Here is a 131251-nt window from a genome sequence, read left to right as displayed (position 1 = left end):
GGTGAGCCTTGGGGCTGCCCTGAGGTATCCTGGGAATCGGCTCCCAGTGACTCCATCGTGTGGCCCACAGCCTGCACCGAGGCTTACGTGAAGGCAAAGGAGCAGCAGGCCTGCAGTGAAGGGTGCTGGGGCCAGATCCCTGAACCTGAGACCCAGCTGGAGCAGAAGGTGAACCCCTAACCTACAAATCTCCATCTCAAAACCAAGCTTCTTCCCCTGAAAGCGGTGTGAGCACAGCTAATCTGTGGCAGGGCAGGGTGGTCCATGTTGGATACTGAACACTCTGGTTATCCCAAACTAGTTGTCTAAGTCACTACAGCCCAGTCTCCCAGCTTGAATTCGTTGACAGTTCTGTCTTGGGCTTCCCCTTCCTCCCAGGAATTGGCTTTGGACCCACCTAGTGGGAGCCTCTCCCTGCGGCACCTGTTCACCATGCTCTGCAGTGACCTTATGAGTTCTGCCCAGGACTTCATATCCTCCACCTGGACATACTCCCTTCAGACAGACAACCGGAAGGTGGTGGTGTTCCAGGTGATGGGGGTGGGGTGGGGGGTTGGAATGACAATGAACTGGAGTGGCATCCTGTGGTCCCCTCATGGCATATGAGGTCCTCACAAGAGAACTTGAGGCAGCGTTACGTTCAGGAACTCTGTTCTTGACATCCATGTAGCCCCACCCCTGCTGTGCCTGAACTCAGTTCATGAGGCTTGGCAGCCATTACCTTACTTCACTGAGCCATATTACCTGCCCTCCATTTAGTGCTTTACCTGGAAAGGGGTTTACTCTCATTGGCACTGGTTGGGTCACATGACCATGTTAGTCAATCACAGTAATTCTGTGTCCTTGGCCTGGACATCTTCCTGTTCCTAGGGATTATTAGAAGGGTTAAGGCTAATGGATAGGGCTGGAGAGATGGCTCAGCGGTTAAGAGCACTGACTGCTCTTCCATAGGTCCTGAGTTCAAGTCCCAGCAACCACATAGTGGCTCACAACCATCTGTAATGGGATCTAATACCCTCTTCTGGTGTGTCTGAAGATAGTGTAGATAAAATTTTTTTTTTTTTTTAAAAAAAGGCTAATAGAAACAGCCCATGGGATGGTGTTCTCCTGATTGACTCCTAGGAGAACTGGACACCATTTGGACTAGGAACTCTAGCTCCCTTGCATCTGAGATGAGCCTACCGGGGCTCAGAGTGTATGTCTGTGACATTTTGTTTCCTGCTCAGACCCAGCCTGTGGTTGAGAACTTTGCATTCCAAGGGAGCCGTCTGCAGCGGGTGGAGGTGACCTGGAGGGGGTCCCACCCCAAGGCCCTAGAGGTGCACATGGGTAAGATTGCAACATATCCATGATCAGTGTCACGGGATCTGCAGTCTCCCAGGGTTCAGTGGTTTGCCTCCACATTCTATGGGTCATATCCCAGGATCCCTTGCATCTCTGCTGCAGCCTTACACATCCTCCAGCCCAAGTCTTGGTGTCCATTTCCCACTCCTTACCATGCTGGCTTTCTGGCTGAGACTGGGACTGAAATGTCCCTACCTTTCAGACCCTATGGGCCCCTTGGAGAAAGTGAGGAGGGCGAAGCCCCACCTGAAGACCAGCAAAGCCAAGGTGGAGTCTGAGGACCAACAGGAGAGTGACTTCCTCAGTTGCATGTCCCGGTAGGTGCCAGTGGGCTGGGCTGGGCTGGGCACCGAGGTGTGAGGCTCAGACAGCTAAGTGAGGCCTATCCTTGGACAGGCGTTCCGGGCTACCTCGATGGGTCCTGTTCTGTTGCCTCTTCCTCTCCGTCCTGATCATCCTGTGGCTGAGTTGCTGCACTCTGGTCACCACACCAGGCCAGCACCTCAAGTTCCAGGTGAGTAACAGTCATGGTGGCTAGGGCTCAGGGTGGGTGGAAGGCCCAGGGCTGCATGCTGGGAAGTCCCGCTCGCCCTGGGAAGCCAGACAAGGTCCTTTTGCCTCAATCCCTACAGCCTCTAACTGCAGAACAGTACAAAGGCCTCCTGGTGGAGTCCAACTGGCCCTTGTACCCGCCCCTGCCACCTGCTTATGAGGACAGCCCCCCGCCATACAAGTTGAAGCTTGATTTGACCACGCTGTAATCTGGTCTTTTTCCAAGTACAGGGGCCTCGCCACGTTCACTTACTCTGTACCCTAAAGTCCAAGGTCAGGGTGGAGTCTTACCTCCCTCTCTTGCTAGCACATCCCTCGGTTCCCTTGAGACAAACGGACCTAAGTGGCAGGGAGAAGGGGATCTGGCCTCCCCGCCCCGTCTTGCTTTCCCAGGGCTGGTTCACATGTTCTAACTATGGAACTTCATCCGTGTTGCTTTCTTTTTCTTCCTCTGTGTCCTCACTGTGGGCCTGAGGTCTTAGGGGTTCCCCTCTGCTAAGGTTCTTTCTCTTTATCTCTGGAAACCCAAGGCAGATGGTGGGAACTCCATCCCGAGAGGGGGATAAGGAGACATGAACCTTTAAATAAATCGAATAAAGATAGGTTGGCCGAGCCTGCTTCAGTCTGCGCCTGCCCTAGGGTGGGCTGAGTGGGTTGGGTTCTTTCAATCCAGGAGAACCCTGGGAAGTTCTTAAAGAGGAAGAAGGACACAAGCCTGTCCCACCTGTAGCCTGAGTGAGTTTGTGCCCCTTCCTGGACCTGATGTCCCTCCTGCAAAATCAGTGTGTAATCCCTTGAAGAAGTCTGATGATGATTTTGTGTTTATCTGACGTCCCTTCTTTCTCTTAGGGGCAGAGCTCTGACCCACTGCAGACAGACTTAGGGCCCCTGGTGGAGGAAGGAGATCCTAGGCATGAGCCACGCCCCCAGCCCCTCACTGGGGGAGACTAAGCAGGGGCTCCACCCCTGAGCCATACCCCCAGCTCCTCACTGGGGGAGTCTAGGCAGGGGCTCCACCCCTGTGCCACTCCCCCAGCCCCTCACTGGGGGATTCTAAGCTGTCTTTCAGCCATTGAGCCACATCTACCTTTATTGTGCTGACTTTATATTTTGGTTATGTAGGCCAAGCTGGTGAGGTAACGGAGGTGTGCCATTAGTCCCTCTTGCAATGATTTCTGGAGTGTTTCCTCAGTAGCATGAATTCTGTGCACAGGCTGCAGAGACCCTCACTGCTGGGGCACTCTCGTGGCAGTCTGAACACCCTGTCACTCTCCCTGGCACTGGGAGACAATGACAAACCCCACCACCACCACACACACACTAACCAGTTAGCCCAGTTACAGTCCTCACATCTGGGGACCTCTAAGTAGCCTTCATTCTTCCCAGGCCACTACCTTATTCTAACCCCATGAGTGTCCCCTCACCCCCTGAGCCTCCTTGGTTTCCATGACAGCCCTAGATCCTCTTGCTCTTACATTCTGGCCCTCTCCAGCTCCCCCCCCAAGTCCTATCTGGTCAAGAACTAGTTTGATTACCAACACGGATGTCTCCTGGTTTCTGTTGTCATAGAGCACTCCCAAGTACAACTGTATCATCAAGGCCCCCACAATCTAGTCTGGGAGATTAGACCAACCCTTGCTTGCTGTAATCTGGTCACAGGATCACAGAAATCTCAGTCAGTCTCCCTCCCTCTCTCCCTCCCTCCCTCCCTCCCCTCTCTTCAAGGCTGGCCTGGAACTCAACCCTCCTGCCTCTACCTCCCAAGTGCTAGAATGGAAGATATGGTTCGATCACCATGCATAGTTTGTACAGCGCTAGGGACAGAGTCCTGGGCTTTCACAGGCGTGCTAGACAGGTCTCTCACAACAGAGTTCATCCCCTTTGATCCAACTTGAACCTTACTTGAGTCTCTCTGTTGTTGCCGTAAGAAGCCATTTTGGCTCTGACTGTGGCTTTCCTGCCTTCTCAGCATGATCCACTCAGATTGCAGGATTTGCAACACCTCATGGACATCCGGGATAGCCTGGGAAACACTCGAGTGTCCCATGAGGAACTCAAGGCTGCTCTGCCAGTTACTAGCTGCTGGTTTCTACCAGAATGTCAGGAGAGAGAATCCTCTTTGACCACATAGCTGACAGCCAATCTTTTTTTTTTTCTTTTTTCTTTTTTTCGGGGCTGGGGACCGAACCCAGGACCTTGCGCTTCCTAGGCAAGCGCTCTACCACTGAGCCAAATCCCCAACCCGCTGACAGCCAATCTTGATAGAGTTCTTGAAGCCTCAGTTTCCTCACTTGTCCCCAAGGTTCTGTTTGTGATCATCTGGTGTGGCATACAGATCAGGTGGTTATAGATGTCTGGCTGGCTTCGTGGCAATCTGCAGGAGCAGAGGGTTGTCATGGGAACCCATATCCTAGTTCCCTGGTGACAACAGCCCACAGTAGCTCTGCCACCAGGGCTAGGAACACAGGGATCCAGACTCAGTTGTACAGCAGACAACGCACACACTCTGGACCGTTTGAGGGAAAGACAGAAATTCCTGGCCTCCTGGAGGGAACTCAGAGCGAAGGCCAGATTCCCACACTAAAGGCTTCATCACCATAAGGGCTGTTCCCCGTGCCTTGAAGGCTGTTCCCTTTGCCCTCCTGACCAACTCTTTGGCCTGAAAGAAGATCCCAAGCGTTCCAACTCTGGCCCACAACCTATGTCACAATGTCTCAGCTCTAGTTTTTATCATGTTGACAATTAAGTAGTTGCTTGTTCACTTGTGTGATGATTGGTTTAATAAATGGTCCCTCTGCCAGATGCAACACGCTGGGCGTCTCGGTCGCAGCTGTGTCCCACACACTGAGGAAGCCATTCTCAATACATCTTTGTCGACACGCTCTTTGCTCCGCCTTGCCTCGCTTCCCGCTTCCCATGGTGGCCCCTGTTGCCCCCCCCCCCCGCCACCGCCCCAGCTCTTTTTGGCACTCGATTAGGACCTTCTGCAGCATGTCCACCTGGAATGTATTGGAACATTCTGGACTTTTCTATAGTGTTCCAAAAAATGTTTGAATGTTCTGGAACATTCTAGAACACATTCGACTCTTACTAAAGCAGGGAAGGCACCATTCACTGACCTGAATAAAGCACTGGCTTCCCTCTTCAACTCTTTCAGACTCCTGCCCTTGTGCATCTCCTCCCACCTGGAATGGCCTTTGTCCCTGACCAGTATATGTTGTGGATTTATATTTTCCATTAGAATATACTTCTCAAATGTTCTGGAACTCAAGGTCAGAATTTTAGTCTGATGGGAGTGTATTTACATTCTCGTCAGTAGCTGAATCCTCTGTCTAAAAAATAGAAAAGCCCAAGGTGGACATCTCCCGAGAATGTCCTCTGTCCTCCACACACATGACTATTCCTCGTGAACACATGCATGAACACACGAGAAATAATGCTGAAGAGAGCTGCTTGCATTCTGCACTACTTGCTTGTGGTGTTGAGATGGCTTTGGGCATGTTAGGCTCCTCATAGTCACCCCAGCCAAAGGATTGACTTCTGTGAAACAGAACTGACTCCATGCCCCATAGTCACAGTGAGAACCCAGCAAATCAGGTTTCATAAGCAGAGTTTTCTATGTCACCCTTACACTTCTAGAACATTCCTGGAGGTCTTGACAGTCCAACCTCACCCCCAGGCAGCTCCTTGCCCAGCCTGTCTTCATGGGTCAGCAAGGGCTATTTCTCAATATCACACGAATAGGCTCCAGCCTGCCCTCCAATTCCAGTGGCATCTGGCTGTGTCACTCTGCGTCTAGTGTGGATGAAGGTTGGCGGCAACTCCTTTTTCCTTGCTGTATTGCTGTCCCTTAAGCTACTCCTGGCACTGAACTGTGCTCTTCTACCTCATGTCCACCTGGAACATTCCGGACCCTTCCAGTACATTCTGGAAATTTGCCTTTTGTGTGACTCTTTTATCAGTCCACCTGTTGTTGATGGATCTTTGTGATATTTTCAGTTTGTGGCTCTGTGTGTGTGTGTGTGTGTGTGTGTGTGTGTGTGTGTGTGTGTGTGTATTTATCAGTTTTGGTTTCTAAAAAACCACAAGCTAAAGGCCTGGAAAGATGTCCCCATGGGTAAAAGCCCGTGCCACCAAGCCTGCAAGTGTGACTTTGATCCCTGGGGCTTGCATGGTAGAAAAAGAGAGCTGACTCCTGCCTGGTCACTATGGCATGGACCAACCTGCATACACGCACACAAATAAAATCAACCACCAACAAAGTACTTAGAAGAATGCAGAGGTGTCCTGCCCAAAGTAACTCTCCATAGGTAGTTCAAAATGTGGCTTCACTCGGGAGAGAGCAGATTCAGATGTTGTCAAAGATGGATCCTGCACATCGAAATGGACTTCCTCGATTCTCTTTGCATCCATCCATCATTAATCTGTCTGTGTGTCTACCATCCATCCATCCATCCATCCATCCATCATTTGTCTGTGTGCCTATCATCTATCCATCCATCCATCATTTGTCTGTGTGTCTACCATCCATTCATCCATCCATCCATCTGTCCATCCATCGTTTGTCTGTGTGCCTATAATCTATCCATCCATCCATCCATCCATCCACTTGTCTGTGTGCCTATTATCTATTCATCCATCCATCCATCCGTCCATCAAATACCTCCCTATCATGGACCCACCCATCCCCCTCTATCCATCTAAGGACCAGCACAGGCTTTAGTCCATGTGTCAAGGGCAGAGGATGACTTGCGGGACTCAGTTCTCTCCTCCTGCCATGTGGGTTCCAAAGAGCAAACTTAGGTCACTGGGCTTGGTGACAGGCATCTTCATCGTGTGAAGCCATCTGCCTGTCATATTCCTTTTACTTTTCTTGGAGAGAAGCTGCACAGCCCAGCCTGGCCATGAAGATGCTTTTTCCCTAGCCTTTAGAGTGCTGGGCAGGCAGGTGTGCATCACCATAAGCAGCCTAGATCGTCCTGTAAAAAGCAAAGCTGGAGGGAGAAACTGAAGGGCTAGAGATTTCAATGGTTCAGAGCTCAGCGACGAAGACTGGTAGGTGCCCTTGCAGATGACACAGGTTCAGTTCCCAGCACCCATGTGGTGGCTCACAGCCACCTGCAACTTTTGCATCGCCTGGGACTCTGCCATCTGACCCTGAAGCCACCAAGGCATCTGGAGCCTGCAGACCTGAGACTGGGGTGACACACAGGCACGGTCCCCAGGCATGTTTTCTTGCTTGTCTCTAGACTGTGGCTGTATGTCTGACATGTGGGTTGAATCTGGACAAGTGTGAAATGTGCACACATCTGGACACCATGGATTGGGGCAGCACGTGTGCAGGGCATGCCAGCTATGGGCCTCTCTGCCAGTTGGGCTGAGCCTGCACAAGCACAGCTGGAATCAGAGTTCGAAAAGCCGACCTTGGGTGGACAAGGGTGTGTCCCCAGAGCATGGGGGACTGCAGAGACTCCTACATGAACACATTCGCTGTTTACAGAGCCATGGCTGGTGTCTGTGCATTTGTACAGTATCGTCTCCTGGGTATTTTATACAATGTCTGAGTACCTACTGTGTTTCATTGGGTTTGATCATACTTTGTTTTGTTTGTTTGAGGCACAGGTAGCCCGGGCAGGCCTTGAGTTTACTGTGTAGGTAAGGATAACCTTGAATTTCTGATTCTCCTGCCTCAGCCTCTTAGTGCTGGGGTTGCAGCTTTGGAGTGCCATGTTTGGTGGCTAAATTTTGCTTTTACTCGAAGAAGTTGTACTCTCTAGCTAACTAGCTGGCCCTTGCTGAGCCATCTGAAAAAGGAAATTTTTTTTTTTTTTGGTTCTTTTTTTCAGAGCTGGGGACCGAACCCAGGGCCTTGCACTTCCTAGGCAAGCGCTGTACCACTGAGCTAAATCCCCAACCCCTGAAAAAGGAAATTTAAAGCTCTTCAACCTACCATAAGCCGAGGCTCTGGTGTGGAAGGATATAGGTGCCCAGGACCCTCAAGTACTGCTGTCATTTATTCTTTGAGCCCTAAACAGGGAGGGATGATGGAAGGGAAAGAGGAAGAAAGAACGGAAGACAGAAAATAATAAAAAAGGAAAGACAGCCAGATGTGACAGGAGGGTTCACAGTTGCAGGCCGGCCTAAGAGACACTGTCTTAGCAAAAGAAAGACAGAAGGAAGCCTTGCAGATACAGGCCTTTGAGCGTTGCTGAGGGTTGGAAGTCTACAGAGTGCTTGGGGCAGAAGGTGTGGAGGCTGGTGTGCATTTCTGTGGGCAGGAATCTGGGGAATGAGAACTAGAGTATGAGGGGCAGATACAGAAGGAATGGGGGTTTGAGAGTGACGTTGGGGCCTGAGTTAGGTTCTGAGCTTACCATATGCTGAAAGTGCTGGAGCAAAGGGTTGGAAGTCAGAGGGTTGGGTTCAGGCTGGGAAAGGGATATCGCTCAGGGCACAGTGCTGGTGCTGGTGAAGAGGGTCTGTGCACTCAGGGGCTTTGGTTCCTTCACTTATCAGAACGTGCCATCTGAGCCGTCACGCCCCTGCCAACGATAAACCACGCCCACATCCGTGCGCCGTCTCGCCCACACCTCGTTTGCCCCGCCCTTCATAGCTGGACCTATACCTCTTAGGTTCCGCCTCTCAGATCAAGGCTCCTCCCCAGCCCTCCCCTCCACTCCAGATCTGCCCCCCTCATTATGATTAGCCCCATCCCATCTAAGTCCTTTCCCAGCTCTGGCCCCGCCCAGGCCCCTCCCGCACGTGGATCCCGCCCTCTTTCCATACCAGACACGTGCTCTCAGGAGTCAGTTCTGCTCTTAATTAAAAGACCCTCCCATCCTTCCATTTGCCCTGTAAGGACCTAAGCCTCACCCCTCCGCTGACCACGTCCCTCTCAAACCAGACATTTCCCTTCATCATCCTGGGCTCCTTTCCTTCCTTCTTCAGGGACGGCTCCAGTCCTTCACTTTTCTGTTCCAGCATATATCTACCCTCAAGAATGCCCCTCAGGCCACCTTCCCCTTCCAGATTATGTTGAGAAGTAACAGGATTCCATTTCCCGCATAGGCCTTCCAGCAACTCTTTCCACAGCCAAGCCCCGCCCCACGCCAATACCTTGGAGCCAATCTTTTCTCCTATAGAACTGTTCTTCCACAGGCCTCTTCCCTCCTTTCCATAGGCCCTGTCCCTCTTTAGATCACGTCCTGCCTGAATCACCTTCCTCAGACTCCTCCCCTCAGAGATCCTCAGGCCATGACTTTTTCAACCCTCAACCCCACTTCAGGTACCATCTTCCTTAGGTCCACTCTTAGGTCCTGCTTATAATTCTCATTGCACCCCTCTTAGGTCTTAAGCTCCACCTCTTTGCACAGGCTCCGCCCGCCCATCAATCCCCGCCTACCGCTTTTTGGTCCCTCCCTTGGTCCCTTTAGGCCCCGCCCCCAGACTGTTCCGGGCTCCCACGCTTTCCCTCGGCTCCTCTAGTTGCTCTCCGACCTGCTCTCCTCAGGCCCCGCTCCTGCCCCAAGCTCCGCCCATCACCAAGTCCCTCCCTCGCTCTCAGCAGGCTCCGCCCGCTGCCCAGGCCTCGGTCTCCGGGTCCGCGCGCCGCTCCATCGCTCGGGCGCGCGGCGGAAGATGGCGGAGTCCGGCGGCAGCAGCGGCTCTGGCCAGAGCCCCGAGCGCCCGAGCAGGTGAGTCCTGTGTCTTTGTTGGCATGCACCTCTTGGCCCGGGCAAGGCTGACTCGGGGCCGCCGGGGGCGTGGACGTTCGAGTCCCTAGCTGCTAAGGTCCTGAGCTATGGCGCAGGCCTGAGGGCTGCCTAAGGCCGGGCTTCCTAAGAGCTGCGAGCCCGGAGCTGAAGGGGTTCTGGGAAGGTGACGTGGGAAGCTGCACAAGGACCCCGGGGCCCGGGAAGGAACCGAGGCGTTCCTGAAGGAAACACTGAGACCACCTGGGGACCTCCACAGGACCCTATGGACAGGGAACCGTGTAGGGCCTGGCAGGGAACAAGAGGCCTGGGCATGTCTGGAGGGGAATACTGAGGCCAGTCACCTGGGGGGGGGCTGGACACATCTGGGGAGACACTGAGGCCGCCACTGTGAGACCTCAACAGGTTTTGATTGTCAGAAAATTGTCTAGGAGCCTGGTAGGTGGACAAGGGACTTGGGCATGTCTAGAGGGGACACTGAGGCAACCTTGGGGCCCCAGCAGATCCATCATGATGGCCAGAGAGTCCCAGGGGTTGTGAGAGGTGGGGATATATTTGTGGAGTTTGAGCACTTAAGAGAAGACAAGCAGTCTCAGAAGATTAAGGTCTTTCTTTAAGATCCCCTTCCTTCCACCCTTCAAAGGGTTTAAGTCTCCCTTCCCTCATTCTAAATGATTGGATTGGAGGTCTTGCCCTCAGATATTGGGGCCACATTCACCCTTTTAGTTAAATGAGGCCACTCTTTCCTAGTCAATTCCTAAGGTGGGTTTCTTGAACTTGGCAATTTGCATAAAGATGGCAGGTATTTTAAAATATTTTATTTTGTTTTTTCAAGATGAGGAATCATATAGCCCAGGCTGGTCTCACAGTTGACATGTAGCTGAGGATAACATCAAACTGCTGATCATCTTTCCTCAACCCAAAGGGTCAAGATGACAGCCATGTGTCACCACTCCTGTGGTGCATGGTAGGTGAGGACTGTACTACTGAGTCATATACCCTGCCCCCACCCCTCCCTACCCACCCTATTTTTGAGACAGTGTCTGATTGTATAGCATAGGCCAACCTTGAACTCAAGAACTTTCTGTTGCAATACACTTTTGCGAATTGGTCTGGAGTCTCGGGGGAAGAGCACCTGTCTTAGGGATCACTCCCCCTTCCTCAGTTTTCACACTGACCCAGAGCCAGGAACCCCTGCCCTGAGACAGCCACCATCCTTGGGAGGCCAAGGAGGAAATTCAGGCTCTAGATGGTTTGGGAATAAACAAAAGCCAAGGGCAGTGGACCATTTGACCATGGATAAAGTTGGTCCTCAAGCAGGGCCTAGGGGCAGGAAAAGATCTGGTGGCCTGTGGACCTGAGTTGAGCATTAGGACTGGAGGGTGGATACGGATTAGGGAAGCCCTGCACCACCTAGAGGAGGCACTGAGCCTGCCTGTTAGCAGAGCTGCTGGTGAGCAGCAGGAGGCTTCAGCGTGAGGTCAGAGCCAACCAGGGGCTCCATACAGGCCATCAGCAACTGCAGAAACAGGGGGCTCGGGCCTCAGAAGACAGGCAGCCCACTGAGATGTGACAGAGTTGGGGGTCAGGACTGAAGGTCTGTAGCAGGGATGGATCATGGAATCATTGGGGAACAAGTGGGCAGGGCTTAGGGGCCAGATAATAGGGAACAGCTGGCCAGATCCCTAGGATAAAGATTTTAAAGATATATTTTTTTATTTGTTCATATTTCAAGATGGTTTCTCTGGATAGCCCTGGCTGTCCTAGAATTCACTTTGTAGACATGGTTGACCTCAAACTCATAGAGATCTGCCTGCCTCTGCTTCCGGAGTACTGGTGCTAAAGGTGTGCATGCCAGCACCCCTGGCTTAAAAATGTATTTTAAAAATGTATTCATGAGTATCTGTCTGGAGTATATGCTGTGTGCGGGTACCTGTGGAGACCAGAAGAATGGGCCTCATCAGGAGCTGCTGCTGTGAGCTGCCCGTCATGGGTGCCAGAAACTAAACTTGGGCCCCCTAGAAGAACAGTGCCTGATCTTAACTGCTGGTCTGCCTTCTTCCAGGGTTTTCATGTTGTTGTTTGACCGTGTGGTTCTCAGTGACCTGACATTTACTGTTTAGCACAGACTGGCTTTGAACTCCTGATCCCCTTGCCTGCAGGAGTCCTGGGCTAACAGTGTGCATTATCCCTAGAACTTGAGTCTTTTCACTTATTGTTCATTAATTATTTTTTGAGATTTATTTGTTTTATGTTTGAGAGTGTTTTGCCTGCATATATGTCTGTGCACCTTGTCTGTGCCTGCTGCCCTTGGAGGCTTGAAGAAGGCATCGGTCCCTGGCGGTGGAGTTGTAAGCCACTGTATGGAGCTGGGGATTGAATGTGAGTCCTCTGTAAGAGCTCTCCAGCGGGGCTGGGGATTTAGCTCAGTGGTAGAGGGCTTACCTAGGAAGCGCACGGCCCTGGGTTCAGTCCCCAGCCCCGAAAAAAAAAGAACAAAAAAAAAAAAAAAAAAAAAAAAAAAGAGCTCTCCAGCTCCCCCCCTCCCCTGGCCTTTTAAAAATTATTTTTGGGTGTTTGTTTGTTTGTTTGTTTGTTTGTTTTTCAAGACTGGGTTTCTCTGTGTAGTGCTGGTTGCCCTGGACCTCTCTTTGTAGACCAAGCTGGCCTGGAATGCACAGAGCTCCACCTCCACCTGCCTCTGCCACCCCAATGCTGGGGTTAATGGCTGCACTAGTGCCAGCATGCCGAATTTAGACTTTATTTTTTTTTTTAAAGATTTATTTATTTATTATATATAAGTACACTGTAGCTGTCTTCAGACACACCAGAAGAGGGCATCAGATCTCATTACAGATGGTTGTGAGCCACCATGTGGTTGCTGGGATTTGAACTCAGGACCTCTGGAAGAGCAGTCAGTGCTCTTAACCACTGAGCCATCTCTCCAGCCCCTAGACTTTATTTTTATTTACTGTGTATGGGTGCTTTGCCTGCATATATGTCTATTCTCCACACGCGTACAGTGGCCTTGAGGTCAGAGGAAGGTGGCAGATCCTCTGGAATTGGAATTGTAAGCTACCATGTAGGTCCTGGGAATTCAACCCGGGTCCTCTGGAAAAACAGGGTTCTTAACCTTGAGCCATCTCTCCAGCCCAACTCTTACATTCTTTACACCCTGTCCGTGATGGTCCACAAGCCTCGTCAGGGTAGATAGATGTCCCATTTAGGGCTGAGCATTCAGAGTCTCTTATTCTCGGTGCTTTGACAAGTTATGGGTCTGCAGTCACTGCTACCTACTGTGGAGAGAATTCTAGCCAGAGTTGGCAGCAGACACAAATGGTTCTGTAGCAGGCAGCTTGACTGGTACATCAAGTCCATTTAACAGAGGCACAGCAGTGCTTCTCCACCCACATCTATGACCTCTCCAGACCCAGGCTTTTGACTGAAATCCCAGTTGTAGACATGTCAAGTCAGAGAGTGGTTGTTTATGCCCATAGCAGCCAGACCACTATTGCCCCAGTGGCTCTGTCCTGTGCATGTGGTCACAGCTAAAACTATTGATGGCAATTCTTCCCAGCTCTTCTGGCTTGGCAGCAAGCAAGTGCCCCTACCCACTGAGCCATCTCCTTGGCATTTATTTGTGTGTGTGTGTGTGTGTGTGTGATATGTGTACATGCCAGATCAGAGGTCATCGTATTTCCTTCCAGCTCCCTCCTCCCTTTGGCAATTGTCTGGAGAGGTTTTTGTCTGTCTGTCTGTCTTGTTTGTTTGTTTGTCCCTGAGCCTGTGCTTGCCATTGAGTAATGAATCCATCTGTCTTCTCTCCCTGATGCTGTAGTTACAGGCATGCACCTCTGGGTCTGGCTGCTTGCTTTTGTTGTTTTTAAGTATGGGCATTGGCTATGCAGCCTTTGCTGTGTGATGGCCACTTTTCTGACCGACTGAGCCTTCTCCACAGCTTGGTCTTTGTTTGGTTTCTGTTTGAGACAGAGTGTCATGCAGCTTAGGCTGCTCCAACACTTGATATGTAGCTGAGGCTGGCCTTGAATTCCTTAGCGCCCCCCCTCGTGCTTTTGGGTAACAGGTGTGTGCCACCAACCCTGGCTGGGTTTTAATCTTTTAAAGTAAAACTGTGTAGCCTGAAATCAGTGGATACTTCTGTGGCAGTTAGCATATCCACAGAAACACACTCGAGTTTTATACCCCATAGGGCCCTGTCCTCTGTCCCCCTGCTTCCTGCCTATGGAGTCACCTGGTCTGGACTTTACATATTGATGAGATTATGTGAGATGACGGAATCCCTGCCCCCTCCCTCCCCCCTCCCCCTCCCTTCCCCTTCCCCCCCTTCCCTCCCCTCACTCCTCCTTCCTCTTCCCTTCCTCTATCCTTTCACCATTTCTCTTGATAGGCTCTTGCTGTGTAGCCCAGGCTACCTTAGAACCTGTTAGCTTCCGCCGCAAACTCAGAGATCCATCTGCCTCTGTCTGCTGAGTCCTGGGATTAAAGGTATGCACCACCACCATCTGGCTTGTTTGTTTTGTTTGACACAGGGTTTCTCTGTGTCCTGGCTGTACTGGAACTCACATTGTAGCTTGGATTAAAGATATGTGCCACCACACCTGGCATACCTCACCCATCGTAAAAATGTTCCTTCCTCAGTTGGGCTCCTCTCAGCTTGCTTTCTGTTTCAAAGTGTATCTATATTGTGGCATAGATCAGTGTTTCATCCCTTTTCATGATCAAGTAATACTCCACTGTGTGGCTAATAACCATTTTATTTATAATGTCTTAACCTGCTGGATGTCTTTGCTCGTTTTGGGGCTGGTTGTCATTGGTTGTGACAGGATCACAGCTAAGAGGGGTACTGTCCCAACATCTGTAATTTTAGCACTTAAGAAGATTGATTGCTTCAAGTTCGAGGCCAGCTGGTGCTATACAGTGAGTTCCAGGCTTGCAGAGTGAGACACAGATAGGAAGGGAGGAAGGAATGGAGTGGACATATCCTCCCAGGGGCTGCTGAGTGGCAGAGGACATGCACTGAGTAGCAAGAATGAAACCAAAATTAAGTGAGCTAAAAGTGAGAACAGAGGGTTGGGGATTTAGCTCAGTGGTAGAGCTCTTGCCTAGCAAGCGCAAGGCCCTGGGTTCGGTCCCCAGCTCCAAAAAAAAGAAAAAAGAAAAAAAAGTGAGAACAGAAATTTATAAGCAAAGAGGTTTGTTTGCTTCTATTCCATAGGAGCTGGAGGGCAGTGTCTGCTCTGCCCCTGGTGGGGCTGACCCAGTCTTCACCCACAGCATTGTCAAAAGGCCAGGGCAGGATAGCTATGGGGATGCTGTGCCAGACCCTGTCTTATACACAGAAGCCCCGCCTGCCATGGAAGCTTCATTGAGACACTTTGGTCTCAGTGGGAACGTCTACACCCTGCCCCCTGCTGTGGCTTCAGGACTGTTGGAACTTGTCCCCAGTGATGTAGGCCAGTTGGGCTGTGTGTAGCGTGATTAGCGAATGTGTGGTAGTGGGGCTCTGTGCAGCGTTCATGTGGTACCTAGTGATATCTTAGTCACTCCCTGGTGTGCTTTGATGATGGTCCTTGTGGATGGGGTCGGGTCTTTCTAGGGAGACAGTGAAGCCCCCAGGAACAGGGACACTGTCCTTGACTGTGTCACCATCTCTGGAACCTGTCAGGCCATGCCCTCATCTACCCAGGAAGACTGGTGTCATCTGGCCATGCTGGGGGTAACATCTGCGTTCCCCACCATGTTATGTTGACACAACTCAGGGCCATGCTGCCCACACTGTCCCTTCTGTTATGTAACTTGTTTGTTCTGACTTCTCTCCTAGTTACGAGAGAAGAAAAAGCCTGGCTTCCCTTCCCTCATCTCTCGGGAGCAACAAACCCCGTTGCCTAGTGGAGCCTGTCATAATGTCTGAGCTGAATGAAGCTCAGTAGACAGTGTGGCCACCAGGCTGGCAGTGGCAGGCAGAGAGGAGGGCCGAGCCTGGCCTAGGGACAAAGAGCACTTGCTTTGAGATGCCTTCTCCCAGGCTAAGTGAGCCTGCACCAGCTTCTCCTTGAGAGAGCTGAAGTTTTAGCCACCAGGACGGTGAAGATAGGGGTGTCATGTGACCACGAGAGACTTGCCACCTCCACTTGACCCCTGGCCTCATTTGGAGGACAGGGACAGGGGAAGTGGTAGCCAGATGGCTTATCATGGGACGGCCTGACTTAGTGACCTGGAGTATCTAAATGTTCCCTTGATTTGCTCTGCTGAGGCCAGGGCTTCCAAGGAGTTTGGTTCTTCTCAATGCTGGGAAGACTCTGGAATCTCCATGGCCCCTGCAAAGGGAGGGCAAGACATCACCACTTGAAAAGCCACCACCCTTGGCCCCTTGGGGTCATGCAGGCATGGGAGGGCTAGGGGTTGTGTCTGTACATGCTACACCCTGCCTGCTTCTTCATGGGTGTGCCTGGATGTCACTCACCACACTGTAGTAGGAGGTACTAAGAGTGACAGACACCTGGAGCATTGCAGCCCTTGGCATGGGGGTGGGAGAAGAAAGTGCCACACCACCCGGTTATATGAACTCTGGCTCTGGGAGCACATGCCATAGTGCCCTGAGGGGTACAGGTAAGTGCCTGAGTTCTGGCTGGCCTCTGTGGTCAACACAGGGACTCCCAGAGCCAGGATGGGAGCCTATGCTGCAGCCATGCTGGTGCAGGTGCAGGCAGCAGGCTTGCAGCTGGACTGTGGCAACCTGGTAGCTTTGAGCTCCGGGGACAGGCTCATTGTCATTGGCACGGCTGCTGAGAAGAAAGGTTTTGGGTGTATTGTTGAAAGAGGCTGTCCAGGATCTTGCTAAGTAGATGAGGCTAACATTGAACTCATAGAGATCCACATGCCTGTGCATCCTCTGTCCTGGAATTAAAGTCATGAACCATGTGCCTGATACCTGGCCTGAGAAAGGTTTTGTTAGTGGGGCCGGTGTCCTGTTGGTGTGGAAGTCCTGGCAGTTTCCTGCCCCCTTCCTAACACTGTCATCCCCTGCCTCCCACACCTGAGGATGGGTGTGACCATGGGCTGAGATGGCTGAGGGGCCATGGGGCTCAGAGGAGGTGGACAGGCCAGTCTTAGCACTCCTGGCTCAGCTGACACCATCCTTGCGACAGGATCTGGCCTCTCATGTGCTTGTAGACCAGGTGTGGGCAGAGGAGAGCGAGGGAGGCTGTCAGCAGTGACCACTCATCCTGCTATTTGAAGGCCCTTGGGCCTGGGACAGAGCAGGCTTGGGACCAAGGGCATGTGGCATTTGTGTACAATGCGCTGAGCAGGGTGGGTGGCCATAGGCCCTTGGGTTTCTGCCTGGCTGAGGGCTGGGAGATGGAGATGTGTTATCAGGGTGTGTGGAAGGGCGAGACTCTCTGGCCTGGAGTAGCCAAGCTGTGCTGTCTGCAAGTGTCTCATGGACAGAGGTGGCATGGGACCTGGGCCACAATCTCGTTGCTTCCCTCTGAGGCCCTCTTTGCTTAGTGAACCTGGAGGGAGACTTGTATTCCATCCCTAAAACCGTCATTCCATTCAAAAGAAGCTTGCAGCCACACGAGGCGAGGCAGAGTGCCAGTCAGCAAGGGTTCACTCAACTAGCTACCCTGCTTAAGCCCTTGGCCTGATATTGTCTCCAACTTGGACCAGAAAGACCTTCGTAAGATTACACAGCTGCCTGACACCTGCCAGGCCCCACAGCATCCCTTGTCTTGCCCTTAGCTGATGACAGGCCTATGTATCCCCAACTGCTCCATCACATCTTATGTCCTTTAAGGGCCTGTGAACCTGAGGGCAGGACCTTGGCAGTAGTGTGGATGCTGAGTGGTTGTCTGGCAGATGCACCGCCCTCCATGCCAGTGGGTCAAAGACCACCATCCTTTATTTGGGGACAGAGTCTAGGGGATCAGTAAACAGAGCAGCCCCGCACAACCTTCCCTTAGTTAGAAGAGAAGGCAGCCGAGCTGTTCAGCTGTCTGCAGTGGAGGTCGGGGCCATGGGGTCCCCAGGCGATGCACACACACACCCTGCTCTGGTAGCCGCTGTGCAGCTGTTCGGACTGGCTCTCTTAACACTTGTTAACCCCGGTCTGGCCCTTCCTGCGCCGCCCGCCCTTCCCAGCAGCACTCCCCTCCTCCTGTGCTGTTCCTTACGGGGACCCACCCGGTGGACACTCAGCTCCATCCACTGCGAGCGAGCGAGCATCCACTGTGCCCAGGAGCAATAGGAAACTCAGCATCTCCTGCTTCAGGGATCAAGCTCTCAGCCTGCAGAGCACGACCTTCCAGCTTTTAAAGGGCCTGAGGCAGACACTCAAGGATAGAGGCTGAAGATGTTTTTTGACACCACAGCCATGAAATTCCACAGGGGTCAAAGCCAGGAACCGGGCGGGGCGTCTGGGCTGGATATCCGGAGCCTGCTCTCCACGGGACGGGAGAATTCAAGCCCAGCTTGAAAGCAGAGAGTGAGAGTGGAGACATGGGATCTCCTGGAATCTTCCGCTACCCGGACGGTCGGAGCTGGGCTGGGTGGAGTAGCTGCCAGGTGACAGGCGCCTAGAGAGCCACTGTGGTTCCCAAGCAGCTCTTCCACCCCCTCAGCTGTGTGTGTGCAGCCCTGGGGGAAGCTGCTGGGCACCCCTACCTTCTGCCTGTATCTCTTCAGGTGCCAATGGTTTCCCATTGTGATACACACACACACACACACACACACACACACACACACACGCACATGCACAGACGCGCACACATCCTTGCTCACAGGAATCGCTGCATAGATTCCACCACCCCTTTCCCATCAGCCTTTGTCACTCTGGGAGGGTGTGGGTCAGTGCTGGCAGCTTGCTGACCTTTCTGGGGCCTCTCAGTGGCCAGAGTGGAGCCGGCTATCCTGCCATAGCTGCTAACCACTCATCACCAGCCTGGCCTCCTCACCCTGGCTACCTAGGAAGCTCAGCAGGCTCGCACGGGCAGCTGCCTACTGTGGGGCGGGGTGGGGAGGCTTCAAGCAAAGTGTGGCAGGAATTGTGGAAGATGGAAGTTTTGCTGTGAGGAGGCTTCCTGGGCTGAGGAGGCATCTGAGCCTGTATAAGCCTGTATAAGCCTGTATAAGCCTGAAGACTTGAGTCTAGTCACCCAGGAAGGCCCCAGGCCTGGTGCTGTGTGCTGCCTTCAACTCAGCACTGCAGGGCATAGACAGGAGGGCACTGTTGCTGGCTGGCCACCAGCCTAGCTCCAGGTGCAGTGAGACCCTGTCTCAAAGGAGTGCCCTGCAGAATGATGGAGCAGGACCTGGTGTCGGAGTTCTGGACCAGGTTTGTCTCAAGGCCATCAGCCTGATCAGAGAGAAGGTTCAGTGGTTAGCGGCCCTGCCATCATGTCCTGCCTGGGTCCAGGTGGTGAACACATGCATGCCATGGCACATGTATATGCACACATAGGCATGCATGGAGAAATCTCAGCGAATCCATCCCTTTCCCTAGCTGCCGCCCTGACCTAGGCTTGCATACCCCTCCAGTCTTGCAACTCCACAGGGGAAAGAGCTTCCTTCCATCTGGAGCTAAGAAGTCTTAGGGAATGCAAGGCAGTGGTGGCCCGCACCTCTAATTCCAGCACTCAGGAGGCAGGGGCAGGGGCAGGGGGGTCTCTGTTAGCCTGATCTACAGAGCAAGTTCTAGGACAGCAAGGACTACACAGAGAAACTGTCATGAAAACAAAGTCCCAGGGAAGAGAGAGAGAGAGAGAGAGAGAGAGAGAGAGAGAGAGAGAGAATGAGAGAGAGAATGAATGCACTCCAAGAACTGCTATGGAAGGGACTACAACAGGCTGACTGCATGTGGAGGTGGGATAGTGGAGTTCACTGGGGGTCTCTGGGAGTACAGAGTAGTGAGAGTCAGAGCAGAGGGAGCTGACCACTTGTACGAATGTGAGGGTGTAGAGGCCATGCTTAGAAACAGAGACATACACTGGAGACACCAATGCCAAAGCACACATTTACGGTCCTCTCGTCCATCTCTCCACCCACCCCTCACACTCACACCTGGACCTTGCCACCAACTGTCCAGGTCACTGATGTGGCAAAGCTCCTTCCCTGTGGGGGTGGATATCAGGATGTGGCAGGAGGAAGCCCTTCTGGCTGGCCTCCCAGAGCTCCTGTTTCAGCCATGGGGAGGTAGGCTAGGAGCAGATGGATGAAGTTCTGAAGGGAGCAAGGAGCAGGGAAAGCAGCCAGGCCCTGCAGTCTCCCAGGGTGGCTGTCAGGCCTTCATCTGCAGGGAACTTCCATTCCTCATTAAGGCAATGGGGTGCCTCATGGTGTCCTTTTGGGATAAAGTCTGGGGGCTTTGCCTCCTCCAGCTCCTGAGCTCCATGCCCCAACTCAGTTAGGCTTTGAGGAGCGACCTTGCAGCTGCATCTCAGTGACGTCCTGCACCTTTTGTCTGGGGCTGAGGGGAGCAAGTGAATTGGTAAGGAGTTCTAGTCCCTTCTCTGTGGTCTTCAGAAAGTGTGAGCCTCTCTGGGTCTTAGAGTATTTCCTCAATGTTCCTGGGTCAGTGGTGAGCCCGTCAGGTAGGAGCATTCCACTCACAGCCTGCAGGGTATATCCCTATGGTGACATCTAGTGCTGTGCTCCAGCTGTGAGTCCAGATGACAGAAGCAGTGGTCGGAGGAAGCTGGCACATTAATACCCCATATCCTCTTTGAGCCTCTGTAGCACATGACCTGCTCTTTGGTGTTCCTAACAGGTATCGGCACTTGGGCAAGGGTGGGGCTTGTCATTGGCTGTGAGGGACAGTCCGGTCCTCAGATGGTTCCTGACCTGCCAGAGATGGGCATGTAAAGCAGCCGGCTCCTAGTCTGCTAGCACTCCGTTCTCGGAACCCATCTTGCTAACTAGTGCTTTCCAACTGGCCCCTACCACACCCCATTTTCCAGGGAGACAATGGGCAGTTCTGCTGGGCTCACCTTTCATCTGCGCTTGGGAACAACATCTCTCACTTCCCAAGAGTTCTTGGGGGACCTGGTGCTGGTTCCTTTAAGGAAGTGTCTCCTAGTCCAGTATGACACAGGCACCCTCTTTCTTACTCCCACCTCACCTCCCACTGCCCCTCAGGCTGTCTTCAGGTGCAGCCCAGAAACACTGCCTCAGTGGAGAAGATGCTTGCTGAGTCTGGAGGCAGAGAGTCCAGTCTGGTCTTTCAAGTGGCTAAGGTTGGGCCCCAAGGCCAGGCTTATCCTAGGCTAGCATTCTGCCTCAGACCTGTGGCCTACCTCCAGCAATATGTGTCTCATGGCTTCTCCCTTGCTGTCAGTGGTTTGAGAACCTTCAGTGGCCTCTGGGCTTCTGCTTGCCCCTCCCAAATCTGGCTTTCTTTTGCCACAGGCTAGCCTGGTGCAAGCCCATAGCAGGTACCTTGCTGTTCCCCCTGACATTAGAGATGAACCCCAAAAGAGAGGGCTGCCACTGTAGAGCAGGCTGTGGGCCAAGAGCCAGGGAGCATCCCAGGGGAGGGTTTGCTGACGTGAGTGAGTGAGTGGGGGCTGCTGGCTTGCATGTCTCTGGCTGGCGGGAAGTGCCAGAGCACAGTGAGCTGATCCTGTAGCTGGAGTGCTGTGCCCAGACTGGGAAACATTGGGTAACCATGGCAACAGGAAGGGGTGGGTTGCTGGACCCCAGAGCTCTACACCCTCTGCCTTAGTAGTTAGGGCCAGAGCCACTGGGATTTTGCTGGGAACAGAATGCTATACCAATAAGAAGATGAGGTACTCAAAGCTAGGAGAGGTCCCAGTGCCTCAGTTTCCCCATTTTAAAAGAAAGACATTTGCTAGCTCATGGGGAAGCTGCAGAGTCCTGGGGAAGGGTCTGAGGATGGTCAGGGAGGTGGTCCTAACATGGCTGAGGGCCTGAGATGAGGCCCTGGGCCACTATGCTCCAGCCTGAGCTCTCCTTATTCAAGGTCTCTGACATCCACATCTGTTGACACTCTACTGTCCTGCCACCCAGGTCCTTGTATGATCCCCACCCATCCAGGCTCTCTGGGAATGGTCTTGGAGATGTTCCAGGGCCCTGTTGCTGATCTGAGGAAACCAATCTGATACTGTACTGTTTCCTGAAGCTGTGTCCCCCACTGCATGTTTGGGGGACCGAGGGTGGGGCGGCAGTGCAATCAGAGTGTGAGCCAGCTAGCTGTGCTGTGCTGCAGCGAACCACATGGACAATAAAAGTGAAATTGGCTTTGAAAGTAGAAGTGGCCGGGCTGGGGGAGCAGGGACCAGCGTCAGAACAGGGTGTGCAAGGCGGCGAGCCTGTACTCTGCGTGGGGGTGGGAACGGATTTTACTAAACCCCAAAGAAATGTTTCCATGAAATTCCTTCTTGTTCTTGCCTGTTTTTTCGACGTTCTGAGAAGAATGGTTCTGGGGTTTGGAAAGCCAAAGCCGGCCTTGAGGACAAGGCCAGCGGGTGGGTGGGGGCCAGGGCCATGTCCCCTGCCAGCTCCTAGCTCCCAGTGCTCCATGAGGCTCTGGTCACTAGGGTGGCCTGCCACAGCTGGTGTGTCTGAGCTTGTGGGCCCTTTCTCTAGCTGCCTGATCTGGCATGATGTCCCTAGAACAGGATTGTAGGGTGAGGGCTGGGAACTCAAAGTAGCAGTCCCCACACCTGGGTCTCCAAACAGGTGGGCCCACGAGGGCCATGCACCCACCCAGGGCTTCACACACTTTGATGGCCTGGTATATGCCTGTGTCCAGCACAGAATTGGACCCTGCCTGGGTCCCTTGGGCAGTACAGGGGGAATCATGGATGGGAGAATGGCAGGATGGCTGGACCTGGGCCAGGCCTGAGATGGAATGTGAGGCTACTCCAAACCCAGGCCGAGGGTACAGCCAGGGTGGGTGGTGAGCGGCCTCTGGAGACTGTCCGGTTCAGGGTTGCTGACGCACTGACTGATGACTCACAGGCCGGCCACCATGACTCGAGTGGCTGTCTGGAGATTCGGACTGGCTCAGGGGGCCCCACCATGTGGCCGCCCACTGTCTAGAACTGTTCTGAGTAATGGGTCCTCCCTCCGCCCAGTACTGGTCCTGGTGTTGGCAGAGGTGACCTTAGTCATAGCCCAGGCAGGACAGCCCTGTCTTGTCCATCGATGACCTGGCTGAGCTGCACTGTCTCAACTATGGGGACTCAGTGTACCCCAGAGTGGCTCAGCCTAGGTGGGTAGGTTCATGGCAGAGGCTTCTCAGCCAGAAGGGACAGAGTGACCATGTCAGGGACTTGCTAATGCCTAAGGGACAGAAGCTTAGTCCAAGCCACCAGCTGCAGAGATCAGAAGACCAAAGGTGCCCCTGGCCGTGTGTGCTGCCTCTGCCTTTCAGGCCCAGGCTGCCTGTTTCCGAGGTGGATCCCAGACTCTGGTCACTTCTCTGGGTAAACTAATTATATTGGTTTTTTATCCTATCCCTGTGTGTGAGTGTGCATACATACAGTATAGTGCCTTGTAGAAGTCATAGGACAACCTGTGGACATTGTCTCTGTCCTTCCACGTGGGCCCTAGGGATTGTCAGCTTTGTGTCATTGGTGGCAAGTGTTTTTACTCATGTCAAGTGCCGGATCAACTCTGGGTCCTTTACTTTTTTTCCCCAGAGAAATGTAACAGCAGAGGACTCGGGAGACAGGGCACTTAGTCTAGCTCCACTGTCCTCACCAGTGAGGATTTGGGCTGGCTCCCACAAGCTGGGCTCTTCAGTGCCTCCCTGCTGCCTGAGAATGTAGCAATGGCCACCTGTGACAGAGACCCCATGGCCCTTCCTGCCCTAATGCCTGGTTCTCAGGCAAGCAAAACAGACAGACAGTATTTGAAGAAAAATGGATCCACACCATACACACAGGTTTTCATTTTTAAAAAAGCCTTTTATTCTTCAGTAACTTCATATGTGCTATGATTCTATGCACCCTCAGCTTCTCTACCCACTGCTTCGTGTTTGTGTCCTCTCCTTTGTGTGTGTGTGTGCGTGTGTGTGTGCGTGTGTGTGTGTGTGTGTGTGTGTGTGCGTGCGTGCGCGCGCGCGCGTGTGCGCGTGTGTGCCTGAGTGCGTGCCACAGAGTCCAGTTAATGCTGCCTGCTGGAATGCTGGCTGAGCTGGGTGGCTTGCTCTTGTCCTTGTGCAGGGAAGTTCCTGAGTACAGCCCTATGCCATATGCCGGCCGAGGACAGCATGCCACAGTCCTCCTCCCATCCTCCAGTGCTTACATTCTTTCTGTCCCCTTCCACCCACAGTGTCCCCTAAGCCTAGAGGGTGGGGTACCGTTGTCCTTTGCAGGACTGAGCACTTAGTCATTTATTCTGAGTACTTTGACCAAGTCTGAATTAGCTGCTGTCTAGTGTTTGTGGCCACGGCTGAGCAGTGCTAATCCCAGAGCTTACAATGGGAGCATCTTGAAGTCAGTTTGACAGCATGTGTGTTTAACAGGACAAAGGTAGTAGCACCCTCCCACCCCACAGGGCCAAGGGCTTCTGGCTGAGTTTGGAGTACCAGCACAAATGCCCTCCCAGGAGCCAGCACCAGTTCAGTCAGCAGTTGCTCACCCCTGTGACCTCACACTACTGCACTGCTGACCCACATCTCACTGTCAGGTCAGTGTAGTGCAGGATCCAGCCCTGGGGAAGACTGCTGGTGATGTCTCTGTTCCATGTGGCCCATGTGGCACTTGGGGCACTGGGAAAGCTGAGCAGCAGTGACCTTCCTTGTTAATCCTCACTCAGTTCACCAGGACAGCCACACGGTGCATTGTGTCACACTAGGCGTTGTGTCATTTGGAGATGACAGAAAGTGGGAAGGGTGGCACAGGTTGCACATAAGGCATCATGATGCAGGCCACAGACTCTGTTCCTCACAGATTCCAAGTGATGGTTGTTTGCAGGTAGGAAGGTTGAGCTTGTCCACACTAACGTGTGAGCTTCCTTTCTGCTGTTTCTTAGGGACTCTGCTTCCTTTCTTGTTAACTCTCAGCTCCCAGCTTCTATATCATTCTTCATTCTACATTTCTTATTAATGTATGTGTGTTTTGCCTGCATGCATGTCTGTGCTCCACATGTGTGTAGTGCCTGTGGAGTCCAGAAGAGGGCGTCAGATCCCCTGGATCTAGAGTTATAAATGACGTGAACTGCCATGTGGTGTGGGAACTGAAACGTGGTCATTTGCAAGAAGGGCCAGTGCTCTTAACCACTAGGTCATTTCTTCAGCTCCTGCTTTGCTTTTTTGTTTGTTTATTCTTCTTCTTCTTATTATTATTTTATTGTTTATTTTTTGTTTTTTTTTTAAGATTTATTTATTTTATTTATATGAGTACATCACTGTAGCTGTCTTCAGACACACCAGAAGAGGACACTGGATCCCATTACAGATGGTTGTGAGCCACCGTGTGGTTGCTGGGAATTGAACTCAGAACCTCTGGAAGAAGTGGTCAGTGCTCTTAACCGCTGAGCCATCTCCCCAGCCTATTTTTAGTTTTCAATGCACAGTTTCTCTGTGTATCCCTGGCCATCCTGGACCTCACTATAGATCAGGCTGGCTTTGAACTCATAGAACTCTACCTGCCTCTACCTTCCTAGTGCTGTGATAAAAGATGTGTACCACCACTGTTGGCAGAAGTTTTGTTTGTTTGTTTATGTCTATGTGCCTATATGAGGGCTGACTATGTGTGTGTGGGTGCCCACTGAGGCAGAAAGGAAGCATAAGCTCCTCTTGAACCACAATAGCAGGTGGTTAGGAGCCACTTAAGATGGTGCCGAGAACTGAACTTAGGTCTGCAAGGGTAGAAGTACTGTTAAGCACTGAGTGATCTCTTCACACCAAGCACCTTTCATCAGGACGCAGGTTTTATATTACTTTCATGATGTTCTTTATATTTGGAGAATCACAGTAGCTCAATGTTCAGTGGACACTTGCCACATGATGCTATTTATATCTGGTGCAAAGCCCTTCTCCTGCCCCAAAGTCTCTGTGAACTAAGAAGTCCCTCAGTAACTGGAAGGCTTTGCCTTTGTTCCTGTAGAGCTGCATGGTGATCTCAGAGGGCCTTGCTACCTTGACAGCTGAGAAAAGCTGACCTGGTGTGTCAGAGGGCTCCTGCCAAGTCCATCATGTACCCGCAGGTCTTTTAAGAAATCATCACAGTTGCACTTGCTGTGCTGGGGATGGGGCACATGCCACAGTAGCTGTGGAAGCAACCTGTAGGTGTCAGCTCTCCTTCCCCTGAGAAGCCACAGCACCTTTACCTGCTGAGCCATCTTGCGTGCCCGGCCTGTCACTATGGGTTCTAGCTCTCTGCCAGCAGGATAAACAGTAGCACTGTGGCCCTGAGGACATGTCTGCTCTCCCACACCATTCCTGTATCTTGTGGGCAGGTGCTTGGCAATGCTGATCACCCCCCCCCATCACCACACTTTCTCTCTGTGTCCTGTCTGGGGCATACACAAACGTACTGTTTCCCTCTGCTCCTCTTAAGGCCTATGAAATCACAAGGTGGGGGTCACATGTGTAACTGGATGAATAAATGAATGAGCATTACAGGTAAGAGGAGAACCTTCAAGAGCCTCGAGATCTGACCTGATCAACCCCATGTGTGCAGGTTCCCAGGAGAGCCCAAGACACTGGCCTGCCTGAGAGGTCATTGCCATCCTATGGCCCATTAAGTCACAGTTTGGCGAGCTCCCTTGAGTGGTATCTCTTAAAGCTGTGTCTCATAGCTGTTGGGGTTCAACCTGGCTTAGGCTAGCCTGCAGCCGTGGGTGACTCTGGGGACCACAGTGGAAGATGGTATTTGTGCCCACCCTCAACATGTGTAGCCAAGGTCCCTTGCTGTGGGGACACTTGTTCTGGGGCCCCCAAGTTGTTAATCTCTGGTGTTTTATTATTTATTACATTTATTTGGGGGAATGAGTGACCGTGTGTGGAGGGCAGAGGACAACTTGCAGGGATCAGTTCTCAGTGTTTTGTGGGTTAAGGAGATAAACTTGGTGCCTTTACCCTCAGGGCCACTGTGCTTGCCTTTTTATTCTGTCTTTACAAGGTGGTGCTCAGTTCAGGATGGCCTTGAATTTGCAGCAGTCCTCCTGTCTCTTTAATTAGCTTCCCAGGAGGGAGAAACACCTTTGTCTTGTGAGAGGGTCACACAAGCTGTCACCTCCCTACAGTGACATCTGAGCCTGGCTGTCAGTCTATGGCTTCTGCCCTAACCAATGAGCCTTACTGTCTCCCCCAGTGGAGCAGCAGCAGGGGTCTGCCAGCTCCAGACTCTACCCAGCTCTTGGCCAGCTCCTTATCTCTTGAGCAATGAGGCCTGCATGCCCCACCTGCAACTGGGATGCAAAACCAGGCCGGGATGTTGTGTGATCTTTGTCCCTGTTGCACAGCCTACATATATCCACCGAGGGTGTCAGTGTCCCCAGTCCCTTGCAGTTTCATGAGGAATAGCACCAGGAGTCTAGGCTGCCTGGGCCACAGGAAGCTGTGGTGCTCTGTCCATGGAGCATAAAGGTGGCCTTAAGCCCTTGTCCTTGATGTAGCAATACCTCCCAGAGCCTCTGAGTCCCATGTCTGTTGTGGGTGTGAGAAGCCTGGGCCTTGGATGGCCATAGTAGACATTCTGGGAAGAATGTCACTATGCTCAGAGGACAGAGGCAGGTGCTAGTCTCACTGGCCCAGGAGAGACCGCAGGACAAGCCAGTACCTTTGGTCTATCTGTACTCCTTCTCTCCCTGACCCCAGCAGCCAGGTACCTGCAGTGCTGGCCAGCCTCCAAGACAGCTTTCCTGCCACCTCAAGGACTCATGGCTTCCTATCCAGGGCAGACTGTACCTTGCAACACCATTGACCCTTACCCTGAGTCTGAGCACCCATCATCTCATCAACCAGTGCCCAGCCCTGCAATGCCTGATTCCCCACCTGAGGGTCTCTAGAAGGCCATCCAAATTGGGCAGCAGGCCAGTGATGGCGGGAGTCCAGGACCCATGCAGATAGAGCAGCTCGAGGAACTGGTGGGTAGACATCCCAAGTCCTCCCCCCTCTTCTCAAGAGGCCCAGTGTTCCACATTCTTGGCCCCAGAGTGGAAGGGCAGGTCCAAGAGGGCTGGTGGTTCAGAGAGGGAGATGGCTATAGGGACACAGACAGAGGTGAGTGGTGTTCTGTGCAGAGCTTCAGTAACAGGTGTCTGAAGGGAACACCAGGGGCTTGTGGGGCTGGAGGGAGTAATGGGAGTCAGGCCACGAAGGGGTATGTGTGTGTGTTTGACTTTTGGCTTTTCTTGTTTTAGACAGCCCCACTGTGGACTGCTCTGGAACCCTATTTTTACACCAGGCTAGCCTCTAACTCACAGAAATCTACCTGCCTCTGCCTTCCGAGTGCTGAGGTTAAAGGCGTGCACCACCATCCTCCGTTCGTTTTATGAAATAAGTTCTCACCCAGCCTTCACCGGCTTTCATGAAACTCACTCTGTAGTGAGGGTAACCTGAACGCCTGTGCCCATTTCCAGAGTGTTGGGATGCAAGGTGTGCAACCCCTCACGGGGGATTCTAGGTAGGGCCCTTACCATGATGGACAGTCAGGCTGTTTTCCCTGTGTGGCATAGGCTGGGCCTCTGCCTGGTTTTAGGGCTTCTCTATAAGAAGATCCTGGTGTGTTTGATGGTCTCTTCCCCTTCCCTCATTGGCCTGCTACCCTGCATCCTCCCTGCGTGGGGCGCTGTCTTAGCTGCTTCTGCACTCAGTACCACAGTACCAAGTGTCACCCATGTCACTGCGTGCGTATGGGGGTGTGTGTCCACCTGGAGGTCTCTGAACCACATCTCTCCTCTGCTGTCCTTGCAGCTTGGCCGACAGGAATGGGGCCCTCAAGTGCACCTTCTCTGCGGCTGGCCATAGCACTGGCCTCCTGCAGGGCCTGGCTGCCCTCCGTGCACAGGGCCAGCTGCTCGATGTGGTCCTCACTGTCAACAGTGAAGCCTTCCATGCACACAAGGTGGTCTTGGCGGCCTGCAGTGACTACTTTAGGTAAGCCTAGCCCTGGGGACTTGAGTTGACACCTCTGCCACATTCACTGGGGACGTATGTAGCAGCCACCTCCTTGTTTTAATAACCAGGTTTTGCTGTGTAGCTTGGGTTAACCACAAGTCAAAATGCCCCAGCTTCATCCTCGTGTGCCAGCACCTGACCTCTGAGGTTTTGTGTGTGTCTTTATTTCTCAGTCCTGTTGCACACTAAGTAAGCACGCTAACCACCGAGAGCGTCCCTCATCTCTCTTCACTTTATTTACTTCATTTTCATGTGTGTGCATGTGATAGTGAGTGGGGGGTGAAGGCATGTGTGTACCGTGGTGCACATGGAGGTCAGAGGACATCCTGTAGGAGTGAGTTCTCTCCACCATGTGGATCCTGGGAACTGAATTCAGGTAGTCAGACTTGGCAGCAAGAGCCCCCACCCACTGAGCCATCTTGAAGGCTTTCTTGTCCCTCCCCTCACTTTTCTCTCTTGAGATAGATCTCACATAGCCCAGGCTAGCTTCATACTCACAATGTATAGCCCAAGATGCCCATGAATTCCTGATGCTCTACTTCTACCTCCCCAGTGCTAGGCAGACAGTCTGCAGCAGTACACCTGGGGCTTCACACATGCTCAGGCAGGCTCTACCAACCCAGCCTCAGCCTCCCCTTCCTAAGCCTTCATCCAACACCTGCTGTGTGTCAGCATTGATGCCATGTACGCCCAGCAGGGATAAAGTAGTAGTGAGCCCCTTGCTGCCATGGTGTCCCCTCCAAGTCACTAAAGCCAGCAACAGAGACCCTGGAGGGACATGGGAGCGCTGGTGCTCAGGCCCTGAGGTGTCTGTGCAACTGGCTCTTGGAGCCCAGAGAGGTCTCTTGTCTCCTCTGTGGCTCCCCTGTATCCTGCCCCAGGCATGCATGGTCCATCTACTTTTCCTTGTCCTGGGAATGAGGCAGAACTAAGGGCCCAGTGGAGCTGTCTCATCAGGGGATGCTCCTGCCAGTGAGGGAGGGAGCTGGAATGGTTGTCCTTGGAGACCTGTGCTAGGCCTTCATTCTCCGTGACTACTGTCACCTAGGCACATATATCAGGCCATATGTCCCTCTCAGCCCAGCACGCTCCCTGGGGCCCAGCAAAGCTGTTATGGGGAGCTGCTGCAGCCAACTGGGGCATCGGTGCTATTTTTACTCTGGATTTGGGGGCGGGTGGGCAGCCTAGCCAGCAATGCCTTTTAAAGGCACCCCCGCTCTGGCAATGTGGCCCATGAGGCCTTAAAAGGCAAAACTCCATCCTGTTGTCTGGTCTGGCCTCTTTTCTTACTGAAGTGCCCAGGGGCTGGTAGGGACTCTGGGGGACAGGCAGGGGCTGGGGCTATGAGCTGTTCCTCATGGTCCTAGGGAGGCCCAGGACGCGGTCCCACAGGACGATGGCATTGGGCAACAATACCTCCATGACACCTATGGCCTCACTCCTGCTATAACCTGAGCCTAGGGTGCATCAAGCAGACCACTGTAGGGTGGATATCACCTTTGATGATGGGTGGGGTATCCTCCCTCTCTGGCAGGAAGGCCTGCTCACAGTTGTGAGGGCTGTTGTACAGTGTTAGAGAATGTCACCCAGGGACCCCTATGGACACAGTTCTCTCCTTCCTGCTGGAAGTTGAGACTTGACCCCAAGCCTTTCCAGAGACCTCATGCATGGGTCTGCAACCACCCCCCCATCCCCACACCCCCATATCAGCTGTCACATGGTTCCAGGGGCCCTTAACAAAAGTCTTACACAGGCTGAGGACTCAGCTGATGCTGGGCCATGCCTGGGCATGAGTGCCATCTCTAAAGTTTCTTCCTGTAGACAGCAGTAATGGACACAGCCCCTTGTGGGCAGTGACCTCTTGGGACCTTCCCAACAGCTTAGGGGAAACAGGCAGCCCCTTTGACCCTCATTTCGTAGATTCCAGGCTGGGGAAGGTGGTTGTGCCTGCAGGCAGTCAGTGAAGAGATCCTGGGTCCTGGTGTGTTGGGGGGAATGGGGGGCAAACACAGGCTGTCCCTGACTTGGAGCTCAAGGTGGCAGATAGCTGTGCATCTGCAACTTAAACCTCCTCAGGAAACCTACCAGTCAGCCTTCAGGGCTGGGCCCACACAGAGGTGCCCGCAGTGATAGCTGGCTCCCCTGTGGCTGCACAGAGGCTGGGCTGAGGGTACAGCAAGCTTTGGCTCTCTGCGGGCCCTGCTCACGGGTGTGTTCCCATCTCCAGGGCCATGTTCACTGGCGGCATGCGTGAGGCCAGCCAGGCTGTCATCCAGCTGCAGGGTGTGTCTGCACGTGGCCTGCGTCACATCATCGATTTCGCCTACAGTGCTGAGGTGACACTGGACCTAGACTGTGTGCAGGACGTGCTGGGTGCTGCCGTGTTTCTGCAGATGCTGCCGGTGGTGGAGCTGTGCGAGGACTTCCTGAAAGCTGCCATGAGCGTAGAGACGTGCCTGCACATTGGCCAGATGGCCACCACCTTCAGCCTGACATCACTTCGTGAGTCAGTAGATGCCTTCACATTCCGCCACTTTCTGCAGATAGCAGCAGAGGAGGACTTTCTGCGCCTGCCACTCGAGCGCCTTGTCTTCTTTCTGCAGAGCAACCGGCTGCAGAGTTGTGCAGAGATTGACCTGTTCCGCGCTGCTGTGCGCTGGCTGCAGCATGATCCGGCCCGCCGCGCCCGCGCCAGCCTCGTGCTACGCCATGTGCGCTTCCCGCTCATGCAGCCTGCCGAGCTGGTGGACAGCGTGCAGACACTCGACGTCATGCTGGACGATGCCCTGTGTCGCCAGTACCTGCTGGAGGCCTTCAGCTACCACGTGCTGCCCTGCCGCCAGCATGACATGCAGTCTCCACGCACAGCTGTGCGCTCCGATGTGGCGTCCCTGGTAGCCTTCGGAGGCACACCCTATACCGACAGTGACCGAGCTGTCAGCAGCAAGGTGTTCCAGTTGCCTGAGCCTGGGGCCCGCCACTTCCGCGAGCTCACGGAGATGGAGCTGGGCTGCAGCCACGCGGGCGTGGCTGTGCTGGATAACTTCGTGTACGTGGCTGGCGGCCAGCACCTGCAGCACCGCAGTGGCGAGGGCGCTGTGGACGCCTGCTACCGCTATGATCCACAGCGCAATCGCTGGCTGCGGCTGCGGGCACTGCGTGAGAGCCGCGTGCAGTTCCAGCTCACTGCACTGGGTGGGCTGCTGTATGCCACTGGTGGCCGCAATCGTGCGGGCAGCCTGGCGTCTGTCGAGCGCTACTGCCCACGCCGTGACAGTTGGGACTTTGCCTGCCCACTCAAGCGCCGCACCTGGGGCCATGCGGGGGCTGCGGCTGCTGGTCGCCTCTACATCTCAGGTGGCTATGGCGTCTCAGCGGAGGACAAGAAGGCGCTGCAGTGCTATGATCCAGCAGCCGACCGATGGGAACCCAGGGCGCCCATGCGTGAGCCCCGCGTGCTGCACGCTATGTTGGGCGCTGCTGGCCGCATCTATGCCCTAGGTGGCCGCATGGACCACGTGGACCGCTGCTTTGATGTGTTGGCTGTGGAGTACTACGTGCCAGATGCTGACCAGTGGACCAGTGTGACCCCCATGCGTGCTGGTCAGTCAGAAGCTGGCTGCTGCCTGCTGGAGAGGAAGATCTACATTGTGGGTGGCTACAACTGGAGGCTGAACAATGTCACAGGCATTGTGCAGGTGTACAACACTGAGACGGATGAGTGGGAGAGAGACCTGCACTTCCCCGAGTCCTTTGCAGGCATTGCCTGTGCTGCTGTCCTGCTGCCCCGCTCAGGTCATGGGAGGTAGCCCGGGATCCCGGCCTGGCTGTGTTCCCCACAGGTGTAGACCCCGGCTAGGGGCTCCCCACCTCCCAGCCCCAAGTCAGCAGAGAGATCTGGTCCCAAAGGTTTGGGCACCATGGCAGCCATTGCCTAAGGGGAGACCCGCTCTGTCCTGTGTTGTTAGGTCTTGATTTCCCTCAACCCTAGCCCGACAGACAGAAGCTTGTAGATGTAAAGCACCCAGTCCTGGGAGAAACAGCTCTCCCTGTCTCCTGACTGAAATCTTCTGTCCAAATCCTAGCCTGGATTTCCCCATGGGATCCACAGGCAGAGAGGACTGCTCAGACTTACCCTCTGAACTCCATGCGGGCACCATGGAACACTCATGCACGCACACAATCAAATGAGCGAGGTTGTAAATCAGCTCTCGGGTGCCTGGACAGCATTCAGGAGCCAGGAGCCAGAGAGTTTCCCAGAGGCACCCTGACAGGTGACAGATGCAGCCATGTCTTTACCGCCAAGCCAAGCTCCCTGTTCTGCCTTGACTTGTGGACTCCGGAGCATCCCAAAGAGGCTCCCTGTCCAGTTAACCCAGCATTCTTTGCCTGTGCCATCCACTTGTATAAGAACACCAAGCCAAGTGAGGTGTGGCCTGTTCGGTACTCTGGAGGCTAATGAGGGAGGGTCATTGTGAGTCCCTGGCCAGCCAGGGCCTCAAAATAAGACTGTCTCAAAGCCCCAAAACATCGAGGAAATCCACAGAAACCAAAAGCAGAGGAAACACGAAAGCCACCTCAGGTGAGGTAGCCTGTCAGATGGCCTGGGAGGAGAGCCAGCCGGGTGCCCATCTCCTATGTTCGCTGCAGAAAGCCATGCCCCCAGGTCTGGCCCACCCAGGGTGGGGTGGTGGGAAGTGCTATGACAACATGAGCCCCAGCAGCCTCCCAAGATGGCAGCCTGCTGTTTTGCTGTTTAAACCCTGAACTCTCACCCTTATGTTTTCTTTGTTTCTTATTTAAGGAAGCCAGCCCCACTGTCTTCCAAATGAGAGTGTTCTCTGGTGATCTAAACTGTCCCCTGCTGCTCACAGACGCGGATGTCACCATTGTGCGGCCGCTCAGCACATGAGTAATTAACCCTAGTCCTTTGCCTCAGCCTCTGCTGATAAGTCCTTTGATTTAATAAAGGCGTTATGGAGGAAGGATGGAGCAGACCTGGTGCTCAGTCCCTGCAGCCTGTGTGACCTGGGCTTAGGGGGCCCCTCTCTATCTCCTTTTCTCCAGCCTCCCTGCTGAACAGGGAGCTGCAGGGCTGCTGAGTGTCAGGGCTGGGCTTAGGGGCCAGGCTTGTTGGGCAGCCTAGAAGAGGAGTACACAGGAGGCCATGGAGGGACCTCTTCATAGGAGGCTACAGCCCCCAGGAGCTTCAGTCTCTGCTCAGTCATACACCCCAACTGCAGATAAGCTTCTGAGGCCATGGTTGGTCAGTCAGCAGACCTGTCTCCATTCTCCCAGAGGCTTCCTGTGGGGGAGGGGGTGACCTTCAGGATCCTTGCCCTAGCCCAGCACAGGATCACAGTTGGGGACAAGTGACTGACACTCAGAACAGTTCACTAAGAAGACTTATGCTGTCCCCTCCACCTCATCCCAAGATCCCTTCCCTGCTATTCCAGCCACCTCCTCAGTAAGGCTCAGGTGGTGGCTACTAAATCCGAGCTGATCTATAGCCCAGGCTGCCAGGGCTCCAAGCAACCCACGGAGACATTCTAGCTGCCTTCTGCAGAGGGGCAGGGTGAAGTGTCTGCCAGCCACAAGTCCCCCAGATCACATAGCACCTCACAACATCTTGTCCCCAATGAGCTGGCCAGGGAGCCTGCAGGAGGGGCGGGGGCGGGGGAGTTGCTGTATCTAACTAGGGCGATTGTGCAGAGCCCATCTGAGCCAGTTTATGGAATGTTCTTGGGGGCCCCTGCCCCTTCCTTGGCGCCCACCCCACCCCCCCCCGAAGAAAGGAAAATTATTTTTTGTATTGTAAACTTTAAACACGAAAAAGCTGTTTTTAATTAGCAGAAGCTGACTTGCACGTTCAGTCAGTGAACGTCTGTGTCCTTCAGAGAAAAGAAAACGCCTGTGTACTGCACATGCGCATAACATACACGCACGCACACATGCACATGCACACCTGAGTGCTAGGGCATACTTGAGTTCAAGGACACACAGCAACTCATGAGCTCACATAGCCAAGATGGACACGCCAACCCCATGTGCTTCCATCCATGTGCTGTCAAACACACACATACTTTTGCATATGGTTGAGGGCAAGTCCACCAGGCTAGGGTTATGTCTCAGGGTGGAGCTCGTACCTAGAATGCCCTGCTGAGGGGCAGGCAGTGTGGCTCGGGGGTGGAGCACATGCCTAGAATCCCCCATGAGAGACCGAGGGCAGGTCTTCGTGGTAAAGGAGAAACCTAGTATGTCTGAGCCCCTGGTTTTTATCATTACACATAAGGAAGCCAGCCTCAGTGTCTGGCAGATGCCCTTTTGCAGGTTGGTAGCATCCTTGCCCCTGGCCTCTCTTTGCCTTTTATTTTATAGTCTTAGATCCCTGAACCTCCTTGAGCCTAGGGACACTGGGCTGTTTCCGGCTTCTTCTTAGAGGCCTGGCCAAGGTCCTCGGGAACCTCCCTCCACACCTGGGCTCTGGCTGTGGGAAACTGTCCTCTCAGGGGACGGTGGTTTGCAGGCCCGAGAGACAGGCCAAGTGTGACTTCCAGGGCCTCGCGGTGAGTCAGGCCATGGGGGCCTCCAGGGAGCCGTGTGAGGTGGGAATCCGCCTGGACCTGGTCAGCTTGGAAGACCGCCCCTGGCTCTGCTTCCCAGCAGTCAGTTCCAGCTCGAACATTCTCACGGCTGAGATCCTCTCTGCGCGCTCTGGTGCTGGCAGCACCTGGCTGCCTGTCTCTGCAGCCTGGGACCTGGCCCAGAGGGACCGACCAGAAGATGTCCATACACAGGAGGTGACTGCCAGTCAGCGCTCCAAATCCAGCATTTGTGGCACCATCACTTGACACCAAGTTGCCCTCCCACCCAAGTCAGGGCCCCTGCTTAGCTCCCCTCCTAGTGTTCCCAGGGGCTGACCCAGCAGCCACAGCTCCTTCCTCACCACCAAAACTCTGATATGCTGCCAGCAGCCATGTGCCCAGCCCCAGGGGTTGATTTAAGATTCGGTCCGAAACGTTCTTGGCAGTGCCTTTGGCTGGGGTTGTTTTTCAATCTGGGCATAGCTCCCAGCTCTGGCCAGCAAGCTCTGAAGGGTCGGAAGTTTCTTGGGACAAGAGAGAGACTTTGTTGCCCCCTCCCCTTCCTTGCTGCTTTCTCTGCTAAGATGCCAGGAGCTGCTACAGCCATCTTGTGGCTGTAAGGGGCAAGGTAAGTGAACCACAGATATCCCTGCCTCCCAAAGCCTTACGTCACAGAGCCATTCTCCCGTGGACCTCAGACTCCTTGTTACCCGAAACGCTACTTACGCCATAGTGGACAACGGTTGGATGGTGGTGGCATAGGCACTTGGGGAGGCAGAAGCAGGAGGATATCTAAGTTTAAGGTCAGCCTTGTTTACAGAGTGAGTTCCAGAACAGCCAGGAGAAACCCTGCTACCAGAAACCAAATAAAGACAGATTTTGTGATGGCTGAAACCAAATAACTTAGATGGCTAAGTGGCAACATGAGTTTGACCCCTGGCCCCACATGATAGAACCGAATCTGCACGTTGTCCTTTGACCCCCATATGTGTCCCATGGTTTGCACACACACTATGCACATTCACACCAGATGGAAATTGGCTCATAGCTGTGGGTCCATGAGTTCAGATCCCAACACCCATTCAGGAAATGGTGTAGCCCTAAGTGTCTGTAACCTGTGGAGAGTGGAGGACTAGTGACTGCAAAAAGATTGGCAGGATGTATGACATCATCTGCCTCTGCTTGTGCACAGTATTACATGAATGTGACAGAGGGTATGTATCTCCATGCAGAGTACTCTCATAGTGTGTGTGACAGAGGGGCAGGTGGCCCCATGCAGAGTCCTCCCCTTGTGTGTGTGATAGACAAGCAGGTGGCCCCATGCAGAGTGCTCCACTAGTGTGTGTGAGGCCCAACATTTAATTGTTAAGTAACACAGTTGGACATACACCCAGGCATTGTGGCAAACACTTGCCATTCCAGCACCCTCGACTGAGGAGGAAAGACTGCAAGTTCAAGGTTACTCTGGGTTACATAGGGCAGGTGGGTTAGGGTTAAGAAGAAGCAACAGGATGAGCTGGCCAGACGCTGAGCTGAAGGTATGCTATAATCCTGGGAGCTGAGGACAGAATCCTCACTCCAAGCTACAGGGAGCATGTGCAGGAGAGGATGGCTCCCCGGAGTTGGCTCTCTTGGTCTGAGGAGGTCCCAGGGACTGAGCTCAGGTCTCCATGCTTGCTAGCAAGCTCCTTTTATGCAAGGAGCCACCTTGCCTCTTCCTACTATCATTGAAAAGAAAAACCCACAACTGCTGCCCCAGTGTTCTTGGTCCTCGTCTGTTGCTAGGAAGAGACACCATGGCCAAGGTAACTCACAGGAGAAAGTTCACTGGCTTAGAGTTACAGAGATGAGAGCATCAATGGCAGGATAGCATTGAACATCCTGGCAGGACGTGGCAGCACATAGGCATGGCCCTGAAGCACTGGGAGCTTACGTGTTGAGACAACAATCACCAGGCAGAGGGCACATGGAATGGTATAGACTTTTGAAAGTTCAAAACCCACCAGTGATGACTCCTCCAAGACCACACCATTTATCCTTCCCAGTGCCACCAACCCGGGACCAAGTACTCGAACATCTGAGCCTAGAGTGGCCATTCTCTCTCAAACCTCCACACCTAGTCTGTATCCTCTGCCCACATTTCAGCTGCTGCAGTAAGAGACAGCACATCTGTGAGCTGCTGCTACGTAAGAAACAGCCCATAGCCAGGTGTGGTGGCTCATCCCTTCAGTCCTCAGAAACAAGTGGGTCTCTGAGAGAGCATGCTGGCTTAGTTATGGCTACCAAGTGAGATCCTGGCTCAAAACAAAAGCACCCAAGAAACAGCCCTGCAGGGATTGTTAACGAAGTTCTTTCCTGGAGTGCTGGCTGCAGTTGGCTTATGGGTATGAGGCTTTTCACTGGTGGGGCTGGGTCCTGTCGTGTGCACTTCTGAGACCAGAGCAAGCCAGGACCCCTTCCTCCTGCAAGGGGGGCCAAGGCTATGTGGAGTCACATTCCACTGCTAAAGTCTAGCTAGTGGGCCCCTGTCTTAGTTAGGGTTCACCACTGTGAACAGGCACCATGACCATGGCAACTCTTATAAAGACAACATTGAATTGGGGCAGGCTGACAGGTTCAGAGGTTCAGTTCATTATCATCCAGGCAAGAATGTGGCAGCATCCAGGCAGGCCTGGTGCAGGAGTTGCCAAGAGTTCTACATCTTCATCTGAAGACCACTAGGAGAAGACTGGCTTCCGGACAGCTAGGATGAGGGTCTTAAGGCCACGCCCACAGTGACACACCTACTCCAACAAGGCCACATGTCTCAATAGTGCCCCTCCCTGGGCAGAGCATATACAAACCATCACAGCCCTATGCCAATGCAGCTGCTCTCCATTACACACCCTGCAGAGAGCTGCAAGGCCAAGGCCAACATGAAGAATGGATGTTTCTCACTGAAAAGAAAGAACCAGAATCCCCTTGGACGAGGCCAGGAGCCAATGGGGAATGGAAGTCAATGGTTTGACCCTGAACATTGACTTGGGGACATGTATTCATGTGGGCAAACCCCCCCAAAGGGGAACAGGATCCTAGATGCTGGGCAGTCAGGAGAAGCCAGGTCCAAGCATAGCTGTACACACTCCTTAGCTGCCATGTGGGTACCGGAAATAGAACCCAGGTTCTCTGGAAGAGGAGCCAGGGCTCTTGACCACTGAGCCATCTCTCCAGCCCTAGCCTCTTTGAGGGTTTTTCTTCCTCTTTATATTGTGAGTGCATGTATGTGTGTGTGCATATGTGCCACACATGTGGAGGTCAAAGGACAACTTGCAAGAGTCAGTTCTCTCTTTCCACCACGTGGGGCCCAGGGATTGAACTCAGGGCATTGATGCTAGGCTGCAAACTTTTGTTGGCTATCTTGCTGTTGCTCAGCTCAAGCCCAGGGTGGATGATGGGGCCTGGGGCCTAGCCTGGTTCATCCAGATGGACTCTCGGGGCTGCCTTTTGGCAGCACTGGGAGGGGACCTGGAACTACTCCCGTGCACTACTGCTCTACTTCTGCTGTTTTGGGTGTCTATTGCCATCTGCCTCTTGCTTGCATGACAGCAGCTCTTATTCTCCTGACTTGTAAGTCTGGCTCCGGCTCCAACTCGGGCTCACCTCTTTGCCTGACGGACTCAGTGGTCTGGACTCATTTCTTCAAGACATGGGCACCCTGAAGAGCTGGCATCTTATAAAACAAAGATCAGCTAAGGGAAGTCTGGTCCAGTCCTGGTAGTTTCCCTGGGCAGCCATGGCTTTCAGAGTGAGCTTAAGTGCATCTCCTTCACCTCCATGCTGGGTGGAGCTCTGTGCCAGCAAAGCAGAGAGAAGAGCGGAAAGTCTGCCTGCCGCCTGCCACCGCGAGAGTTTGTTTTGCTTTAAGTTCTCATAAGATCTCAATATTTCCCCATGAAAGGGGACTTCTGTGATTCTCTCTTGGATCTGCCTGAGGGGCTCCTATTCATCCCTCAAAATCTGCCACAAAGACTCCCTTTGCAGAAGTCCCTTCCTGATCGATCTCCAAACAGATGTGAGTCTCCACACTTGCCTTTCCCTGGGTCGCTCTCTGGGAGGGGAGTACAGATGCCAGAGAACACCATTTGTGATGCAGTGCGCACCTTAGAAACGGCTCGCCAAGCCTCTTGGACCTGGTTGCATGTGTGATGTGTATGTGTTCATGTGTGGGTGTGAATGGGTGTGTGCATTCGAGTGTGTGCACACGTGTGGGTCAGAAATTGGTTGTGAGTGCCTTTCTCACTCTCCAGTTTACTTGTGTGTGTGTGCGTGTGTGCGTGTGTGTGTGTGTGTGTGTGTGTGTGTGTGTGTGTGCGCGTAAACCATCCATGTAGGCATCAGAGGATCGTGGCGGTCCTGGGGGTTGAACTCAGGCTGTCGCTCAGCACAGCGAATGCCGTTAGCTGCTGAGCCATCTCTCAGTGTCTCTCACATTCAGCTAGTACAGCTTGCCAGTGCGCCCCAGGGATCCTGCGGTCCACACCGTCTCCATCCTGGGATTAGAGGCTTGCATCAGGTACAGCGACCACTCTGCTGTTTGAGCATCTCAGCGCTCACAGATCCAGTTTTCTGTCCTGTGGTCATAGCTGTATCTGGCTCCTTTGCTCTGCCTGGAATGTGTTCCATGCCAACTTCCCCAGTGTCACCTCCCCCTTTCCCTTCTCCTGCCCTTCACTCCAGCAGGCTGCAGCCTGCCTCAGGGCCTTTGCACTTCCAGTGCGCACTGTTTGGCTTCCCAGGCCCCAGCACTCAGGCCGCACACACCTGTAGCCTTAAAATTTTCAAAAATCGGGGTTGGGGATTTAGCTCAGCGGTAGAGCGCTTGCATAGCAAGCGCAAGGCCCTGGGTTCTGTCCCCAGCTCCGGAAAAAAAAAAAAAGAAAAAAATTTTTTTCAAAAATCTACTTTTAATAAGGGTTCTGAAATGCTTTAACCTCCCTTCTAGCCCACCACCCTCCAGAGGTAGTGGAAAGGAAAGGCTATTAGGACATGGAGGAAGTGGACCTGTTTAGAAATAGTTCCTTGGGGTGATTTCAGTCTCTAATTGTCAGGATGTCAGGTGACTAATTCAGTAGTCAGGAGAGCAAACACGAATCAGCAGTGGTGGCATGACCCAGCAGGAACAGCCAGGCCTCTGCTGAATCAGCACAAGTCAGCAGGAGCCACCAGGACCACAGGGATGCCAGAAGTTCCTGCTGTGCCTCTCTGAATGAAGCGAAGCTCGGCGAAGATGAAGACGTGAGAAGAATGAAGCACTGTAAAGCCAGCTATGGAAGCCGCCATCACTGTCCATTGGGTCCTATTTATACTCCCCAGACATCACGTGTCTTCCCATGGGTCTTGTCTCATCAAGTCACCATGTGAATCTGTCTTAGCAAAACTCCATGTGAGTCTGTGTCAGCTGACATATCCAGAAACTTCCGTTTCACTCTGCCAATTGGCCAGAGTCTGGAGAAGCGGCAAGACGCCTCGAGGACACCACCATAAGTTTTTTGGTGCATTTCTTTTTATTGAGTCTCAACAAACAACGACCAGTAAGGAATGGCGAGGTGTACCAACATCACCTAGGTCATCCACCATCTGTTGGGTTACATTTGTTTGTTGCTACAAAACATCCTTTCTCCTGTGTCTGCTTCGGAAAAGCATTCTTTCCCGTGTCTGCTTTAGGAAAACATCCTTCACCTGTGTGCCCCAGCAAAACATCATTTGACATAACTGACTTTCCAGAGAAACCAGAGGTTTCCACTTCACACACCTATGTATACCCCACACATAAACACACACTCATGCACATCACACATGCAACCAGGTCCAAGAGGCTTGGCGAGCAGTTTCTAAGGTGTGCACTGTAGGGAGCGGCTAAAGATGGCGCCGACATCCGGTGGTCGTTGGTGATAAACACCTGCAATGCGCATGTGTTGGTATTTCTCCGGCAGTTATCAGACTGGAGTGATATTCATGCTAATAAGGTATTTCATACTCTACCAATCCCCAGAGGACAAGTTTACAGCCACAGTCTGTCTTGTATTTAAGGCAAGTGCCTTTGTTCCTTGGGGTCCCCCGTATCAAGAATGAGGTGTTCCTGCAATAAAAGCTGTTGAGAAGAATCCAACGGTGTTGCGTCTTCCTTGCTGCATCACAAATGGTGTTCTCTGGCATCTGTACTCCCCTCCCAGAGAGCGACCCAGAGGAAGGCAAGTGTTTGGAGATTGATCAGGAAGGGACTTCTGCAAAGGGAGTCTTTGCGGCAGGTTTTGACGGATGAATAAGAGTTTCCTAGGCAGAGAGTTACTCAGCAAAGCTCTTTCCATGCCAACACTCGCAGGACGTACTGCATTGGCTGGCAGATGGGTATGAGCTGAAACACTGGGGGAGACCTAAAAAGATTCCAGACAGGGTCGCACACAGAAGTTCCCTTCATGCAAGGTCTTGAGGCCATGTGGCTGGGTGATTCAGGCTTTATTGACGGCATCCATCCAGCCTGGTTTCCCAGAGCAAGGTCAACCTGCTGGGCTGTCCTTAGCACAGCAATGCTGATGAGTGTGTGAGTGAATGAATTTGAGTCTGTGTGAGTTATGTACGAGTGTGTTCCGTCCATGCAAGTGGTTTGCATCTGTTTGTGAGCATGCAGAGACCAGGGCAGAATGGCTGGACCATTCCACGATCCCTATCACCTCTAATTCTCATGAGACAGTCTTTATCATTTCGCCAGGCTGGCTGGCCCCACAAACTCCCAGGATCCACTTGCCTCTGCTCCCCAATGCTGGGGTTACAGCGCGGCTAGTTTATTCCATGCATGTAGAGATCCAAACTCAGTCCAAATGCTTGTACAGCAAGCATGCTTACCCACGGAGCCAGTTTCCTACTTCTTATATTTTATTTTAAAAAAAGTTAAATTAGTTAGTTATAACTTATTTCTTTCTATTTTTTAAAGTTTTATTAATTGTATGTATATGAGTACACTGTCGCTGTCTTCAGACACACCACAAGAGGGCATCGGATCCTATTACACATGGTTGTGAGCCACCATGTTGTTGCTGGGAACTGAACTCAGGCCCTCTGGAAGAGCAGTCAGTGCTCTTAACCTCTGAGCCATCTCTCCAGCCCAAACCTATTTATTTCTGTATGCCTGTGTGAGGACAGTGAGCAAGGAGGCCAGAAGAGGGCATTGGATCCTCTGGGCCTGGAGCTGCAGCTACAGATGGTTATGAGCTGCTTGCTGTGCAGAAGCTGGGATTGGAACACAAGCACCAACTGTCTTGGTCACCGTTCTATTGCTGTGAAGAGACACCATGACCGAGGCAACGCTTATAAAACAAAGTGTTAGATCAGGGCTGGCTTACCGTTTCAGAGGTTCAGTCCAATATCATCAAGGCAGGGAGCATGGCAGTGTCCAGACAGACTTGGTTCTAGAGATGGAGCCACAGGCAGCAGGCAGAGAGACCCTGGGCCTGGCTTGAGTGTTTGAAACCCCAAAGCCCACCTTTAATGACATGCTCACTCTAACAAGGCCACGTCTCCTAGTCCTTAAATGTCCTCTCCCTGGTAACTAAGTGTGCAAATATGTGAGCCTACAGGGGCCAATTGTATTCAGACCACCACACTACCTGCTGAGCCATCTCTCCAAGCCCTTCCTGGGAACATGCAATCCTTCTGCCTCAGTTTCCCCAGTGCTTGGATTACAAGTGTGAGGAAATAAGGGAGGGGAACCCCATATCTCCCGCATCAGTCCTGGGGGGCAGTGGTCAATGGATCCAGTCATGATCAACCCATTGTTCCACCACCCGGGGGTGGGACTGACCCAGTTACTGGCATAGCTGTGGGGTGAATGGAATGAGTAGGACACAGTCCTGAGCTCTTAACTGCCAACCTCTGCTCCCTCCCAGCCCTTGTCTGCTCCATTCTCTTGTGTCTGGGATGAGCTCCCTTCAGACCAGAGTAAGTGGCAGAGACAGCCGGTGTTTATCAATACACATACATTTCACTGAAGCCTTCTGAAGCCATGTGGGGAGACAGGATCAGTCAGATCCCAGTTCTAGCCAGGGCCCCTCCCCCCTTTTTAAAAAATATTTATTTATTGTATTGTACATTGTAGCTGTCTTCAGACACACCAGAAGAGGGCATCAGAGCCCATTACAGATGGTTGTAAGCCACCATGTGGTTGCTGGGATTTGAACTCAGGACCTCTGGAAGGGCAGTCAGTGCTCTTAACCACTGAGCCATCTCTCCAGTCCCAGGGCCCTCTTTTAAATCCTGGCAGCTGTAGGCCCTCTGACTTCTCAGGACAATAGTAGAACTAGCTGGCACACAGAAGTGTGTCCCATCTCCCCTCTGCTGGACAGAAATGGTGGTCTCAGGCAGTGCCAGGGGGGAAAGACCAACCTAAGTAAGTTGGGAAGGACATAATGGCCTAATGGAGCTGTAAGGCCCGGGTCTCCAGCTTCAGGCACAGCTGGACACAGGACCTCAAATCTTACCACCTTGAGACTCTGTTTTCCTCTCTGTGGGTCTGTGTTTCATACAGTCACCTTCAGCACTGCATGTGTGTCTATGTGTGTACATGTGTACAGAGGATGGTGTCTGGTGTATTTTTCTAATCCCTTCTACCTGTTCCTTAGAGGCAGAGCCTCTCACTGAACTTGCAGCTCATCTTTCAGTAGAATGATTGGCCAGTTCCTATCTGCAGTTCCCTAACATGGAGGTCATGGCCCATGGCCATGCCCAGCTGGAGATTTGAACTCAGCTCCTCCTACTTGGTACAGTCAATGCTATTATGACGGAGCCTTCTCTCTAGCTCTAATTTTTTTCATTTGTTTTTTTGTTTTGTTTTGTTTTGTTTTCCTGAGAGAGGGTTTCTCTGGGTAGCCCTGACGGTTCTGGTAATCGCTTTGTAGACCAGGTGGCTTTGAACTCACAGAGAACTGCCTGCCTCTGCTGGGTTTAAAGGCACGTGCCACCATGCCTGGCCTTAGCTCTAATTTTAAATTTAAAATATTTGCTTATGCATCTGTGTGTGTGCACATGCTACATATGTATTTAACTTCTTGCCAAGGCCGGAGGAAGGCATTAGATACTTTAGAACCAGAGTGAGCTGCCCCACGGAATCACAAAGTCACCCTTAATCTCTGAGCCATCTCTCATCTCTCCAGCCCCCTCTTTTCTTTTCTTTCTTTTTTTTTTCTAATCTCAGTGTCATGTGTCACAGGATGGTTTGAACTTCTCATCCCCCTGGTTCCAGCTGGTTCAACCATCACACTCAGCACTGTCCTTGCTCTTAGAAGGCGCAACACTTCTACCATCTGAAGCTTTATTATAATTGTGTGTGTGTGTGTGTGTGTGTGTGTGTGTGTGTGTGTGTGTGTGTGTGTGTTGCTGGGGACCGAACCCTGGCTTCTGCCTGGGAACTCTCCCCAGGACCCCTGCCTCCATTCCTGGTAGGAGGCTTGCTCCCCTCCCCGGCTGTGTACCCCAGTAGCCCAGGAACCACTTCTGTTTGCTCACGCCTGTGCCCTGGTATACAGCAGACGCTCTACAAGTCCTCAGTGAATGCTGGATTCCAGTGAATGCAGGTATCAGTTCTTCGCCACTCAAGTCCCTGGTTGATGGGACAGGACCCACAACTAGGCGACCGCTGTCCAGCGGGCCACGCGCGCTACCGTGCGCCTGCGTAGCCACGCCCCTCCCGGGCTCCCAACGCACTGCCCAGGCAGCGCAGGCGTATTCACCTACACCCCCCCACCTCCGCGCCGCATGCCTCTCCGGTGCGCCTGCGCTACGCTCTGGGCCATGCATGCGCCTGCGCGTTGCTCTCCGGCCGTGGGCCCGGTCGGCGCCTGCGCTGTGGCGCCCGCGAGTGGGGGGGCGAGGAGGTGGAGGAGGAGTAGGAGGAGGAGGAGGCGGCGAGAAGATGGCGACTTCGAACAATCCGCGGAAATTTAGCGAGAAGATCGCACTGCACAACCAGAAGCAGGCGGAGGAGACGGCGGCCTTCGAGGAGGTCATGAAGGACCTGAGCCTGACGCGAGCCGCGCGGGTGAGAGCGCGGGGGAGGGGAGGGGAGGAGGGAGGGGAGGAGGAAGAGACGCGGGGGCGGGGCTGCGGCCGCCGCAGGTGTCCCCACGCCGCCAGCCGGTGCAGAGCGGCTGCTCGCGAGATTGCTCTTTGGACTGGACAGGTGATCCCATCGCAGCTACCTGAGGGGACAGGTGTCATCTATTATTGTTGCCGGAGGGGACATGTGCCCTCATCATAGCTATCAGAATGGACACGTGTCACCCCCCTGATTGCTACCTGATGGTACAGGGACTCCATCATTGCTACCTCATAGGACCTACGACTCCATCATTGCTACCTGGTGGGGCAGGTGTCATCCTTCATTGCCACCTGTGGGGATAGGTGGCCCCATCATTGCTACCTTCAGGGATAGTTGTTCCCGTTGTGTTATCTATGTGGATAAGCGGCCCCATTGTTGCTACCTGAGGGTATAGTTGTCACCCTTTATGCTTAGTGGACAGGTCTCTATTATTGCTACCTGAGTGGACGGTTGTCACCCTTCATTTCTACTTAAAGGAGAGGGGTCCCTTCATCGTTATCTGAGGCACAGTTGTCACTCCTTTGCCACCTGAGGAGGAGGTGATACTGTAGCATCGTCACCTGTTCCTTCCTTGGGTGCTCCTACTTCTGCGTGGAGCAGATGTTATCCCTCTTGGGTAGCTGAGTGGTCTTCCATGTTTGGAATCAGCATAGAGGTGGTTGCTTGGTTCCCATGCAGCCTCTGTGCTGGGGACCAGGCTGTGGGCCTCTATTCATGACAGGGAACAGCTGCCACCAGACTGAGATGGAGGGTGTGACTGCCTCAGGTGGCTGGGCCATTTGACAAGCATGTCTGGCCTTGCTGGGTTCTTGGCCAAATGGAGTGGACGTGGGACCTGATCCTTTCATGTCAAGTGTGTGGTGTCAGATGTTCCTCAAGAGTCAAGGAGGTGATGCTGCGGTGTGGCATGTTCTGCACACCCTTAGGCCTGGGTTCTGAGTCCCACGTGACCTGTCAGGGGCACTTAAGTGAGGCTTTGATTCATCAGGGGCTCCTTTGGGTCAGGTGGTTTTATAATCAGGTGCTTGTTTTTCCAAGATTGTGGCATCATAGACAAAATGAGCGTTTGAATGTGATGGCTTCCTCACTTTCAACCAGTGTCCCCAGATCCCTCAGGAGGGGACACGTGTTCTCCCTCAGCATATTGAAAAAGGCATTGAGAAAGGGCAGAGTGTCATCTGCTGGGTGGAGATCGTGGTGCACAACTTTAATCCTAGCACTCGGAAGGCGGAGGCAGACAGATCTCTGTGAGTTCAAGGCCAGCCTGGTCTACTGAGGGAGTCCCAGGGCAGCAGAGGTACACAGAGAAACTCTTATCTCCAAAACCAAACCAAACCAAACAAAAAAGTGTGTCATCCTTGTGTCACTTAGAAGGCAACCGAGTCTGCTTCTTGTTTCTAGCACATAGTAGGTGTCAGTATACAGTTGGTGTCAAATGTTTGCAGTGTAACCAGAGCAAAGAGCTTCATGGCTGAAGTTTTGACGGACATCTGGTTTCTTCATGGGATTGAGAGTGGAAAAGATGATTGAGGCAAGGTCTCATGTAGCCCAGGCTAGCCTTGATCTCACTGAGTAGCTGAGGATGACTTTGGACACTCCTGCTTCCGCTTCCTGAGTCCTCGGAGGACAGGTCCTGAAAGGACGTACCAGCCTGGTTGGAATGTAGTTGAGAAGTAAGGTCTGTTTGTGACCAGTGGCTTCTAAATTTATTCCTTGAATCATGTGACCATACCACTGTCTTCTAGAACAGTTTTGTTGCCCTAGAGAAGCTTGGTCCTTCAGCAGCCTGAGCCACATCCCCTCCCTGTGGGTACAGCTGTTCTGGGATCACAGCCCTCTGTCTTTGTGGAGTTGGTCCCCACACTCAAACCATCCATGGCCCATTCCTCATTAATAATGCGGCAAGTTGGTGAGAGCTCGCTGGGTAAAAGTGCTGTCCACCAAGCCTGGGAACCTGAGTTCAGAATATATGTAACAGGTGGGTACAGTCGCACGTGCCTGTCTCTCAGCAGTCTGAAGGCTGAGGCAGGGAGATTGCTGTGAGTGTGAGGTCTTTACGATAGCCTAGGCCATAAAGCAAGGCAAATCTCAAAAAGAAAGAAAGAAAAGAAAAGAAGAGAGAGAAGAAAAAAGAAAGGTGTGTGTGGTGTGTGTGTGGGGGGGAGCTGCTGAGGTCATGGTGTATGTAGTAAGGTGAAGTGCTTGTCAAAAAGCCCAGGGACTTGGTCCCCAGCATGCACTGAGGCCACTGAACTCAGCCAGGAAGATATCAAGGCTCCACCCACCCCAGCCTGTCTAGCCACGCAGTGAAACGGTAGACTGGAGAGATGCTCTGTGGTACCAGCATTGGCTGAGGGCTCATGTTCATTTCCCATCATCCACAGCAGACAGTTTACAACTGCCAGTGACTCCAGCTCCAAGGGGATCTTGGGCACCTGAACTCACATGCAGCTGCACACACTACTCATAATTTAAAAATCAAAATTGGCCAGGCATGGTGGTGATGCATATCTTCGATCCCAGCAGAGGCAGGAGGCTCTCTGTGAGTTTGAGGCCAGCCTCGTCTACAGAGGGAGTTCCAGGATAGCCTGGGCTACATAGAGAAAGCCTGTCTTGAAAAAGAAACAAGATGAAGGCTCCTAAAGAACAATGCCTTAGATTGGACTGTCTATACTCACATGTGTGTACACACGTGCACACACATGTACATCTTTATGTGTGCACACCAAAAAAGTAAAACATGACAACTTTACCTAATTTTTTTAACATGATGACATTTTAATTGATCTTGAGAGTCATGCTTGTGCTATAACTCTGTAGGGCTGGTTAGCTTCTGCCATGTGGGTGGGTCCCAGAGGTCATAGGCAGGCCATCAGGCATGGCAGCAAGCCCTCCTTTACCCTTTGCCTGCTGAGTCATCTTGCTGGCCCCTTTGATGGTTATCACACATCTTGGGTCCACCAGCTTGTGCCTGCCCCTCTGAGGCATCAGGGGGACTGATAGAGCCTGTCTGCTGGACCATGGGATCCTCTCCTCTTGGCCCCTTGGGGATTGCACCCTGAACACAGGTGTCTCTGCCACATGGGATGACAGCACGGCCATTGGAGACTGCTGGGGCCGTGTGTGGGGTGGAAATGAGAAGGCTAGCCTGAGCAATGGGGTGACTGGAGTGTCTTCTTGACCAAACTTTCTAGACACAGAAGGAAGGAGGGTGGGCGTGGCCTTGCTGATGAAGGTAATGTATGTGTCACTTGTTGGCCATTGGCTTGGAGCACTGGGTTCCTGATGTAGCTGACACTGAGTATTTTGAGCCACAGGAGCTGGGCCACAGAACGTCCATATTCACTAGGTGTGGTGACACCTATGTGTTGTCCTAGGTGCTTGGGAGGCTGGAGTATTTGAGGCCCACTTTCACAGAATCAGTAGTGCAGGCTAGCCCTGCCTGGACTGAGGGGTGATATTCTGGCTTTACCAGTGATATGGGTGGCTTTGCTGAGAATAGGAGCTGGAAGCTTTGTGGTTTGTGTGTGTGCGTGTACATGTGATTGTGTGTGCGTGTGTGCGTGTGTGCGTGCATGTGTGAGTGTGTGTGTGTGTGTGTGTGTGTGTGTGTGTGTGTGTGTGTGTAGATTGGAGGACAGCTTGCTGGAATTGGTTCTTGCCTTTTCCCATGTGTGTCCTGGAGGTTGAACTCAGGTCATCGGGCTTGGTGGCAGTCACCTTTATACCTGCTGAGCCATCTAGCTGGCCCTTTGGCACTTTATCTTGTACTGCTGGGTACCAGGGCTGTCACTGCCATGTGTGATCTCTGCAGAGGAAGCGTCCCAAGCTGCTCTCAAGAAGACAGGGTTGCCACCCTCATCACTGTCCCACTCTCTGTAAGCTCCTCTAGGTTGTGGGCAGCTGTAACAAGTGAAAACCATCTGTCTGTGCACAGCCCCAGGACCTGGCAGAGAGAGTTTTGTAGGCGAAAGGACTCTGTAGATGGGATTGGTGAGGCCGCAGCACCTTCCTGAAACAGGAGGTGACCGGCATGGGCGAGTGCATGTGTCTCCTAGCGTTGGGGAGGTTAAGGCCAGCCTTAGCTGTAGAAGACCCTGTCTCCAATAAATCCTCAGTACAATAAAGATGAGATGCCACAGGACCATGGCGATCCAGTTGTGTGAAAACAGATGCAAGGACAGGAACACAGGCCAGCAGCTGCTAAGAAACTCCACATACAGAGACTAGGCAGAAGAGTGCCCACCTTGGGTGTCTGTCAGGCACAGGGTGACAGCATCCCTGTCATTTCACAGCTGTGACATTTCTGTAGGGTTTTGAGGCTGTCTCACTCTATAGCCAGGTTGGCCTCAGAATGAGAGGGTGACAGGTGTGAGCCATGCTCCAGGTCTCCACAGATGTGTGTGCGCGTGTGTATGCATGTGTGTGTGCACATGTATATGGGTGTGGTCAGAGCAGGACAGCAGGTGGAGTATGGGGTGCATGTGTGTACCTGTGAGTGTGGGCAGAGGGGGACTTCAGGTGTCGTGTGGGGTGCACATGTATACGTGTGAGCATGGACAGAGCAGGACTTCAGGCATCATGTGGGGTGCACGTGTGTATGTGTGAGTGTGGGCAGAGCGGGACTTCAGGCGTCATGTGGGGTGTGGGGTGCACATATGTACATGTGAGTGTGAGAAGAGGGGTAATTCAGGTGTCGTGTGGGGTGCATGTGTGTATGTGTGAGTGGGTGTCGTGTGGGTTGCATGTGTGTATGTGTGAGTGTGGGCAGAGGGGGACTTCAGGTGTCATGTGGGGTGCACGTGTGTATGTGTGAGTGGGCAGAGGGGGACTTCAGGTGTCATGTGGGGTGCATGTGTGTACGTGTGAGCATGGGCAGAGCAGGACTTCAGGTGTCGTGTGGGGTGCATGTGTGTACCTGTGAGTGGGTGTTGGGGACTTCAGGTGTCATGTGGAGTGTGGGGTGCACATGTGTACGTGTGAGTGTGGGCAGAGGGGGACTTCAGGGACTGCTGTCACCTCCATCTTATTCTATTTATTCCAGGGCCCTTGTTAGTCCTGAACCTGCGTTGTTAGGTTCGAGCCCTCATCCTCCGTGCTCTGAGGCTATGGGAAGGTGTGAGGACACCCGCATTCTTATGTGGATGTTAAAGATGCAAACTCAGGTCCTAGTGCAGGCAGACAGGTTCTTACTATGTATCCCTGGCTGGCATAGAACTTGTCTATAGGCCAGGCTAGCCTTGGACTCAGAGATCTGCCTGCCTCCTTTCTTCCCATAGGATTAAATGTTTGTGCTACCACACCTGGCCTTCTTGGTTACTTAAAACATTATTTACTTTCTTATTTTTCACTTATGTTATGTGTGCAGTGTTTGTCTGCATGTATGTATGTGCATCTTGTGTCTGCTTGGTTCCCGAGAAGGTCAGCAGAGGGCATTGGATCCCCTGAAACTGGAGGTATAGATAGTTTTGAACCCCATGTGGGCCTCTGTAAGAACAGCAGTGCTCGTAACCGCAGCAGCATCTCTGCAGCCCTAGACCCCAGGATCTGCAGACCGTCTGAGGTGAGATGTTCCAGTGGGAAAGTGCTGCCAGGCCTGACGACCTGATTGGTCTTGGACCATGTGGTGAACTTTAGGGTTTCTGTTGTGATCAGACACAACCAAAAGCAACTTGGGGATTATTTCAGCTTAAAACTCTCAACCCGCTCCATCACTGAAGGAGGGGGGCAGGAACTTGGAGCAGGACCCTGGAGGCAGGAGCTGATGCAGAGGCTGTGAAGGGGGTGCTGCTTCCTGGCTTGCTCAGCCTGCTCTCTTATAGAACCAGGACACCAGCCCAGGGATGGCACCACCCACAGTGAGCCAGGCCTTCCTTCATCAATCGTCAATCAAGAAAATGTCCTCAGGTCCAGCTGGAGGAGCATTTTCTCAATTGGGATTCCCTTTTCCAAAACGATTCTAGGTTATGTCAGTTGACATACACGTAGCCAGCACGTGCTAGAAGAGACAGCTTCTGCATATTGCTCTCTTGACACCTGACGTCCCGCTCTGCCCACACTTGAATGTACACACGTGCACCCCACACCCCACATCACCACCCTTCATTGAGCTTTGGTGACCCCAAATTAAGCAGCACCTCATCTAGTCTTCTCAGAACTTTGTGGGCCTCTGCCTAGCTCACCCTAGTGGAAGAAGGAATGAGCCTTCTGCTGGGGACCAACTGGACACTGGCCCTCGGACAGTGGCACCAGGCAAGAATTCTCTATAAACTATCTCCTCCCCCTCTCTCCCTCTCTCCCTCCCTCTCCCTCTCCTCTCTCCCTCTCCCTCTCTCCCTTCCCTTCTTTTCTCTCTTCCTTTTTTCTATCCCTCCCTTTTCTTCCTCTTCCTCTTTCTTCCCCCTTTCTCCCTCTTTCCCTCCCTTTCTCCCTCTCTCCCTCTCTCTGTCCTCTCTCCCTTTCTCCCTCTCTCCCTCTCTCTCTCCTTTCTCCCTTTCTCCCTCTCTCTCCTCCTCTCTCTCTCTCTCTCTCTCTCTCTCTCTCTCTGCGTGTGTGTGTGTGTGTGTATGTGTGTGTATGTGTGTGTGTGTGTGTATGTGTGTGTCTCCTGCCTTGGTTCCTCATGGTCTGCTTGGTCCTGGTGGGCCTCTGATCCCTGTGTGGGGCTGTTGCTGCCCAGTGAGCTGTAGTTTCCGGAGAGAGTAAGCAAGGCAAGAGCCATTGAGGAAACACTTAGTGTCAACCTGTGGCTGCCGTACACCCATGGACACAGTGTGACCCCCAAAACGCAGCCCAAGGTGTGGGGCTTCCTGGGTATACCCTGAGCTGCAGGGCATGAGCCACAGGATGGCTCCAGCATAGAGCTCAGCCTTGCTTCTATATTGAAACTAACCAAGCAACTGTCAGTGCTGCAATTCCCATCTCATTGCTTGGGAGGAGGATTGTGGGTTCCAGGCCAGGCTTGGCAGCATGGTGGCTCCCAATGGCTTTGGAGTGGAGGGCTCACCCAAAGTTGAGCCTCCCTTGGGGATGTTGTGCAGTCACAACTTGAGGAGTCTGGCTCTGAGTGCCTGGGGGGACATGCACATAGGAAGGGGGTGGCTTTGCAGAAATCATGGTTGCATGAGACCTGGCAGCTTGTCACGGAGAGTGTTAGATCACCAGTAGCACCCCTGAGACAGGAGCATGAGACACAGAGAGCACATGTCACAGAGTGAGTTGTGCAAGCCAGATTGACCCAGTAGCCAGAGTGATTTCTCTCATGCAGTCTGAGAACATGCCAGCCTGCCCAGCTGCAGTGGGGTGTGCCAGGCTGCAGGAGCCCATGCACGAAGGAAACGGCTATCAGGATGGAGGCCTCACCATGAGCATGGCTGGCAGGGAAGTAGGCAGGTGGTAACAGGAGCTGTGGAAGGCTCCTGGGCAAAGACAGTGTGAGAGTGTGGGGCTGGCATTGGAGGTGCTCCTGTAGTGACAGCAGCCCCCAGGAGGAACCCATCACGGTCTGTGTTGCTCAGGTGAGAAGTCCTGTGGCTCGGAGTGTAGGAATTCAGCTTCTAGCCCAAGTCTCTTCCTAGTGTCCCTGGGCTTCCAACATGGGGCTGTGAGGACTGACCCTGGCATACATGCACACACGTCAGACACTGTGAGGACTGACCATTATGCACCCACTGACTGAGGTGTGTCTATTGCTCTGGTTTTCATAACCTGCACATCCTCATATCTGTTCCCTTATGCACTGGATGTGGACCCTCTAGGTCATTTGTCAGGGAATGTCTCTTTCTGTGTCTGCCTTAGCTGTAGGAAAGGGTGCAAAGTTTTTTTTGAGGGGGGGGCTCCCTGGTATAGTGTTTGTGGGGTGGGAGACCTGTCCTGGAACTTATGGGCAGCCGTGGCTATGGACAGTACCCTGTCACTCCTCTTGTACTGCCCCTCTAGCATGGCCTGTTCAGGTGGGTGCCTGTCCCAGCCAGGTGTCGCTGTGTGTCCCTGGATGGACAAACGAGGGAGCCCCTGTATGCCTTGAGGGTCAGGGATTCAGAGTCAACTTTAATATTTGCTAAGAGCAAGTGAGGTGCAGCAGCCCAGTGCTCCTGGGAAGAGGTTGTAGGGTGTATGCAGGCCTGGTTGGTGGAAGGCTGCCTCTTGTCCTGTTCAGCTCTGCACTCTCTTTGGAGAGTGAAGCAGGGTTGCATGGCCTCTGTCAACTATTGTGAGGAGAGAGCAGCTCAGCACCAGTGACTGTGTTGCTGGTGGGCAGCTGGGGGACATAATATCCAGACAAAATATATTCAGTAGGCACAGGCTGACTTAGAAAGCATGGGGCGTACTTTAACAGGTGCAGGCTGTACTCAGCAGGGGTGTGGTGTGGTATATTCAGCAGTCACTCAGCAGGTATGTGGTTTATACAGCAGGCACTCAGCAGATGTGTGGTGGGGTGTATTCAGCAGGCACTCAGCAGATGTGTGGTGGACTCAGCAGGCACCCAGCAGGTGTGTGGTGTATTTGGCAGGCACCCAGCAGGTGTGTGGTGTATTCAGCAGGCACCCAGCAGGTATATGGTGTATTCAGCAGGCACCCAGCAGGTATATGGTGTATTCAGCAGTCACTCAGCAGGTGTGTAGTGTATTCAGCAGGTACCCAACAGGTGTGTGGTGTATTCAGCAGTCACCCAGCAGGTATATGGTGTATTCAGCAGTCACTCAGCAGGTGTGTAGTGTATTCAGCAGGTACCCAACAGGTGTGTGGTGTATTCAGCAGTCACCCAGCAGGTGTGTGGTGTATTCAGCAGTCACTCAGTAGGTGTGTAGTGTATTCAGCAGGTACCCAGCAGGTGAGCAGTGGGTATCTATTCTACCTGGGAACCCTGAAAGAGTTTGCTCCTGGCTTTTCTAGTGAGAGGTCCTGTCACTTATGGTTGGAGGTCCACAGCTCAGGGGCACCCTGCTCCCTGGCTGTCCTCAGGGTGCTGGCAGGCAGGTGTGGTGACTAGTTGAGGGCACAACCCCTGGCAACTCAGGTCTTTTAGGCCAAGCAGTAACCTTGCAAACAGATGCATGCCCTGGGGCTGCCTGGGAGGGTGCCTGCCTGAGACCACCCAACTCAGTTCTGCCACCATCACAACCCTGGGCATGCATCCCGTTAAATATAGCTCTAAGGTGATCGTTCCCACCTGGGCCTCGGTTTCCCCTCTGTAAGGCAGTATGTTTTGTTTGGAGGCTGACCTTAGACTCCGGATGCTCAGCCTCCTAAGTGCTGAGGTCGTAGATGTGCACCACCACACTCAGCCTCAATGGACAGTCTCACTCAGCTCTGTAGACCAGACTGGCCTGAAACCTGTGGCAATACTCCTGCCTCAGCCTCCTGACTGCCATCACCAGCCTGCAACAGCACAACCTATTAGGGTCCCTTTTTCCCCTTGCTCCCCAGTGCTTACCCAGGAACCCACTCAGATCAGAGGCACTTGCAAGCAGGTCTCTCCCCTTTGGGCCTCCTCTCACCCCATCCATGGCGCCTTTTGATGCGTGAATGTTTATACTTTTTGACAAACTCCAATTCTTGGTTCTGTTTGTTTGTTTGTTTGTTTGTTTTTAATTGCTTGAGTTTAGTGTCATATCCAAGAATGGCTGCCTGCCTCAGAGTTCTGCAGTTTCCAAGATAGTTGCACTTGGGTTCTATCTCAGGTCTTTAGTGTGGATTCTGAACGCTGTCTGTCACATTACTTTCTTTCTGTATGTGTGAGAATGTGATTTTCCCAGAGCCCTTTGCACAAAGGTTTCCCATCCAGTGTTTTGGCACTGGAGTGTTCTCTCCTGTTGGTTCTACACTGGTTGGTGGTTTGATTTGTTTTGTTTGTGGTTTCGAGACAGGGTTTCCCTGGTAAGCTCTGGCTGTCCTGGAACTTGCTCTGTATACCAGGCTGGCCTCGAACGCAGAGATCCACCTCCCTCTGCCTCCTGAGTGCTGGAATTAAAGGTCTGCACCACACCCTCACCCACACCCACACCCCACAGCCCCGTGCCTTTAACTTTTTAAGGCTTGTTTTTTAATAATTATTTGCTGGGGGCATCCACACGTGTAGAAGTCAAAGGATAATTGGAAATGAGTTGTCTGCAATACTTAACATACTTTGGTACAAGGCCACCATCTTATGGGGATGGCCAGTTCATAGCAGGTGCCATCTGCTGTCACAGGGGACAGGCAGGGAGCAGAGCCAGAATAGCGCTGGGCCTTCAGGACTCTCGGGTGTAGCCTTGAAATCAGGATAATGTCTGGGGTGGAGAGCGAGGTATTGCTGTTAGAGGACAGGGGTTTGCTGTATGGGTGACAGAGACTGAGAAACTGGAGTGTGAGGGGCTTGCATCCCTGGGAAGCTGGGTCCCCATATCCTTGCTGCCCTGGACAGACATCTTCGTGCCTGGTAACCTCCCATATGTCTACATTCCCTGTCAGAGGCCTGACCGAGGGCTCATTAGGTCTCATCTGGATGAAGTCACCTTCCATGGCTTGCTCTCTTGTGGTCCTTGCTCGTGGTGTGGCCTGGCCCCTCCAGCAGCACATTCACCCTGTGACCCTAGGTCTTTTGCTCATGCTGTTTCCTGTGTATCTCGCTTAGCTCCTCAGATGGGAGCTCTCTTCCACCTTGTGCCTGTCCAGTCGCTGCAGCCTGCTCTGTGAGCTGTGAGCTTGGCTTCCCGGCTGGGTGCTGTGTGTTCCTCCGCTCCCTGCCCGGCCTCCTAAGAATCAAAGAGGCTGCTGGAGGGTGCCAAGGAGGCCCTGGGCATACACATTGCTCCCTCACGAGAGCTCTAGACAGTTCCCCAGAGCCCCGTGGTCCTTCCACTCGTCCTTCTAATTTAGCAGAGCCATGTTTATCTGTGGTTTGTGTGGGGGCCACTGCACTGTGGTACCCATGTGGAGGAAGTTTGTAGAGTCAGTTCTCTCTTACCTTTCTGTGGGTTCTAGGAATTGGTGGCAAGTTTGGTGACAGGTGTCCCCAACTCCTGAAAAAGCCTATGGTTAGGCCTGGGTCTGACCTGAGCCTGTCCTAGAACCTCTGCAGGTGCTGTCTGCTGCTGGTGAGCCCCCTGCTCGAGCCTGAGCTTGGCCTCCATGCTAGCCTTTGCTCTGTGTGCCATCCTGACCCAGCACAGCAGCCTGCGAGGGAGAGCGAGGGAGAGCTCAGGGTGGGGTTGCAGCCCACTGGGTCTTGGCACTGGCTGGGGCTGACCTGAGCCTGCATCTGCTGGGTCACCTCAGCCCAGGATATAGGGGACCCATTGCTTCCAGTCCCAGAAGTGTTGGTGGGGAGCTAGCTGATAAGGTCCCAGCCATTCCAGACCCAGCATCCAGCCTGGTATGACAGAAGCCAGCTATCCTGATCCATAAGTTAATTCTTAAAAACAATTTAGTCTAGCTGGGGATGGTGGAGCACACCTGCAATCTCAGCACTCGGGAGGGAGGCGGAGGCAGGCAGACCTCCGAGTCTCAGGTAGGCCAGGGCTACACAGAGAGCTGTCTCAAAAAACTAAAACCCAAACCAAAAAATAATCGAGGTGCAAGACAGCTCAGTGAGTAAAGGCCTTTGCTGCCAACTCTAACGACAGGAGTTTGATCCCCAGGACCCACATGGTAGGAGAGAAATGCCCAAGTGGCCTCATCTGTCCCTGTCCCCCTGGCTAAGGATGCTTCAGTCGTGGCTCCTTTAGAAGTGGGCAGGGAAGCCCCAGAAGTTTCCTGTAAACTGTGTGACTGTGTCCCCATCACCAGTGGGGTCCTCTTCCACGTGGACACAGGGCTATGACCGCTTTCCAGTTAAATGGTGCTAGTGTAGGGAAGTCTAGGCTCCTCTGGTCACCCCACTGCAGGAGAACCTGCTGAAGGTTGACCTGAGGGCCCCAGACTCTCTGGTAGGAGCGGCCTCTCACATAGTGGATAGACATCTAGCTTCCATCAGCCCCAGGGCAGGACTGGCTTTGAATCTCATTTTTATATTTGCTAATTTTGATGTCCCTTCTCAAACCTATTTTCTGTGGCATTAAGTACACTTATCCTGCAGTGCAACTGTTAACTTACACCCAGTTCTAGAACACTCCATACCTCTAAAAGGAGAGCTTTTCTCTGTTAGCAGTTGCTTTCATTCCAGCCCATGGCAGCCCCTGATATACTTCCTTGCTCTGAGGATTTGAGTGGATATTTTGCATCCTTGGGATAACACACAATGTGGTCCTATTCTCTGGCTTCTGACATTCCCTGGCTTGTTTTCTAGGTCTGTCTTTGTTATGGTATGTCAGAGCCTCATCCTTTTTCAGGGCTGACCAATATTCCCTCACCCTAGTCTATTCCTAGTCATGCATTGCTGATGGAAACTGGGCTTCCTTTCTTGCCCATTGCCAAGCCACCATGAGCATGTGCTTTGGCGTCTTCTCCTTGTCCTTGGGGATGGGATGCTGGTCATTTTATATTGTATCTGTTGAAGTTCTGAGCAAGCTGGCTTCATTTTAAATAGAACAGAAACCTACTGGTGTTACAAAAAAGAAAAAAGAGCGAGGGCATTGGAGCTGGGTCACACAGCAGTGACAGGATGGGGTGGCCTGCCAGGGTGGGCCTAGAATAAGGCCGTGTAGACATCTGGGTGTCAGAGCAGCAGAGGCTGGGACCAAAGACTGACATTGTCTTGGGAGCCCAAGGAGAGCTCAGGGGTGTGGGAAGGCTTGGGGTGGGGTTGGTGCTGGGCATCTCTTCTTGTGTCTGGTGTGGCCTGTGTGGCTTGAGCTGCCCTCTCTGCCCAGTGTGGATGCTGCCCCACAGCCCTCCATCATCAGCATCATAGGGTTGCCGGCCATGGTGTGCTCAGCAGACGCCAGCAAGGTCCCCCTGGCCAGGTCCTGAGATCTAGAACACACAGGGCCCGTGGAAGTCTGAGTGCGGGGTTCCCCTGGGGTCGCAGCCCCACCCCTAACCCTGAGTTCTTACATAACCCGGCCCAGCACTCCTGAAATGCGGAGCATTCTGGCTATTTTGGGCCATGGTAATGAGGCCATCTCTACTTTGTTTTATCTCCCTGTGGTTTCACCGCCCCTGGGGAAGCCATGAGGAGCCGCAGGCCGGTTTCAGCTGTGACCCCAGTGATGTGGCATAACAGTGTGGGACCACTTTCCAAAGAAGTCCCTTGTGTTGCCAGGGTTGGGGATGTCACCACTTCCTCCACCTGCACCTAGCTGCCCTTACCTGAGCACCTCTCTGAGCCCTGGGCCTGGGCAAGTGGTGCATAGTCTTCATCCTAGCCTTTGTAGGCAGATGCAGGTGGATCACTGAGTTTGAGGCCAGCCTGATCAGGTGTGGTCCAGCTTCAGGGAGCCCCACCCCAATTGGGGCATCGTGTTAGTCTTTCCAACAGGGTTTAACTGCTGCAGAGTTTGGCTCTCTGACATACAAGGACTCACACGTATGTATGCATGCATGCACGTATGCGCACGTGCACACACACACACACACACACACACACACACACACACACACACTGTGTGTGCCAAAGCCGAGCCTTGCAGCCTTTGGGTGCTGAGACAAACCTGGGGACTAAGGCCAGTAGCCACGTGTTCTGGCTCAAGGGGCAAGTCTCTGACCACAGGTCAGCCACTTTGCTTGCTCCAGAGGCCAGGAAACACTTTCCTGCCCTAGCTGGCTGTCAGCACCCTGGGCCAGCATTCCATCCCCACCTCTGACACAGCTGCTGCACCCCCACTACACACACAGCCTTCTGTCCCCCCTCTGATAGAGCTGCCATGCCCCTCTGACACAGCCTGCTGTCCCCCTCCCCCCACTGACACAGCCTGCTGTCCCCCTCCCCCCACTGACACAGCCTGCCATCCCCACCTCTTCTGCCTTTTAGAGCCCCATACCTAATGATGTGCATCTGAAGACCATCTGTCCCAGTAGTGTTCTGCTTATGCAGGTGAAGGTGCCCGGGTTTGGGTTGGTCTTTGGTTGTTTTGTTACACAGGGTTTCAATGTGCAGCCCAAGCTGGCCTGGCTCTCACAGTGATCCCCTGCCTCTGCCTCTGAGTGCTAGGATAAAAGGCATGTGCCACCACACCTGACAGTGCCCACAGTTTTAACTCTTACTTGTATTTTGAAGAGTTTTTCCCCCCTTTTATTTGTTTGTTTTGGAGACGGAGTCTCATGTAGCCCAGGCTGGCCTTGAACTCACTCTGTAGGCAAGAATGTGACCTTAAACTCCTGAACCTCCTTTCTCCACCTACCAAGTGCTAGGATGACAGATGCGCCACCACTACTAGCTTTGAACACGATTCTAGAACACAGCAACCCACACACTGCTGCCAAGGCCACAGTAGCCCTGGTCTCTGTAGTCGGAGGGGATGTGTCTCTCCTCACACCACCGCCTGCACATAGGCCTGTAGCCATCCCCGTTACATACTCTCTCTCTCTCTCTCTCTCTCTCTCTCTCTCTCTCTCTCTCTCTCTCTCTCTTTCTCTGTCTGTCTGTCTGTCTGTCTGTCTGTCTTTCTCTCTCTCTGTCTCTCTCTGTCTCTCTGTCTCTGTCTTTCTCTCTCTGTCTCTGTCTTTTTCTGTCTCTGTCTTTTTCTCTCTGTCTCTGTCTCTCTGTCTGTCTCTCTGTCTCTGTCTTTTTCTCTCTGTCTCTGTCTTTTTCTATCTCTGTCTTTCTCTGTCTTCTGTCTCTCTGTCTTTCTCTCTCTCTCTCTCTCTCTCTCTCTCTCACACACACACACACACACACACACACACACACACACACACACAGAGTTCTGGGTGCCAGAGCTCCAAAGCACTGAATGTTGGAGAGTGGCACAGCCTGTCTCTGAGTCCTGTAGGCAGCTCCATGCCTTGGCTGGAACTCGGGAAGGAGAGAAAGGAGTCTGAGGTGTTTCCTGCTGGGTGGCCATTTGGGGACTGGAAGCTCACAGTGTGTGTCACGGACTGTCAGAGGCCCAGAGCGAAAGGGCAGGTTGGGCATGTGGTGGTGCATGCCTCCATCCCAGCACTCAGGAGGCTGCATGGCACCAGGTCAGAGGCAAGTAAGATGGTACGCGTGTGATCCTAGCAGCAGGAAGCAGGACAACAGGCTCCTTGGAGCTTTCTGGCCAGAATACTTACTCTAGTCAGGGACCTCTAGGCTAGTGAGAGACCCTGTCTTTAGAACGGGGGTGGGGTAGGGGGCAGGCAAGATGGCTGAGCCAGTAAAGTCCCCTGCCACCAAGCCTGCAAACCCGAGCTCTGTCCTGGGATCACAGGTGGAAGGAGAGCACTGACTCCTCCATGTTTTCCTCTGACTTTCCATGCCACCCCCATTAAACAGGTAAGCAAATATAAAAACGATACATAAAGATCCCGGAGGGGACATGGAAAGACATGTGTCCCTGTGGCTCCTGTGGGCGCATGCACTTCACAACTAACTTGGCAGACGGTGCTAGAGGAGCAGCACAAGCCGACCTGTGCACATCGGGCCAACCTGAATCCACACAGAAAGGCTTGTTCACGTCGCAGCAGCTCTGCTTGTGATCTCCTAGGCACTGGTTCTGGGGTTGGAGCCCGTCAGAAAGAAGGCTCGGCTCTGAAGACTTGGCCCTAATTTTTCCTGGACCCGAACAAGTCTATTGTCCCATCTTCCGCTGATGGCCAACTGCCTCTTTCTGCTCAGTCTGGCCATGACTGGGCCCTCCTATGTCCCAGCAACCTCCACAGAGACCTTCTAGAAAATTCTGCATCTTCAGAGAGGCTACCCAGCTTCCTCTCAACCCCACTGCCCACATCCTCCTGTGGCCCATGCCAGTACCCCAAAAGGAAAAAAACAAAACAAAACCAAAAACCAAAAAAACCTCCTGCCAGGTTGGGGATTTAGCTCAGTGGTAAAGCGCTTGCCTAGGAAGCGCAAGGCCCTGGGTTCGGTCCCCAGCTCAAAAAAAAAAAAAAGAAAAGAAAAAAAAAACTGCTGTCAGGCATAGTAATGTACACCTGTCACCCCAGCACTCAGGAAGTGAATGCAGGAGAATTAGGAATTCAGAGTCAGCATGGGCTATATGAGACCTTGCTTCCAGGCCTGCAAGGAAAGCTTTCTCCCAAAACGAGGTGGGTGTCTCTTAAGGAATTAAACTCGATGCTGACATCTGGCCTCCACATACAAGCACACTCTTGCACATGCATGATGTCATCTTAGCACTAAGGCCTGCACAAGTTCACGATCATCCACAGCACAAAGCTAGTCTATAGCCAGAGAGCCTCAGTTCCTTAGGGTCTAGCCTATATCAGCTCCCTGAGTCCACAGCCCTCCAGGCCCTCAACGCCCCTGGTCTGGTCATGGTCTAGCTCACCCTCCTGGCCCCTGTATGCTGGCCACCCTTGGGAGCCAGGCTGGCCAGGCCCTGGTACCCACTCCACTCACTCTGCACCTTATACTCTACCCTGCTCTTGCTTGTCCAACCTTCCTCCTTGCACATCTCCCAGGGGTCCCCTTGGCCTGTGTCCTGTGACTCTCTGTTACACTCTGGGCCTCTGCTGAGCTCATGTCACAATGACATGAGGTCATGGATGTGGGCTTGCCATGCAGCACAAGGCCCAATCCTCTATCTGCCCTTGCTTGTGACTTTGACCATCCTGTCATCCCTTGGCTTCTGGCCACATCCCTCTCCTTAAGTCCAGGCCTCATGTTTCAGACCTTTAGCTGACTCCGAGGAGACCCCAGGTTTAATGCAGTTGCCTTTGAGGTTTGGGTGGGTGCGTGTTTGTTGGTAGGGCACAATTTTGTTTAGTGCGGGGGAGGGCAGTCCTTATGCCTGTTCACCCTAGAAACATGTAACTAGAAACCCTGTGTGCTCACCTGCCCCACAGCCTCCTGCATGACTAGGGGCATGACTGAAGCACAGTGCCAAAACCCAGAGATCGTCCCATACTTACCAGCCCGCAGGTCCCAGCCCAGCCAGGAGCAGGTGACAGCTGATCAGGCCCTCACCTCAGCACAGAAGAGCCCAGGCTGAGAAGCCCCTGCAGAACCATACTATGCTGTGCGCTCACACAGAGGACCTGGCATCTCTAGTCTTAACAGGCTGTGGGTGCTGCATCCCTGAGGACTTGGGGCATGTCATGTGGGTATTCTAGGCTTTCCACGTTATCATTGTTTTCGCAGACAGGATCTCATGTAACCCAGGCTGACCTCAAGCAGTCTGTAAAACCAAGGACAACCTTAAATCCCTGATCTATCTGCCTCCATCTCCTGAAATACAGGCTTGTGCCACCACACCTGCTGTATGTGGTGCTAGGAATAGAACCCAGGGCTTTGTGCGTGCTTGACAAGTACCCTGCCCACTGAGCTGCAAGCACTCTGCCTACTGAGCTCATCTCCAGTCTGTAGTACAACTGGTTTTATTGTTTGGTTTGGTTTGGTTTTTTTGTTTTTCGAGACAAGAGTTTCTCCGTGTAGCCCTGGCTGTCCTGGAACACTCTCTGTTGACCAGGCTGGCCTCAAACTCACAGAGACCCACCTGCCTCTGCCTCCACAGTGCTGGGATTAAAGGTGTGCACCCCAACACCTGGCCCCAGTACAACTGTTAGTCTTCACATAGTGCTCTAACCAGAATGGTGACAAGACACCCTCCATTGACTCATGGGACAGGCTGGCTCTTAACAGAGGCTCCTTCTTGACCTGCAGCCCCTTGGTGCCTCAGTCTCCTTACTGGAACCTGAGGACTCAGAACTGTCTTCCCTTTGTAAGACCCCACTCAGGAATTGGCACTCAGCCAGAGGGCTGGGGTACCCTGTGGAGGAAGGAGGGCCCCACAAAAACAGCTGTTCTGCACAGACCCCAAGGGACCCGTCACAGCTCTGGGCCCAAGTGCATGTGTCCAACCTCCACCACTGTCTGGAGGAACAGCCGGCGCCGCCCGCCACAGGCCGTTCCTTCCCGGGTCTGGAAATTTGGCAACGGCTGCAGAGCCTGATTAAAGGCATTCCGAGGCTCCACCGTGCTGTGTACTCCAGTCTGTGTTTATAGTGGGCTGCAGGGATGGGGGAGGCAGGAGGCCCACCGGGGGCTGTGGTGACTCAGCCTGGAATCTACGTGCCTGTGTCCTCCTCCATTTATTCTGTCAACCTGGACAGTGTTCCCTCCTGGGGGCAAAGTGTCCTCAGTGGGCCAGGTCATCCTGGTGACCCAGCAGGACCTCAACAACATCACAGCAGATGAGAGATGTGAGCCCAAATGAGTCAGGCATGGTGGCTTATTATTCCCTGCGCTCAGAGGCAGGCAGATCTCTGAGTTCGAAGCCAGCCCAGTCTACATATTGAGTTCTAGGATAGCCAGAGCCACCTAGTAAGACCCTGTCTCAAAAATAAAACAATTTTTTAATTAAAAAAAAAACCCAACAACCCAAATGTAAGAGTTGGAACCTTTGGCTCCTTCAGAATCAAAAGTGAAGACCAGCTGGGTACTAGTGCATGCCGGTCACCCCAGCACTGGAGGCTGCAGCAGGGGCTCAGAGCCGGCCTGGGTTATAGGACCCCGGCTTAAAAAGGGTCTGCTGCGGGGTTGGGGATTTAGCTCAGTGGTAGAGCACTTGCCTAGCAAGTGCAAGGCCCTGGGTTCGGTCCCCAGCTCGAAAAAAAAAAGAAAAAAAAAAAAAAAAAAAGGGTCTGCTGCTCTGCCTAGACCTGAGCTTGGTTCCCAGCACTTCAGGGGGCTCAGGGGATCCGACACCTCTGGCCTTGTGTGCTCCTGTTAACAGGTCTCTCTCTCTCTCTCTCTCTCTCTCTCTCTCTCTCTCTCTCTCTCTCTCTGTGTGCAATTTGAATAAAATCATAAAAATAAAAGTTGAGCATAGTGGTTGGTGCACACTTGTAGCCCCACTGTTCAAGACGCAGCGGCAGGAGGATTGCTTTGCATCTGAGGTCCTGTCAAGGCAGAACACTTGTCTAGTGTGCTTCTAGGCTTAGGCTTCACCCAAGCACTGCGAAAACAAAGAGACCCAAAAAGGAACAAGTGTTGGGGAGGAGGTGAGGCTGGAAGCTTCGAGCTTGTGGGGGTTTGACACATGCAGCTGTTGGGGAAGACGCCACAGCCAGGGACCCAGAACTGCCAGGCAGTACCGCTGCTCCCCTCCCTGGGAGCTCCCTCCCTGGTGTGCAGCACAACTCCCACTCCCTCTCCCAGGTGTACACTAGGATTGGCAGGCAGGGGCTCCAGCGCACACTTGCACACTTAGGTTCCCAGATTAGTCCCAACCATCGGAAGATGGGAAAACATGCCTGTGTCAATCATCCGAGGAATAAATAAACAGTAACATCCATCGTGTGCCCATCCGGGGGCATGCAGTGGGCCAGATGGACCCCAGACAGACAGGACATGACAGAAGCCAGACGTGAAAGGCCACATCCTGCATAGCTGGGGCTGAGAAATGTCTAGAACATCTAGAGAGATGGGAAGCAGAGTCAAGGCTGCTAGGATGAGGAGGGACTGGCCTCAGTGCAGTTGGCCATCCCAGGGCCCCTCGCACACTGTCCCTAGTGGTACCAGGCTGTCCCTGTAGGAGTGGCATTCTTACACCTGTCAGTCTCTTGCCACTGCCACACTTCAGCCTCTAGAGGTCTAGGTCACTGGACTGTGCTTGGATGTGTCTCAGGGCGTGTAAGGCAGGTAAGAACGCATCCTGGCACTTTGGCTGAGGACACTTTCCTGTAGACTCTCAAGGGAGCAGAGAAGGAGTTTGAGGGTCACTGGGGTGAGTGCATGTGAGGTCGCTGCTTGTCCCCAAGCCCTGGTGAGCATGATAGGCCCCTGGCTTCAGCCCCCAGTGGCTTGTGTGGGTCTTGACTCCCATCCACAGCAGGGAGGGAAGAATCGGGAGGTCAGGTCTTGGATAACATAGGATCACAGGGCATCTCCCCACCTTGTGACAGGCCTCATTGAGAAACGTGGGAGTGGATTGGATGGAAGGGTACAGCGCTTGTCCCCATCTCCCTTGCCACCCTGGAGCCCTCCCTTCGCAGTGTTGGGAATTGTTTGTAGCAAGCCAGTCCTTGTTGCCTAGTGGCTGGTTCTGCTCCACCTAGGGCTGGTTGAGCTGGGATCCCTGTGTGGGGTGGAGATGTGCAACAGCCTGTTCTGAATCTGAGGGCTTAGCTGTAGGGAGCAGATGGTGCCTCTCGGGGAGAGCTTAGGGACGTGGGTGGTGACAGGGCTGGGGCAGCATGGGCAGGGGAGGCAGTCAAGGTGTCCAGTGCAGTAGGGGAGGAGTCTCAGTTTCTATGTGGGCGTGGCTTCTGTGCTGCCTTAGGTCCCTGGTCTCCCCTCCTTGCTCATTCTGCCCCAGGGCTTTTGTACCTGCCCTCCTGCACTTCAGCAGTTCCTCCAACCTACCCTGAGCTTGCTGCCTCCTAGGGTGCTTTCAGTCCAGGGAGGTTGGCGCTCCTTCTCAGAACATGAGTAGGTGGCCCTATTCCAGGGTCCTCTGCCCTTGGCCTTCTGCATCTGTGCTCAGAGGCTGCAGGGCCCAAGGGTGTGGACCCCAGGACTGTGTGCTGTCAGACACTCCTGGGTGCCTGCTGTCTTAGCACTGGGAAGGCCATGGTTAGTCCGTGAGCCTTGTTCCCCATTCCATCCCTCAGCAGAGGGGCAGCTGCTCTGTCTAGACACAGAACCTGTGTCCCACCTGAGTCCCCGAGACCTGCCCTTCTGGATAGCCCTGCAAGCGCTTTTCTAGCTGCTTGCCTGCATACCCAAGCCCTGCTTCTCTTCCAGGTTCTATTCCTGGCTACCACTCCTGACAGTGTGGCAGGAGATAGCCCTCAGTTAAGGAGGGTCAGATGGTAACTGAGGAAGGGAGAATTCCATGGAATTCTAGGTGGCCGCCACAGTGATCAATCCCTTGCTGGTTTCTGTGCAGAGGTCCTGAGGTAGCTGCTCCTGGCTTATCTGCTAGAAGGGCTGTGAGGTTGAGGAGAGCAGAGGGCCAGGCCAGCACAGAGGAAAGCGGAGGCATGCAGAGAACACTTATCCCTTTCCTGGTCTCCCCTCCTACTCCGATCCACTATAGTGTCTGCATAGGACAGAGCCCCAGTGTCAGCTGGCCTGTTCCCTTTAATCTCTTTACAAGGCCAGTCTGTTGCCATGGTGACTTCAGGCAGTCCTGGCCTGCCCAAGGCCACTCCATCTGAACATTGAAGCCTGCCAGGTCCCATCCCCAGGACTTACCATAGTGGCTCTGCACAAGGCCAGAGGTGGCTTTTTAATGATGCTCTGGCCAGCCCACCCCAAGGACATTAGCCAGAGGGATGCCCCCACTGAGCGGCCCACCTGGGGAGGTGCTCCATCTGCAGTGGGAGGGTGTCCCCTTGGAGCCTGGGGAACCTGGGCCCCAGTCTGTAGAATAATCCTCCATGCTTAGCTACCTCCCTGCTAGGCTTGCCGTGTCCATCAGGAGTAGATTGTGTCTCCCTAGCAGTGTGCCCTCATGCTCCAGAGGCAGGGACTGTGACCTCGTGCAGAAATAGTCTTTAATTAAGGGCTGGAGAGATGGTGCAGGACTTAGGAGTTGGAAGTTACTGTTCTGCAGAGAACCTGGGTGCCTTCAGGCTCCAGGTTGTCCAGCGCCCCCTTCTGGTATCTCTAGACATGTGCACATGCCTACACACAGACACCCACCCATGTAATTAAAAATAAAATACATGGTGTTTTTATTTTGTTTTGTTTTTGAGACAGGGTTTCTCTGTGTCTCTGTGGCTGTCCTGGAACTCACTCTGTAGACCAGGGTGACCTCTGTCTCATAGACCAGCCTGCCTCTGCCTCTTAAGTGCTGGTATTAAAGCCATGCACAACTACAGCTGGCTAAATTATATGTTTTATAATATAGTCTCAAGGTGAGTCCTGGGCTAAGGTGAGAGTCAAATCTCAGGGCTGATTCAGCACCCCTTGGTGTCGTTTGGGTTGGGTGTCAGGAGCTCTATGGACACAAAACCCCAGTGCTCAGGTCGCTCTCTGATGGGGGTGCTATTGGAGTCTCTGCTAATTCTTCTGGAAACTTCTCCACAGAACTTGAAACACCTGTGTAGGCTTCAATCTTTCAAAACCTACTTTTAATAAGAGTTCTGAAATGCTTTAACCTCCCTTCTAGCCCACCACCCTCCAGAGGTAGTGGAAAGGAAAGGCTATTAGGACATGGGGGAAGTGGACCTGTTTAGAAATAGTTCCTTGGGGCGATTTCAATCTCCAATTGTCAGGATGTCAGGTGACTAATTCAGTAGTCAGGAGAGCAAACACGAATCAGCAGTGGTGGCATGACCCAGCAGGAACAGCCAGGCCTCTGCTGAATCAGCACAAGTCAGCTGGAGCCACCAGGACCACAGGGATACCAGAAGTTCCTGCTGTGCCTCTCTGAATGAAGCGAAGCTCGGCAAAGATGAAGACGTGAGAAGAATGAAGCACTGTAAAGCCAGCTATGGAAGCCACCATCACTGTCCATTGGGTCCTATTTATACTCCCCAGACATCACGTGTCTTCCCATGGGTCTTATCTCATCAAATCACCACATGAGTCTGTATCAGCTGACATCAATCTGCCAATCTCCCCAAATCTGAGTCAGGTGCGAAGTGGAAACTTAGGGTTTCTTTGGAAAGTCAATTGTGTTGGATGGAGTTTTGCTGGAGCAGACATGTGACACAGACACAGGTAAAAGATGTTTTGCAAAAACAAACACATGGAAGGACACCAGATGTTAAGAAGGACCCAACAGGGGGTTGGGGATTTAGCTCAGCGGGTAGAGCGAGCGCTTGCCTAGTGAGCGCAAGGCCCTGGGTTCGGTCTCCAGCTCCAGAAAAAAAAAAAAAAAGAAGGACCCAACAGGGGTTGGGGATTTAGCTCAGTGGTAGAGCGCTTAGCAATAGACCCAATAGACACAGATGACACTGGATGGTATTGGCACGCCTTGCCAGTCCTTAATTGCCATGTTTGTCCTGACTTCATAGAAAGAAAAGCACCAAAAAACTTCTGGTGCTTTTCTGGTGGCTTTTTGTTGTTCCCTCGGATTTGAGGAGCTGATACAGATTAACATGAGAGACTCACATGGCGATTTGATGAGGCTATAACTTTAACTTTTTAATCGTATTTTTAATGATGGTTTTTAAATGTTTTAACCTCTTTTTAGCCCACTACACATTAAAGGTAGTGGAAAAGAGAGGATAGTGGGGAAGTGGACTTGTTTAGAAAGGTTTTTTTGGAGCAACTCCAGTTTATGTTATCTGGAAATTGGCAGTTCAGATCACAGGTTAGCCGTGGCAGCTCGATCCACTTGTAAACATCTCATGGAAATACTGGGTCAGCAGCAGCGGTGGCACAACCTAACAGGAACTGCCTGGCCTCAGCCTCAGCTCCAGTCAGCAGGAGGGACCAGGAGGAATGTCAGGAGAAGTTTGCAACTATGCCTCTCTCAGGGAAGCGAAGATCAGTGGAGATGTGAGACCCACAAGCGTTGCACAGCTAGCTCTATAAGCAAGCCAAGCTCAGCCTCCGTCACTGTCCATCGAGTCCTCCAAACATCACGTGTCCTCCAAGGGCCTTACCTCAGCATGTGTCTTGCCTCAGCTGACAGCACCCTGCCAATCAGTCGGAGTTCACAGAAGTGGCACGAAACTGCAACACACCACCAGACGGACTTTCCAAAGAACCCTTAAGTTTCCACTTCAATTTGCCCTAAGCTGAAGGGGCTCAGGGAACACCCAGAGATGCTCCATCTAGCTGCCACCCCTGCAGATGCCTTGTCTGGAGACACGCCCAGCATGGCCACAGTGTGAGGTGGACTGCTTCTCCACCCATCAACTTTTTGGGGCCAGCCGTTGTCTTACCACAGGACAGCAGTATGAGTATGTCAGGGACACTTCCCACCCTGACTCCAGTGGTTAGGCACGGCTTTGAAGATCAGCAGCTGTTTGGAAGGATCCAAGGCTGCAGCCAGCAGACAGGAGTGAGGCCAGGCTTGCAGGTTCTGCTTACCTGTCCTGGTTCTGAATACAACAGCTACTGGTAGACCAGGTCTAGGGACATGTGCTGCAGACTGGCTCTCCGAGACCAGCTCATGGCAAGGGTTGCCAAGGGCCGTGGAGTTGAAAGCAAGCCACTGGTGAGGTCCCATCTGTTTTCTCTGGTGGCACTCACCTGTAATCTCAGGACTCAGGCTGAGACAGGAGGATTGCCAGCAATGGGTGAAGTAGAAGGGAGCAGGCTGAAGCAAACATGTGAGTGCCTGCTTACTGTCCATTTAGGTGGGCTCTCTGAATCACGGAGAAGGTAGACCTCGGGGTCCTGACTTGAGCCCTGGGCTTGACCCACAGGACCTGAGCCAGAAGGCTGTGGTGTGACCTCCTGTTAGCAGCTGTGAGGGTGGAGAGGGGACGTGCATGACAGGTGTGGGCCCTGAGCTCTGCCCCAGGCAGCCAGGAGTTGCTGAAGCTTCTGGAAGGTCCCTCAAAGAGCCAGTGCCTACATGGCATCCACTCATGTCAAGGTGGCCAGTGTGGCCTGAAGATCAGGCACTTTAGATCAGTGGTCCTCAACCTTCATAACGATGCAGATCTTTAATACAGTTCCTCCTGTTTTGGTGACCCCAACCGTAAGATTGTTTCATTGCTTCAGTACTTTTGCTGCTGTTGTGAGTTATAATGTAAACGAGATCTGATATGCGATCCCCGTGAAAGGGTTGTTGGTCCTCAAAGGGTTAAGCACCACTGCTTAGATGCAGGGTAGCTTCAGGAGGGCTGATGGACTATCCTAGGTGGGCACCGCAAGTGAGAACAAGACTCACTCCCCACTCCTCACATTTATTTACCCGTGTGCTTGTTCACTCATGGCCATTCATTCATTCATGAACTCATTCATTCATGCACATGCTCCCTCACCCGTGTGAGTCTGGCTCATCAGCGGATAACATGTCAGTGTCCTCTGGAGACAAGTCCTGCGTCCTCAGGAAGCACTGCATTGTAGGAGACATGGGGCAGACCTTTCAATTGTCCCAACCCCATGGCATCAAATGAGCATGGTCAGCCTGCCGGGACAAGTATATGCCAGCACAGCCATTCTACCAGGGCATCTGGGTTCTGGTTGGAGCTCAATCTTTCCAACTAAGTAGCCACCGTCATGGTTGGCTTCAGTGTCCAGAGTCTAGCTTCCTCAGAAGTCAGGCTAAGGTCAGGTTGCCTTGAAGCCCCAGGTACACAGTGACAGTCCTCAAAAAAACTTTATGTATCCATCCACACATCCATCCATCCGTCTGTCCACCCAGCCATCGTGTGTGAAAGCTGTGCGTTCTGGGTTCAGAGCCAGCCTGGTCAGCAGTGGATCCACCAGCTTGCATAGCCTACCTTTCATCCTTGTCGCAGAGACCAAGTCTTGATAACAAGCGTTGGGTGCTCACAGCAGATTAGAGGAGCAGCAGGAAGGTCAACCCCTGAGAGGTGCTACCCCATCCACCATCTCTCACGCACCTGCACTTTGAGTTTCTTGTACCATAGCCAGCCCGTCGGTGCTGGTCTCTGAGGCTCTTAGGTGACTTGGCACACTGGTGTTGGGTTGGTGAGCTTTTCCTGGTGTCATTGCTCTTGATGTAAAGGAGGGTTATGGTGCTTCCCATCACTGTGGAGAGGGCCTGGCCTTGACCTGCTGTCCAGTTCACAGTCAGACTACCAGATTTCCCATGGAGCTTAAACTAACAGAAATCCTCCACTCCTCTATTGAGTTGCCTTAAATTTTCCTGCTTCCTACAGCTGTTAGGGTCTCGTGTAGCCAAGACTGGCTGTCCTGCCTGGTTTTATGTCAACTTGACCCAAGCTGCAGTCATTAGAGAGTAGGATGAGTGAGGAGGCAGTTGAGAAAAATACCTCCATAGACTGGGCTGTAGGCAAGCCTGTAGGGCATTTCCTTAGTTAGTGATCAAGCGGGGAGGACCCAGCCCATGGTGGGTGGGGCCATCCCTGGGCTGGTGGTCATGGGTTCTATAGGAAAGCAGGCTGAGCAAGCCATGAGGAACAAGCCAGTAAGCAGCACCCTCCACACCCTCTGCATCAGCTTCTGCCTCAGGTTCCTGCCCTATGAGTTCCTGACTCCTTCAGTGATGAACAATGATATGGAAGTGTGAGCTGAATAAACCCTTTCCTCTCCAATGTGATTTTGGTCATGGTGCTTCATGGCAGCAATGGTAACTTAAGACACTGGCCTTGACCTCCTGCCCTTCCCGAGTGCTAGGATGACAGGTGTGAATTGTGACCTGCCACAGTTGTATGCTGTCAGGGCAGACATGCTGAAGGCCCTGGAGACGAGGGGTACAGGCCAGACCTCTGTTTCCTGTGCAGCTCTGTGTGCCACCCAAGATGAGCTTGGCTGCCCTGGGGATGGTGGAGTCCCCGCCACACCAGCCTGAATGCAGAGCGGCTGCAGGGCCCGGGGTGCTGAGCAAGGCGGGTGGGCTCAGGGACAGTGCAGGACATCAAGGTTTGTGCGGTCAGGCCTGGGAGCCCTGAGTGTCTTACTGGTCAGACCCAGTTCTGAGGTTTGCCCCCAAACACTAGGCTTCCTTTGTCCCCACACATAGCAGTGAGCCCAGTGGCCCTGGTATGCACCGCCCTGATCCCCAGTCTCTAAGAACGTGTGGCTCTGTACATCCAGGAGAAGCATTTGTGGGCACACATACTGTGCACTGTCATTCCTGTCAGCACGGGGCTGGTAGAACCCAGACTCACCTGTGTGTGAGACCCACACAGCCCTAAACAAGGAGGGCAAAAGGCACTGCGTGGACCTCACCCCGAGAAGCACCCCAAGCATCTGGCTTGGTTTGTAGTTTTAATTACAGTTACTGTTGGGTGGAATCCACATAGAGTGTATGTTGGGGTCTGAGGACGAGTTGCAGGAGTCAGCTCTCTGGGACTCCAGGATTGAACTCATGTCCTCAAGTTTGGTAGGAAGTTTTCGGCTGAGCTGCTTCCCCAGCCCCTTTCTATATTTCATAGCTGCTGGGAGACTCAGTGGGGAGCCTTGGGTGGGACCAGCTGGTATCCACTGAGAACACAGGGCTCTCCCAGTACAGACCCAGAGAGGTACCTAGGAACCAGGCCCGTTCATCTTCCTCTGGCCTCCACTGACGCTCGCAGGAAACAGCTGTTTACCTGGGCGAGGTGCTTGGCCAGGCATGCAGCCAGTTGGGCTCTGCTTCCCCCTCCAGTGTCCAAGGCCTCCCCAGGAAGCAGGGCTGGTGTGGAAGAGAGGTGGGAAGGCTGGGCTGCCAGGAGTTGTTTGTGAGACCTGAGAACCAGCCCCTGTTGTGTACACAGTGCTGGACCCTAGCAACCACCAGGCCCTGCCGGAGTAGACAACACCAGACAGCAAGATCCTGTGGGACAGAGCACACTGAGTAGGCACTGAGGACCCTGGTCAATGAGGGTCCTGGGCCATTCCCCCAGATTAAACATCTTCCATTGTCCCTACCATTCCAAGGTGTCAACTCGGAGTCCCAAGGAGCTGGGGGGCTGACTTAGACTTAGTCTGGATCCCCAAGTGCTTAGGGCACCAGGCAGCTGCCCAGGCCCTGTGGCAATGGGGCACACAGTAAATCTATGATCAGTTTCCCACCATTGAAAGAGGCTCCCCAATGGCTAGCACATCCATGGTCCCTGCCAGGCCTCCCCAGGTCTCCAGGGAGTGAGCCAGGCAGCCGGCTCCACAAGTTCATGATTAGGAGCTCCTCAGGATGCACTGGGATTTGCCTTTTGTAAGCCTCAGTCAAAAGGACATTGTAGTCCCTGAATCCCACCAGCTAAATCCTCTGGGTACTACTCCATGGGGCATACTGAGAACATGTCCCCTTCTGCATGGTGACCGCTGGTGGCTTTGCTTTTCCAGCTTCAACTGCAGAAGTCGCAGTACCTCCAACTGGGCCCCAGCCGTGGTCAGTACTATGGCGGGTCCCTGCCCAACGTGAACCAGATTGGAAGTAGCAGCATGGACCTCTCCTTCCAGGTGAGCCCCCATTCTCCTGGCTCTGCGCCCCTCCTAGGTGATACTCCAGGTCTTCCTGTTTCAGTGGTGTCCCACTCTGGGGCCTCCTTCAGCTACAGACTCCAGGGACAACTGGTTGGCTCACAGAAGATGGGCCATGTCCCCCAAATTAAGCATGTGCCATTGTCCCCTGAAATTCACAGAGGCCAGCTTCCCACTCTTAAACACTCCTCTTGTCTCCTGGGGCCCAGGAGAGGGGAGCAGCCCAGCCAGTTTCCCTGAGCTGCAGACTCCTGGAGTCAGCACACACCATCAGCACCCCCCAACCTCCCCCCTTCCCCAGCCACTCACAGCACTCAGCAGCTGCTGCACCTGCCAGCAGGCTGGGAGGCCCTGAGAAGAGCTCAGGGCCTTGGGGGCTTGGCTCCAGCCGCCTCACTGATCTGCAAGCCCAGCAGTTCTCAGAAGGAAGCCCCTGCCGCCTGACCCCACTTGTCTGCAGACAGTTCTTGGCAGAGCCGCACACCCTGCATGGCTCCCTCAGGCCACAGGCTGCTGTCAAAATAATAAGGGCTGGTGTCTTCTCCCCAGACCCCAGTCTTCAGGAGAAGCAGGAGGGGGGGGGTGTGCAGACAAGGCCTTCACATACAGTGCTACCAAGGGTCTGAGAACAACCATTTCCCCAAGAGCTCACAGGCTCCGGAGTTGTCCTCGGCTTCTCCCTGACTGCACTGCACGACGGTGTGAGCTGCTGGGTTAGGCAGCCTGGGTGCACTTGGGGCTGCTAGCCTGGTCCTGGGGACCTCACCGTGTCAAGTTCCAGGTCCCGGCGGCATGCTGAAGTCGCTGGCTCTCTATGGCAGAGAATCTCCACTTCATCCGTCTCCCAGTTCCTCCTCTTCTACCTGAGTACCCCCGTACCCCTCATTTAACCCTGTGTGGGTATCACAGTGAGCTCCTCAGTCCAAGGGCACCAGGGACCCTACTGAACCCATTTGCCCGAGGCGCAAATGCCCACCTAATGGTTCAGAGTTTGGGGTTTTGCATTTTTAGTGTAGTGGGTTTTGGGGGGCAGCTCTGGCCGCAGCTCAGTGTTTCTGGTAACTGAGCCCAGACTGAGGCTGTTCTCACCCGGCCCCAGCCTGTAAGACCCTGACCTAAGGTCAGGCCTTGGAGCCCACAGTTGTCTCTGTGGCTCTTTGGGATGTGCCTCCTCCACCCACCTACCTGAGGCGAGCTGGCCTCAATGCCCCCATCTTGGGAAGTACGTATGGGTGTCACTCAAAGTCCCCCACCTGGGGTCCTTCCTGGACAGATGCTATGTGCACATATCCTGGTGTATGTTACAGCAGAATCTAAGCATGTGCCCCAAGCTGTGTGGGCCAAGCCCCCCAAGCATGTACGTTCCCAAGGGCTGCATCTCAGGGCTGGAGAGCTGGGAGGGGCCTGGAGACATGGGCAGATGAGAGAGATGGGTAGCAGTTGCCTCAGTTTCCCTTCTAGATGTCTCAGAGAGATGACTGGCTCCTACCCTCCATAGGCCCTAATGGTGAGGTTCATGGACATCTTGGGGTTCATTGCCTTTCTATGGGTAAAAATGTAGAAAAGTCTGAGTTCGAGGCCAGCCTGTTCTACAGGATGAGTTCCGGGACAGCCAACAAAACAAACAAACAAAAAAAAGTAGAAAAACACAGACTCAGCAGGGTCTTCTGGGTCACAGAGATTTGGCAGTGGCCACTCAGACAACCTTGAAGGCAAACAGAAAAAGAAGTGGCCGGGCCACTAAATATCCTAAAAGAGAAGCCTCTTTAAATATCAGAATGGCTTTCGCTTTCTGCCTGGGAGACAGAAGGACCCTGGGCCCAGATAGCCAGGCAGGCATGGGGACAAGTCATGTCCAGGGCTGGCACAGGCAAGTGAGTTCATCTTAGCATGGTGACAGGCTCCTGGCAGCCTTGGGGACTCCAAGGCTCGCCTGGAGCCTTATGCCAGTCCAGGTGCTGGTAAGAAGCCCCATCAGCTACGCCACAGCCCCAGAAGGCGCCTGTACTTGGCTCTCAGTGGTGCCTGGCTGAGATGCTGGGGGTGGGAGCAGGAGAGGGGACAGGAGAGGGGGCCACAGCGCAGTCCAGAGCAGTTCTGGGCTCCGCCTCAATCATCTTGGGAACAAGCACTGGGCCAGGTGGGCCCCACAGCAGCTCTGGGCTCGAAGCCCTGGGGGCCTCTCTTGGCAGGCCCCTCCAGAGATGACGTAGGTGGGGACAGGAGGCCGGCCCGGCCTGGGGAGAGAGGGTGGGGGCCTGTCTGCACCTGGCCAGCTGGGAGAGCTTCTCAGTCTTCTGCACCCCTGGCACCAGGCAAAGCTTGTACTGCCCTGTCTGGCCCGAGCACGCAGGCTGGACTGTGTGTCTCCTGCCCTTTCTGGGATAGCACTGCTGGCTTAGCAGGAGCTGGGCTGCCAGAGGTGCCTATGGAATAGAGTTTAAGTGTGTCCCCAGAGCAGAGATCTCCAAGGGCTGAGCTAGGGGAACCTCAAGCTACAGCCAGTAACCTGTGAGTCCGCTGTCTCCTTTCTGAACCCTTGTTCCTGACCCATCCCCTTCCCCAGACCCCATTTCAGTCCTCAGGCCTGGACACCAGTCGGACCACACGACATCATGGGCTTGTGGACAGAGTATATCGTGAGCGTGGCAGACTTGGCTCCCCGCACCGCCGTCCCCTGTCGGTAGACAAGCATGGGCGACAGATATCCTTTTTGCAGAGGATGTGTGGGATTGGGAGGGGACAGGGGGGTAGGCACACATTGCTGCCTGTGGACACCAGATCAGGGAGACCTGGGGAAGGCCTCAACACAGGACGTTGGAGCCGGAACTGGGGTAGAGAGAAGAGTTAAGGAGAGTGACCCCAAACCACAGAGGACCAGAACACAAGGAGCCATTGGGAATGCAGCTTTCAAGGGCTGCAGGAAGTGGGGCGTGGCTCGGAGGCAGCATGGGCATGACAGTGACTCCACACATAAAAGCAGCCTCTGTTGTTTGGAGGGTGGACACCTGCCAGGGCCCCCCTTCTAACTTGGCTGCCCCAGCCAGATCCCCGTCACTAGAGCGGCTTTGGGTTACTCTTTCCCCCACCCTCAAGTCTGCAGAATGGAGCTGTCTGCCTGCCCCCTGCTTCTTACTTCTGAGGCTTTGGTGCTGGGAGCTGCCTCAATGGAAGAGGTCCGTTGAACTTGGCCTCCCTAAGGCATCTGGAACCCAGCTTGAGGCCCAGGCCTCCTCTTGGAATGGTTTGGGAGGATGGTGCTGAGTTGTAAGTAAATGGGTCTGGCCCCTGGGGAACTGCAGCACCCGTAGTTGCTTTTTTTTAGGCAGAAAATGCCCCTTGCCCTCCTGGCCAGCTGTCTGCAGACCCAGCCACACACTGGGAGCAGAGGCCACTCCCAGCAGCTTAGCCCCACAGGCTCTGCATCAGGCTTCCTGGGTCAGAGCACATTCTGAGATTCCCTTAACTCATTCACGCCGACAGCTGCCCCTATGGCACCGTGTACCTCTCGCCTCCTGCGGACACCAGCTGGAGGAGGTCAGTGGAGGGGGTGCCCGGCCCCTGGGAGGAAACAGTGTAGACTTTATCACCTGCAGAGCATAGGCACTGCAAGTGCCGCAGTAAGCAAGAGGCTTGCAAAAGATCCCAGAAGTCAGCTCTGAATTGTGGAGAGCATGGCTTGAGAGCTTTCAGAACAGAACCTCATTTTTCCTCCTTTCCCCCATCCTCTTCCTCCTCTTCCTCCTCCTCTCCTCCTTCATCTTCCTCCTCCCCTTCCTCTTTCTCCTCCTCTTTCTCTTCTTCCTCCTCTTCCCCTCCTCTTCCTCTTTCTCCTCTTCTTCCTCCTCCTCTTCCTTTTCTTCCTCCTCCTCTTCCTCCTCTTCCTCCTCTTCCCTTCTTTCTCCTCCTGTCTTTTCCTCTCTGTTTTCCATGTTTCTTACTTCTTTTCAGAATTGAATAGTGAATGGTGTATCTTGCCTGTTCCACTTTATTTTGCTTCCCTAATGAGACAAGCTCTCTCTCACTCTCTCTCTCATTCTGTGGCCTATTTGGGCTGCATATTCCCAGGCTTCACTGGTCCCTCTGCCTCAGCCTCCAGAGAAGCTAGGAACAAAGGTGTTCACTGCCAAGCCTGGCGCTCGCCTCTGTGGAAGCTACGTTGCTGACACATCTGTAGATGGTCTTTATTGACTGAGATGCACATCTGTGGCAAGCCCCACCGGCCATGCATGAGGACCCTGTTTCCATGTCCAGCAACACAGGAAGGGCACTGTAGGAAACACTGCTTGTCAATATTTACAAGATGATGGTCACCCCGTCATCCCAGCACGCAGGAGGCTGAGGCAGGCAGATCTCTGACTTCAGGCCAGTGGGGGCTGCACATTGAGACCCTGCCTTAGAAACAAGGGGCTGCAGATGCAGCTCAGCAGCTAAGCACATCCAGAGGACCCAGGCCAGTGGCAGTACCACATGGTGGCTCACAAGTGCCTGTAGCTCCAGATCCAGGGATATGGTGTCCTCTTCTGGCCTACAAGGGAACTATGTGCACATTACATGGACACACATACAAATAAAATAAACCCTGAAAATAACAGTGTAGTACAGCACACAGTATGGGTGTCCTATCCAGTGCTCTGGGAGGATGTGAAGGTTCTGTGCCCACACTGCTCTATTGGATGTGTGTCAGGGGATTGAGTGACCCGGGTTCAGACCCTGGATAACGACAATATTAAAGAACATACTCTGCTGCTACTCCTTCCTCTGTGCAGGTCTCATGTCCTCAGGCCAACCCGAGATTTTACATCTAATGCCTTCTAGCATTAGCCACTGGGATGGCCTGTGTCACCACACCTTGTTTATGTGGTGCTAGGATGGAGCCCAAGGCCGTGTGGATACCAGAGGAGCACTTGGCCACCTGGGTTACAATCCAGGGCTGGTTTGGTTTGGTTTGGTTTGGATTGCTTTTGTAGACCAGGCTGGATTTGAGCTCGCAGAGATCTGCCTGCTGCAGCCTCCCATGTGCTGGAGTTAAAGTTGTGATCTCCACACCTGGCTTTTTGGGGGACAGCACACATGTACACTGCAGATGAAAGGCCAGAGGTCAGCTTGTCATTCTCTCCCACCATGTTGGTCCCGGGGCTAACACTTCTCAGGTCATCGGACTTTTCTGAGAGCTCTCTCACCTCTCCTCCCTCTTGCTGTCCTGACTGTTTCAAACATGGCTTCTCCTGGGCTCCAGGCAGGCCTCAGACTCTTGGGCTCACGCAGCCTCTGTCTTCACTGTCTCGGGCTCTCACTAACAGAGCAGGCCGAGCTGGGAGGGGCTGCAGGTGGAGTCCTTGGAGCTCAGTGGCTAGAGAGCTCACCTAGCAGGTACAAAGTGTGGGTTCCATCCCAGCTCCACTAAACCTGTGCTGAGGAGAGCACCCTCACGGTGGCTCACAACAATCTATGATTCCAGTTCCAGAGGATCTGACACCTTCACACCTCCGTGAATGTCATGTGGCACACAGGCATACACAAAGGCAGAATACCCATACATATTAAGTAAAACTAAATAAACGTTTTAAAATACCACAGTTCTTCAAAAACAACAAAACTGGGCATGGGGAACTGGGTGGTGGGCAGCTTCTTTATTAAAATTGTGCCAAAACACAAGGACCAGGGTTCAAATCTGTAACCCAATGAACATCGCAGCACTCATCTGCAAGCCCAGAACCACTACAGACAGGATGTGGAGGCAGGAGGGTCCCTGAAGGAGGTCAGGCCGGGCAGCCTGCAGGACACAACAGTGACAACAAGGACCCAGAAGGTGGACTAGAGAGCTAGCACCGAGGCTGACTCATATCACATCATGGGCATGTGGTCACAGCACTGAGGAGGAGCAGTGGTTTAAGGTCAACTATGCAGTGAGTTTAAGGCCTGCCTGGGCTACATGAGACCCTGCCTCTAGAAACAGGGTTTTTACATCCATTTTACCATAATAAAATTGAACACAGAGAGGTCTGATCACTGGCCTGGGACCACACAGCTGGTGGAATACCATAGGCTGCCCCAACCCATGGGCACATTCCTGGACCCTTGTGAGGATTAAAAGTGTTTGATATGGGTAGATCAGGCTGAGGCTTATTCCTGTGAGTGTCACCATCTCTCTGTCTCGCAGGACCAACTCTGACTCTGCCCTGCACCAGAGCACAATGACACCCACCCAGGCAGAATCCTTCACAGGCGGGCCCCAGGATGCGCACCAGAAGAGAGGTATATGAGGGGTTCGGTGTTTCTGCTGGGCTTGGGCAACCCAGCAGCCTGCATGTCCCAGGCAGTCACTAGTCTCTGGGGGACTGACATTTAGAGGAAGACTCAGTAGGACACGTGTTTAGAAGCATCTTTCCCGCCCTCGCCGGTGTACACTGGGCCTGTGACTGACTGGGACGCCAGCACATTTGTGCAGAGCACAGAGGGTTTGTCACCTCACGCAGTAGCTAGGGACAGACCCTAGCAGTGGGTACCACTTGATGCAGGCTTACAGCTCTACTGCCCAGAGCCATCTTCATCCCTCCTAGGATCCAGCCAGGTAACTCTGTATGAGAAAGCGGCTCTCTCTGTCCCAGGTTTGGGGTGAGCTTCCTCACTGGCTGGGCTGTGCACAAAGCCCTATAGCTGAGGCTGCGCCCCCAGTTCTGGGCTCCCACATGGCAGCTAGTCCCTGACACAGCTCCTGCACCAGTCATCTTGAAGAGTGAGGACTCTGGGCTCTGTGGAGCTGGGTGCAGCAGATCTTACACACCAGAGCCAGAGAAGTCACCCCTCCTGCATCTTAGGCCTGTGTGGCAGTCCACTGGGTCCCAGGGAGCTTTTCCTGGTTAAAGGACTCACCCTGGGGGTGGGGGTTGCTTGGCAGGAGCCAAGGCTACAAGTTGAAGACCCTGTGTACAGTGCAGGAGGGCTGAGGTCAGAAGGTCCTGTGAGTCCTCCTTACACAGGGATGCACCTAAGCTTTCGTACCCAGAATCCACTCGGCCTTGATGTGGGAGGACCCATGTCCCCTCTCCCCGCGCCCTTAGAGAGACCAAGGGAACAGGTTTCCGGCTGCCTCCCCACACCTGACATTCTCCGGTGAAGCTCTTTCCCATCGGCCATTGTTTCTCCTGGCCCAGGGAAGAAAAGAACCTGGCAGCAACAGAACATTTGCTGAGCGTGTGTGGGGCCCTGGGTCCATCTGCAGCATTGCAAAACAAACAAAATTTAAAAAGGAGAAAAGGAAGGGAGAGAGGAAGGAAGAAAGACACTCGCCAAGACTAAAAGTGGGCTTCTGGTATGGTTGGTTCCAGGGCATCAACCAATATCCATCCATCTCATCCCTTGGGCCTCTCACTCGGCCCTTCAAAGTCCCACCTACTGTCTAGCCTGAGGCTCCTTCTGACTTGTCGGCTCACTCTCAAGCACACATACTCTGGGCAGATCAGTTAAATCCCAGGTAGCTTTAGCAATAGGGTCAGAACCAGCCCTCAGTGTGGGGACCCAAGCCTGGCCCAGTCACTGGGTGCCAGCAGTGCCCAGTCACCACAGATGCTGCCAGGGTGGCAGATGGCAGTCTCAGAGTCTCTGCTGACCTGTACAGCAGGGCCTCCAGGGCCCTGGCCTGGGTGGGGGCCTGGTGGGATCCTGATCAGCCTTGGCTCCATCTGCTGTCTCAGCTCTTTGCACCACTGATGATCCTTGTGCGGGGTTTTCTTGTTAATTAGGCCCCTTCCACAGCTTCAGTAGAGCCTCCAAGCTTTTTGTTAGGGCCCTGCGGTCACTCAGCTGTGTAGTCATGTTGTCCTGACCCTTCTCTCCCCCTACATCCAGTCTTACTGCTCACAGTCCCAGGAATGGAGGAGACCGGATCCGAGACAGACAAGACCCTTTCTAAGCAGTCATGGGACTCAAAGAAGGTAAGGGCTGCTGGTAGGCCAACCTTTTTTCTTCATGTTCTTTTCAACCCCAGCCTGGAAGCAAATAGCCAGGGGCATGTTGAGATAGGAACCTTGCTCAGCTATGCTGGTACTCAGGCTTTGACGCTGACTGCTGGCCTGTCAGACTGACCAGAAACAGCTCAAGGTATTGACGTCTGTGGCTAATTAGGGCAGTAACAAAAACACACACTCATCCCAGTTGGGACCCCAGCACCCCACGTCCTAGCCCAGTCTTGGGGTTTGAGATTCAGAGCCATAGAACAAGGCCTTGCCTCAGAACACAAAGTAAAATCAGGGTGAGTGAGGGGCTCAGCAGATGAAGGTGCTTGCCACCAAGCCTGGCCACCATAGTTCCATCCTGAGGAGCCAGTAGGAGAGAACCAAGTCCCTGAGTTGTCTTTTGACTTCCACACCAATTCCCCCTCAAGTTCCAAGGAATCCTGTACCCTCTTCTGACTTTATAAGCACAAGGGACACAGGTAATACACAGTCATGCATGTAGGCAAAATACACATTAAACAATATTTGGGGAAAAAAAGAAAAAGGCCAGGCAGTAGTGCACACCTTTAGTCTGAGCACTTTGGAGGCAGAGGCAGGAATATCTTCAAGTTCAAGGCCACTCTGGTCTTCAGAGTGAACACCAGGCAATCCTGGCACACACACACACACACACACACACACAGAGAGAGAGAGAGAGAGAGAGAGAGAGAGAGAGAGAGAGAGAGAGAGAGAGAGAGAGAGAGAGAGAAACCTGTCTCAAAAAACTAAATAAACAAAATCTTTTTCTTTCAAAGTTAAAAGGAGGCTAGGGATGTGGCTGGGGATGTGGCTGGGGGCGGGGTGGGGGTATCGTGCTCCCAAGCATGCAGATTCCATTGCCAAAAGTGAAGAAATGGTGTGGCCAACAACTCCCACCCTGGCTTTAATCCCAGCCAGATTGTCTTGGGAGACAGAGGCAGGTGGATCTCTTGTAAATTCGAGGCCAGCCTGGTCTACAGAGTTAGTCTCAGGACATCCAGGGCCACACAGGGAAACTTTGTCTCAAACCAAAATCAGAAAGAAAACAATTTCTACCCATCCCCCACAACTTTGAACTCCTTGTTGGCCCAGTTTCAGAGGCAGGGTAAGTGTGGCCTGCCGCTGACCTCCAGCTCAAGAAAGACAGGAGTTACACTGTCGGCCTCACGTTAGGGCTGAGGCAGGAGGGGAAGGATGTGCACCAGCCTGGGCTACCTGAGAGTTTGCCAAAATGAAAATATAAAGAAAGAATGAATATATATTTAGAGATGGTGAGGCCTTTCTTAAGAAAGCTGTTAGGGTCTCTGAACCCATGAAACACTTGCCTTTCCTTTAATTACATTTTTAAAATATATTTTGTACATGAGTGTGGTGTGTGCGCACGTTCATTCCGCAAGTGTGTGGAAAGAGAGGACAACTGTAGAAGTCAGTATTTTTCCTCCTGCCATGTGGGTCCTGGGAATCGAACTCAGACCATCAGCCTAAGTGGCAAGCTCTTGTACTGGCTAAGCCATACAGCTGTCCCAGAAAGCTTTTGTAAATCTTCCTCTACCCAGCCCATGGTCTGACAAGTGTTTACTCTGGAGATCTGTTCCAACCCATTGTTCCTGTGTTCCCTGCCAAGTCTGCTGGTCACAAGCCACCCTCAGGGAAGCCTGTGGGTGCTGCCTGCCTGCCCTGCATCCCTCTGGTCTGTGCTCCAGCCTGCAGCACTGGCCCCTAAAGGACCAGGCTCTCAGAGACCCCAGGCAGCCAGGGGCTAGCCTAGAGCTAGGTGTGGGGCTGCAGAAAGCCCTCAATATGGCTACACACAGGGTTAGCTACAGGATCTGGGGAAGGTGTGGGAAGGCCCCTCCTTATAGCTCCCGGCTCTGCCTGGGGCTCCTGAAGCCATCTCTGCACTACATGGCTTCTGGTTGTCCTAGACGGAAGGGAAAGAGCCCTGGGCTCAGCACACAGGACACCATGCCTGCCACCTGGCACCTGCCATCTGCTCTGCTCTCTTTCAGGCGGGTTCCAGGCCCAAGTCCTGCGAAGTCCCTGGAATCAAGTAAGTCACCCCTTTGCTCCCCATGGCTCTTCTCTCCAAGCCTGCACCCATTGTCAGGGGCGACCATGAGCATGCCCCCAGAGGTCACCCAGCAAGTCCTGGCCATCATGACCCTGTTCCAGCCTGGGGTCCTGTTGTGCTTGGGGCTCACTAAAGGGTTTTCTTTGGTATCCACTAATCTCCCCAGTCCCTCCTGTCCTACTACAATTGTCCTGGGTTGGCAGGGCTGGCCTGCTAGTCACTGTCCCCAGACCTTATGTCCTGTCTCCCCCTCCCTCCCCCGGCCTCTCCCAGCATCTTTCCATCTGCAGACCAGGAGAACACAGCAGCCCTGATCCCTGCTACCCACAACACAGGAGGCTCCCTTCCTGACCTCAGCACCATCCACTTCCCCTCCCCACTGCCGACCCCACTGGACCCCGAGGAGCCTCCATTCCCTGCTCTCACCAGCTCCGGCAGCACCGGCAGCCTGGCTCATCTAGGCGTTGGCGGCGCAGGCCAGGGTAAGGCCCCCATGCTGTCCCCACTGGCAGCATGCACTGCGGTGAGGAGCTCGTGGGTCTGTAGCCAGCAGTGGCACACCTACCCCCAGAAATCAGCCTGTGGCACTAGGGCTGTGCCGGGAAGCTCCAGGCTTCAGGGAATGGGTGGGAGTCAGGAGGGAGCACTAGTGGCTTTGACCTGGTTTGCCTGTGACCATCCGGCTTGGCCCTCCCAAGTTCACTTTAAAAAACAGTTTTATGTGTATCGGTACTTTGCTCGCATGCCTGACTGTGCACTACTTGTGCACAGTACTTGCTAAGACCAGAAGGTGCTGGATCCTTGGATTTGGAGTTATGGACAGTTGTAAGCAGCCATGTGCATGCTGGGAACTCAACCTAATCCTCTAGGAGAGCAGCCAATGCTCCAACCATTGGGCCATCTCTCCAGGCCAACCTCCCCCTTTCAAAAGTTCATTTCTCCCCTTGGCCTTTTCCTGGCAATGCCCACTTCCTTGCCTATCCCACTGGCTCCCAGTCTGATCCAACACTGCTTCTCCTGTTTACTGTGACTCTTGACCTCTTTGCTTTCAACCCCTGCTCAATGACGGCGTCCCTGTCAGCCCCACCATGAGCCTGAACCATGAGCCAACTTCTGTTTCTGCAGCACCCGTGAAAGCTGAGTCTTCCACCCCACCCCCAGCCTGAGCTCTCAGCTGCGCTGCTCACCCCAGGGCCTTTGCACAAGCTGCCTGGTCATGGCCCTGTGTCCCACTCTCTCACACTGCCCAACCAGCACCTTCCACTCCTCTTCAGCAACCTTTGTTCCTGCCATGACACAGCAAGCCCCAAGCTGCTGGGGCTGTAGGTTGCGATGTGGATGAGGACAGATGGTGGGGATGAGGACAGATGGTGGAGGAGACAGATCACATGGTGGGCTCTGTGTGGAGTTGCTCTCCAGGCCTGGGATTAGGGGCTGGTAAGGAGCTCTATGGCCCCTGAGGTAGGATTGATGTGGGGAGATGAAACCAGGGTCATCCAGGCTTGTCACTGATGCCAGCCCCCAGGGGGTGGGGGAGGGGAAGGTGCCAGTGTGCCTGGAGTATTTTCTTTCCTGAGATGGAACATGAAGTTCACTTGTTGCTGGGGCTAAAACCTGGGGCCTTGTGTCTGCTCAGTCGATGCTAAAGACAGAAATGGACCAACCCACAGGTTCCAGCCGGTACCTTTCTCCTAAGCCACACACACTACCTCCTCAGCTCCTTTCCTGGGCTTCCAGGTGAACAGATGGGGTCAAAGGCCAAGAGAGCAGGACCCTGGAGTGAGGGTGTGCAGGCCCTTGTGCCTGGCAGACCCCAACTGTGGGGTCCAGGGAAACAGGGATTCTGGGTTCCACACCCCTACTGCAGTTCCAGTGTAAGCAAGCCTAGGAAAATGGCTTCTGTGACATTGCTGCTGGCCAAGCCTGACCAGTAATATGTGCCATGTGTGGTTGTTTAAGAGCCAGCCAGTCCCCTTCACATGAACTTTATTTTCTGGGCACCTTTTACATGAAGCCAGGCCCTGGTAAACACACACAGTCTCCACCTCCTCACCCTAGTGCCAGACGCTGGTACAGGAGAGGAGCTGGGAGACCAAGCCCCTGCCCCACATTGTCTGAGGACCAGTACACAGGAAGGTGACCCAGGTGTCCACTGCTGGCTGCGCTCCAGGGGCCTTCAGGGCTCCATCACCAGGGCTGTGTGCCAGAGCCAAGCCACTGCCACCTGGCCAGCCTGCTCCGCCCTCCCCTGCCCAGAGTTCCCCTCCAGTTGGCTCTGCTCCAAAGGTGATCCAGGCTGGGCAGAGAAGCCAGCCAGCAGGACACCCACGAGGCCTGCCTGCCCATCTGGCCTCTCTGGGTGTGATGGTGCTTAGGCAAGGACTAAAGTGGGCATCAGACCAGGCTAAACATACCGGCTAGAGGTGTGAATTCTTTGGCCCACAGATTGTCTGTCTGTCTGTATGTATGTATGCACGCATGTATGTCTATCAGTTGGTCTGTGTGTGTGTGTGTGCATGAGTGTATGTGCATAAGCGTTCCTGTCAGCCTGTGGTGCCTGTGTGCATGCACTCTCCTGCTTGTTAGTCCCTTAGACTAATGTCTCATGTTTAAAAATCAAGCCAGGGGCAAAATATGACAAAATATCTCCGAAGACAGGCAGGCGGATCTCTGTGAGTTCAAGAACAGCCAGGGCTACCCATTGAGACATTGTCTATAAATCAAGCAAGCAAGCCTGGGCGCTATTGAAATGGCTCAGTGGATAAAGGCATATGCACCAAGCCTTAGGACCTATGTTCAAGTCCTAGACAAACACAGCGCAGGGAGAAAAAAACTTCAGCATGTCCTCGGGCTGCTACACATGTCCCCGTGTGCCTGTACCAGCCCACCCCATAGAGAAATTTATTTAAAAAGAATTTTTAAACAATCAAAACCAGACCAGAGCGATGGCTCAGCAGTTAAAAACCCCTATAACTCTTCCAGAGGACCCGAGTTCAGTCCAGCAGGCCCACCAGGTACTCGCAGCTACCTGTAACTCCAGCTCCAAGGGATCCTGGAAGCTCCCAGGGGAAACTTAAGGCTCTCAAGCCACCTGCATACACATACACATGCCCCACACACAAACACAATTTTAAAAATTATTGGGGGAGAAGGGTTGAGATGGGGGCCTGCTATGTAGCCCTGGCTATGTTGGAACTCATGACGTGGAACTCAGAGATCCACCTGCCTCAGACTCTTGAGTGCTAAGATTAAAGGTTTACACCACCATGCCAGTTTTTTAAAAAAAAAACAAAGTGTAATGTCTCACACCTGTCATCCCAGCACTCAGGAGTCTGAGGCAGGAGAATCACACTGAGTTTTAGGCCAGCTTGGTTATATAGTGAGACTCTATCTCAGAAAGATTTTTTTTTTCTTTTTTTTTTTTTTTTTTTTTTTTTTTTTTTTTTTTTCAGAGCTGGGGCCAAACCCCAACCCCCCAGAAAGATTTTTAAAAATAGGAAAAGCGGGTTGGGATTTAGCTCAGTGGTGGCGCTTGCCTACCACTGCAAGGCCCTGGGTAAAGGTCCCCAGCCCTAAAAAAAAAAAAAAAAAAAAAAAAAAAATAGGAAAAGCCATCTTCTTTTTGTTCTACAGAAGGTCCTACCTAGCCGTTTGCCCCACCTACGATCCTGTATGTGCAGGCATTTTGTGCATGCATGCCTCGGGTATGCCCAGGGCCTGCTGAAGCTAGAAGGTTCTGGGTCCCCTGCAAGAGCAGCAGGTGTCCTGGCTCCACCCCCGAGCCATCTCCCCAGCCCCCCTCACTTCTGTTTTGTTGAAGTCAGGGTCTCATGTAGCCCAGGCTGGACTAGAACTTGCAGTGTAGTCAGGCAAGACCTCAAACTCATAATCCTCCTGCCCCAGTTTCCCAAGGGCAGAGTGACAGGCATGCATCACTCTGACTGGTGAATGTAGCATTGGGGGCTAACACAAAACTTTGTGCACTCTAGGTAAGCAGTTTACCAACTAAGCTGTGAGCCGCCTTCTTAGCCAAGTGCCAGCTTTCCACATCTCCTTAGCAGACTTACGTTGTGTGTGAGTGTTTACCTGTATGCATGTCCATGTACCGTATGTGTGGCTATGCCCTTGGAGCTCAGAAGAAGCTGTAGGGTCCCCTGGGGCTGGAGGGACAGGTATTGTGAGCCCGTGTGGTGCTGGGAATTACACCCAGGTTTTCTGCAAGAGCAGGCAGTGCCCTTAACCATTGAGTCAACTCTCTGGGCCCAGCATCTGCTCCAGATCTGAACAGGAAGTGTTTCTCAGCCCTGACAGACACAGGAGGGAGCTGTCACTCAGAAGCAAGGCCATAGCCCAAGTCCCGGACTCAGCTGCACTCTGAGCGCTGCCTCCCAGATTCCTCCTGCCTAGGAGTCTACTGACTGTGCCTCTATAGCGGACCCTAGTGGTCTCTGCCACTGCCAACCCGGATCCGAGGAGAAATGTAGGCTGTCCCTCAAGTGCCTGCCTCAGGCACAAGAGCCCCTTGCCCTGCCATCTCCCCCAGGAGTGCTGGGTGTGTCCCCACTCACCCACCTTCAGCAACAAGGTGCCCAGGGCAGGCAGGCAGGCAGGCAGGCCCTAAAACTCCTGGTGAGTCAGGAGGCCTCATTTGGCTCCATGGTGCCAAGTCCTCCCTATGCTGCTGACTTCCCTGAGGCCTCCGCTGTTAATATCTGATAGCTCCTGATGAGGAAGCAGTGTCCTAGTAACCTGGGGAGGGGGGCATCAAATGCAGGGCCCTCGGGGCTCCCCTGTCATCAAAGGGCCTGCTGCCTGCTTGGCTTGGTGCCCAGGATGAAGCAGCAGCCCCCACTCTGCCCAGTGCCCTTGATCTCACCCAGGTCCCTCATCACCTCAGCATTCAGGGATTAGATTCCTGGGGGAAGGCGGGGTGAGGGAAGGGGCAGCCAGGCCCACAGTGGCCCTGGCGGGTACAGGCCTGTTACTCCGGGGCAGGGCTGGGGCAGGGTGTCGAGGATTCTGGTTTCAGTTCATGCAGCCTTGGAAGGGGTGCTGGGAAGGGACTCCCATCATCCTGAGGGTGCCAAAGAAGGATGTGGATGAAGGGCACTGGGTCATCAAGAAATGCCTTGACAGGAAAGAACAAGTTTGGGTAGCAACTGGGGAGGGCCCTGGTGTTCTAGAAACCCGACCTCCCATATGATAGAATTGCCCAGCCAAGACAGACTGGGAGATGGGCTGTGATGGCAAAGACCTGAAATGTGTCTGAGAAACAGGTTGGGCGATTGCTCTGACACCAGAGCCAGCCTGGGCTAGGGGTGGCGATCCTCCGTGAGTTCCAGGCTAGCTCTGTATTAAATGAGCTTGGATGCCTACCATGTACAAAGCCTTTGGGTTTGAGCCCTAGGACAGCAAAAACTTGCTCACACTTGTCACCTCAGGACTCGGGGCAGAGACAGGAGGTTCAAGAGTTCAAGGTCATCCTCAATATATAGCCATCTGGAGACAAGCCTGAGCTACCCATAAACAAACCTCAAAAGAATAAGCAGAAATATAAAGTAGCAGTGGCGCATCTGCTTAACCTCAGCACGTGGGATGCAGAGGAAGGCAGTGAGTTCAAGGCCAGCTTGGTCTACAGTGAGGCTGAGGAAAGCCAGGGCTACACAAAGAAATTCTGACTCAAAAAAACAAACAAAAAAATGAATTCATTAAACTAAAAGGAGATCAGAGAGTTGGCTCAGAGATTAAGAGCAGTTGTTGCTGTTCCAGAGGACCCAGGTCCAGTTTCCAGCAGCCACAGGGTCTCTCACAGCCATTCATAACTACAGTTCCAGGGGACTGGAAGCCTCCATGGTCACTGGGCACACACATGGTGTGTGCACAGACATACACTCAGGCAAAGCACTTCCACACTATATAACATGTGTGTTTATTATATGCATATATAATACATACATATTTATACGTGTGTGTGTGTGTGTGTGTGTGTGTGTGTGTGTGTGTGCGCGCGCTGCAGTAGAGAGGCATATCATCTTCTAAAGCCAGGGAGTACCATGATATCTGGGTAGGGCCACACCCACTACCCCTGTCATCAGGATAGCAGGACTACTAGGACCCTGGCACTGAAAACTCCCCTCTACCAACTATGGGCAGCACATGCCCCCCCCAGCCCAAGATAGGCTCTGATTGGTTACTTTAGAAGCAGTGTTGATTGGCTGGGGCCCTGTGACACGCCCTCCTCGGGCAGGTAGAAGAAAGTAGGCTGTTGGGCTGGGCTGGGGAAACCAGGATGGTCACTGGCAGGACCCTCCTCAGCCCCATCCCAGGCTTGGCCAGGGACAGCTTCTCCCACGGGTGGCTGTGCTGCGGCCTGGCCCAGCCCCTTTTTCCTTTGTAGGTATGAACACCCCCAGCTCTTCTCCACAGCGCCGGCCAGCAGTCGTCAGCCCCCTGTCCCTGAGCACAGAGGCCAGGCGGCAGCAGGCCCAGCAGGTGCCACCCACCCTGTCTCCACTGTCACCCATCACTCAGGTGCGAGGGCGAGGTGGGTGGGACCTTGGTCTTGTTTTTACCAGTTTTATTTATGTCTGTATGTATTTTTAATGTGTACATATGTTCTTGAGTGAATTATGTGCACCATGTGCATGCAGGTTCCCTTGGAGACCAGAAGTGTCAGGTCCCCTGGAACCACCATGTGGGTGTGGGATCTGAACCCAGGTCCTCTGCAAGAGCAGCCAGTGCTCTCTCTCCTGAGCCATCTCTCCAGCTCTGTTGGTACTATTTATCCACAAAAGTTTGAACAGAAACTGCACAAACCAGGGTTTTTATGATGCATATTTCCTGGTATTTCTGGTTCTGAGACAAGGCTCATATAGCACTGAGTAGATGAGGGTGACCTTGGATTCATCTTCCCCCAGTTCCCATCTCCTGTGTCACCGGTGGCTCCTGGCTAACCTAGTGGTCTTACAGTGGCCCAAGGGCCATCATCAGGCATCAGAGTGCCTAGGCAGACACAGTCAGCAGCTCAGGCTGGCCCCATACTTACAGTGACCTTCCCGCCTCAGCCTCCCAAGTGCTGCCCAGGCCTCTGCCTATTCATTCACTTCCTGTGGAAGGTCTGCCCTCACCGCGTTTGGCTCTCTTGCTCCAAGGAGAACTGACTGTGGGGGTCGGAACCACAGAGTCACCCATGCTCCCACTGGCACCATGGTCAGTGTCTCCCCTCATCCTTGTCTTATGTAGGCCGTGGCCATGGATGCCCTGTCGTTGGAGCAGCAGCTGCCCTACGCCTTCTTCACCCAGGCCAGCTCTCAGCAGCCTCCCCCGCAGCCCCAGCCACCGCCCCCACCTCCGCCTGTGTCTCAACAGCAGCCACCACCCCCACAAGTGTCTGTGGGGCTCCCTCAGGGTGGCCCACTGCTGCCCAGTGCCAGCCTGACTCGGGGGCCCCAGCTGCCACCACTCGCAGTCACTGTGCCATCCAGTCTTCCCCAGTCACCTACAGAGAGCCCAGGCCAGCCACCAATGGGGATTGATGTCACCTCGGTAAGCCTAAGAGGGGGTCCCTGGGCCCTCAGTGTGTGTGTGCTCGTGTGTGAGATGTGTGTTAATGTGTGGGGGTGTTTATGAGTAGGGTCGTGCAGGTGATTGTCAGTTGTGTGTGTTCACACGCTGCGCTTTAGGAGTGTGTGGATCACAGTCTGGATGTGCAGCTATGTCGGGATGTGCAGGTGCATCCAGAGGGCACTGTGCCTGATGCCCTCAGCTCTTCACAGGAGCAGGCCTAGCATCAGCAGGAGTCCTTGCTGTGGGCTCCAAGTGGGCCCTGCAACCCTCTGTGTGCAGTTGCCCTGAGACGCCAGGTTCACAGTCACATTCTCCACCTCAGAGCTCAAGGGAGACACTTGAATTCTCACAAGCCACTGACTACCTGTGTGGAGTCTACTGTTGAGGGCCCAGGCATCAGGCCCAGGTCTGTTGGGCCCATGCAGGGGTCAGTAAAGCATAACTGTCTGTCATCACAGGCACCAGCTCTGCAGTACCGCACGGGTGCAGGGTCACCAGCCACCCAGTCCCCCACCTCGCCAGTCTCCAACCAAGGCTTCTCCCCCGGAAGCTCCCCACAGGTAAGGCCCCCTCCACTGGCCCTGTGCCACTTCATGTCCCATGTGCCCAGTGCTCCCCAGTGCTGTCCTCCACCCCATGCCTTTGTGTGCCCCATGTGCCCAGTGCTCCCCAGTGCTGTCCTCCACCCCATGCCTTTGTGTGCCCCATGTGCCCAGTGCTCCCCAGTGCTGTCCTCCACCCCATGCCTTTGTGTGCCCCATGTGCCCAGTGCTCCCCAGTGCTGTCCTCCACCCCATGCCTTTGTGTGCCCCATGTGCCCAGTGCTCCCCAGTGCTGTCCTCCATCCCATACCTTCTGTCCTCCATCAACCCAGGGCCGTGCCCCACCAGGCAAGCTCAAAGGTTCTCAGGACACCAGAACAGCCCTAGGGCATGGAACCTGAAGCTCCAAGGCCTGTGAAGATTAAGGTGGAGCCTCTCTGGGGTGTAGCTGAGGTGGCCAGCCAGCCTATGGCTGTCCTGCCTCCACCCCTGGTCCCTGGATCTGTTGTCAGTGTCACAGCTGACAGTTTGTAACCTCCCTTGACTGACTGTGGCCTTTGTTTTGTTGGAGTTTTGTTTTCACACAGGGTTGTGTTTTTTAACAAAATTTCAATTGTTCAATTTTATCAATGAAGACTCAGGAGCCAGATGCTGGGGTGAAAGCCTGCTGGTTCAGGGAGGTAGAGAAGCCCCCAGCTGACCTTCCTCCAATGTTCCAGAAGCAGTGCCTTTCTCCCATGACATCTAGAAAAAAACCCTCCCTCCAGACTGAATGTGCCTCACTTCTACTTCCTGTGCCACTCTATCCATCCTCCTGACTCCTATTTACTCTGGATTTTTCTTTTCTTTTTTTTTTTTTCTTTTTTCTTTTTTTTCGGAGCTGGGGACCGAACCCAGGGCCTTGCGCTCGCTAGGCAAGCGCTCTACCGCTGAGCTAAATCCCCAACCCCTTTTCTTTTCTTTTTAAAGAATTATTTTCTTATTTTATATATATGAGCACACTGTAGCTAGCTGTCTTCAGACACACCAGAAGAGGGCATCAGATCTCATTACAAATGGTTCTGAGCCACCATGTGGTTGTTGGGATCTGAACTCAGGACCTCTGGATGAGTAGTCAGTGCTCTTAACCTCTGACCCATCTCTCCAGCCCTTATCTTAATAATCCTGTGTTCACTTTCTGCCAAGTGGTTGCTTGCTCCGCCTCTTGACCCATGGTTGACTTCATTTAATCCTGTTTACAATATTTAAGCAGAAAGCTGTTGGGTTACAGGTGTGTGCCAAGGCTGAGCCTTACCACAACTAAAGATAGGTTTTTTCCTGTAAATAACACAATCTCAGGGTTCACAATATGATCAGATATCCTGCAACAGGGCCTTATACACCCCAGGGAATCCCCTGATTCACTGTGTAGCCCACATGGCCTCAAACTCTGAATCCTCCTGCCTCAGCCTCCCCAGTGTTAGGATGACAGCTCTGTGGCAGCCCACCAAGCCAGCCCCAGATTTTCTGCTGACCCAATGCAGTCCTGCACCAGATCCTGCTCCCTTGCCAAGCCAGGCCTCTGATTTCTGTTTTGGTCCAGCTCAGCCTAAGCAAGTGTCCCTCATTTCTCCTTGCAGTCTGGCTCCCTGCCCTGTTCACTCCATACTGAGCTGAGGAGCTGAGCTGTGTGACTCAGTCACCTCAGAACTTGTCAGGGCCTCACCATCCTGGGGCCACCCCACCCTAAATGTCCCCAGGCAGAGAGACTTGTATTGGTCTTTAACCGTCCTCAACCCAGTACAGGGGCAATAGGTTCCTGACAGGCAGGAGCACCAGGCAGGAGCACCAGGCAGGAGCCAGGCAGGAGCACCAGGCTGCCTTGCTTCCGGGAACAAAGACAAAGATAAGGTCCCCCATGGTGACCATCCACTTGCTTCAGCACCTGGTGTCAGCACTCTTGGCCATTCATACTGAGATCCAGGGACACAGAGAAGGTAGGACAGAGTAGGAGTCCACGGTCCATGACACACTTTTCTGAAAAGTCACATGACGTTCTTTGTCCTAAGCAGAAGTAGGTTGTCCTAGCCAGGGCAGGCAGCTCACCCTGTTTCATTCAGCCTGTCTCTGTGTGTCTCTGATATGGAAAACAGGTATATCATGCTGGCCTGGACCGTGCTGCTGGGGTATTTGAGTATTTGACCCCAATGAGGGACTGCAGAGGCACAAGCTTCTCCCAGAACCCAGAGGTGCCAGGACACAACCACATCTGACTTCCCATTGGGTTTCCTCAGACGCCCATTGGGCCTTGGCCATGTGCTCTCTCATGTTTGATGTACCCTCTCCACAAGCTATTGTGGCTGTCCAGTCAGGCCTGTACCTCAGCAGGTTAAGGCCTCACCCTGAGTTGCTTCCTTCAATGGCAGCTTCACAAGGCTTAAGCTACACTTACAACTGTCTATTTCCCTTTGTCCGTGTCCCAGCCAGCTGCAGGCACAGCCTTGATGTGGCCTACAGGGGCTCCTTTCCAGCTTCCCTAGACCCTAAAGCACCTAGCTCCCCTCGGCTGATAAGCAAGGGTGATAGGATTTCAATGCCACCGAGCCTGGGGTCTCACAGGCAGGCAGCCCCAGGCAGTGACTTGTCCCCTGCTGTGTCCTTTGCACTGTACTGTCTAGAGAATGTGTCCTCTGCCTTGTCTCCATGTGTTCCCAAGAACACACTACATCCCAAACAGGGAATGCACACACAGCCTGTCACCAGTCCTCAGCGTCAGGATTCGCCAGCACCTCCCCACAGTCCCTGCTCCCTAGGAAGTGATGTTTCCTGTATTCAGGCTCCAGGGAGGGGCATCGATGGGGCAGTGCTTTGGGGAGCATTAGAGGCCCCTGGGAGTGGGTATGGGGAAAAACCATCACCCTCGGGTCAGGGCACTCCCCTGAGCACTCCAAGATAAACGTCCCACCCTTTGGGAGTCCCCAGGGATTTTTATCCCAGCCAGCCAGGCCATGGGAAGCACAGACCAGGAACCCCAGCAAAGGCATCGGACAACCCGCCCCACTGCTTCCTGGGCCTTAGGGTGCAACCACAGCGGGCTTCTCTTCTGTCCACAGCACACGTCCACGCTGGGCAGCGTGTTTGGGGATGCGTACTATGAGCAGCAGATGACAGCCAGGCAGGCCAATGCTCTGTCCCGCCAGGTGAGCGGGCCCAGGTCACTGCTCTACCCGCATCCTGCTGTGGGCTGTGGGGGCAAAGGTCCCCGAGGATGACTTGACCACACCCCCTTGACCTCTGTACACTCCTGCAGAGTGGAGCTCAAGGTCACAGGGGAGGAAGGGCCAGCCTCAAGCACCATGCAGTGGCATGGTGGGGGCTGCTGGACGGAGAAGCTGGGGAGGATTTGGTGGTTGCCTGGAGTTTCGTTTGCCATCCATCTTCTATCCACCATCTTGCCAGCGAGGCTGTGGATGTGAGGAGTAGCCTCGGGTGGGAGGAGCCATAGCGGCCTATTGTCCTCAGTCTCTCTTGGTTTCTCTTCATAGCTGGAGCAGTTTAACATGATGGAAAATGCCATCAGCTCCAGCAGCCTGTACAACCCAGGTTCCACACTCAACTACTCCCAGGCTGCCATGATGAGTCTGAGCGGGAGCCACGGAGGCCTTCAGGACCCACAGCAACTCGGCTACGCAGGCCATGGCGGAATCCCCAACATCATCCTCACGGGTAAGGCCTGGGGTGTCGGTGGTGGGGCATGAAAAGTTTCTTCACAAGTGCCCCTGCCAGACAAGGGGCTGGGGCTGAGGCTAGCCTCCTCCACAGAATGGGGGACGGAAGACCCAGACGGACCCTGCATCCCACTGCAAATGTGACAGGTCTAGTACCCCTCAGAGTCTCCGCATGTTGGACTCTGTCCACCCCAGTCCATCCTCTCACACTGTGGTGTTTATCCTCAGCCGTCTCAGCACACACGGGACTGTTGCCCCCCTGTGGCCTAGCTGTCTTTGCAGTGCGCTCTTCCCTGGCCTCACACTACAGCTGTGCTCCCTCTCCCTCACCAGTCTTTTTTTTTTTTTTTTTAAGATTTTTTTTTTTCTTTTTTTTTTTTTTTTTTTTTTTTTTTTTTTTTCCGGAGCTGGGGACCAACCCAGGGCCTTGCGCTTGCTAGGCAAGCGCTCTACCACTGAGCTAAATCCCCAACCCCTTTTAAGATTTATTTATTATATATAAGTACACTATAACTGTCTTCAGACACACCAGAAGAGGACATCAGATCTCATTACAGATGGCTATAAGCCACCATGTGGTTGCTGAGATTTGAACTCAGGACCTCTATAAGAGCAGTCTGTGCTCTTAAGCACTGAGCCATCTCTCCAGCCCAATCCAGCCCTCTTTTATGACCCTCTGTCCTCATCTTCAGCCAGGGAGACTCACCACACACCGGGGCCCTCTGTTTAGGACCAAGCTGGTCATACTTGAACCCAGTGGTCTCTCTGTCATGTGCTGGCAGAACCCAGAACCCGCATACCCAAGGGGCAGGCCCTTCCATCCCTACAGAGAACAGTGTGGCCAAACCTGACTCCATCTAGCACTCACCCCAAGTGCCCATAACCATCTGCCTTTATCTTATAAGCCTGAAAAAGGAATGCTTTCTGTATAGTCTAGATCTATTGGGGACAGTGTCACACCCACTCCTGTGGGCACTGTGGCACACCCAGGGTAGAGACCTCAGGGCCCCTGTGGTTTATAGGACGCCCTCTGTGCTTAGAATCCCATCTAAGCTAATGGTCCCAGCAGCCTTGTCAGAGTAGTCTCATTTCTAGGCCTGGGGACCTGCCAGGCACCTCCCTGACAGTAAAAGGAGCTGGATCCCCATGGAGACAGCCTATGACCCACCTGTGCACCTCAGACCCCAAGTCCAAGGGCGTATCAGGGCAGGTCAGGTCACACTGTCACCTGCTACCTACCATGTGGCTTTGCAGCTGTTTGGCCTCTGTCCTCGGGGCTGGGACCAACTCATGCTCTGCAGATCCATGGCCCTGCTTTGCCTGCCCAGTGTCAGTGTCTACCTCCCCATGGTGCAGAGAACACCCTAGGGGTGCCCTGCAGAACAATCCCTGGGGTGAACTGTCCCCTCCACCCCTACTTCTCACACTGATAGAAGGTAATGGCCTGGTGGCTTTTTCCCTGGAGCCAAGGCTGAGCCCTATTGTTTGTCCCCACCTGACAGTGACAGGAGAGTCACCCCCGAGCCTCTCTAAGGAACTGAGCAGCACACTGGCAGGGGTCAGTGATGTCAGCTTTGATTCGGACCACCAGTTTCCACTGGACGAGCTGAAAATTGATCCCCTGACCCTGGACGGACTTCATATGTTGAATGACCCCGACATGGTCCTCGCTGACCCAGCTACCGAGGACACCTTCCGAATGGACCGCCTGTGAGTGGCTTTGGTCAGCCTGCCACCCGCTGCTGGTCAGTCTCCAACGGCGCTGCCCCAAACTGGGGATGGCAGTGCCGCCCCCCTTTGCCAACGGCCAAGCTTGTGGTTCTGAGCTTGCAATGCTGCCCGGCGCCCCCTGCCAGCCGCCACCCCGGTTATTCACCTCCCATGATGCCTGGCGTGAGGCCGTTGTGTACTAGGCTGGCTCTCTGTCTGTCCGTCCATCCACCTGGGGCCAGGCTGATGGCCAAGGCTGTGAGCACCTGGCCCCATGGACTTTCCCCATGCTCACTCCCTCGTCCCTCACTGGGGATGTGAGAGCCCTCCCTCATCAGTGGTCCACTTCCAAGATACCCAAAGTGTCCCTCCCAGATGTGCTGTGCGAAGAGGGCTAGGGTGTGGGCACGGAGCGCCCCAGAGGCTGAGGTGCGCCGTCCATTCGACTGTTCTCAGCTGTCACTGCCTTCCTTCCCCCCACCGCCGTCCCCAGTCCTGGTCAGGTCATGCATGCCCACTGTGCCCAGGGCAAAGACAGCAGAGTGAAGGGGCAGACCTGGACCAGAATAAACACTGTTTGGATGGCTGCCTTTTATATTCCTGAGCGCTCTTAGAGCGCAACAATCGACCGGTGGCCAAATGCGGCATGGACAGAGCCCACTGAAGCAGCTGGTGCCCTCCTTGGCCACCCTTGCCCCCTGCTGGGCAACGGTCAGCATGGTGGTGCAGAGATAGAGGGTCACGGGCCACCTGCGCATTCTCCTCGCTCTTCCCTGTCCCGTGACCAGTCCCCACTGCTCTTTAAGATCTGGGGCTCGGGAAGCAGCGGCCCTGGTGGGTTCTGCTTTTCCTTCAGTTTCTGTTGGCGTTCGGTAGCTGACCCCCCAGACTTGCCTGGCAGCATGTGTTACCCCCAGTCTCTCCCTGACCTCTTTAAAGCTAACTGGAACAGCAGCCTGAAGCACTTGCAAGCTGGGGGCTCACCCAGACCTGGGCTTACCGGCCCTTAGTCTCAACTCCAAAGAGCTGGGTGGGCAAAGACTAGGCTGGATACAAGGTCCTGGTGGCTGGGCGTGTCTGTAAGAACCACAGGACAGATTTCTAGGAACGGCCTTGGCTTTCACTGGGTCCTCCGGAGATCCCTCTCCCTCTGAGTTTCCCTAAGGTGCCGGCCAGGCCTCAGCAGGTGGCTGGCGTCAGCTGGTGTCTCTGCACTAAGATTCCCTATGACAATTGGGGGCTGCGGATTTGGCTTGTCTTTTCTGGGCCACTTTTGGCTTGGAAGCTCAGATCCCCACCACCCCAAGTTATAGCTTGACATGTCGTTTGCCTCTGCCCCACAGGCCCAGGCCTTGGCTTGATCATTTCTCTATGATGTTGCCCATGCCCATGCTGGGGGTTGGGGAGCACAAGAGCTGTGTGTATCTTTCTCCAAGCAACTAGGTGGCTGCCTGCATGAGAAAGCTGCTGCCCTCTCATCACCGTCCCTTCCCCCCTGGACTTGGGGATACAGCATTGGTTTGTCCAGTTCACCTGTCCAGGTCTCAGGCCTTTCTATCACCATGGTGCGGGCTTGAAGGGAATCCTAGGGTTGTTATTGTTATGATTATGATTATTATTATTATTAAACATGCATGGTGGCACACCTGTTACCCCAGCACTGGAGAGCTGGAGGCAGGAGGATTAAAATATCAAGGCCAGCCTGAGCTACATGAGACCCTGCTTAAAAAAGCGAAAGAGAAAGTACACATGATGGGGTCTGATTCTCTTTGAATTGTAGAAGTCTGAACAAATGGCCTTAACAAGGCAGAGAGGCTGATGCAGTTCCCAGGCAAGGCTCTGCTTCCAGGTCACTGGCCTTCCAAGTTCTCAGTGAGCCCGGGCAGGACAGACATGGCCCCATGGCCCTCCTATGCTGGTGGCCCAGCTTTCAATGCCCTACAGCCGAGAGTGCATGGAACTTTGTTAATGTGACAGTTCATTGCCAAGTTCTGGGATGAGGTGATATGCCCCTGCCTCAGTACCCCAGGCAGCTGTGGGCATCTCACGACCCAGCCAGGGGCCAGCACTGGAGTGCACGCATGGTCCAGAGGGTTCACCCTGCCCTCCCCGGGGCCTGGCTGCCGTTGGGGACTCCTGGGAGGTGTCTGTTTTCTAGACGTAGGTTACCTGTCCGATAATACCCCTGTATTGCCAAGACATCCCAAGATGACAGCTCAAGGCCGTGGGGACCTCAGCTGGTGACACACATATACTGTGAGCCATTGAACTGCTGGGAGCAGCCACCCTTCAGCATGTGCATAGACCCTCTGCCCACATCTGTGCTCTCAGGACAGACTGACACCCGCCCTTGAGGTCAGGTGCATGAGCCAGGCCTGGCCTTTTCCCCCCTCAACCTTAGCCATGTGTCACCAGCTTCAGCCAAGCCTCTCGGCCATGTGGGTGTCTAACCCACTTCCCTGAATCAGAAATCAGACTGGGGCATCTTGATAACACTATGCCCAGCTGCCTCAGTTTACCTTAAACTTTTAAGGCCTCTGGGGCAGTAGTTATCTACCCAAAGCCCCACAAAACAGCAATGCAGCTGGACCCAGCCCCTTTCTGTGTCCTAAGAAATGGTTTGTCCCCTCCACCCAAGGCCCTGTCATGTCCCCTTTCTGCAACACTATCCAATGCTGTTCTGTGAAGTCCATTGGTACTTAGCCTAGCCTTTAGCTCTTTGGAAGACTCTTATACAGGGGAGCCCCCTAGCGGGACCCATATGCTACTACACAGCACCCAAGGATGGCTGACAGCTGTCACACTGGGCCTGGTGTCAAGAGTCAACAGTCCTGACACTCCAGTCAGGACAAGAGCAGGCAAAAGGCGTGGAGGAGGCAGGAGGCGGCAACCCCGCACCAGTGTTGGCCGCTGTTCTTCTCACAGTGGGCCTAGAGTTGGTCCACTGCCTTCTGAGTTTCCTGTTTTTGCAGAGATGATTCAGCACAGGCTGAGAGGGCTGCTGGGATCAGGGTCTTGATGGAGCTGTGTGCGCAGGCATGGGGTTGTATAGTTGTGCCCTGGGCCTGGCTGTTATCCCTCAAGAGCTGTCCAGCTGAGGACACTGTGGTGCAGTCTACCCCACGTGGTCTGACTCTAGTGTGATGGTAACCTGGTCCTTTTTAAACCCCTTTCACCTTGGCTCCCGGGGGTGGGGGGAGGGGTCCTCTTCCTTCAGGGATCTGGTGAGTGATTTGGAGACCCTGATCATTCCTGTCTTAGGCATGGCCCTCAGCGTGGCACAGCTGCCTGCCACCCACTGGTCATAGCCACATCTCCTTGTCAGGGCAGAAGATGGAGGGACTTGTATCCTCTCGAGCCTGGGTGCTGGGGTACTCCCAAGACCATGGGGTGCCCTGAACCTGTTTTCCTCTTTCTCAACCCTGCTGGGCTCAGGGGCCCAACCTCCTGGGCAGGGTGGGGGCAGCAGCAGGGCCCCATGATGGTACCAGCTACCCTTTCTGCACTCAGCCTTTCCTTGGGGCCAGGGATCCATCACACGGGGCAAAGTCTTGCCCCATCTCTTGGGGCTCTAGAATTTCAGGGTGACCCAGGCCTGGCCTAATCCAACCCAGCAGTTCTGATTACAGAGGGACATGAGAACAGGGCTGTGGCTTTAAATCCAGAGGCCAGGCTCTGTTTCTCAGGCCCCATCTCAGCCCTTAGTTGGAAACAGGTCGCCATGGGCTGGGAAGCCCCTTTGATATATGCAAATGGCTGGTCCCACATTCCCCTCCCCGTGCCCAGGCTGGCTCTGCCCCCAGCATGCGCACTCCGCTGCTGCGGATGTCTGTGGACCGTGCGCGTGGGCACCGCAGTTGGGGGTCAGGTTGCTCAGGGCACGCACGGCCGCCCGCCCCACCTTCTGGCGCAGACGCTTCTTTGTATTTTTGCGCCCTTTGTAATGAAATGTAATAAAAACCCAATGTTTTCGTCTGGGCCTCTTCCTCTTTTTGCAGTCTCCCTCCCAGTTACCTCATCCTCCTGTGGCTGAGCCCCACACAGGTCCAAGCCCCTTGAATACCTCCCACTGAGCCATTCAGTGATTGGGATTCCTCGAACTTGGAGGCACCCATCTGATCATACCTTAGAATATTCCAGAGGGGTCACCTTCTGTAGTGAATTGCATGCCCCTGACTATATCAGTGACTAGGGCACTGTGTACAGACCCTATGCCTTCCTGGAGGCCCCTCCACACAGTGCCCCTTCAACAGTGACCAAAGTCAGCCAGTCCCCCACATACATTATTTATTTGCCTTTCCTCCCCAGGCCAGACATCCCTTCAGAAGGATGTCAGACCCCCAGACACCTGTAGCCAATGCTACCGCAGTCCATCAGTCAGCGGGGCCCCTCTTAGGGTCCCTAGGCCCTCCGCAGCCGGTGACGCTCATAGTCCTCAGGGATTGTATCTGCAGATTGAAAGGCAGCAGGTGAGAGAGGTTTCTGGAGCCTTTTAGATCCAGCCCTCTGGCCTCTAGCTCACCATTGCAACGGTAGCGCAGGTTAGCCCAGATGATATTCTCTTGGGAAAAGCAGAAGACACCCAGGCGGCCACCACGCATGGCTGTGTCCAGCACCACGTTGCTGTCAGCTACTAGCTCAGGACCCTCATAGAACCGCACCCTGTGAGGTACAAGCAATGAGGTGGGGTTCCCATGTTTGCCACTTGCTTTATCTCTGGTTCATACTCAAGAGATAAGGACGATCGGTCCCCAGCTCCGAAAAAAAGAAAAGGAAAAAAAAAAAGATAAGGACTAGTGTCGAGGCCCCTGCCTCAGTTTCCCTCTGTAAGAATGTGTTTCATGGGCCCTGTACATAGGAGGTACCAGGGTCCTGGCATCTGTCCATAGATAGATCCATGGTGTACTGTAAGTGGAACCCGTTTCTCCTAAAGCAGTAGCAAAACATGGGCCCCCAGCAGCAGGGTAGTCCCCACCTGATGTAGCCGACTTGAGGCCGGTGCTGCAGGAACCAGCGGTAGGATGTCTTATCCTTCCAGCCCACATTTCGAGGATCCTTCCACAGCAGCCGCACCTGAGATGCTGTGTCCCCCGTGTGCCACAACGCATTTCGGAGCTGTTCCCCGGGACCTGTAGAGGACTTGACAGCCTGCCACGGGCCAGGGGAGGAAAGGAATCAGAGCCCAGTCTAGTAGAACAGGTGGGAGTTCTAGGGGATGGGGTTTAGGGAAGGCCTGGCTCTTGGCTGGGCCACTGTGGGTGCCAGGAGTGTGTGTGTGTGTGTGTGTGCTGGAAATACAGGCACACTTTAGGGGATCTACAGGGCCTGGCTCCTTATAGGATGCGGTAGCCTGCTGGGATAACAAAACTGGGGACCTGCTGTGAGGTGTGTGCAGGAGGACATCGGGTGTCCAGGGAAATCTAGGGCTCCATGACAGGCTTGGGAGCCCAAAGGGACATGTGGTGACCCCAAGGGGTATTTTTTTTATACAGGGCCTATCTTCATTTTTTTCTAAGTATGCATGTTTTTGCATGTACGTGGGTGCATGCACATGTAAGTGAAGGGCAGAAGTTGTTGGGAGTCATCCTTAATAGATTTTCTATCTTGTTCCATGAGGCCTGGGGCTTCCCAGTGTGGCTAGTCTCACTAGCCAGCTTGCTCTGGGGATCATTCCTGTCCCCGCCTTTCAAGGCTGTGAATTACAGGTGGGTCACCATCCAGACCCAGCATTTATGTGGGTTCTGGGGGCCCAAACTCCAGTTTCCTTGCTTGTGCCCCTAGCACTGTAACAAGGAGGCATCTTCCCGACCCTCTGGATAAAGTATTTGTGGGCCTGTGGGAGGATTCAAGCCTATGGCAGTGGTGGTGGGTGCAGGTGGGGGCCAGGCAGGAGTGAGGAAGATGAGGAGTGATGACAATTTTGAGGGTTGTGGGACAATGTTGGAGGGCTATGAAGGCTTTGGGGGTGAAGGCTGAAGAGTATAGTGTGTGTAGGCACAGGGACCAGAAAGGCACCAGCCCAGCCAGCACCTTGAGCTGAATCCCTGGTTCAGCCACCGCCCGGAAAGGATTGGCCTGCCAGTACGTCTGCTCCATCTGTTTCCACATGACCACATAGAAACTTGAGCTGTCTTGATAGCCGAAGATGAAGCCAGCGTAGTCATCATCGGTGGCGGTGTTTACATGGAACGTTCCCTCAAAATCTACACCGTTGAATGCCGTGTAACCTGTAGCAGGGGAGAGAGGAAGGGGGCCTCCAGAAGCCTGCTCGCTCTAGACACCTCAGAGTCAGGCCCTGCCCCTCCAAACAAGACCTGCTCCCCCAAACAAGGCCACACCCCAGCATAACATTGGCCACATCCTCAAGCACTTCCGATCTCTACCTCTCAGGGGTCACGCCTCCCACGACCACGCCCCAAAGGACCCACCCAACCCTTCCGGTCTGCACAGAGCTGACCGGTCTGCTCTGTAGCCCAGCCCTCCGTGGTCACGCCCCATAGCCCCGCCCTCGTCCCGCCCCGCCTCACCCACAGCCAGGCCAGGGTCACTGTTCATGGTCTGAACGATCTCCATTCCCTGGTGAGGTCGGAAGAACAAAGGCCTCAGGCTAGCGCCGAGTGGTGAAGGTCTTGCTGAGGCGGCGCCCGGGCTCCCCTAGACCACCACCCCAGTCCTAGCCGCACCTGATTGAGCACCACCCAGTTGGGGTCGATCTGCGCATCACCCTCGGGGTCCAGCACAACTGTTTGGAAGGCCCTGAAGTCGGTGAGAGTGACCTCGGCGTTCTCGGGGCACACATCGATCTTGTCTATAACCTTGTCAGCATCGAAGTCACCCTGACAAGCGTCACCCACGCCATCCCCTGAAAGAAGGTAGGACACTGTGGGCTCAGCTCTGGCTCCTCCCAATAGCTTATGCTAGCTGCTGGCCACGCCCACACCAGGCACCTCTGCCTCCTCACACCAGCTGCTGGCCACACCCACACCTGCTACTGACCAAGAGGCCACCTACCAGGTAATAACCACGCTTACACCACCCTTACACCCTTACGGTCATTGTCCTCTTGGCCCGGGTTGGGCACCAAGCGGCAATTGTCCCGGCTGTCAGGGACTCCGTCATTGTCGTCGTCGTCATCACAGGCATCACCCTTGCCATCATGGTCTGAGTCCTGCTGGGCGCTGTTGGGCACTGTGGGGCAGTTGTCCCGGGAGTCTTGGTGTCCATCCCCATCCCTTGAGTGTGGAGAAGGGACAATGAGACTCGGAAAAGAGGTTATCATGGGACATTCCACTGCTACCTTCCCAAAGGCTTCTTACTGGTCTTGGTCACTGTCACAGGCATCACCCACAAAGTCGTGGTCCACGTCCCTCTGGAATGGGGTCAAGGATCACAGTCAGGGCTAGGAAATCAGATCCTTCCCACCCTCAGGATGCCCTCGGCAGGATCCATCGTGCCCCACAAACTAAAGTTCACATAGAAAGTGGCCCACCTGGTCCGGGTTGTCTTTCTGGGGACAATTGTCACAGGCATCCCCAACACCATCACCATCGCTGTCACTCTGGTCAAAGTTGGGCACCCGGGGACAGTTGTCAGCTACATTTCGGATTCCTGAGACAAATCAGAGAACTAAGGCAGGATTCTGAGAATAGGGCCAGGCTAGGATGGTACCATCCCCACACAGATCAGGGCTGGGACAGAACTCTACGGGCATAAACAGATGGCCAAGGGGGCTGAGTTTGATCTCTGGGGCCTATGTGGTGAGAGAGAACCCACTCTTGCAATGCAGACTGCCCTCTGACCTCCACATGTGTGTCATGGCATTCATACACACAAGGCGCATGTACACAGAATAGATAAATTAAAACATAAAAACGTTGCTGGGCATGTTGGCACTCTGGAGGCAGGCACTGTGCTGAGTTCTAGGACAGACCGAGCTACATAGTGAGACCCTGTCTTTTTTTTTTTTTTTTTTTTTTTTTGGTTCTTTTTTTCGGGCTGGGGACGAAACCAGGGCCTTCCCAGGCAAGCGCTCTACCACTAGCTAAATCCCCAACCCCTGAGACCCTGTCTTAGAAAAAAATAAATCAAATAAAACAAGATTTAAAAAATTAAAGTGGGGGGGCTGGAGAGATGGCTTAGAGGTTAAGAGCGCTGACTGCTCTTCCAGAGTTCAAATCCCAGCAACCACATGATGGCTCATAACCATCTGTAACGGGATCTGATGCCCTCTTCTGGTGTGTCTGAAGACAGCTACAGCAGATAGATAGATAGATAGATAGATAGATAGATAGATAGATAGATAGATAGATAGATATTAAAGTAAATCTTAAAAAAAAATTAAAGTGGGGCTGGAGAGATGGCTCCGTGGTTAAGAGCACTGACTGCTCTTCCAGAGGTCCTGAGTTCAAATCCCAGCAACCACATGGTGGCTCACAAGCATCTGTAATGAATCTGATGTCCTCTTCTGGTGCGTCTGAAGACAGAGACAGTGTACTTATATATAATAAATAAATAAATCTTTAAAAAAAATTAAAGTAGGCACAGTGGCACACGCCTTTAATCCCAGCACTCAAGAGGCAGAGACAGTCAGATCTCTGAGTTTGAAGCCAGCTTGGTCTGTACAGTGAGTTCCAGGTTAGTTGGGACTACGTAGAGAGAGACCCTGTCTCAAAACAGTAACAACAATGTAAAATAAAAAAGGGTGGCCAAGGAGGACATGGTTGTACACACTTGTCATCCCAGTACTCAGCAGGTGAAGACAGGAAGATCAGGAGTCCCGGCCATCCCCTGCTACGCACCTTGTTGAAGCCCACCAGGGATGTTAAACTGGACAACCCTGCCACTCAGGCCTCAGCTCTCTTCTCTACCAGAACTGGCTTCCTGTTTCCCTCTGCTTAACTCTAGCCACATCAGGGCTCTCTAGGCCAAGTTACCACTCAGTTCCAAGCTTTGCAGGTACCTCCACTGAGGGATGGGTCCCACCCTGCACTCCCCAGTCATGCTCACGGTCGCCATCTATGTCATCGTCGCAGGCATCGCCCTGGCCATCCCGGTCTGTATCTTTCTGGTCATCATTCTTCTGGGACCGGCAGTTGTCGCAGGCATCTCCCCACTTGTCTTTATCCGAGTTGCGCTGGTCTGGGTTTCGAACCAGCGGGCAATTGTCCTAGAAGGCAGGACGAGTAGAAAGCAAGGTCAGCATGGGACAGAGATCATGTCCCAGTTGCCTGGCAAGGGAGTAGGAAAAGCCATAGTTAAGTCTTCCCGGGAGCCTACGCGGTGTAAAGAGAGAACCGACTCCTGCAAGTAGCCTTTTAGACCTCCACACGCAGTGTCCCACTCGCGAGCACACACTCGCGCGCGCACATACACATAAGTAAATGTAATAAAATTTAAAGACCACTTCCCAGACCAGCCCATCTCCGAGAAGGTTTGGTCCCTCCGCCGGAAGCTGGATAACTAGCGAAAGCCTAGAGGTCACGCTGCCACCAAGCCCCGCCCACGGACCCTACACAGCCTTACTTGCTCATTAGGGACTCCATCCCCGTCCGCATCCGGGTCACAAGCATCTCCAATGCCGTCCCGGTCCACATCCTCCTGCCCTGAATTGGGCACCGTCACGCAGTTGTCCTGGGGAGCGGGAACACGGGGGTGAGGCGCGCGTCTACCTGGCTCACCAAACCCTCCCGGTCACGCCCTCCCGGCCACGGCCACCTTGCGGCACTGGCGCTCTGAGCAGCGAAGCTTCTCGTCCGGGAAACCGTCCAGGTCGGTGTCGCGTCCGCACAGGAGCCCGTTGCCGGCCCAGCCGACCGCACACTGCATAGGGGAGTCGGTGGAAATGTCCAGGCACGCCGGAGCCCCGGGACCCTCTTCCACGCCCTATGCTCCTGCACTCACCACGCAGGACCTTGAGCCGTCGCGCTCCAAAATACAGTCTGCTTTCTCATGGCACGGGCTGGGTGACCCGTCGGGGCAGAAGTGTTGCCCACGCCGCTGGCAGCCTGACGTCTGGTCGCCCACGAAACCGGGCTGGCAGGGACCGCACTGGAAGGAGCCCTGTGCGCAGGCGCGAGCCGTCAGCGGGTCACCCACTCACGCCTTGATGGGGTCAACCTCACCGTCCCTTCCTTACCCGGGTGTTGACGCACACGGGTTGGGAACCAATTGTGCTGCCCGGTCTCACACTCATTAATATCTGTGCAAACCTGGGGGACGGAGACCACAGGCAGGCAAAACACGTTTCACACGGGTCACGCCTCTTTGTAACCTGCGCCCGCCCCCCCCTTCAAGAACTTTCTCACTAGAACGAGTTTTCTGGACAAAATGCCTTTCATTCCCTCCTGCCGTAAATGTAGGGTCCCCTGCTTCCCTTACTTGTTTGTTGGTCTTGGCGAAGGTCAGCCCCACACCCTCGTGGGTGGGCCCGCTGAACCCAGGGGGACAGGCTTCGCAGTGAAAGCCAGGGCTGGTATTGATGCACCGCACGCGCGGGAAACAGGGGTGAGCGTTGCACTGTGAGAAAGGAGCACACAGGATTAGGAGCCCAAAGCTGGACAGAGAGAACCCGGACCTTGGGGCTTCCTGGACGTGGCAAAGGGTTTGTTTTGTTGGAGACAGGCTCTCACTGCATAGCTCTCCCTGCTCTGAAACACACCATGTATACTAGGCTGGCCTCGAACTCAAAGGGATTGGCAAGCCTCTGCATTTCAGGGCGCTTAAGAGCCATCAGCCAGCTCTTGAAGTACGGTGCCACACGGGATAAAGAACCCGAGGGTCGCTGACGACTTTGCCTTCATGGGCATGGAGTTGTGACCTCTTAGGGATGAGAAAATGAACTTGGGGGGCGGGCATCCCCAGCCGAGGGAGGAAGTGGCCGCCTGGACCTGCAAGCACGGCAGCGATCACCCCGTCGAGGGCGACTCTCCAAAGCAGACACGTGGTCCGGGCGAGCGAGCCCCAGTGGTGAGGGGAAGGGCTGGAGAGAGCCACCCCCGGCGACCAAGGGGTCGTTGGAGTGGGCGTCGATATGGGCAAAAGGCGTGGTCAGAGCGTGCGTCTGATATAGTGATGGAGTTGAGCTGGGTGGGGCCCCCCTGCTAGACGTGAGGTCTTCTGGGTTGGAGACCCGGGCTGCGAGGGGCTGCTCCAGGAGAATACCCTCAGTGGATGAGGGGGACGTCGTCTGGATGGAGGGAATTTGTGGTGGGGTCGGCCCGGGTAGGAACAGGACGGCGGGGGTGTGGGGAGCCCGCGCACCTCATTAACGTCGGTGCAGTGCGAGCCGTTGCCGGTGTAGCCCGGAGGGCAGGGGCCGCAGCGCGCGCCGGTAGCTGTCTCCGTGCAGACTACGCCGGGGAAGCAGGAGCCGGGTGCGCAGAGCGGCACTGGCCGCACGCTCAGACCGGGGGTGCGTGCGGGCTGCATTCCTGCAGAGCCACAGAAGTTAGGGCACGCCCAGGATAGGAGCCATCCTGGGCCCCGCCCGGAGGAGGTGCCTGTCCGGCCCCGCCCACAAGATGGGCTTCTCCCGCCCAGGGTGGGGCCGTTCGGGACCACGCCCCCAAGGGGGCTCGAATTAGCCCACGCTGGGACTGGGCATGTTCGCGCGTGCGCCCTGCGGCTGTGCGAGCCTCCAGCCTTGTAGCTGATCTCCGCGCATCTCCCCGCGTCCAGTCCGCTGGGTCGCCGTCCACTTTCGCCCCCGCCAGCCTCCTTTCCCAGCCCTTTTCCTCCTTTCCACTCTGTGCCCCCACCCTTCCTCCGCCCCTTGGGTCCGGGCTGTGCTCACCGCAAGCGTCACATTCCATCACCGTATTCTTCAGGAAGGTGATCTCCTTGACCTGCCCGGCAAGAAGTCAGCGGGACCCTTTCCCAAGCCCCTCTTCTCGGTCCCCCTCCTCTTCCCACGACCCCCTTCCTCGGAAGCCCGGTGCCCATAACCACCTCCTTTAAATCTGCCTTTGCACAAGCGCGTTCCGGAGCCCCTGTCTCCCTGGTCTCTGACCAGGTTCATCCAGTCCCCCATCCTGTCCCTAGCGGTTTCCATTCGCTCTGTCTCGCGCCCTGTCCTAGGCTCTCTTGTTTCCCGCTCAGCTCTTGCGCTGTTTCCCTCTGTCCTTTTCTGTCCCTTCTGTTCCCTTCTCGTCACCGCGCTGTTCCCCTGCACCTGTTCTGACCCGGCGCTCTCTCCCTCTGTTCTCTACTGTCCTCAGTCCCCTCTGTGTGCCCTGTCCCTGTTCTGTCTCTACGCTGCTGTCTCCCTCTCTGTTTCCTTACCTGCTGTCGCAAGAGCTCTCTCACGTCTTGCAGCGCCGCATTAGTCTCCTGGAGTTCTCGAAGCATCTGTGGGGCCAGGTCTCCACCTGCATCCACAGGGGCCAGTGATGGGCGACCCAACCACTCCATCACCCCTCCCGCCTTCTCTAGGGCCATCCAAGCTCCACCCGCCGATTCATTTTTCAGGAACCCCGGACATTCCTGGAGAGCGGACCCCAAGCTCCAAGGAGCAGGAATCATGAGCCTTGAGGGAACTGAGAGGCCTTCTGTCCACCCATGCCCCTCACTAAGCGGCTTTACCCAGTGGGATCTGGCCCTGGCCCGTAGCCCGCAAGGCAGCCAGGGCGAGCACTAGAACGCAGGCAGTGGGGCTCATGTCGACGGAGCTGCAGCTGCTGTCTGAGCCCTCAAGCCCGCGGCCTATTTATCCCCGCGCTGGGTCCGGGACAGCCCCCGCGGCCCTGCCCAGAGCCCGCCGCAAGGTAAACAGGCCAGGCTCTGCATTCAGGGCCGCGCCCTACGGCCCTGCGGGATGACCCGCGGCTGATCAGTACATGGTGGGGTCTGAGGAGAGAAAGAGTCATGAGCCTTGGAGAGTCAAGTGGGGTTCTCCAACACTCTGGTTCACCACTGAGTGCCTGCTGTATGCAATCCAATCTCCGTCCGCCCCCTCAGATAACATTGGGGAAACAAAGTCACAAGTAATCAAAAGGTCTCCCACTCTGGCTCCCACACCCCCTTCTGCAAAAGGGGTCTATGGGTGTGGCTCAGTCCGGGTCAGCAGGAGGTTGTGAGGGATGAGGGTGTTAAGCCTTGAATTCCTCCGCACCCCCCACCCCCACCTCCAAACAAACAATCCTCAGTAAATGATGTCTGTGCCTCAATTTCCCCTTTTGCACAGTTGAGTAAACAGTAGCGGTGCTGGGGATGGGTGGAGGAGAGAACCTCAGCTTCCCTGGGTTCTCTTCTCACTGGGCTGCGCTGAACTTGGCTCCTCAGCCACTGGGGAGACAGCCTGTCATAAAAAGAACTGAAAAATTTCCTTTCCCCAGCCAGCCCCACTCTGAGCTGTAAAACACCTCAGCCTCCAGGAGTTTTAACCCTCTCCACCTGGCCTTTCAGGACTCACAGCTTACAGTCTGTAGAGAGAGAAGCTGGGGCTCGGGGGAGGGGGACTGGCCCACTTGGGGCCACTGCAACCCAGGAAGATCTCTTGTTCCAAGAAGAAATCCTGGAGGGCTGCCTGGAGGAGACAGACAGTACAGGAAACAAAGAGAATAAAGGCCTTAGATCAGTCATGGGAAGCAGTGAGGTGGCTCCAGTTGGGGGCGGGGTGTGCATGTCGGAGGGTGTGTGGGTAGATGTCTGGTACACCCATGTTTTACACAGACAAACGTGCCTGTTGTGGGTCACATCCCCTGCTAGGTAGCTAGCTGCTGGGGGACAGACACTGGAAGGAAGCAGTTACCAGGCTCTGTCAAAGGCAGCCGAGGTGGGTGTGGAAATGGCTACACTAGGACCCAGAGGCAGCAGGGCTATAGTGGAAACTGCTCAGTTGTCCTCAGTAGGAAAGAGGCTGGGCTGCAGGATAGACCTCAGGTGTGCTGTCAAGATCTTGGGGCTAGCAGAAAACAGTGCCAACGTCTTAAGGCCCAAGGTGTCGTTGGACTCATGGGAGGGTGGGGATGGGAGCAAAGGAGGGAAAACAGTCCTGCAGAGGAAGGTGGCTGTGTTCAGAGAGGCCAGGTCCCCATGGCATCCGCCCTGCTGGCTGAGCTACCTCCTGTTTTCTTTGGCTCCCAGCACACCTAGAGTTCTTCTTGCTGACCAGCACTGGAATCCTTCAGAAAACCACCACTGCTGGGCAGACCTGTGGCCTCCCGAGTGCCTCCTGCAGCTGAGGCAGGAGCACACAGCAGCCTAACGGGTGTCTGCCACAAGTTAGGCACGGGGCTGGGCCTCAGGGCCACGTGGCTTGAGCCCTTCAGGGAGATGTGGGAAAGGGAGTCAGGATTGAAGGAAGGGCAAGAGGCAGTGCTGAGGACAGAAGGGAGGGGAGTCGGCCTGAGCTCACCCCTGTCTGCTGGCTCCCAAGGGGCAGGGACCCTCTCCCAGGCAGCTTGTAAGTGTCCTGGCTTCCCTCTGAAGGTATCTTCCAGGGCCTCTTGCCTGCCTGCCTGCCCGTGCCTCTCCTCTGTCCTTTCACAGCAGACATCCGCTTCTCCAAGCCTCCAGTGCTGTCCGCGCATGTCTTCCTGTGTCTTCCTGTGACATAATATTGAATGTTCATCTGTATATCAGAGCATTCTCAGCCTGTCAGGATCACTAGTGAGCTGGCTCCCAAATCAGCCTGGCTCTGTAACTTGGAATTTACACACGGACTGTTCTAAATGGGTCCTTGCTTCAAGTCTTTTGTAAGTTTGGTTGGTTTTCTATTCTTGTGAGGGTCTTCTGTAGCCCAGGCTAGCCTCAAACTTACTCTGTGTCCAAGGATGATCTTGAACTTCTGGTCCTTCTGCTTCCGTTTCCTAAGTGCTAGGATAGACTGCAGGTTCCACCCAGCCAGAGGTGGGTTCTATCCGTATTTTCCTCTAAGGAGGGATGTCCTAGCTTAATGACCCACACCCAGATCTGGGGAGCTAGATACCCACACACACACACATACACAACACCCCCTATACATGCAAACAATCCCATATTAGACCCACAAACACACAACTCCCCCTCACCCACAAACACACAGCCCCCATATTCACACAACACCCTACACACATACACATCCTCAGCCCCCCACACCCACACATGACCCCACCCATACACACCCGCACACATCCCTTCCCACATGAATCCAGACTTAGCTCTGGCCCTGGGCAGGCAATAGCTGTGATATTCTGGAACTCATGAGTCTGGGCCAGTCTTTCTTCCCGACATCCAGGCTGAGTGGTTCCAGGAGCCTGGCCAGGCGGGGCCTGCTGGTGGAGCCCAGGGGCCCTTTCTGATTGACGCCTGCTGGGCCAGGAGACGTGTGGCGCCCAGGCTGCCTGCCACCGCCCAAAGGAGAAATATGTCGGGCATGGCCTGCCCAGCCACAGGCTTGGTCTGGGGAATCCATCAAGCCAACAAGGGGGAGGGTCACTTAGCAATGCCCACATCCCAGGCCAGACTTACTCTCCATAAATAAGGACCAAATCCAGGGGTCAGGGAGCAGGTGTCTAAGGTCTGTGATTACGTAGGCCGTCAGCAGGCGCCACCTTCCTCAGCATAGACCTTTTCATGCCGAACTTTCCCCAGATGAAAGATAACAGTAACTATAACGGTTACATTGTTACTGAGCAATTGCCATACTGTGTATGTGAAGGTCAGAGGACAAGTGCTGGGAGGAGAAGTTAGGTCATCAGCAAGTGCCTTCACCTTCTGAGCAGTCTTCCAGTGGAGAGCAAGGAGATGCAAACAGCTAGTATTCAGAGAGTTGTATTTTACTCTGCTGAGGATCACGTCTAAGTTCCTAACTACAATCCTAAGCCTGGCTCCCCACGCAGCTCACCCGTGTGACGATGTGTCTTAGCTGATTGTCAGGTCCAGCGTCCAACACAAGTCTCTAATTTGAGGGCCAGGATCCTGGAGGAGACTCTCCAGCCACGGGGCAGACCAAGGTGGTTTCTCTCCAGATGTGGAGAGCGGAACGTTGTTCTCGGTCTCTGCTTATTCGCCGCTGTGCAGTGGGCATCATGGGGTTCTAGGACCACCATGTCTGCTTTTTTCCAGTGTGCGGTGTCACTGGGTTCAGGTTATCAGGAGCAGCCTTGGGGTTAGTGGGATCTGACTAATATCTCTACATGTCTAGAAGGCATTTTCTTTTTTTTTTTTTTTTTCTTTTTTTTTTTTCGGAGCTGGGGACTGAACCCAGGGCCTTGCGCTCGCTAGGCAAGTGCTCTACTGCTGAGCTAAATCCCCAACCCCTAAAAAGGCATTTTTTTTTTTTTTTTTTTTTTTTTGGCTCTTTTTTTTTTTCCGGAGCTGGGGATCGAACCCAGGGCCTTGTGCTCGCCAGGGCAAGCGCTCTACCACTGAGCTAAATCCCCAACCCCTAGAAGGCATTTTCTATTATGCTCATAGACCAGTCCTGACCTGGGTTTTGATTTTTTGAGACAGATTCTCTCTATGTAACCTTGGCTGTCCTGGAACTCACTGTGTAGAGTGTAACTTTAATTATTTTTCAAAACCTATTTTTTAATGATGGTTCTTAAATGCTTTAACTTCCTCTGTAGCCCACCACCTGACAGAGGTAGTGAAAAGGAAAGGATATGGGGAAAATGGCCCCGTTTAGAAAGGTTCTTTGGAGCAACTCCCGTCTGTGTTGTCTGGAAATCACAGGCAGTGGCAGCTCTATCCATTCAAAAACACTTCGTGGGGGCTGGAGAGATGGCTCAGTGGTTAAGGGCACTGACTGCTCTTCTAGAGGTCCTGAGTTCAAATCCCAACAACCACGTGGTGGCTCACAACCATCTGCAATGGGATCCGATGCCCTCTTCTGGTGTGTCTGAAGACAGCTACAGTGTACTTATAAATAAATAAAACTTCAAAAAAACAAAACAAAACAAAACAAAAAACCAAAAAACACTTCATGGATAGACCAGCAGTCCATTTCGGTAGAGTTGGGTTAGCAAACATGAATCAGCAGTGGTGACATGACCTAGCAGAGACAGCCAGGCCTCAGCCTCAGCACAAGTCAGCAGGAGGGACCCGGAGGAACACGAAGAGAAGTTCTCGGCTGTCTCTCTCAGCGAAGTGAAGATCAGCAAAGACTCGAGACCCACAAGCGTTGCACAGCTAGCTGTACCAGCAAGCCAAGCTCTGTCTCTGTCACTCTGTGTAGTCCTTTCTATACCCTCCAAACAGCACGTGTCCTCCATGTGCCGTGCCTCACCTCAGCATGTGCATCTGTCTCAGCGGACATCACACTGCCAATCAGCCCGAGTCCAAGGAAGCGGCGAGAAACTGCAGCACACCACCGGAAGTATTTTGGTGAATTTCTCTCTGTGGTGTTCTGACAAATGCAGCTCACCTACGCAGTGTAAGGCGGACCAATACATGTGTGTTGTTAGCAAAGAATCCCTCATCACGTCCTTTCATGGGCTTGCTTCAGAGAACATACTCCGTCCTGTGTCTGCTTCAGTGAAAGGTTCCTTCATGAGTTTGCCTTAGCCTTTCACACCTGTGTCCACTTTAATGAAACATTTTTTCACGTTTCCCTCAGCAACACCACATCCAAAACAACTGACTCTCCAAGGAACCCTTACATTTTCACTTCATAGCTCCCTTTCTGTTTAAGAATTGTCCTTTTCGGAGTTGGGGATTTAGCTCAGTGGTAGAGTGCTTGCCTAGCAAGCGCAAGACCCTGGGTTCAGTCCCCAGCTCCAAAAACAAGAAAAGGAAAAAAAAAAAGAATTGTCCTTTTCTCCAACGTTAACAATCTATACAGAATAGAAATAATTGTAAGAACCATCACATTTTCAGTAAATGGCTTACGTACAATATAGTCAAACATTGTCTAGCAAAACAACCTTAAATTTCTATCAATATACAATGGACAGAAAATCCTAAATACCTATCAATATGTGATAATTAAAGAAAAAACTTGGGGCTGGAGAGATGGCTCAGTGGTTAAGAGCACTGACTGCTCTTCCAGAGGTCCTGAGTTCAAATCCCACAACCACATGGTGACTCACAACCATCTGTAATGAGCTCTGATGTCCTTTTCTGGTGTGTCTGAAGACAGCTACAGTGTACTCACATATAATAAATAAATAAATAAATCTTTAAAAAAAGAAGAAAAAAACCTTAAACTTTTATTACTATACAATAGTTAAACAAAAAACCTTAAATATCTATTATATAGAATAATTAAACAAAAAACTTACATTTCTATCAATATAGAATACAATATTTAAAGAAAACCCTTATATTTAAACAGAAAATATAAATTTTTATCAATAAACAATAATTAAGCCAAACACCTTAAACCCCAGATGATAACAACCATAACACATCAGAGTCCAAAGCTACCCACCCCAATTTAGGGAATTGGAACGATGGTATTCTTATATATATATGTATTTGTTTCCTGATGAATTGGGGTGAAGAACTCCTGTTTCGGGCCCAAAGGGAAAAAAGCTTAGTCTGAAAGAAGCTAGCTGTAGCATTCATTGCCCAGTCTCTGTGCTCCCCAGTCTGTCTCTGTGTTCCCCAGTCTCTGTGCTCTCCAGACTCTGGGCTCCCCAGTCTCTGTGTTCCCCAGTCTCTGTGCTCTCCAGTCTCTGTGGTCCCCTGCTCTGGGTTCCCCTGTCTCTGTGGTCTCCAGTCTCTGTGTTCCCCAGTCTCTGTGGCCCCCAGTCTCTGTGCTTCCCAGTCTCTGGGCTCCCCAGTCTCTGTGTTCCCCAGTCTCTGTGCTCTCCAGTCTCTGTGGTGCCCAGTCTCTGTGTTCCCCTGTCTCTGTGGTCTCCAGTCTCTGTGTTCCCCAGTCTCTGTGCTCTCCAGTCTCTGTGGTGCCCAGTCTCTGGGCTCCCCAGTCTCTGTGGTCTCCAGTCTCTGTGTTCCCCAGTCTCTGTGGCCCCCAGTCTCTGTGCTTCCCAGTCTCTGGGCTCCCCAGTCTCTGTGTTCCCCCAGGCTCTGTGCTCTCCAGTCTCTGTGGTGCCCAGTCTCTGTGTTCCCCTGTCTCTGTGGTCTCCAGTCTCTGTGTTCCCCAGTCTCTGTGGCCCCCAGTCTCTGTGCTTCCCAGTCTCTGGGCTCCCCAGTCTCTGTCTCCCCTGTCTCTGTGTCTCCAGTCTCTGTGTTCCCCTGTCTCTGTGCTCTCCAGTCTCTGTGTTCCCCAGTCTCTGTGGCCCCCAGTCTCTGTGCTTCCCAGTCTCTGGGCTCCCCAGTCTCTGTGTTCCCCTGTCTCTGTGCTCTCCAGTCTCTGTGGTGCCCAGTCTCTGTGTTCCCCAGTCTCTGTGTTCCCCAGTCTCTGTGCTCTCCAGTCTCTGTGCTCCCCAGTCTCTGTGCTCCCCAGTCTCTGTGCTCCCCAGTCTCTGTGTTCCCCAGTCTCTGTGCTTCCCCGTCTCTGTGGTCCCCATCTCTGTGCTCCCCAGTCTCTGTGCTCCCCAGTCTCTGTGGCCCCCAGTCTCTGTGCTTCCCAGTCTCTGGGCTCCCCAGTCTCTGTGTTCCCCAGTCTCTGTGCTCTCCAGTCTCTGTGGCTCCCCAGTCTCTGTGTTCCCCAGTCTCTGTGCCCCCCAGTCTCTGTGCTTCCCAGTCTCTGTGCTTCCCAGTCTCTGGGCTCCCCAGTCTCTGTGTGCTTCCCAGTCTCTGTGCTCCCCAGTCTCTGTGTTTCTTAGTCTCTGTGCTTCCCAGTCTCTGTGTTCCCCAGTCCTTATGCTCCCCAGTTTCTGTGCTCCCCAGTCTCTGTGTTAAACCTATTTGGGGTTTCCATTCTAATGTTGACACACCCTTATAGCATATTGGCTGGATCAGCTCCTCAGTCTTTTCAGTAACCCTGCGTCTCTCAGCTGCTGCTGTTCCTTTCCCCCTAACATTAAGAGAATTGAGAGTTATCAATGCATTATTTTGTCCGCCTGGGGGGTTTCAGTCTCCCTTTTTATTTAATAAGTATCTTGTTTAAGGTACGATGGGCTCTTTTATAACTACTTGTCCTAAGGGATTGTGCGTTTTTCTCTCTATGGTCCTGACAAATGCAAGGCAGACCAATACATGCATGTCATTAGCAAAGAATCTTTCATCACGTGTCCTTTCACATGCTTACTTTAGCAGAAATCCTTTCTCTTGTGTCTGCTTTAGTGAGACGTTCCTTCATGTGTTTTCCCCAGAAAAAACCCCATCCAACACACCTGACTTTTCACAGAATCCTTAAATTTCTACTTCATAAACCAGGCTTCTGATGGGATTAAAGATGACTGCCACCAGGCCCAGCCCCTAACTTTGATCTTTGAGATCCTGTCTCTCACTGGCTGGTGCATGAGTCCCAGGAATTCTGAGCCTTTTCACATGGTTTCCAAGGCTTGAGTTCACACCTTGTACTAGTGTGGCAAGCACTCTACTCTCTGAGCAGTCTCTGCAACCCCTACAAGACTTTCTTCTCTCTGTTCCCCACTCCTGCTCCAAACACACACACACACACACACACACACACACACACACACGCACACACACACAAAGGCACATATACACATAGGCACACACATATAAACACAATAACACACATGTATGTATACACGGGTGCACACATGCTCACACACACATGAACATATATACACAGACACAAACACAGGGAAACATGCCCACACATATGGACTCATACATGCATGTATACACAGGCCCACATGCTTCCACATACATATATACACTCGCATGCATGTATACACACAGGCCCACATGCTCACACATACATATATACACACTCACATGAATGTATACACACAGGCACATGCATACACATACATATACACACTCATACAGGCACATATACAAGTGCATATGCACATACACATATATAGACACACACTTGCATATATACACAAGTACACACAGGCACATACACACAGTTTCATACACATATATGTGCACACACACCCTCAAATAAAAAAAGAGCCACACTTTTTAGGTTCAATGCAAAAATCGCACATATTTATTCAGATGGTTCTCTTGTTTCAAACTCACACAAACTTTGCAGAGAGAAGAAATCATACGGCCCAGGATGGTGGCAGGAGCAAGGGAGGCTGAAGCAGCGGGAGACTCTAGTCCCAGGCCAACCTAGGCTACGCAGGGAGACTGTGCCTGAGAAAACCAAATGAGTACTCTGGTCATGGCAGCTCGTGACTATTACTCCAGCCCCCAGGAAGTACAAGGAGGATCAGGGGTTCGAGGCCACTCTCGCATATGTAAAGAGTTTCGAGTCCAGCCTGGGCCATAGGAGCTACTATCTAAAAACCTAAAACTGAAATTAAAATACAATTCTAGTAGCTGGAAATGTAGCTTAGTTGTTGGAGTGCTTGTGGCTTAGTTGGTAGGGTGCTTGTGACTCAGTTGTTACAGTGCTTGTGAGTCAGTAGGTGGGGTGCTTGTGACTCAGTTGTTACAGTGCTTGTGGCTCAGTAGGTAGGGTGCTTTCTTAGCATATAGGAAGCCCTGGACTCCATCCCTTGCACCACATAAGCCAGGTATGGTAAAGCGTGTTTGCTGTCCTAGCACTGAGGAGGTAGAGGCAGGAGAATGACTCCTTCCAGGTCACCTGGGCTACATAGGGAAACTTTGCTCAAAAGCAGCAGAATCTGGGCACAGAACACACCTGTCACCCCAGTGCTTGGCATGAAAGAAGGAAGGTCAGGAGTTTGAGGCCAGGCAGCTCTGTGAGGCCCTGTCTCAAAGATGGCCTCACTCCTTGCCCAGTCCCCATGGCCACTGGAGACTCAGAGAGGGACACTTCCCTGCTTCATGCTAAAGACACGGGTCACAGGAGAAAATCTGCCCCAGGTTTGTGCAGTTGGCTGGGAACAGTGGGTGTGGAGTCAAAAGAGGGGAGCCCCAGGGCCTCAGTCCCCCCCCATCTCACAGCACGCCTCAGTGCCTGCACAGTGGGGCCCTTGTTCACCGAGTGAGGAATGGAGCAGAGGCTGTGTGTTTATTCCCCTGGCAGTGGCCCAGGCCTGAGGAAGAGAAGTGGCTCGCTCGGCAGCAAGGTGTGAAACAAATGTCACATGTCAGAGGCTGCTGTGTGGAGGGCTGGGACATGCATGTGAGAGGCACTGAGCTGTGGAGATGAAGGTCTTGTAGCCCAGGGACACTGGAGGGCCAAGAAAGCTCAAACCCTCACAGGTGAGCAGGTGTCTATGTTTCTGAGAGTCCCAAGCCAGGGCACCCAAATGCAAAGGTCCTGTGGCTGGCCTGGCCCAGGCATCTGAGGCAGGTAAGTCTTTACCAGTTCACAGACTGAGGAGGGGAGGGGAAGGGTGGTGATGGGAGACAGGCATTCCCAGCATGCACCCTGGCATCATCTGGCTGTGACTGTGGAGCATGGTCACTTCCAAATGGCTTATTCTTGCTGTGTCTATCATCTGGTGGCCTCCACTGCTCCCCAACAGAAGCCCAGCTCAGCTCTCCCTTCTGTCAGTCACCTGGATGGTGCTGTGAGCAGAGTAATTTGCTGTACCTCCAGCATCGCAATGATGTGAGGAAGAGAGGACAGGGAGACTGAAAGGGGCAATGGGTGGACAGATGAATGGGTTGGTGAGTGGGTGGAGAGGTGGGTGAGTGGGTGGATAGGTGGGTGAGTGGGTGAGTAAGTGGATAGGTGGGTGGGTGAGCAGGTGGGTGATTGGGTGAATGAGTGGGTGGGTGAGTGGGTGAGTGGATGGGTGGGTGAGTGGGTGAGTGGGTGGAAGAGTGGGTGAGTGGGTAGAAAGGTGTGTGAGTGGGTAGAAAGGTGGGTGAGTGGGTGGAGGGGTGGGTGGGGTGAGTGGGTGAGTGGTGGTGGGTGGGGTGGGTGGTGAGTGGGTAAGTGAGTGGGTGTGGAGTGGGTGAGTGGATGGGTGGGTGAGTGGGTGGGTGGGTGAGTGGGTGGGTGAGTGGGTGGGTGGGTGAGTGGGTGGGTGGGTGGATGTGGGTGGGTGGGTGGGTGGGTGGGTGGGTGGGTGGGTGGGGTGGGTGGGGTGAGTGGATGGGTGGGTGGTGGATGGGTGAGTGGATGGGTGAGTGGATGGGTGGGTGGGAGTGGATGGGTGGGTGAGTGGATGGGTAGGGTGAGTGAGTGGATGGGTGGGTGAGGGGTAAGGGTGGGTGGGTGAGTGGGGTGAGTGGATGGGTGGGGTGGGGGGGGGGTGAGTGGATGGGTGGGGAGGGATGGGTGGGTGAGTGAGTGGATGGGTGGGTGGGTGAGTGAGTGGGTGGGTGAGTGAATGGGTAGGTGGGTGATTAGGTGAGTGGGTGGGGGGGTGAGTGTGTGTGTGGGTGGGTGAGTGAGGGGGTGAGTGAGTGGGTGGGTGGGTGAGTGGGTGGAAGGAGCAGGAATAAGTGTTGGGTTGAGAGCAGGGGTGTGGTGAGAGTCCGGAAGCATTAGGCACATGTGTTACCTCCTCACACTTTAGTGGGTCCCTGTGATATGGCTTTTGGGGACTCAGTCATTTGAGCTGGTGATCCTGGCAGATACCAAGCTGCCCCAGCTGCCTTCACCCGCATGTGACTGGCCCTCTGTCTACAGCAGCCTTATGCGAAGGTGACCGCCCCAGCCGCAGGATGGCTGCCACTGGGCGTGGCCTCAGGTCCGGCCTCGGTCGCTCCCCTCTGGTCCCTTTATTGGGTCCCAGGCAATCATGAGTGTCAGGGAGCAGCCTGCTTGGAGCAGTCTCGGCCTGTTCTTTCCAAACGTCTGGTGGTCAGCAGAGGTGCCAGGGCTGGTTTTCCTGTCATCCTAACGGTGTCCAAGTGATGCTCACCCTCCTTACCCTGAGCTCCCAAAGGCTGAAATGGGAAGATTCGTCAGATCACAGGGTATATCAAGACTGCGCTAGGCACAATGCCCCAGGACAGCCGCAAGCAAACAGAAGCCAGAGAGGCTGAGGCGTTCGTCCAGGGCTGTGCAGTCAGAGTGAGGCAAGTTTGACTGGGAGTTGCCCTGTCTTCTTTTTTATGTTACAAATTATAACGCACGATGATAAAAACATCCAACTTAAAAATGTACTGTGTTGTGCTGGGCTTGGGCTCAGTTGGTAGAGACTTGTAAGTCAGTGACTAGAATGCTTGTGGCTCAGTGGGTACAGTTCTTACTGGAGCATGTACCACGGTAGCCAGACATGGTGGCTCATGCCTGTAATCCCAGCACTTAGAGGACAGAGGCAGAAGGATGACACACTCCAGGCTAGCCTACACTGCATCATGAGATCATAGGTAAACACCCGGTCAGATAAATATGTAGTTTGTCCCTTTACAGCCCAGAGGCATTGTGCCCAAAGCTTGGTTCTAAGCCTTTTAGGCATGAGCACGCACACACACACACACACACACACACACACACACACACACACACACACACACACACACACACAGAGGAACAGCTCACCCAAGGTTAGACCCTGGCCCATCATACCACATGGCCCCAGGGTTTCAGCCAGTGCCACATCTGGATTTTGGACTTGGTCCTGGCATCCAGCCACAGCACACAGATCCAGGAGGAGGAAAACATGGGCCTCTTCCCTTCGCCATTAAGGTCAGAGGTCAGCTTGGCTTAGCCTCTGCTGGCCTGGCTACAATGGACACCATCCAGGTCCACTCACCAGCAGCCATTCTCACCCAGGAGGCTCACAGGCCATCCAGAGCAGGGTCAGCCAAGCGCAGGCCTGCAGTTCCTGCTCAGACAGGAGTGTGACTAAGCCCAGGGGGCTAGATTATGCCTCCTCAGTCAGCATCCCCTCCCCGTGTTTGTCTTTTTCTATCAACAACTGAATACCCTCAGTGCTGGCTCCAAGACCCAGGAGGTAGGTCTCTCTCTCTCTCTCTCTCTCTCTCTCTCTCTCTCTCTCTTACACACACACACACACACACACACACACACACACACACACTCCTCCTTGGTCTCCCTGTAGCCACATCCTGATCCCAACTGAATCACAGACTGACCACCCTCCCACTGTCACCCCAGCACATAGGAAGCAGAGGCAGGAGGATTAGCAGAGTCCAAGAGCAGCCTGGGATGTAGAGTCTCCAAACAAAACAAAAAGAAAATTAGGCCATGCCCCCCCTCACCCACCCTCTGTAGCTCCCTTTTGACCAAAGAATATATCCCTGTCCTCACTCCAGACATGAAGCCTCCCGTGAGTGGCTCTCTGCCCCTGGCACTTCCTGACCCCAGGGCCCTTGCACAAGCTGACCTCTCTGTCTGAAAGCTCTTCTTCCCTGCTTCCACAGCTCCTTTGGCCTATAGGTCTTGACTTAAATGTGCTAGCATAGCTAACACATCAGAAAGGGTGGTGTCTTCTCAGGGACCATGTGACTTGCCAGATCCTATGATGTATTTTGAAAAGCATCTACCTCCTTCCACTTCCCCAACAACACTCCAGGATCATAACACAGAACTTCACCATTAGTCAATGCAGACTGGTTAGAGCCATGATGGAACACACTGACAGCTCTGGGGGCCATGAGGAAGAGCCTCTGCCCTGTGATTGGAGGAGAAATAAGAATCAGGCCACTGGAAGTGTTGAGTCCAGTCTGGGAAGGTGGAGATGAGGAAGAAGGCAGTTTCTAGGCTGGGTGAGCAGGAGCAGAGAGAAGGCAATAGGGAGCGGTGGGGGAGTGCGGTGTATAACTCATCCCAGACTCATAGAGTGCTTGGTAGAAACACCTTGGAACACTTTTATATGAATTCCTGTGGAGAAGCAGCTAAAAGAGGCAAGGCCACCCACCGTCCCCACACCACAGAGATCAAGGAGGTCCTCTGTCCTTCTACAGACCCTCTCTGAGCAGACAATCAGCAGACAGCCCCCCCCCACCGCAGGGCTGCTGGTGCCCCTGAGTCCTGCCGCCCCTGCCCCCTCCCTTCCCCCAGGACCTGAAAGAGTTCTCTCCTTGTTACTCTGGAATTTTCCTCCTGGTCTTCCAAAGCCTTCAGGAAACCATTAAAGGAAAATATTGCCAGTCTAAGCAGGGTGATTTTATGGCTGTCAGGAGCCCGGAATCAGACCAGAGAGTGGAAAGGCCTGGTCACACTACAGGCTTTCCTGCCAACCCCTGAGACCTGACCCACCCTCCAAGCTGACTCTCCCGTCCCATCCAATCTACCCCCAGGTTCTTCTGACTGGGAAGTGGCCGAGAGAAACAGATGTGCAGGCCGATGTGTTTTGAACTGTTTATTCATTCAGCAAATGCTGGCTTGCTTCTGTTGCTGGTGTATCTATGTACTGTGTGCTGAGGTCCCATTTGGAAGCATTGTCCCCTTCCATCCCAGCACTTGGGCTATGGAGCAAAAGGAAGCAAAGTTCAAGGTCATTTCAGCTACGTAGTAAAAGCTCAGGCAGCCTGGGCTACACGAGGTCTTCTCTGAAAAAGATAGTCAAACACAGCCACAGTCATCTCCACTCAAACCAGCAGCGGTCACGGTACCCTTAGAGTGTGTCTGGGACGGGGATGGAGTGTTTAATCTCCTTTTCTCTCACTGTCTAAAACAGTAGAGTGACATTCCATCTAAGGACACCTTCCATGGTGGCTCAGAGTGGAGAGCGGCCCAGGGGCACCTTCCTTCTGTAGGATGGATGTCCCCACCACTCTGAATGATAGCCTTGAGACTCTGTGGGAAGTGGAACTTTGAGGCCAAGCTGAAAGCCAGCTCCTGACACCCCTGCACATCCCCAATAACGCCACTGTGGCTTCTAGGTTCAGATGCCCCCCCCCAGCTGCTGAGCCCACCGTCCTGTTCAAAGAGCTCTCTTGAAGAGAGGCTAGGAGCGTTTTAAACCCACAGCGTCTTAGGCAGCTGGGCGTGGCCCCCACTGACAACAGGCTGCTTTGAGCAAGAAGGAGACCCACAGCCTGCTGCTATTCCTAGGAAGTGGAGTCTCCAGGGTCCATCTCGGCAGCAGCCCAGGGAGGGCGCCCTGCCAGGATTCAGGGGATCTTGCATGAAGCCAAGAGCAACTGGAAGAAGGTTGTGGTGGCCTGGGCTGCATCTGTGCTCGGGGGACCTCTCTCGGTGCAGGAGAAAAGTGCTGTTTTCCCAGAGCAGGACCCTGGAACAGGAGGATGCCTAGAACTTCCTGAACAGCTGGGAAGAGCAGGGCTGGACTAGGCATGCGGGGTGGGTTAGATCACCAGAATGACCAGACGGGGCTTCGGTCTTCCTGGAATACGGCAGGACTGAGAAGGAAAAGGCAGACAAAGACATAGAGTCAGGTACAGAAAAAAGCCCAAGAGGACTGCGGAGAGGACTCGGGCTAGGAGCACTGGCTGCTCTTGGAGAAGACCCATGCATTTCAGTTCCCAGCATCTGAATGGTGGCTCACAACCATCTGTAACTCCAGATCCTTTTTCTGGCTTCTGTTGGCATTGCACATACATGGTGCACAAACAAACATACAGGCCAAATGTACATACACTTAAAATTAAAATAAATAAATCTTTAAAATTAATTGTAAAAAGGAGGAAACAGAGAGAGGCAAAGACTCCAGGCCTCGTGTGATCAGTAATACATTCCTGCTCCTATTTGAATAGTGAGTGAACTGTGAACTGTTAAATGGACACTACCAGACGTCCAGGGGACCCCCACCTGCTGCTCTGTGCAGGAGGAGGTCAGTACACTGCACTCTGTGGGGTGTCAGGGCCACTTGAAGCCTATTCACAGGGAAGGCACAGACGCCATTGCAGATCACACCTCCAGCAGAGGGAGCAGTGCCAGCGTGGATCCACTCTTGTCCTCGTCAGGAAAGCTCCACCCACAACCAGAGCTGAGCTGCTGCCTCCCTCTTTCCTTTTCTCTCATTAAAGACAGAGACAGAGAGGCAGGGACAGGGAAAAAAAGAGCCCATGAAGTGGCTCAAAGTACTTCCCTGTACCCACTCCGATAGTTCACTACTGTGGGTGGCTCCAGCTCCTGGGCATTTGATGCCCTCTTCTGGACTCTGAGGGCACTGCACTCACATGCACAAACCACACACATAAATGAAAAAAATGTTTAAGAGGAACGAACATGAGTGATTCCTGAAGTTGGGCCCCAGCCTCCACATGCACGCACTCACGTGCACTCGCACACACACACACACATCAAGCATTCACACACATATGCACACACATGCACTCACATGCATGTCACACATGCGCACTTGTACAACATACACACGCACACAACCTACATGAACATGCATACACACATACATGTAAACACACATGCACACACATGCACAGATGCACTCACCCGAATTCACACAATTGTATCCATGTGATCATGCAATTGTGTATACATGTGGCTATCCACACACATGCATGTGCACAAGCATACAAACACATGCATGTACACACATGCATACACATGCACACTCACACATACACACACACGACACATGTTAAAGTAATTATACAAAACACACCAACTCGTAGTGCTCTGGAGCAGCCTATCTCCAGGCCCCACGTCACCATTGTCTGGTGTCTTTACAAGTCCATTTCAGTGGCTAGGGGATTGGGCAGCAGATGGGAGTGCTGGCTGTGAAAGAGGAGGACCTGAGTTCAAATGTTTAACACAAATGTTAAATAAGTTAAAAGGCCAGGTCGGGTGTGGTGGTGCATGCCTTTAATCCTACTGCTTGTGAGGCAGAGGCAGGTGGATCTCTGAGAGTTTGAGGTTTGAGGCTGGCCTGGTCTACACAGTGAGTTCTAGCTACACAAGTGAAATGCTTGTTTTTGCTTGTTTTGTTTTTATTTTTGTTGTTTTGTTTTGTTCTGTTTGTTTGTTTGTTTTGAGACAGGTTTCTCTGTGTAGCCCTAGCTATCCTGGAACTCACTCTGTAGACCAGGCTGATCGGGAACTCACAGAGACCCACCTGCCTCTGCCTCCCAAGTGCTGGGATTAAAGGTGTGCACCACCGCTGCCTGACTAAGACACTGTTTCTTCATATAGAAATAAATAAAGTTAAAAGCTGGCTGTGGTCATACATACCTGCAACCTTAATGCTTCAGGGAGGGGCAGGAGGAACCACTGGAGCTTGCTGGCTGCCAGCCTAGCTCTCAGCTCAGTGAGAAATACTACCAGGCCGAGGCTGAAGGAGGACACCCGACACCGTTCTGGCACTGAGCCACATCCGTAGCCCAGGTCGCCCTTGTGAGTGGATACCCAGAATGCTGACAGCAGTGTGTAGCTTCTGTCCTTCACCATGGCCACATCACTCATGGGCACCTTGGACGATGACAGGGGAGGCCAAGAAGGAAGTGCCTGCCTAGAGGGTGGGGCATACTCTCCATTAAATTATTCTTCTGTGCTGGGCCAGCAAGATGTCTTAGCAGGTAAAGGAGCTTGCTGCCGAGCCTGACATCCTGAGTTCAGTCCCTGGGATGCACGTGATGGAAGGAGAGAACTGACTCCTACAAGTGGTCCTCTGACCTCTTCATGTGCACTGTGGCAAGGGTTCCTCATTTCGATAATAAAAACAAGCTTAATTTTTAAAATGTGTTGAGGTCCCTCATCAGTGTATATCCACGTGGGATGGGCCTCACTCCCTGGAGATCTATCTACATAGTCTATCCGCTGCCCAATTTCCTTCACCAATTCTCCAGTCCTGTTCCTTCCAATTTCCTGGTCTCCCATCCGAAGCCACAGGCGTGGCCTGTGAATCAATGTGTAATTACAGGCCCAGCTTGCACTCCCCCCAGAGTGAGCACCAGGTGTGTGCGTAGAGGTCCCGGCCAGCCAGGAGGATCAACCTTCAAAGGCATCCTCCAGGGATGTACCAGAGCGGGGCTCCACAGCTGTCTGCTGTGGGGTGAGGGGCTGCATATGGTGCAGAACCATCTAGAAAGCAGGCCAAGTCCTCTTTCCTCTGTGTAGATCACAGGGACTCCCCTGAGCCGTCTGAGCTGTCTGTGATGGCTGACGTAGCATAGCAACTGTGAAGGCCGTGTGTGTTCAGTTATTCTTTATTTTTTTAAAAGATTTATGTATTTATTATATATAAGTAGCTGTCTTCAGATCTCATTACAGATGGTTGTGAGTCACCATGTGGTTGCTGGGAAATGAACTCAGGACCTCTGGAAGAGCAGTCTTAACCCCTAAGCCATCTCTCTAGCCCCCTCAATTATTGTTTGGTTCTGTAGTGGCTTAGACCTCACTGTGTAGATCAGGCCGGCCCTAAACTCACAGAGATTTCCCTTTGCCTCTGCCCCCTGAGTGCTGGGATTAAAGATGTGTGCTACCAACCTTGACTTTATTGATTTTAGAAACAGGATCTTGCTGTGTAGCCCAGGCTGGCCTTGAATTCATAATCCTCCTGCCTTAGCATTCCCAGTGCTAAGGACTGAGCTGTCCTTCTCTGAGACCTGGTCTTAACTCAAATGAATATACAGTCAAGGATGACCCTGAACTCTCCATTCTCCTGCCATTGGGGCCTGGATAAATCTATTTTAGATTTTGAATTATGTATGTGATTGTGTGTATTGTGTGAATTGTGAATGTGTGGGAGTGTGTGTGCATGTGAATGTGTCTGAGTGTGTGTATGTGAATGTGTCTGAGTATGTATGTGAGGGTGTGAAATGAGTGTGTGTATATGTGTCTGTGTGTGTGTGTTTCTGTGTGTATCTGTGTACATGGATTCAGGTAGCATTGGAGGTCAGAAGAGTCCATTAGATCCCTTTAGTCTGTAGTCTCAGGAAGTTGAGTTGCCCACTATGAGTTCTGGGAACAGAACTGTGTCTTCTGCAAGAGTAACAAGTCCTCTTAATCACCGAGATATCTGTACTGGTTGGTTATGTGTCAACCTGACACAAGATACAGTCATCAGAGAGAAAGGAGCCTCAGTTGAGGAAATGCCTTCATGAGATCTAGCTGTAAAGCACTTTCTCAATTAGTAATCTTTGGGGGAGGGCCCAGCCCATGGTGGGTGATGTCTGTCATCCCTGAGCTGGTGGTCCTGGGTTCTGTAAGAAAGCAGGCTGAGCAAGCCATGGGAGCAAGCCAGTAAGTAACATCCCTCTGCATCAGCTCCTGCCTCCAGGTTCCTGCCCTGTGTGAGTTCGTGTCCTGACCATCTTCAGTGATGAACAATGATGTGGAAGTATAAGCTGAACAAACCCTTCCTTCCCAACCCTTTCCTCATGGTGTTTCATCACAGCAATAGAAACCCTGGTTAAGACACTATCTCTCAAACTCCTGATTCATTTATTTGGCTTATTTGTTTTCAGATCATCTCATTATATAGACCAAGCAGGCCTGGAGTTCTTAGTCACCTGCTCCTGTCTCCAGAGTGCTAGGATTAAAGGTCTAGGCCTTCTATTTTGATTTTTAAAAATGTTAGATTTATTTTATGTGTATGGCTGTTTTCCTGCAGGTACATTTGTACATCATGCTTATACCTGGCGCCCATGCCAGGTGCCCATGGAAATCGGAGGAAAGCATCAGATCCCTTGGTATGGGGATTACTACTGCCATGTGGGTGCTGGGAACCAAACCCAGGTCCTCTGGGAGAGCACCTCTGGGCCATTTCTCCAGCCTCCTATGGTGATTTTTTTTTTTTTGAGTCAGCCTTTCATTATGTAGCACGGGCTGGGGCAGTGACAAATTTTACAGTTTTAGTTTCGTATGTTTTCATTTAATCCCAGCTGTGGGAGATGGGGCTGCATAGGACCGTCCACAGCAGCTGACCGTGATTTGCCTCCTGCTCTAGCAGGGGCATGATTTTGCAGCTGCAGAGAGTTTAGGCGATTGTGTGGCTTTGGAACTCTGGGGACTCTTCCGAAGGTATAATAAACGTGAGAGCCCTGGGAGGACTGGGGGTTGGTTAGAGGTTGGTTACAGTTTGTTAAATAGTTATGCACAAAGAAGAAACACAAGAAGATATCCTGATGGCAGAGGTCAAACCTGCCCCCAAGGAACTCAATACCCCTAATCAGCAGGAAATATTCTAGATCTAATGTGGCCCCTTTTCCAGTCCCTGAACTTTAAAGATCTCTTTCTTTCCTCTCTGTTCTTTTTTCTCTCTAACCTAGTCTTAGGGGGTTGAAAAGTGGAAGAAAGAAGAACCTGCAAAATACGTACAGGCCGGCCTCAGAGTTGCTCAGTGGGTTATCTCCTGAGTGCTGGGGTGGGGTAGGGTTCAGGTGTGCACCACCACACCCAGCTTGTAAGGAGTTGGGGGTAGAACACAGGGTCCTGTGCATTCAGATAAACAGGCGTCCTATTCAGCTACCAGCACTGTACGATAACTGAGCTCCAAGCAGAGCCCCAGCATCAGTCCTTGGGTCACTTCATTATCTATCTTTCCTGTCTTGACGTCTGAGACCCAGCAAGTGGGTTCATCTCTCCAGAGCCTGAGGTCACAGACCATAGGTCGGCATATAATTACAGGTCTGGCCATTTTTCCTTTCTAACAAAGTCCTTTACTAAAAAAGAAGAAAAGGGCTGGAGAGGTGGCTCAGCACTTAAGAGCAATGACTGCTCTTCCAAAGGTCCTGAGTTCAATTCCCAGCAACCACATGGTGGCTCACAACCATCTGTAATGGGATCCAATGCCCTCTTCTGGTGTGTCTGAAGACAGCTACCGTGTACTCACATAAAATCCTTTTAAAAAAAGGTTTGTATTAAAGAAGAAGGAAGAGGAGGAGAAGGAGGAGAAGAAACAGTGGCCCCACACTTCCTCTGTGACCTCAGATTCTTAACAAAGTATACATTGCTGTGACACTGGGACGCTGTGGAGAAGTCTCAGACATGCACAGTATGGGCACAAGCCTGTGTGTGCAGGCCATTTACCACAGGCACCTGTAACATCAGACAATGCTATGTGTGCCTCTTCAAGCCCCAGCTTGTGTGAGGCAGGATCTCTTGTCAGCATTGGATATTGCAGGCTGGCCTGCCCCAAGCTTCTGGAGACCCTGCTTCCCATCTTCCCAAAGAAGAGCTGGGGTTACAGGCACGTGTCCTCACACCCCAACATTTACATAGGGTCTAGAAATTTGAGCTCGGGTACCCTGCGCCATGTCAACAGCCCCCTTGTTTTGGTCTTTAAAAAAAACATTTTAGTCTTTTAAATTGTGTGCATTGAGGCTGGAGAGATGGCTCAGTGGGCAAGAGCATAGCCTGCTCTTGCAGAGGACACAGGTTCAATTCCTGGCACCCACAGGCAGCTCACGACCATCTGTAACTCCAGTTCTCTGGGGATCATGTGCTCTCTTCTGGCTTCCAAGGGCACTGCATAGACATACATGGTGCACAGGCGTGCATGCAGACAAACACTCCTCCTCCGTCTCCAGAGTCCTGGGCCTGGGCCTCTACACACAGCATCCTTTTTGTGTGTTTTTGAGATTATGTAATGCTGGGTGTCCTGGACATCGCTCTGTAGACAAGACTGGCTTCAGAGTTAGCAATCCCCCTGCCTCTGACTCCTGAGTGCTTGGATTTTAAGGCACGTGCCACCACATCCAGCCCTGTACTGACTGGGAGAGCCACCTCAGCAGAGGCAGCCACCCTCCTGGGTTTTCCCCTCCCAATAAATCTCCTATGAGGTTTGTTGTGTGCTGTGACTTTGTTGTATTCCTTGGCTCCCAATTGCCAGGATACCTTTTGGAACACAGTGAAACACTTTCTCTGGGGAAACCTCCCCTGCCCAAGCAGAGCGGATCCACTTCTGTGGGGGAAGGCCTTTCCCTTCAGAGCTGCGACACTTACACATCCTCCACTGAGAGTGGGAAGGTAGCACAGGGAGGAAGGAGTGTGTTCCTCTAAGTCTCGATTCTGGCTGTGGATGCTCATCAGTTGGTGGCCTTTGCCTAGCATACAAAAGCCCTGGGTCTGTGGACAATATCGAATGTACAGTCATCGCACCACCAGGGGCTTTGAGGCAGGAAGATTCCCCGGAGTTCCAAACCAGCCTGGGTTACTATATGAGGCCCTCTTTCAAAACAGGTTAGAGAGATGGCTCAGAGGCAAAGAATTGGCTCCCAGCACTTACAAGAGGGGCTAACAATCATCTGTAACTAGTTCTAGAGGATCTGACCCCTTCTCAGCGATTCCCAGGCTAGCCCGGACCAGTGGGACTTGATCTCAAGATAAAAGAAAGAAGCAGTTATCTTCACAGGCTTCAGGAGTGCCAGGGGTAGCAGTGACTACCATTTGGCAGAATCCCTGCTCTCTACTCATTCAATCGATGAATAGTAAAGATGGCCACGAGTCAAGTGGCAGACGGGGTAACTAT

The 131251-nt window shown here is 53.3% G+C and overlaps 4 protein-coding genes across 6 annotated transcripts in view; 3 read left to right on the top strand and 1 right to left on the bottom strand.

Annotated features, from left to right (window-relative positions):
* The window catches only part of Tmem59l (transmembrane protein 59 like), a 3747-nt gene extending 1239 nt beyond the window's left edge, over positions 1-2508 (top strand). Inside the window, exons 3-8 of one of the 2 annotated variants that reach the window (XM_032919180.1) lie at positions 71-168; positions 379-531; positions 1227-1329; positions 1547-1661; positions 1741-1858; positions 1977-2508. In XM_032919180.1, the coding sequence (XP_032775071.1) occupies positions 71-168; positions 379-531; positions 1227-1329; positions 1547-1661; positions 1741-1858; positions 1977-2105 (716 nt within the window). In that variant the 3' untranslated portion in view covers positions 2106-2508. The remainder of the gene's footprint in view (positions 1-70; positions 169-378; positions 532-1226; positions 1330-1546; positions 1662-1740; positions 1859-1976) is intronic. The other variant, XM_032919181.1, reaches the window with a different exon arrangement.
* A 6870-nt stretch (positions 2509-9378) lies between these two features.
* Positions 9379-33086, top strand: Klhl26 (kelch like family member 26). The gene is made up of 4 exons (XM_032919015.1): positions 9379-9590; positions 28516-28698; positions 30947-33010; positions 33077-33086. Exons 1-3 carry the CDS (start codon positions 9535-9537, stop codon positions 32526-32528), a joined length of 1821 nt encoding a protein of 606 aa, XP_032774906.1. The 5' UTR covers positions 9379-9534; the 3' UTR covers positions 32529-33010; positions 33077-33086.
* Positions 33087-45181: 12095 nt separating this feature from the next.
* Crtc1 (CREB regulated transcription coactivator 1) lies at positions 45182-101027 on the top strand. Of its 2 annotated transcripts, XM_032918472.1 has the most exons (14): positions 45184-45372; positions 73340-73456; positions 76044-76181; positions 76953-77014; positions 79641-79735; positions 81329-81414; positions 83463-83503; positions 83798-84006; positions 89922-90055; positions 90767-91069; positions 91549-91650; positions 94725-94811; positions 95157-95337; positions 96842-101027. In XM_032918472.1, the coding sequence occupies exons 1-14, from the start codon at positions 45247-45249 to the stop codon at positions 97051-97053; spliced, it is 1893 nt and encodes a 630-aa protein (XP_032774363.1). In that variant the 5' UTR covers positions 45184-45246; the 3' UTR covers positions 97054-101027. The 2 variants fall into 2 exon arrangements, with proteins under 2 accessions (XP_032774364.1, XP_032774363.1); XM_032918473.1 differs by lacking the exon at positions 94725-94811 and having other exon boundaries at positions 45182-45372.
* A 292-nt stretch (positions 101028-101319) lies between these two features.
* Positions 101320-109397, bottom strand: Comp (cartilage oligomeric matrix protein). The gene is given in 19 exon segments (XM_032918471.1): positions 101320-101497; positions 101572-101711; positions 102025-102197; positions 103080-103276; positions 103577-103625; positions 103733-103911; positions 104100-104281; positions 104366-104418; positions 104539-104657; positions 106056-106215; positions 106572-106679; positions 106764-106868; positions 106950-107108; positions 107185-107203; positions 107205-107257; positions 107427-107564; positions 108309-108478; positions 108841-108892; positions 109329-109397. Coding segments are annotated over 19 exon segments (2169 nt in total). The 5' UTR covers positions 109395-109397; the 3' UTR covers positions 101320-101450.
* Between the last annotated feature and the right edge of the window lie 21854 nt (positions 109398-131251).

Source organism: Rattus rattus, chromosome 13, assembly GCF_011064425.1.
Source record: "Rattus rattus isolate New Zealand chromosome 13, Rrattus_CSIRO_v1, whole genome shotgun sequence".
Classification (NCBI taxonomy): domain Eukaryota; kingdom Metazoa; phylum Chordata; class Mammalia; order Rodentia; family Muridae; genus Rattus; species Rattus rattus.
The sequence above is the reverse complement of the archived record's forward strand: the minus strand, read 5'-3'. Positions and strand labels throughout refer to the sequence as shown.

Excerpts from the sequence above, each read along its gene's own strand:
- Crtc1 (XM_032918472.1), top strand. The coding sequence starts at position 45,247 with ATGGCGACTTCGAACAATCCGCGGAAATTTAGCGAGAAGATCGCACTG. Across the intron at positions 81,415-83,462 it reads AGTCATGGGACTCAAAGAAG|GCGGGTTCCAGGCCCAAGTC; the intron begins GTAAGGGCTGCT and ends GCTCTCTTTCAG. Across the intron at positions 84,007-89,921 it reads CGTTGGCGGCGCAGGCCAGG|GTATGAACACCCCCAGCTCT; the intron begins GTAAGGCCCCCA and ends TTTCCTTTGTAG.
- Klhl26 (XM_032919015.1), top strand. The coding sequence starts at position 9,535 with ATGGCGGAGTCCGGCGGCAGCAGCGGCTCTGGCCAGAGCCCCGAGCGC. Across the intron at positions 9,591-28,515 it reads AGCCCCGAGCGCCCGAGCAG|CTTGGCCGACAGGAATGGGG; the intron begins GTGAGTCCTGTG and ends CTGTCCTTGCAG. Across the intron at positions 28,699-30,946 it reads GCCTGCAGTGACTACTTTAG|GGCCATGTTCACTGGCGGCA; the intron begins GTAAGCCTAGCC and ends TCCCATCTCCAG.